Here is a 144,179-nt window from a genome sequence, read left to right on the forward strand (position 1 = left end):
AAAAGAATTAAACTTTGCTCCCTACACTATCAAATCTTGCACTTATATCCTCCATGCTTATCATTACCCTCTCTTTCAAAGCAACCTTGTCCTCAAGGTTGAAAATTTGGAAACCTCTGATGCAACGCATACCAACTCTCCCAAGTGGCGTCTTCTGGAATAGAATTTGTCCACTGAACTAAGACCATGGTATAAGGTCTGTTGTTGCATTTAACAAGCTTCCTTTCCAAAATAGCCAGTGGTTCTAACTGCAACCGACCTTCATCATCAGTTAATGGTAACACCGTCTGTACCACAGCCCCAAAACCTAACTTCTTCTTAAGCAAAGACACATGGAACACTGGATGAATCCGTGAAGAAGGTGGAAGATCCAGTTTGTAAGCTACTGCCCCAACTCTTTGTATCACCTGGTAAGGACCAAAATACTTGGGTGCCAACTTGGCATTTCTTCTGAAAGCTACAGAGACCTGTCTGAAAGGTTGCAATCTGAGATACACACTACAAGAAAAATTGCATTGGGTGACGAATGAAAATCGTCACAAATTGTATGTTTTTCGTCACAAATAATATAGGTGACGAAAAAAAATTTGTCGACTAAAGGTTGTCGAGGATTCCTACCTGGTGACGAAATCTATTTTTCGTCACCTATAGTGCCTTTTGGTGACGAAAAATTTTGTCACGGAAAAATGACTTAGTGATGAAATTTTCTTCGTCACCTATTGTGCTTTTCTGATGACAAAAAATTTCGTCACAAATTATTCCCTTTGGCTCGTCAAAGGTGACCCATCGATGACGAAATTTTTTGTCGCGAAAGACATTCTTATATGTGAAAAAAATCTCACTTTCTTGCTCCTGCGGGGTTTCGAACCCGAGTCTCCTAAGTTTTGCACGCAAGCTTTAACCAACTACACCACACAAACTTTTCAGCATATGTTTGAAATATCTAATATATAACACATACATTGAACATTAAAATATATTTTGAACGGCATTTTGAACTATTAAACATTAAAATTAGCAATTTTAATAAACATGAAAATCGTAGCTCTTTATGTTATTATTCAAACTCAATTTAAATTATCTCAATCGGAGTTCTGAGCAAAGAGTTATGCCCGAAATATATTTGGTGACAAAGTGTAATTCATAAATTTCGTTACCAAAGGATAAATTTTTCGTCACTGAAAAAGTAAAAAGAAGACGAAAAATATTTTTCGTCGCCAAATTGGTTCATTTGGCGACAAAATATTTTTTCCGTCACCGAATAGTTATCTTTAGCGACAAAAAATAATTTCGTCTCCTTTTTTACTCTTTTGGCGACGAAAATTTTATTTCGTCGCCAAATAGGAGCCTTTGGTGACAAAAATATCTTTTTCGTCGCTAAATAGTTATAATTGGTGACAAAATAATTTCGTCAAGGAAGTTATCAAAACAGTGACGAATTTATTTTTTTGTCGCCAAATATACTCATTTAGCGACGAAATTAAATTGTGTCGCCACTTTTTCGTCACTAAACATACTTTTTCTTGTAGTGACACCCAATCACCTACTTCAAACTCCCGCTCTGTTCTGTGAGAATCAGCTATCTGTTTCATTCTGTGTTGAGAGGAAATGAGATGTTCTTTGATCAATTTCAGCACTGTTTCCCTATCCTTTAAGAGACCATCAGCCGCAGCTATTGTACTACCACCAGGGGTGTAATGTCTATAATCTGGGGGTGACTAGCCATATAAGGCCTCATAAGGAGTAATACCAGTTGAGATGTGGAAAGTGGTGTTGTACCACCACTCAGCAAGGGGTAACCAATGAGCCCAAACTTTTGGTCTATCCCCAGAGAGGCACCTCAAATAATTCTCTAGACATCGGTTCACAACCTCAGTCTGGCCATCAGATTGGGGATGATAGGAAGTACTTAGATTCAGAGAGGTTCCTTGTAAACGAAATAACTCTTGCCAAAAAGAGCTGGTGAATATTGTATCCCTGTCTGATACAATAGACCTTGGCATACCATGCAACTTGAAAACATTATCCAAGAAAGCTTGGGCAACTGTAGTCGCAGTATAAGGATGAGTTAAAGGAATAAAATGAGCATACTTATTTAATCTATCCACTACCACAAAGATGACACTAGTCTGAGTAGAAATTGGTAGGCCTTCAATGAAATCCATTGAAATGTCACTCCACAACCTGTCAGGAATAGGCAGGGGTTGAAGCAAGCCAGGTGATGCGACTGTCTCATTTTTGTTCCTTTGGCATGTGTCACATTCTGCCACGAATTTAAGAACTGCCTTCTTCATACCCTTCCAGTAGAAAGCTTGTTTAAGCCGATAGTAAGATCTTTCTCCTCCGGAGTGGCCTCCAGTAGGACTAGCATGGTGCTCTTGGATCAACTTGAGCCGGAATTGGTCATCTTTTCCCACCACCAGCCTTGACTTATAATACAGCATCTGGTATTGCCACACGAAAAAGGGATGGCTTGATGGATCTTGTTGCAATTCTGTGATGATGGTCTGTAAACCAGGATCATTTTCCCAGCTTAATTGTAATTCCTTTACCCAATTGCAAAGCACCATAGTTAGAGCTGTCAATTTGCCCTGATTCTCGAAAATGGGATCAGTGTTCTCCACCATTCTAGACAAGGCATCAGCCACCACATTTGATTTGCCATTCTTGTAGACTATCTCATAGTCAAATCCCATCGTCTTTGGACGCCATTTTTGCTGCATTGGGGTAGTAATCCGCTGATCCATTAAAAACTTTAGGCTTTGATGATCAGTTTTGATGCAGAAATGTCTTCCCAGGAGATAGTGCCTCCATTTATTAACAGCCAAGACAACTGCTAAAAATTCCTTCTCATAAGTTGATAACCCCAGAGTTTTTTGACATAAAGCAGTGCTGAAGAATGCCAATGGCTTGCCCTCTTGCATTAATACAGCTCCAACTCCCTTACCTGAAGCATCACTTTCAAGGACAAAAGGTTTAGTGTAGTCTAGTAAGGCCAAAACAGGGGGTGTGGTCATAACCTTTTTCAACTGCAAAAAAGCTTGTTCAGCTTCCTCATTCCATCTAAAAGCATCCTTCTTTAATAAAGCATTCAAGGGTTGACATATCTTCCCATAATCCCTTATGAATCTCCTGTAATAACCTGTGAGACCAATGAACCTCTTAAGGCCTTAAGAGATTGAGGTCGATCTAGGCCAGCTCACCATGCTCTAAATCTTGGAAGGATCTGCTGCCACCCCATGTTCATCAATGACATGTCCCAAATATTCCACCCTCTGTTGTCCAAAAGCACATTTGGACATCTTGGCATACAATTCGTGTTCCCTTAGTTTAGCCAGGACTAGGGAAATGTGTTGTAAGTGGTCTGCCCAATTCTTACTATAAATGAGTATATCATCAAAGAAAACCAGTACAAATTTCCTGAGGAAATGCCTGAACACATCATTCATCAAACTTTGAAATGTAGAAGGTGCATTTGTCAAACCAAAAGGCATGACTAGAAATTCATAATGGCCTTCATGTGTCCTAAAAGCAGTTTTTTCTATGTCTTTGGGGTTCATCCTTATTTGATGGTAGCCAGATCTGAGGTCCAACTTAGAGAAAAACTTTGCCCCATGTAATTCATCCAACAACTCATCAATGATTGGGATGGGGTATTTGTCCTTTACAGTCTCTTTATTCAATGCCCTGTAGTCTATGCACATCCTCCATGAATAATCCTTTTTTCTTACAGCAACACAGGTGAAGAATATGGTGAAAAACTATGCCTTATCACTCCAGTTTCCATCATTTCCCTTACGATTTTCTCAATCTCATTCTTCTGAATGTATGGATACCTATAAGGCCTAATGCTGGGTGGTTGTGTCACGACCCAAAACCTACCTTGGAAGTCATGACCGGCCAAGCGGGTGTTAAGCCGCCGAAGGCCTGCACATATTCTAGTTTAGGGATTTCTCTCATATCATCGTCATTTTAAACCGTATAAGCAAAGTATGCGGAAGTGTAGAATAAATAACATAATTCCGGAGCTTCTAGGTGTACAAGTATAATAAATACAAACCATTATACTACACATGATTCTCCACGGTTATTCTAGCACCCCATTCAGTCCACAACTTGCAATCTACTTAACCTGAAAAATTGGAAAAGGTTTTCATAAGCCGAAGCTCGGGTGAGAAACGTATACCAAAGTTACAAGTTTGACCATGAAAGTACCCCATATTATAAAACAGTTCAAAGCAACAATCCAAATATTTCGTTTAACATCCAGTACATGCATTTTAGTTCGTAAGCTCATTTCTTTGGTCCAAGAGATGGACCTTTTCATTTCATTTTTCTTTCAACTTTTGCACTTTTGAGTGATAATATCATTCAACGGTATTTTTGCCAGTCGGTTGGGGAGCGACCCCATTGAAGAGTGGTATGATATCAATACCCGGTGATGCCTGGCTGCATCTCCTACCTTATTACTTCATGCCACTAGTATCTTTGCCCGTCCCCTAGCGCTCGGTACACCGTTCGAATGAATTATGCACACTATCACAAACATGTACTAGCAACAAGTAAAATTCAAGTCTTAAAACATATTGCCATGGTTTAGATTTATCCGTTAACACATAAGTTTTATAAACAAGCCATCGGATGTATTTCCCATTTATCATCATCAATTTCAACCAAGTAAGATTCTCAAATTCCATATTTTCCAGTAAAATCAAGCAATGGCATTTCATTCCAAAAATTCAAAAAATACATGTAACTAAGGTATACGCAACTCACCAAAAAGGATGTGTCTAACTTGACGTGGCACCGAATTAGCCCAAGACACTGGTACCTATACAAAATGTATCACGAATTGCAGTTGAACTTAATTTAGTAATTGACTTGAATTTCTTCGTCATTAGCCGTCGGGTCGGCACAAGTACAGTTTACGAAGAATTGGTGGAGTCCCCTAATTAACGTAATCAAACTCCTAAATTTAGGCTTACAAACAGTCAAAATAATATCGGTAAACAATCTAATTAAATTATTTTACGGCGGCGAGTTCCGAAGCCGAACTCTTTGCCGGAAGGGGTTTCGCTTGTATGAAAATGATAGAAAGGTTCAGGTATACTGAGTGTGAGGAGAGAGAGTTATAAATAATTTTTGCCCTAAATCAACTTCCTTTATTATAAACAGTATACATATCTCTAATTACTAACTATAAAATAGATTAATTGGTGAGAAAATTACCAAAAGAGTTGTAGAAATTCTTCGGTGAAAACAAACGGAAACGAATGGAACCGGAAGTGGTGGGAATCGGCAGGAGCCTCTATCTCCTTTACTAATCTTTTTCTCTTTGCTTTTATCTTTTAGATTGATTAATACTTATAATAGAAATATATATACCTCGGTGGGAAAGAAGTGAAACATATTAAGAAGACACCTATTATTTCCTCATGACTCAGCATATTACGCGTTCCATTAACACGAATTTTGACCAAACGCGTTCGGATTTCAGTCTCCAAAAAATTCCAAAAATTCAACACAGACTAATAATAATTTAAGGGTCATCGTGGCAGTGTCGGATTTTTAAGGTAAAATCCCATCGTTGCATAACTCATACAGTGAGTCGGGTTCCCATTCGGACTACGTGATTAAACTACTACTACTTACTTTTTTTTTTTTTTTTAAAGAAAAGTCGGGATTTAACATTTCTCCCCACCTTAGGAAATTTGGTCCTCCAAATTTGTCTAATCCTAGTGTTAGATTGGGGTTCAAGATAAAATAGGTAAATCAGTCGTACCTTCCTCAAATAATTCCGGATATTGTCGTCGCATACCATCCTCTCTTTCCCACGTTGCCTCATCCCCAGAATGTTTTTCCCACCAAACTTTTACCAACGGAATGACTTTACTTCGAAGTTGTTTGTCTTTTTGATCCATAATTCTGACAGGTCGTTCTTCATATCGTAAATCCTCTTCTAACTCCACTGGTGGGTGAACACGTTTGTCACATTTGGTAAGTAGCGTTCTGAGATTCACTCGAATTGTTCCTTGTATGCTATCTCCTTCCCAATCATTGCTCTTTATGAGGCATATCGAGGTTCTGTAACACTTCTCGTATAAAGCTTTGATGGGCGTGCGGCTTATACTTGTCTGATAGCTACTAATGTAGGTGAACTCTGCTGATAGTAGATGTTGCCTTTGACTTGAAAATCCTCGAACGAACTTGCATTGATCATGTCTTCCGGACTCAGAACCGTTCGCTCATAAATGATGGAAAATTGTCAAATCTAAACTCAAATTTTAGACATCAATAGTCGTGCAATTACTTGGGCATGCAAAAAGTTAATATAGAGAGTAGTTGTATTTTAGGCAAATAGTTACATCTAGTACTTATTGCGAGGAATTATTTCCTATTTCAGCTTGAGCAATATCATCACATATAGGTGATCACTTTCTCGTTCTTCATCAATATACTTCCCATGCCTTGTCATTGAGCTCAAATATTTCTGTCCCATCTGGAGAAGTGGGAATTGATCCTGACGCATGTCGCTGCTTTAGCTTTTGAAGTTCCTACCACATTTCTTCGTTGCAACTAAAATGTTATTCCCAAAAGCAAATTGAGCACCACATTTCTAAGAAATCCTAGAAACTTTTGATAGTGCCCAGTGAATGAGAGGAAAACTCCAACATTCTATGGCACTCTCAGTAATAACCTCAACCTTTTACTGGTCTTCCAAAGTCCCATCAATTGCTTATTCGGATACTCAAAGTATTTGTCAGACCTAGCGAAAGATTGATTCACAGATATTCAGGAAGACCCATATTCAAAGACACAAATGTGTTACTTAGATCAAACATTGATAAGTTTCTCGAAACTTGATAACATGGATGGAATTCTGGAACTCTGTTGGTAAATACAAATCTATATATATGGGGAGGTCCCAAATAAAGAATGTTCTGTAACTCCACTATTAGGATCCATGAAAAGCAAATGAAATAAAGTTCGATGAAGGTTCAAGGAGAACCAGATAGAGTAATTGAATCGAAGTTTCCAAATTGAGTTCCAAAGAATACTGCATAAAGTAATAGAATCAACGTTTCACAACAGAGTTCAAAAGAAACTGAAGACAAAAATTGTAAGGAGTTCAGGGACTAATTTAGATATTTTTTTCTTGAAACTACGTTAGCTTCACGCCTTTCAAGCCAAACATCCAAGATTAGTCGCCATCGCCATATGAAGGCATAAATATGATCTCCATATGAAGGCATAAATATGATCTGGAAACAATAATAGTTCTCAAGGGTTGGATAGGATGTTCACAGAGTGAGAGTTTCCATTTTGCAATGTGAGAACCAAGGACAACTATCAGAGCATAAAGGATCGAGTGAACAGTACCTTTAATGTGGAATGTAGGACAACATTAAAGATTATTGCTTTCAAAAAGGTACAAACAATGAATAGAATTGGGGTTCAAAAGCAAGGGCACGAAAGAAGAAAATGAACAATTTTTGTTTTGTACATTCACTGAACACACATATGCCGAATGAAACCAGGTTCACAAAAGAGTATGAAAGGAGCTGAAAATAGAATTGCAGAGAGTCTAGGAACTAATCAAGATACTCATATGCACATCTTAGAATATATGATCATGGCTGAATAGAGGAATTTCTGAGGTTTCATCATTAGGATTCACAAAAAGCAAACGGAACGAAGTTATACAAAGGCTAAAAAGAAGACCACAAGGGCTAATCGAATCAAAGTTTCACAATAGAGTTCAAAAGAATACCACATGAAGCAATAGAATCGAAGTTTTGCATCATAGTTCAAAGAAAGTTGAATATGGATTTTGTTGAGAGTTTAGAGACTAATCTAGATATTTTTCTTGAAATTGCATCGGCCTAAGGCATTTCAAACAAAACATCCAAGACTAGTCATCTGATAAAGACAGAAAAATAATTTGGAGAACAATAATCAGTTTTCAAGAGCTGCACAGTGCAGTCAGAGAGTAATAACTTTCATCTTGCAATGTGATGAGAGCTGCGAACAATTATTGGAGTTCAAACTTCAACCAATCGATGGAACAATTCTCCTATTTCATTCCAAAATAAAGAACAACAGTAGAGAACTACTTTCAAGAAGGTGGAAGCAATGAGTACGATTTAGATTCATTTGGATCACGCTCAATTATAAGAAGTTCAGTAGAGAAACAATGCTAAGAAATAGGCAATGCTGATTCGAAATATGCCCACCAAATTCATGTTTGATCATAAGGACTCAAAGGAGGAGGTGAAGCCAATGAAACAAATGAGACTCATCAATCAAGATAAATATTGTATGTCATCAAAAAGATTGAACAAAAATATCTTATGTCAAGAGGAATTACTAATAATGTTGACAGTTGACACAATGAGCAAAGCGAATAGGCTTCATCTATAATCAGTGTGATCTTGCAGCTCTAGATTCTTGGGAGAGGAACACTCAATAGCTACGCTTCTGTTGCGCACTCTAATTAGTTTCGAACTTCGGCCCACGTAACAGTTTAGTGTTCTATCTCATATTTTGTGTTGGATCACTACAGCAAATAAGGCTTTTAATAGCATGCCAAAAACGCTATAGTATCATATACATAGCGTTCAAGAGAACGCCTTATTAGCCGATGCTATTAAAAGTCTTCGCTTTCAATAGCGTTCATTGTCCTCTATTGTTGATCTCTTTTATAGCGGGCAATGAACGCTATAGAAAGCTTTCAATAGCGTTCATTGTCCGCTATTGTTGATCTCTTTTATAACGGGCAATGAACGCTATGGAAAGTAATAGATAGCGTTCAAAAAATGCTGTATTAGCCCATGCTGTTAAAAGTGAGGGGCAGATCATAGCGTTTTCTGACTGCTATTTATCATAAACTTGTAATAGTGTTTCCTGAATGCTATGTATTATAGGCCTTTGATAGCAGTCTTAGAACGCTATGTATTCTCTACAAATTACCTAAAAAGCATTTCATAAGCTCATTTGACAACACGTTTTTTGCCAAAATACTAAATGAACCAATGAACTACACATAAATTCACCCAGGATTTCATTCAAAACAAAAGAGAAATATATTTCCATCCAACATCAAGTAACTTTAAATAAAAATAAATTCAATAGCAAGCCTTCATGTCCTTCCAACATTTTGAAAGAGAATGGCATGAGTGAAACAATCTTATTGTCCCAAAAGTTGCCCACATGTCTTGACATAAAACGGGAAGTATTAAGGAAAAAACTTCAACTAAGTTCCAGCGGCACCATTGTAATCTCCATCTTCATCAAAGTGTGAGGAAATATTGATCTTCTCTTCCAACTCGAACACCTACATAGAGATATTGAACACTCATTATCCAGACATAATTTACTAATTCATCTACAAGAAAATGGAATTTCAGAAAACACCACTACTGACCAAGGTCCCCTACTGAGACTTCATACACACGACAAGCACATGCACAATAGATAAAGCACTATAGAGTTGGGAATTTTACGAATGTTAAGCCAATGTGTGCGTGATATCCAAAATTACATGTGCTACATAAAGGGCAAGTTTTGGTTGAGCAGAGTATTTCATTGACTTTTCAACTATTACTAGGCTATCAAATGTCCTAAGTTCAACTTTGTTTTACAGCACATAACTCTCCCTAGACCTTGTAATGTGAGACAACTTCTCTTTTAGTCAATAAGCATCTTTGTTTCCATTTCAGAATCAGAATGGCATAAAACAGAACTAGCATCAGCATCAAATAATCCTTGGTCATACTCATATATCCAGAATTCAAGTCGCAGGACTAAGTGATCACTAGGTGTCTCTCAAACTCTCAGTTTCCGTAATAGTTTTATTTTAGTTGACAAATTAACTCATACTAAGAATGCTAAAAGCTAAGCACATACACAAGACAAAGATTGATAGGTTAATAACCACTATCACGAATCCACAATAGTGAAAATAAAGATTGGAAACAAAAATTCAGAAAAGTAAAAAATGCTGTTAGCACCAAAAGTAGTGACTTATGGGCACTTCTCGGTACTTCACTCCAAAATCTTGCAAGGAACCCAATCCATGAGAGTCCCTAATACCAATAAATTCCTCTAAGGTATCACATGGAGCACCAACAAAAGCTGATAACTTATTTAGCATAAACCATATTCTAGTAAGAAATATGGAACCAATACATACAACGGGGTTGAAATTATAGCCCACCTCTTGCCCAGGCCTAAGAAAGCAAACAAATCACAAGTGATGGCATGGGTACCTGAGAAAAACTTATTGTGATAGAGAAGAGATTATTAACAAAGCTTCATGAGGGCGCACATATGGTAAGGAAAAAGATAGTTAACACTAGGCAAACCTGCAAACAAACTATTGCTGATTCAGCAACGAAAATTTTGCAAAAGCTTGGTCAAGTGCTTCACGTCCTCCAGCATCCTCACATCCATAGATTGTACACAAATAAAGAACTCAACAGAAGGTGACAAATAAACACACACACACACACTCCCCCAATAAGAAGAATAAACATCTCAAGGAATTGGAAGCACTAATCATCTACAGTAACCAATTGGGTTAAATTTTCGACCGCGCACCAATAGACATACACACAGGAGAATGCTGATCTTAGGGCAACATCAATAACCACTTGTTCATAGTGGTTGAATATTTGGCCTAGCCAAACAACATCCATTTGAGATTACCCACATATAAATTCACCACACCCATTTCATTTTTTTCCTCCTCTACCGTTTGCATAACCATCCCTTTTAAACACCATCCACACCATTGTTCCACAGACTAAAACTAATTGGGAAAAAAGTTGAACAGGTGGCGGGCAGATTTGTGTTACATGTGATTTCAAAATCAAATATTAAGCCCATAAAAAGTTCAAACCTAGAGCATATCAACAAAAATCAAAGTAGAGCAGCCCCAAACTAAACCTGGAGTCGAAACCCTCAAAATTGTAATCCCAAAATAAAACTCCAAAATCGAGAACCGAAATTGAAAACCCTAAAATAGATCCCTGAATTAAAACTCCAAAGTAAATCAAGAATAAACATTGAGAGTGCAATTATTCGACTTACCGAGTTGTGGTCAAGGTCAGACAAGCGATGGGGCTTGGAAATGACGAGTTTGAGGCCGGATGGTGGTACTGTTGGTGCTCGATTGGTGAAGGCAGTGGCTTTGAATCACGCCATTCTTTTGCTCTCCTATCTTCGTGTGTGTTTCTCTGTGTGTGTGTGAGAGAGAGAGAGAGACAGAGAGAGAGAGAGATAGAGAGACAGAGAATGACGATGGTGAGATCGGCGGAGAAGGAGAAGGGAGAGAGAGAAGGAATTTCTTGAATTGAGACTGACACCTTTCTTATTAATTGGGTGAACGCTATAATTTTTTGTTTAATGCGTGAACGTTGTAATTGAGTTAGTGGAATGCTATCAAAAGCCTTCCGCGGGACCACAGTGCCGTGCACGCTATAGATGCGCCTCTATTATAGCATTTTTTTTAAAACGCTGTAAGATTATGCTATTAAAACTCAAGTTTGTTGTAGTGACAATTACTTACTAAGGTCAACCATTTGTGTACCTTGCAAGGACCTTGAAAATCTCGAAAACACTATGGAAGAATGCTTTCTAGATGAGAAACTACTAACTTGTATTTTAATGACACCCTCCCTACGGCCATCGTAAGACCACGTTGAACAACCTCTACTTAAGGAAAAAGTGATTTCTTAGATATGGAGGGATAATCATGCAAAGCAAAATGCCTAAGCACTAAAAAGAGGAAATAGCGAGTTGAACAGCCCTAGTGGATGGCTGTTTGTTCCGAGTTCATCTAGTCTTAGGTTCAACTCTCCTAAGCCTCGCTAACATACTCATTAACAAATATTATATGATCTTCCTTTCCAAAAGGTAAACAATAAAAAAACAAGGAACGGACATTTTGATAGACTCGGAGAAGTTCACAGCCCACCTTCAGGGCCTTTCCCCTAGCTGCAATAGAACAAAAAATGAATAAATGCACATGAAATCTTTCTCTAGATCCTTGTCCTTATCGCTTATACTACCAAAAAGAATAACAAAATGCAATACACAGTGCAAAGTATAAAAATTTGGGAGTTAGAATATCGACTCAATGATATTATAGCTAATTGATTTTATACTACGGATATCAAGGTACCATTTTTGTAAAGATGTTTCCAATATCTATGAATAAGCTAAGAAATCTGATAAACTGTTAAACATATAATAGCAATGGAAGCACCTAAAAACATACCACTTCCTTTCAGTAGGTATATGCAGGACACATTGTAGCTATTGTAACTTTGAAATGTACAGATCATGAACAAAATTTCACGTAAGCACTAGCAAAATTTCATTAAATCACATTGCTAAACCATGGTTTGTATGCTGATAACCAGATCATGAACAAAAGACTGGCGAGAAAAAGAGTTAGACAAGAACCGTGCTAACCATGTTTTGTATGCTGATAACAAGATCATGAACAAGAGACTGCCACAAGAACAGAATGTGGTCTCAAGCAAACGGGTGGACAATAACGTTTGTGGTCTTATTCGGGAAAAGAAGAGAGGAAGAGTGATGCAATCAAAACATGAAAGGGCAATATTCATTCAGAGCAATATTCCTTTTGCATTGCTGGCCAGGTAAAGAGTTCAACTTTGAAAGTGCAGAGGTTTTTCCAAATCTTCACACCAAGTGCACCAATGTGATTATCTGCATTATAGAGTTCTTTCCATTCCCATAGAACGACTTAACAGAGAACAAGCCAGATTTACTATCCCACTTGAGTTCAATCGAAAATTACTCAAGCCTTGTTTTCCTCCCAAACAAAAAGCCTTCTTCTGAAGTTGAGAGTCCGGGAAAAGTTCACATGATCATACATTTCACCCAATTGCAATTAACTCAACTATATATAATGGAAAAGTAATAGTTCATAGAGGGAAGGAACTCACGATAGGCAATATCTTCTTCCAATATGATATGCCATTGAGATGGAAATTATGCTATGATGGGTCCTCAATCCTACAGGAAAACCTTCATGCCTTGCAATATTTTTGTTTCGAAAGTATGCCTAATTAACCAAGAAATACAACAACGATTAACTGCCGCAAGACATCTATGAGCAATCATACGAGTCTTTTCCTTCATCAGTTCATCACTAGATAGTTAAACAAGTACTCTAGAGCTTGATTTTAAATAACACAGTACATACCTATCTTAAGTTTGAAAACACAGTACATACACATACAAAAAAAAATCCATCAAACACATATATCCATTACTACATAGCTAAATAGAAAATTTGATCAAACAAAAGAAACATAAGAAGCAAGTCTCTACAACTAAGAGTACCACACTTTCAACATATAAACTAGGCAACAAATTCTTATAGCAATCAGTTCTTTCCGAAGTATCATCCACCTCTTTAACTTTAAACTGCAATATCACGGTTCCATAGTTTACTAAAATGTCTATTCGGGTAGCCAATTCTAGCTCCAAAATAGGACCCAATTTTGTAAAGAATTTTTTCAGCCAAGCATGGCTTGTATCTTCCAGTAAGTTATCAATAAACAGAGTAACCCATTGAGCATCCCCTTTTTCTCCTCTGTTGAGATTTTCATATCCCACTTTAGCATCCAATTTACGTTTGTTACCCAACACAGGAATCCAACCTCATGCGTCACTTCTCAGTTTTTCCATCGACACCCAAAATTATTCCGTAGACATAAGCATACCAAAAATCAAAACCAGAAGAGAAGAACACCAGATAAACAAATGGAACTAAACAAAACAGAGCAGTGCAAAAACAAAAGCCTTAAAGAGATGGAACTTATACGAAGATACCACGGATGATGGCAAAAGGTGACTTTGCAACGAAGACCGAACGTTGGCGGTCCTAATCAGTGGAAATCAATCGAGCCTGAGCAGCGAAAAATTGGACACCCAATGCATGTAGAAAGTGACCCAGCAGCGGGAAAGGGCCCGTGACGACTAGAACGACTGGAGAAGGAGGGAAAACTCGAGGGAAGGTCGGAGAGGGGAGAAAAGGATACGGAAAAAGAAGACTGGCCTGAGGCGAGGGGGAGAGATAGATCTGGGGTCGGGAAAGCGATGGCCGGCGATAGCCGCCAGGGGAAGCGATGGAAGGGGCTAGGGTTTCATAATTCTAAATCGCCTAAATCCGGGGTGTATTGTTAGCTAAATGAAAGGGATTGAACGTTGTAATTGAGCTAAACGCTGTAATCGAGTTTCATGAAATGCTGTGAAATTTCTTCCGCTCCTTTACAGTACCGTGAACGCTATGGTAGCCTCAATATACAACTCTATTATAGCATTTTTTTTAAAACGCTATAAAATTATGCAATTAAAAGTCATATGTGTTGTAGTGGATATAAAATAACATCTTAACTCTGACTGTTTTCTAAGACCCACGCCTTATAATTATCCCCAGTCTATTCCTTCCTTTCTATGTAAGTTATGATTACTTTTTAATGGTTCACATCATCCATATTCGCAAGAGCCTTCTTTAGCATATGGAGCCAAGTCTGGGATCATTGGCGAATCAAAGCATAGTGCCAAAAGGATTCTAGGTTACGTTTTGTCGGCTCTCCATCGACAAGTTAGTTAGCATCATATATAGAGTGACTTACATTTCCAAAGATCAGTAAGAATTCGCCATTATCGAGTGAATCAAATGCAATACCACCCTTAAGGGTCATTTCACTTAATAACGTTCACTGACCATAAAATTTTCTGAACATGATAGTAACTTAATGGTAGAGCAAATAAAGCACATATGACACATAAGTTAGTGAAACTATTGTGTAGGCGACTCCTATAGCTCTGGGTTTTAAAAAAAATCCGTAAACTGATGCTCTAATACCACTTTTGTCACGACCCAAAACCTACCTTGGAAGTCATGACCGGCCAAGCGGGTGTTAAGCCGCCGAAGGCCTGCACATATTCTAGTTTAGGAATTTCTCTCATATCATCGTCATTTTAAACCGTATAAGCAAAGTATGCGGAAGTGTAGAATAAATAACATAATTCCAAAGCTTCTAGGTGTACAAGTATAATAAATACAAACCATTATACTACACATGATTGTCCACGGTCATTCTAGCACCCCATTCAGTCCACAACTTGCAATCTACTTAACCTGAAAAATTGGAAAAGGTTTTCATAAGCCGAAGCTCGGGTGAGAAACGTATACCAAAGTTACAAGTTTGACCATGAAAATACCCCATATTATAAAACAGTTCAAAGCAACAATCCAAATATTTCGTTTAACATCCAGTACATGCATTTTAGTCCATAAGCTCATTTCTTTGGTCCAAGAGATGGACCTTTTCATTTCATTTTCTTTCAACTTTTGCACTTTTGAGTGATAATATCATTCAACGGTATTTTTGCCATTCGGTTGGGGAGCGACTCCATTGAAGAGTGGTATGATATCAATACTCGGTGATGCCTGGCTGCATCTTTTACCTTATTACTTCATGCCACTAGTATCTTTGCCCGTCCCCTAGCGCTCGGGATACCGTTCGAATGAATTATGCACACTATCACAAACATGTACTAGCAACAAGTAAAATTCAAGTCTTAAAACATATTGCCATGGTTTAGATTTATCCGTTAACACATAAGTTTTATAAACAAGCCATCGCATGTATTTCCCATTTATCATCATCAATTTCAACCAAGTAAGATTCTCAAATTCCATATTTTCCAGTAAAATCAAGCAATGGCATTTCATTCCAAAAATTCAGAAAATACATGTAACTAAGGTATACGTAACTCACCAAAAAGGATGCATCTAACTTGACGTGACACCGAATTAGCCCAAGACACTGGTACCTATACAAAATGTATCACGAATTACAGTTGAACTTAATTTAGTAATTGACTCGAATTTCTTCGTCATTAGCCGTCGGGTCGGCACAAGTACAGTTTATGAAGAATTGGTGGAGTCCCCTAATTAACGTAATCAAACTCCTAAATTAGTCTCCTAAATTTAGGCTTACAAACAGTCAAAATAATATCGGTAAACAATCTAATTAAATCATTTTATGGCGGCGAGTTCCGAAGCCGAACTCTTTGCCGGAAGGGGTTTCGCTTGTATGAAAATTATAGAAAGGTTCAGGTATACTGAGTGCGAGGAGAGAGAGTTATAAATAATTTTTGCCCTAAATCAACTTCCTTTATTATAAACAGTATACATATCTCTAATTACTAACTATAAAATAGATTAATTGGTGAGAAGATTACCAAAAGAGTTTTAGAAATTCTTTGGTGAAAACAAACGGAAACGAACGGAACCGGAAGCGGTGGGAATCGGCAGGAGCCTCTATCTCCTTTACTAATCTTTTTCTCTTTGCTTTTATCTTTTAGATTGATTAATACTTATAACAGTAATATATATACCTTGGTGGGAAAGAAGTGAAACATATTAAGAAGACACCTGTTATTTCCTCATGACTTAGCATATTACGCGTTCCATTAACACGAATTTTGACCAAACGCGTTCCGATTTCAGTCTCCAAAAAATTCCAAAAATTCAACACAGACTAATAATAATTTAAGGGTCATCGTGGCAGTGTCAGATTTTTAAGGTAAAATCCCATCGTTGCATAACTCATACAGTGAGTCGGGTTCCCATTCGGACTACGTGATTAAACTAATACTACTTACTTTTTTTTATTTTTTTTATAAAGAAAAGTCGGGATTTAACTGGTTGTGTGCCAGGAAAAAGGGGTATTTGGTGATCATGAGCTCTGACAGGAGGTAGACCTTTAGGTTCACTAAAAACATCTTCAAAGTTTTGCAAAAGCATAGAAATTTCAGGATTTACCTGTACTTGTTCTGATGACTCAGATTGAATGCTACACAACTGTGCCATAACACCTTGTGGATGCTTTCTCAGTAATTGTTCCATGGTCTTAGCATCTACCAACTAAACTGCTGGTACTTCTCCCCCCTTTAACGTATGTTTTTCCCCCAAAACAGTGAATTCCATCTTCAAGTTTTTGAAATCCCATAACACTAGACCCAAAGTGGACAACCATTGCACCCCTAATACCATATCACATCCCCCCAAAGGTAACAACCTCATGTCAGCAGTGAATTCCACTCCTTGCATAGTCCATTTGAAATCTTTCACCATTGCTTTGCTAAAAATTTTAGTACCATCTGCCACAACAACAGTTAGAGGATTGGTGGGTTGTGATTCCACTCCTGTTGTTTTGGCTATTTTTGGGTCCAAGAAGTTATGTGTGCTACCAGAATCAATCAATATGTGCAACATTTTTTTCTTGAGTTGACCAATAATCCGCATGGTTCTGTACGACTGAATACCAGATAAAGCATGTAGGGAAATCTGGAATTCTTCTTGATTATCCCCTTGTAGCAACTCTTGTTGTGTATCCTCAAAGATCTCGTCCTCCTCGTCTGCCTCCGACATGAATATTTGCTTTTTCTTGCACACATGCCCTCTGAAATATTTCTCATCATAGCCAAAACATAACCCTTTAGCCCTTTTGTCATCAAAATCTCGCTGAGTCATTTTTCTGATAGATGTTCCTAGTTCTGTTATCTTGGGGCCTGGTTCAGTGATTCTTGGTGCTGGTGTTAAGGGTGGTATGTACGGCTTGGTTGAAACCCTATTCTTCTTGTTCAGAGCTTCAAAAGTATCCTCTTATAATCTTGCCAAACCCATTGCTTCAGTTATGAATTTTGGCCTAAACATTTGTACGCCACCCCTAATTTCTTCTTTTAAACCACTTACAAAACAACTAATGAAAAATTCTTCTGATAGTCCAGAGGTCTTATTTGCTAGTTCTTCAAACTTTTCTTGGTAAGTTTTGACAGAGGACCACTGTTGAAGTTTGGTTAACTGCCCCATAGCATCCTCAAAAGCATTATCCCCAAACCTAAGGAGCAAAACCCTAGAAAATTCCCTCTAAGTACGTAGGGTGTGGGATTTCTCAAACCATCGATACCAATGCATAGCCATATCCTCCATGTGTAGAGAAGCTAAACGTAATTTCTGGTTTTCGTCTATGGCGTTTAACTCAAAAAATTTCTCACATTTGTAAATCCACGCCTCAGGGTCTTCCCCAAAGAATTTAGGAAAATCCAATTTTGGTTGAAACAGACGAACATGACCCTGATTCTGATTAGGGTTTGGAAGTAGGGGAGAAGAAAAAGTTGAAGATACCTTTTCTTGAATCTAGTCATACTTCAAGTTCAGAGTGGTGAGCAGAGTCTTTACACCGTCCATCGTATCTTTGAACCCATCCATAGCGGCCGCTTGGCGATCCGTAACATCGGTCAGCTGTTGAATGGAGTCGTTGGTTGCATCTGTCAACTTCCGAATTGAGTCATCCAAACGCTTAACCTCCTGCGCACGAGTTTTGGCCATGATTCTTGTAGCCCACAGTCAGAGGAGCAAAGCTCTGATACCACTGATAAGACTCAACTAAGTAAAGTATTCAAGAATGGAGTTTTATTGCTATTCCTGAGAGGAATTTACAGAGAGAGAAATTGAGAGGAAGAAGAGAATTACAGGAGAAGAGAGGGAGAGAAAACAGAAGTAACTGATTTCACACCTTCAACCTACGTGATACAACAGATATAACCTCATCCTCTCCCCTTCTCAACCTAACAAACTTGGCCTAATGAAACAGAATTACAAAGAATTAAACTTTGCTCCCTACACTATCAAATCTTGCACTTATAACCTCCATGCTTATCAGATAGGCAACCCAATTATTTTCTCAACGAAGGAACTTCTCTGCTGATTATATTAAGAGTTAGGACTAGCCGTAGGGATAGCAATTTGCCCCGCTCGGATGGGTACACGAACCAATCACCGATTTTCCCCCCGAACCATAACCGATTTTCTCCCCGTGGGTATGGTTATGGTTGAGACCATAGGATATCTGATCAGGTTCGGTTAGGTTAGGGTTATTCGGTTCCCATTTCCATGCCACAAGGCTTTGCAACGGCACCACACCCACTTCCGTTCCTCTTCTTCGTCTGACGTCCGAGCTTCTCCGGTGACGTCCTCTCTCTCCTCTCCGGCTTTATTTGCAGCCCCAAAGTCATCGGTTTTTGTTCCTGATTTCACGCGACCTCGTATTTCTACGAAAGCCCAAGTTCATAATATGAAATCGTGTGTTTCAAAGTTTGGTTCTAGATCTGGTTGGTCCTAGTTTCGAACAAGTAAATGCCATATACGAAGTATTTCGAAGTTTGGCTCTAGATCTATGTTTTTCCCCATTGTTTTTGCTAGATTCATTTACATTTTCATTTTTTTTTTCTGGTTTGTGCGTGCGCGAAATACACGGTTGTAGATGTAGTAGTTCGAACCATTTTGGTTCTCAAACTTTTAATCTGGTAGTAGATTCCATATCAAAATCAAAATCCAGCCCCAAGTGGTTTCTTTTTGCGGGTATCCATTTGGTTCGGGGAATATCTGAAACCCATTTGGTTATCGGGGCGGATTCTGGTACGTAAAGATTTTCGGGTACGGATATCCCAATATCCGCCCCGTTGCTATCCCTAAACTAGCAGGCCCGATCCTGAGATTTTGGAGGCCCTAAGAGATGTCTTAAAACGGGGCCTTCCCAATGTTTCCCATATAGGAGTATTTTATTTTCTTGATGTAAAGCGCAAAATTGCATTGTGGTGGAGTGGCCGATTATTGTGACATCGTTTTTGTATCTGTGGGCACGAGTTCGACTCCTGCTGCCAGTAGAAGAATCTCCTTTTTCGTGATTCTTACCGCTGGATTGTTAGCAATATATTTGCACAACTTTTAACATGTATAATATTTGACTTATACCAATATTTGGGGGTCCAAAACTAGAGGCCCTAAGGTATGGCTTGGTAGGCCTACGCCCTGTGCCGAGTGTTTACACCATGATTTAGTAATTTAGTCTAATATGATCGATTGGGTCAAAAATGTTACACATGTCAGCACGTTTTAGACTGGTTAATGTAAATGCAATGTGAAGCCTATTAAGGAAAATCAAGTGGACTGATCGACGGTTAGTATTCAACTACTGAACACGTTCCAGAGCATGAGTTACATATTGATCGTGGACAAGACAGTTAATGCAGGCAGTTGAAGCAATTACAACATTGGGAACGTGTGAAATCATGGAGAAGTAACTGCCTCGTGCAGATAGTGGAGCAAGATAAGGAAGTATGAAAGTAACCACTCAATTCAAATCAAAGGAGGGAATTCCATCTGGTTTGAATTTCAAGTCGAAGACAGCCTATAAATACAAGAATAGAAGACATTGAGAACCCCCCAATCAATCGCCCAAAGGCTTCTACTTTTATCTGTACTTTACATTTCTTGCTCTAGGAGTAGCTCGTAATGTAATCGTCTGTTCGATTGTGTTCCCACCGTCGATCAACTTCTATTCAGAAGAATAATAAAGTCCATTTTGTTGTTCTTCTTCCATCTCCATTCACTTCATTAAGTTTGCTTCCAGAGAAGTCCTGAAATACGGCAAGGAACCAAACTCCACCACCACAAACACCCACATTCCAGCACACACACACACAGGCAACAACTCTTAATCGATTCGTCAACTGCAAGTGGAAAAATAGACAAACAATTTTGGCGCTAGAAGGAGGGCTCTTACTAATTTGGAAGTAATGGCACCAACAACAAGAAAGCAAGGCGACCGACCAACAGAGCCTCAGAATGAAGGCTTGGAAACCCAAAACGATGTGATACATCCTGAACAAAGGATGCCAGAGAATAGCCAAGGGAATGGCTTGAATGCACCAACGGATATACAAAGCCTTTTCAGGCAGTTAGCACAGGTTTTGTCTAATCCAGAAGACAAAGCGGCACAGGAATTGATTACCCTGATGAGAAGGGTAGTTACACCTCCATCTATCATAGATGTTGATGCCAATGGTGTAGTCCATGAACAGTTGCAATCTGGTGATTTGCCTAGACAGGCCCCTCAACAGGTATTTTCAAACCCAACATTTGAGTCAAATATGAATGTGCATAGTCGGCCATTTGTAGGCCCAACTGCTCTACGATCCATAGTAAAGCCAACCAGTTTTTATCAGAATGTTCCATCCATATTTGAAGTTGGAAACAGTAGTGGGTATGGCCAAAATAATAGTCTAAATCCTGGCCAGAATCCTCAGAATGGTTTTACAGGAGTCCATGTTATGAACAATGGTCAGCATATATACAGCACTGCACAAACTTTGCCAAATCATAGTAATTACACATACCCTAAAATGCCAGCTGTGTCCAATAATGGAAATAATGGTCAATACGTTCACAATCTGCCAAATACTGGCAATGGTAACGGTCAGAATGTCCCTTTCACACAACCTCATGTGCCAAATATCCTTAGAGCCTCGGATACCATAAATATTAATAGGGCACAAATATTGGAGGTCATCCAAGATGTGTACGGACCAAGGCTACGCAGGGTAGAGAAACCTATGTTTAGGAAGCCTTACCCACATTGGGTTGACAATGTTCCTTTGCCAAGGGGGTACAAATTGCCTGAATTATCACTTTTTAGTGGCATAGAGAACCAATCAACAATCAAGCATGTAGGCCGGTTTTGCCTTCAATTAGGTGAACTTGGTTCTGATGATGTTTTTAAATTGAAATTGTTTCTGCATTCGTTAATGAAAACAGCATTCATGTGGTTCATAAGCTTACCTGCAAATTCTATCCATACATGGCAAGATATGGAAGAACAATTTCATGCTCAATACTTTAGGCACAAACCAGAGGTTTCAATCGCTGACTTGGCTAAGTTAAAACAAAAGCCAACTGAAACAGCGGAACAGTTCTTGACTAGGTTTAAGAGATTAAAAAACCAGTGTCACTGTAATGTGCCAGAAACTGAGATAGTTCGTATAGCTCAGGATGGTCTCAAGTTTAATTTTAAGAAGCAGTTTAATGGATCTAATTTCAAAGATCTGTTTGAACTTTCTATGAGAGCATCTCAGTTTGAAGTTATTCTCCAGGAAGAAGAACAATTAAAGAATACGTCTCTGGGAACATATTACCAAGAGGTAGAAGGGGATATTGAAATCGATGTAGCACAAGTTGTTGGAAAGTCCCCCATAATTTGTGACACTTTGGTTAAAGCAGAAAAACCAATGAATATGCCTTCATCCCAACCCAATAGGTGTGGGGGGCAAGCGAATTATAGACAATATTTGTTTGATTTAGCACAAGCTGACCAAATATTTGATGAACTGTTAAAGCAAAAGTTATCACTTTAAGTCCTGGGCATATTATTCCTTCTGATAAAGATAGAAAAGGAAAAGAATACTGCAAATGACACAATTCGTTTAGGCATAATACTAACAATTGTGTTACATTTTGGAATTGTGTATAGGATTTGATCCAAAAAGGGCTGCTGCAATATGCTAAAGGTGATAAGGACCCGATGGGTATTGAATCGAACCCTTTCCCAAAGATTGAAGTGAACATGGTGACAGCCAGCCTAGCTAAAAGGCTGGGTTCCACTATTGCGAAATAGAAGCAAGGGGATGAAGATCAGATGCAGACTGAAGAAGAGTCAGCGAAGTCTCATACCTCCAGATTCCCAAATGATTACCTTTGTATCAGGTGCGAACACGAGATCCAGTATGGAGAAGCAATTATAGCAGAAAAGGAGCAGAAAAGTGCATTCTCCAAGTCCGGAATAAGGTTCAACACAATGGGGGGAAACGATCTTCAAATATATGATGGGGCTAAACTGATTTATGAAGGAATAGACCCAGGGCTTTTCAACAGGATAGAGTCAGAACATTGTTATGGGCCAGATGATGGACCATTCTTATTCAGAGGACACCCTGTGGTACCTGCAAGGCCTGGGGTATCTTCTTACCAAGACCTTGAAGCAGTGGGGTACCAATTTCCCAATCGAGGGAGATACCCTAATCAAAGGGGTGTTGGTTTCAGAAGAGGTATTGGACCACGAGGTGGAGGACCTTATGGACGTGGGTGGCACCAACCTAGGATGGTAATGCCGCCTAATCATGATCATGAGGATTGGAGCACGCTTAATCACCCAAAATTCCCAGCAGAGGGTTGGTATACCAAAGTGTCCAATTCACAGAAGAGAAGACTTCAAAGGAAATTTGCAGCCAGGGCTTATAGTGACCCATGGGATCACGTTTTCGTACCGAGAGAAAGATTGGAACCCTCAAAGGTTTCAAACATGGTATGGACTCGAGAGCAGGGAGAAACCAGTGGTCCGAAACAGCCAATTCTCAAGCATGGGGGGCAAGAAAGTAATGCTGAAGTTTCTCTCCAGTCGACTGCCCAACCAAAGGGTAGGAGAGAGTTGAAGCAAAGCTTGAAGAAGAAGATGGAGGAATTCCAGAAACTCATGGAAGCAGATGATGATGATCTCTTTGACGAAGGATCAAAACAAAAAGATCTGATCAAAGATGCTTCCCCGTCTCCACGGAGATCTGCAACATTTGGTGAAAGCCTAGCCGCAATCCAATTCAGGTCAGTACCTATAAACTATCAGTGTAATATGATCTTAGTTCTGCCAAAGCAGTTCAAGGCAAAACCAAATCAGCCTATGAACTTGGCAGATGATGTTGAGGATACCACCCAATCGATTGTAAAAATAATGGATAAAGAGAAACATTCTCAGTCACAGCCCATTAACGTCGAGATGGATGAACATGGAAACAGTATCGTAGTTCTTAGAACACCTGATGATGCCTCAATAAGTCATTTGAAACCACTGCATATCAAACTTCATATGAATGGCCAACCTATCTCGAAAGTGTTGGTCGACAATGGGGCAGTAGTCAATATTTTACCCTCTAGAATGCTGAAAGTCCTGAACAAAACCAATGACGATTTGATCCCAATAGAAGTTACAGTTGGCAACTTCGCTGGAGGATGTTCTCCTACTAAGGGGGTCATATCTTTGCAACTGCAAGTTGGGACTAGGAGGATGAATGCAACATTTTTTGTAATTGATTCTTCATCTAATTACAATGCCTTACTAGGTAGAGATTGGATCCATATAAATAGTTGTGTGCCATCTTCTTTGCATCAGGCTTTGGTCTTTCTGAAGCAGGAAGAAGCAGCAGGAATGGAGGTCTTTTGGGCAGACCGACATCCATTCAAAGCAGAGACCAACAATATCGAAGCGGATCTCTACAACGAACATTTGTGGCCAACGAGGATAGAAGACTCAGAAGTCAGATCTAATCAAGTTGGGGTAATTGAGAGTCAATTCCTCACATACATTAAGGAAGGATTCCAGGAGTTGAGCAAAGATTTCACCAGGCCTAACATTATATCAAGGCCTGTCAAAGTGGACCAACAAGTTTTTAATGTTTAGAGACCTATTAAGTACAGGAAGTGAAGAGTTGGCTACCGTCAAAGCCATTTTTAAGAGGTTGTTTTCTTTTCTTGTTGACAGGAAGTTGCAGGCAGATGAGCCTATTCTTGTAATTGGGTTGAGTGTGTTTTTGATGATAGCCCACTAAACATGAAAGAATTAGGTTTAGCAGACTTGAAACCAGCACCGGTTAAGCTAGATGATGATGGAGCCCAGGTTAAGGATCCCACGGAAGAGGTAAACTTAGGAACTCCAGAAGACCCTAAGATCACATATGTAAAGGCTACTTTGCCTGATGAAATAAAGGAAAAGTTTAAGTATTTGTTGCGTAAATTTAAAGATTGTTTTGCTTGGAGTTATGATGAAATGCCAGGTTTAGATAGATCTTTAGTCAAGCACAAAATACCTATAAGAGAGAATTATGTACCTTTCAAACAGGCACCCAGGAGAATGAAGGATGACGTTCTTCCTCAAGTCAAAAAAGAAATGGAACGTTTGTTCGAAGCAAAGTTCATTCGACCGGTCAAATATGCTGAATGGGTTTCAAATGTGGTCCCAGTATTAAAAAAGAATGGGAAAGTTAGAGTTTGCGTTGATTTCAGAGATCTCAATACAGCATCACCAAAGGATGAATATCCAATGCCTGTTGCTGACTTGTTAGTCGATGCAACGGTAGGGTACCAAATGCTGTCCTTCATGGACGGTAATGCTGGTTACAATCAAGTGTATATAGCAGAAGAAGATACACATAAAATAGCATTTAGATGTCCTGGATACATAGGAACGTTCGAATGGGTGGTTATGGCTTTCGGATTAAAAACCGCAGGAGCAACCTATCAAAGAGTTATGAATTTGATTTTTCATGATTTTCTACATAAATTTTTGGAAGTTTATATAGATGACGTTGTTGTGAAGTCAAATTCAATTGATGAGCACTTACATCATCTTGAACAGACTCTAGAAAGGATGAGGCGTTACAATTTAAAAATGAACCCCTTAAAATGTGCGTTTGGTGTCACAGCAGGAAACTTTTTGGGATTCTTGGTGCATCAAAAAGGGATCGAGGTTGATAAAACTAAAGCTGGTGTTATTTTGAAAGCACAAGCCCCAACCAATAAAGAAGAGCTCCAATAGTTCTTGGGAAAGATTAATTTCCTTCGAAGATTTATTGCCAATCTATCTGGAAAACCAATGGCATTCTCCCCGTTGTTGAAATTGAAGTCAGAAAAAGATTTCAAATGGGAACAAGAGCATCAGAAAGCTTTTGATATTTTAAAACAATCATTGATGACGCCTCCTGTTCTGATGCCTCCAATAAATGGAAAACCATTGAAGTTATATATATCAGCGACACACCATTCAATTGCAAGTCTGTTAGCTCAGGATAATGAACAAGGCCGAGAGCAATCAATTTACTACCTAAGCAGAAGGTTAAATGATTGTGAGGGTAGATATTCATGTGTTGAAAAGATTTGCTTGGCATTATATTTTTCAGCAATTAAATTGAGGCATTACCTTTTGCCAACAAGGGTAAAGATCATTTTCCAAACAGATATAATAAAGTACATCTTGTCTAGGCCCATTTTAAGGGGAAGACAAGGGAAATGGATATTAGCCTTAATCGAGTATGATTTTGAATACGTGCCTCAAAAGGCAGTGAAAGGACAAGCTTTGGCCGATTTCCTATCTGAGCATCCAAATCTACCTTTGGAAGAGGATACCTTCGAGGTGCATTTTGTGGAGCTTAAACATTGGCAATTATCTTTTGATGGTTCAAAAACAGACAATGGAGTTGGGGCAAGTGTTGTCTTGAGATCTCCAAAGGGGGAAATGTTCCAGTTCTCTTTCCAACTTGACGAGAATAGAGTTCTCACAAACAATCAAGCAGAATACGAGGCCTTAATCATAGGCTTGGAAATAGCAAAAGATTTGAATATACGATATTTGAAAGTCTCTGGGGATTCACAGTTGATCATTCGACAAGTTACAGGGCATTATAAGTGCTATCACCTCTTATTGAATTTGCAGCTTGAAAGTGTTCGACGTCTTGCTCAAAACTTTGATGAGATACGTTTTCAGCATATTTTGAGACTTCAAAATAGTGAAGCCAATCAAATGGCTCAAGCAGCCCTAGGAGTTGAAATTCCTGAAGGGGACACAGAGAAAATAATCAGAATTCAGAAAAGGTTTTTACCCTTCTCAATGGAGAGGGAGAAGAATCAATTGAATGTATTGGTAATTGATGTTTCTGATGATTGGATGGTTCCAATAAAGAATTATTTGCTAAATCCTAATGAGAAAGCACAAAGGATTGTCAAATGCAGGTCCATCAATTATGTTCTGCTAGGACAGGATTTGTATAGGAGAACTTCTGATGGCCTACTATTGTTGTGTGTCAGCAAAGACCAATCGATGAGAATCATGGGAGAGGTCCATGAAGGAACCTGTGGTGCCCATCAAGCTGGTGATAAAATGAGATGGTTAATTAAGAGACACGGATATTATTGGCCAACCATTCGGGCTGATTGCATTCAGTATGCTAAAGGTTGCCAACAATGTCAAAAGCATGGACCTATCCAAAGGATACCTGTTCATCAATTGCAATCGATTATTAAACCTTGGCCGTTCAGAGGTTGGATGATCGATATGATAGGAGAAATCCACCCAGCATCTTCATTACAGCACCAATTTGTTGTAGTAGCAACTGACTATTTCACAAAATGGACAAAGGCAATACCTTTAAAAGGTGTTTCACAGAAACAAGTGATTGATTTTATTGAGGAGTATCTTTTATGTAGATTTGGGATTCCTGAAACCATTACTGTTGATCAGGCATCTATATTCAATGGTAGAGAAGTTGTCCAGTATGCACAAAAGTATGGAATACAGATCTTGAATTCCACTCTGTACTATGCCCAAGCTAATGGGCAAGTCGAATCGACCAACAAAATTATAAAGAACACCTTGGCAAAGGTAATCGATGATAACCCAAGAGAATGGCATGATCTGTTGCCCAGAGTTTTGTGGGCATATAGAACATCACAGCCATTCTGTTGCCCAGAGTTTTGTGGGCATATAGAACATCACAAAGAGAGAGTACTAGGGTAACTCCGTTTGAATTAGTTTACGGGCACGCAGCAGTTTTGCCAGTCGAAATTAATGTTCAATTGTTAAGGGTGGCACGTCATTATGATCCAAACTTGCAATATGAAGAAGCAATGTAATTGGACATCGATGGATATGAAGAAAAAAGGTTACATGCCCTAAACCAAATTCAAGTCCAAAAGAAAAGAGTGGAACGGGCTTACAACAAAAGAGTGAAACAAAAATCTTTTGCAGTCGGATATTGAGTTTGGAAAACAATTCTCCCAATTGATTCAAAAAGGAAGAAGGGAAGATTTGGGAAATGGTCTCCAAATTGGGAAGGTCCTTTCCGTATTGCTCAAATCTTACGAGGAGGTGCATATCATTTAGAATCAATCGAAGGGATTCTTCACGAAAGAACCATTAATGGAAAATATTTAAAGCATTATTTTCCGTCTATGTGGGAAAACATGAGTTAAAGCAAACATATTCATTCCATAGTCAAAAGTTGCCCATGGATAGGGCAGCATTACAAGAGGCAGTCCATAAATAAAAAGATCCCAAGAAGGATCTAACAAAAAAAGAGGAACCCAAAACGGGATCCTAATAAAGAAAAGATCCATGTGGGGACCAAACCATAAAAGAAAAAGATCTCAAACGAGATCTAGAAAGGAAAATAAAAACACCAGGACTCCCCCACAAAAGAAGGCCTATTCTTTAAGCCATTCTTTCCACTGACCAGAGGTGCCAGCCATGGAGGACCTGATGTCAGCAGGATCGACTGGAGGAGGCTTGTTGTCGATGGTGTCCCAGTTTGCCACCACGAGTTTAATGGCAGACTCCATCTTCTCCATGTGAAGTGCCATACCCTCCACTCGATCGTGGATAGCCTAAATCCTTCGTTTACACTCGTTGTGATCTTCCATGAGAGCCCATGAGAGTTCAGTGGTTAACTGTTTGATGTGAACAGGGGTGATTTGGGCAGAAAGAGGAGTGGGAGAGCTGTTGTTAGCCATTACGTAGAAACATAAGTGTTTGATCTTGTACTCAGTGTTGGTATTTATAGACCAAAGAAGATCTAAAGACGTGGGTTGTGGGCAGTTGCCCCGAGGGAAAATTAAAAGACGTGACAACTGATAGGGTTAGTGGGCACTCAAGTGTTATTTTCCAAGGTAAGGAAGCTAGTTTATTGCAGAACGGCATCATTTGCTGTACTTAACCGTCATTAATTACTATGCATGTTCCCTAAAAGTAGAAGGGAAACGTCGCCATGAATCATGATGTGGTAATGCCATGATTATAGGCGCCCACGATCTGGATATATAGGGATCATAGGTTTTGATCGTGTGAATTACATTTGTAAGTAAAAGGGATACAAACCAATTGTGTGGGTTTATTCCTTAATTTGAACATTCACAAAATTTGGTTAAGGGATAGTCATTCCAAACAAGAAGTGAGAAAAGGGCCATTGAAGGCCTAACACCCATTCTATTGCCATTCGTAGTTTTTTGGCATGCCACCTGCTGAAAGGTAATAAAACAAACAGTACTTACAATTTTGTACTAACAAAACTAGTCGATGACTGTAAAACTAACATCAGTCACCCATGAAGAAAAGAAGACTTAAAAGCCTCCCATTTAATTACAAGTTCATCACATTTAATTCTATTCCTTTGTAAGTCCTCACGAGCGGCGGAGACATGGACTGAAACTCCTTTGCCTTCTTCTGCTAGACGTTTGAAGTCCTTATCGAGTTGGTTTGCTGTTACAAGAAGATGTTCTTTCTCAGATTGCAATTGGCCCAGTCGATGTAACAATTCCCGTTCTTCCTGATCAATGGCCACAAGTCTCGACTTCAAAGTTGAAGCATCAGTATGCATAGTCGATAACTTAACCATCAGGGTAGAAAGGTTACCAATCAACTCCTGCTTTTGGCTTATCTCTTTTTGGTAGTACCGGAAAAGGCTAATGTTATCACCCAGTGATGATGCATAGTTTTCCAAAATAATTTGTTCCCTGAGGGGAAAAGACATGCCTTTGAGACAAAGATTCAACATCGGCACTGAATTCTGTAGACTTCACTGTCATCAATTCTTCAAAAGGAAGTTGTAAGAAGTCAAAGAAAACTTGAATTTCTTTTTGAGTTTCTTCACTAAATTGAAGGAAAAAGAAGGAACTACTGGATTCTTAGACCTCAGTTAGAGATCGAAAGGCTTGAGAAGTCGACTCTATTTCTTCCATCAGATGGTCTAATGAATCACTTGAAGACTTAACCTGAGCCGAATCCTCCATGCCTACAGGATTTGTTGCAGTTTTGTTCACTGAACGAGGGGATGTATTTAAAGCAAAAGCCTTTGGAATACTTATAGGGTTAGGGTTATTCACGTCTGTTGGTGATATGACTTGATTACCAGAAGGACTAGAGGCTACATCCTCTGCACCTTAACCACCTTTTTTGTTAGGACTTGTTTGGGCAATGTGAACAGGACCCTCTGATGGTCCCTTCTTTTCCAACTCCTTTTCGTTTGGTGCTGGTGGAGCCTCTAAATTAGGCACATCCGTCATCCGAGGGGAAGCCAAATCCTCCCTACTGTCACCCTGCTGATTCAAGTCAATCTTGTGGGTTTGCTGAGAAGTTGGGTCAACAGTGGTTTTCCTTCCTGGATCAGCATTGGTTGAATCTGTTTCAAGTTGGTTTGTGGTGTCAATGCATTGTTGGGTGGTATGTACACCAAGCTCAGTATCAACTGGCATCAAAACCGTGCCCTCACCAATTTGTAGAAAAGAACTGTCGTCCTGCAGCAAAGGATTTTCTTGATGTAATAGTTTTTCCTGCAATTCTGGTAACCAATCAGCTTGATCCAAAGGATCTGATACTGTTGTATCGAAAGACTCGAATTGGTCAGTCGCCAATTCAGTGTCAACCATCTCTCCTACTGAAAAGGAAGACTTCTGAATTTGTGAGGATTTCGAAGAATTTTCATCCTCCTCCATTTCTTCAAAGGCGTTCACAATTTTTGTTCCCTTACCTTTCTGTAAAAAAAAAGAAAGAGAAAAGATGAGAAAGGCTTACGAAGAGTATGAATCAGTAAGGAAAAGAAGAAGGTGAAAGTGTACCCTTGGAATCAATCCTTTATCACTCAAACTTTGTTTCTTTGTGTGTTTTCTTATCGATTGCTTCATGGGGGTAGAGACTTCATCAACCTGTCTTTTGGATCTATCAATGGAAAGGCTTTTAGAAACTTTCTGGCTCAGAACACCTGACTTGATTCTGAGAGTCTGCGTTCTTGGCCCAGTTTCAGAGCCCTTGATTGATTCTGCTTTCCTTTTCCTGGTATTCCCACTTGGTTTAGATGATATGGGAATGACTGCTCCGACATGAGGCACAACGGCCTTGGAAGGTTCATCAGGCAGTCGAGCTGTTACATCTGCTAAGGAAACAATGTTAGTAGAAGAATAACTAATTGAATTAAAATCCAATGAATAGTTTTACTTACCAGCCTTGTCTTGAAGATACTTGTATTCCGGGTCAAGCCTGTACAGGCAATCCGAAAGTGAAGCACTGAAATAAAGGGCTTTCATAGTCGACCACCATTCATCAAAAGCAGGCGAGGTCCCACCATTGGTCTTGAAATCAATAAACTTAAAGGCTTTCACACGATGGTGAAAATTGCTAACCATCAAGGATATCATTTGCGAATCCTTAGCCTTAATCGTTGGCCTGCTTGAAGCCATCTCAACAATTTCTGGATGAACGAAAGGCATGGGAATGCCTTGTGAAAGGCCAAATTGCCGAGCAAATTGACAGGGAGAATAATTTTCAAAACTACAATTTCTAAAAGGAGTGTTATTCAGGGCAAAACCGACTGGGATAAGCCTTGGAAGGAGGATGCTGGCCCAGAATAACCGCTTGGAATGAGTCATTTTCTCTACAAGTTGAGGAGAGGCTGATGGAATGCCCTCAAAACATGGCCTTAATCTTTCAGAGGCATATTCGAATTTATCGAATGGGTAGAAAACAGGCCAATTCTTTCTGTTATCTTCATAGAAGAAAGTGAAATACCTTTGAAAGGATGATTCCTCTGTTTGGGTCAGAAAACCTAAGAAGTGTTCATCATAGCTACGGCATTTTTGCAAGGTTTCATCCGATCGAAGAGGATTATTTAGCTTAGGTTTCAGCTGAGGAAAATATGCATACAACCAAGCTTGAAAAATCCAAAAGGGACCACCACAAGAGTCTGCTATCTTCTTGTCAACAAAGGTAAACAGGCCCTTATACAGGGATATCCTAGAACGAATGGAGCAAGGGCCAACCTTTTTTCTTGAGCCATACAAAGGCCAAATTGAGATATTCCTTGGTAATCCTAAGCCCAGGAACTGCCATAAGAAATCTACAAATCCAAAATAGATAAAATGCGACTTTCTCATGAAAGCAAGGTCCAGATGCTTTTGGCTCTATAGTGAGTCTTTAACCATTTTGAGTAACTAACCCCAGATGATGGAACAATAAACGGGGGATCATATGGATCAGGAGATAGTAGAGCATTTACCTCATGGCCTAAGGAAGGAAGGCCAGTCAAATGGGAAATATCCAAGACTGTTGGAGATAATAAACCACAATGCAGAACTAGGGTATTGGATGATTTGGACCAGAAACAAGCTGCAGTAGCTAGAAGTTCAGAGTTCATTTCTAATGGAAATTGTGAGAGTTCGATTGTCTCATGAATTCCCATTGTCTTCCAATCCTCGAAAAGAAACTTCATCATACGCCTTACCCAATCTACCCATCCCATTTCGACGGTATAAGGCCAGGAACGAAGGCAAGTGTTCTTACCCCAGCCTGACCATTCAAGCGTTGGAAGCTGTAGAAGAAGTGGATCACGTTCCACCACAGGGTAAACTTCTGGAAGGCCATTCGGAAGAACCGACAAAAAAGCTGGACCCAATATACAGTGAGAGCTGACGTTATCGTCGGGAATCAGAACTTGGGTGCTCTGATCAACTCCATTTCGGTACGAATCAGGAAATCGAAAAGAGTCTTCCGTTACTGACTTGGTAGTCGGATCTTCAACTGGATCGCTGGAAACCTTCAATTTGGATTTCGGTGCCATTTAGGGATTGAGCTGTTTAAGGGTTTCGGTGTGAGAAGAAATTCAAATTCGTGCCCTAAAATTCAAAGTACTCTGCTTTATATAGGCGGTGATTTACCAAGGGATTATTTACCCAAGTTAATCTTTAACTCAGGTAAATAGGGGGGCATTGTTTACACCATGATTTAGTAAATTAGTCTAATATGATCGATTGGGTCAAAAATGTTACACGTGTCAGCACGTTTTAGACTAGTTAATATAAATGCAATGTGAAGCCTATTAAGGAAAATCAAGTGGAGTGATCGACGGTTAGTATTCAACTACGGAACACGTTCCAGAGCATGAGTTACATACAGATCGTGGACAAGACAGTTAATGCAGGCAGTTAAAGCAATTACAACATTGGGAACGTGTGAAATCATGGAGAAGTAACCGCCTCGTGCAGATAGTGGAGCAAGATAAGGAAGTATGAAAGTAACCACTCAATTCAAATCAAAGGAGGGAATTCCATCTGGTTTGGATTTCAAGTCAAAGACAGCCTATAAATACAAGAATATAAGACATTGAGAACCCCTCAATCAATCGCCCAAAGGCTTCTACTTTTATCTGTACTTTACATTTCTTGCTCTAGGAGAAGCTCGTAACGTAATCGTCTGTTCGATTGTGTTCCCACCGTCGATCGACTTCTATTCAGAAGAATAATAAAGTCCATTTTGTGTTCTTCTTCCATCTTCATTCACTTCATTAAGTTTACTTCCAGAGAAGTCCTGAAATACGGCAAGGAACCATACTCCACCACCACAAACACCCACATTCCAGCACACACACACACGCGCGCGCAACAACTCTTAGTCGATTCGTCGACTGCAAGTGGAAAAATAGACAAACACCGGGCCTAAGGACTAGATAGATAACAAGTGATCAGTTATTTGTTTAGCACTTACATGAGAGCCAAAAAGAACCCATTGTGAGTTGTCAACATGTTTAGAGACAATAAACAATCATGACTCTAGAGGCACCAAAATTAACAGATTTGAACATAAAAGACACTAACGATTAGCGTTTTGCTTTTAGCACCAACACGATCAAGCTTCTCATGAGTGATGGAAGACAAAAAACAAATGTCATTTTCCATTTCGCTGGAATAAAGAAGAAAAATGTGCTGATTTGTTTTTAAGCTTGGGTAAATTGGACAACCTCATCAAGCATCAAAATGCTAAGCTCATTGCAAACTTCGATTTAGATTTGTGCTATAGTACCAAGTATTTGAGCAATGGCTAGTGCTATCATCTCCAAGAATTAAATAACCAAATTGTAACCCCGAATGAATCTATATGAAAAGAAAAGGATAAATCTGCTACTTATCGTTCCTCCAAAAATTTTAAGACAATGCACAACTTTTCTCAACCACTTAAATATTTGTCCAATCAACCTTACTATGTTTCTGCATGAATACCAAGTACATGATAGACCTATCACTTATATACATATCCTTATAAAGCCATCCACATAATATTTGTTTCACATATTTGAATTGTAAAAATGGGTGCGTGAATTATATTGAATTTGAGAAGGAAACAATCTAGGAACACTGGGAACTGTTACCTTATCTGGTGATTGAAGACTGATGAGAGAGGGGTTGTCGACCTTGGACCATAGACTAAGCTGTCAGAGACCATGCAGAGGAATCCATGTGACAAACAGCTTCCCCAATTTCGAGAAGTACATATTACTAGCAATCATCCACTTTCACATACCAAACTCCAAAATTTCTCCCATTTTTCTTTTATCTTCAGGCTGTTTTTGGCTTCCCAAGTACCACATTGCTAGTAGCTTCAACTTCCTTTCCTCTGTACAACGGGCAATCTATACAGTAAGAAAGCCACCAAAAAAACCCCATGCACCCTTTTCACAAAAATGACACACAGAAAACATGTATATTTGTTGCATGAGTACATTTAGGATGTGTTTGGATCTTGGATTTGTTGTAGGAAAAAAAATGACGAGCATGCACAAATTTCTAGAGGAACGATAACACGCTACATGCAAGAGCATGTACAAGTCAATCGATGTGCCAGCCAGATCTTGGCCACTGAGTGATGTTAAAAGTCCAAAAAAGCAACTGAAGGTCTGGGAAAACAGCATGCATTTTCTTAGCATGTTTACAAGTCCCAAGTAACTGCAAAACAGAAGGGCAGAGATTGCATATCTTACCTAACTCGCTTTAGGGCTGAGATCTTCATGTATACACAGTAGAAATGTAAATGTGGAACATGGTTTCCATTGATTATTTTAAGCATAAAGTTGACACAACTAATCAACAAGAACCACCAGATATCTGGATTTTTATAGATCAAAATGAAAGTTTGATACAACTAGATATAAGGCGCAGTTCACCAAAATTTCGACTTAATGCCACAAAAGTTTGCTAAACCAACAAGAAGGAAAAAAACAAATGCATATACAACCAAGACAGCAAAAGTTGAGGCTGATGAAGCAAACAAGGTCTCAATAAACAAGTTTACCACTCCTGTGAGCACATTTGCCTGCACGAATAGTTGTGAATGACTGTTAGTTTACCATCTTAGCTCCAGAGTGGTTGAAAAGTATTCACAAATGCTAAAATAGGGAAATGAGTTGCAAACATGAATCCTAACAAAATACCCATCTAGAATGGCATAGAAGTGGAATTTTTAATTGCAACTATGGTCATACTTGCATTGTAGCGCACTACTCTTGTGAACAAAAAAAAGAAAAGAAAAGAGGAATGTATCTTTCACCAGAAGAAATGAAGCCAGTAGATTCTGGTTGAATGCTTCTTCCAACACAGAAATCTTGTGTCCAGGTATGTAATCAGATGGCATTAGGATTGCTAAAACCTGCAAAATCGCAAGATATCAGGAGATGGATGCTTATCAATAGTTTAAAACAATGAAGCGCACTCCTCAACTATTATAGTACTATCTTTGATTTACATGGAGAACATTCTTTACAGGTGAAGATAAGTTTCAATATCATGAATGACAGCAAGGTAAGAGGAGTTTCTGGCCTGCAAAAGTGCCTTCACATCCCTTCCTAGTAAAACTGTATTTTACAGCTTGAGGGCTAGGCCCAAAGAAGACTATTGTTACCGTTTAGGGTGGTAACGTTATGATATCACATCTATTACAGGTGTCTAATAATTCTTCCAATAAATAGAGATCTTGCTAAATCATCATGCAAAGAAGCAATTTCACCATCCATTTCATGCATACTACTTCCTAACAATTTAACCAACACTGCAGCACTTTCTTAAAGAGGGTAAAAGCTTGGTATGATGTGTGGAAAGCTGATTACAATCTAAATGGGCACACATCATGCAAACAATACCACAAGTTTAGTTTCTCCCCAAACTAAACTTCCTACTTCTTTATAGCCCCATGTGGCCATTGTCATGTATTTGAATTTGCCTGGTCAGATCAGGTTCATTAAAACCATCAAAGCTTTCACATCAGAAACAAAGATTAAAAAACCAACATCTTATGAACCTCTGTCAATTGAGTGATTGATGAGTAATTGAATGCCAGAGATTCAAATAATAGAATACGCATAATACACAAACACCAAGGAAAACACAATAATCCAATGTATATACACCATGAAAGTTAACGAGTTGATGTGTCACAAAAGGAAAGCAGACCAAATCAGTCAGATTGAAGTCCAGGTAAGCAAACATAATGCATCATTGAGCATAAGGAAAAACATACTTTTACGAGTCAACTTTAGCAACAAAATACTTTTACAAGTAGTGGAAACAAAATGATACTATATGCTAAGTCGCTAACTATAAAACAATATCGAATGTAGAAAACCATCAAAGGTATATGTTATTTGCAAAAGAAAAGGAAAATTAGGATAACCTGAAGATTTTGAGCCAGTACAAAAGTAACATAAGCAACATTGCACTGCAAAAGAATTTTCCATTAGTTTTCAGAAGTTAATGAATTAAAAAGAGTACGAATTATCCCTTTATGTTAATGAACAACATTGTTCACAAGAAGTTCAATTTATCTCTTAAGTAAACGGGGCATATACCCTACGTTCCTTACCATCCTACCTGAAACTCTTTCGACCTTCTTGTCTAGTATCACAGTTAACAACCTGCACCATTCAGAATGAATCAAATGGTAAATCAACTACAAACAGAGCAGATGACACTGAGATGACAAAATAGCACAACAACAAAGACATACCAAAACAGAAGAGAGAGAATCCCGACTCTAACTTTTGCCTATTTATTGGATCTCAACACTTGCTTAGAGTTTCCGAAGAAAAGATTGCTTCCCAATTGGACTCCAACAAGATACATACCCCAATATCTTGAGAAGAAAGAACATGAATTTTTTGGCCAGTATCGAGTGTGGGAACAAAAATCAGTAACTTGATACAAGCTCACTCTTCACCGAAATATCTTAGACACTACTTTCTAATTGCACCCGCTTGCCAATACATTAGACCAAGAAAAGGTACTCAAAGAAAAGATGCCATCCCGATAAATTGGTGGTGTTCCACTTTTTAAAAAAGAAAGTTTTGGGAAAAAGAAGGTAATTTCAAGGTCAAAAATCATGTGTTGACGCAAATAATTTTCCTACCAATATGGATCTTATTTGATAGATCTCATTGAGATCTTTTAAACAGTGCAAAAAAATTAAAAATTTATTTTTCATTTTCGTTATATTTGATTTTGAAATTACCTTCTTTTTAAAAAGAAGGTTTTGAGAGAAAGTGGAAGGGTCAGAGCAATCAACGGAGCATCATAATCCTATTGAAAGACCAGACAAATAAAGTACGTAAAAAAAAATCCCAATAATCTGAGCATTCCTCACCAAATATGCTGAAAATTCCTTCCTTGTTTTGGCTAATGATGTCTGTTCCCCTTTCGTTAGAAAGCAAATAGACATTTAAACCATTGATCAAGCAAACTTGGTAGCCTAAAAAATTGAAACAAAACAAGAAACTTAGTAAAAAGAAAAGAAAAAAGAAAAAATTGTCTAACTAATAAAAGTAAGCAAATGAAAGTATACCTACAACAACCAGTGAACCAAGAATTCCAAAATATTTTGGAGGAATGTTAATTATTGATGTTAGGATTGATACAACAGCAAGTGTGAAAAAGAAGTTCCAGTGCACCCCATATTCGCCCACGTGGACCTACATAGAGTCATAGATAAAAATGACATGTTTAACCTAAAATAGAGTAACACATACCAAGCAACGGTGACATAATCTTCATGCACGTGTTTCCTTTATTACTCTTATCAATTAAAATATGAAGCTATTACCCTGCCAACAAAAATATAACACTACTAAATAAATCTGCACCATGCTGCATAAAATGGACAATCCAGTACAAATTATTTGATATGCCAAAGGTCTGGTGTCACATTCGTAATGATGCAAATAATTCACGATGGTGAGACACTAAGGCTGCTTTATTTACTTAGGAGATTGCTTAATTTATCCAGGGGAAACCCAAATTTGAGCAAGAGCAATGTTTGTCAATACACAAATAGGAATCGGTGATGTAATAGACCACAACCAGCCCAAATAGCACGCAACTAAAATCAGCTTTTTGCCAACAGATAAACTTCATTGCCAATTGTTTGTTTACACACAGCAATTCTAATATAGCATATGATTGATGACCATAGACAACCCAAGAATCTAGTCTAAATACGATCTTCCAAAAATTAAACGATTTTAGAAAACATAATAATTTACGAGTCTCTACAGTTTTGGTAAGGTGCGCATCTGAGCTGGAAGCTGTGATCTCTTAGTTTGAGTTATCAGTAATCGTGCAATTTTTTTTTTAATAAAAAGCTCTCCTTGTTTACGGCTCGTAGCATTTTGTATGTCTGTTCAATTATGAGTTGAAAGTTTCAACAAAGTTAGACATCAAGAGATTAGGACACAGGCATAGTTTTAAAAATTGGCCGGTACGAATCGTATCGGGCGGTTCGTACCGAAATTTGAGGGTTCAGATTCGGATATAGGCCGGTATAACGGGGAGAGTGGAAATCACAGCTGAACCGGCCGATTTCCGATACGTATCGGTGCGAGAGGCTGAAATCCCGGATTTGCCCCCCCCCCCCCCCCCCCCCCCCCCCCTGCGCGAGAGGCTGGTTTCCGAATTAGTTTTCCAAATTGCCGCCCATTTTCCTGAGCGCGCGAGACCTCTCGTTGAGTCCTCATTTACAAACCCACTAAAGTGCAAATTCATTTAAAGTAGATAAAAGTTTTGTAACTTACCAATGTGGGACTAGAGAAAAACACCATGTTTTACAAATACACATGTTGCAACATTATTCTCATATTTGTAAAATCTTATTGACTTGCGGGTTTTGATAAATTATCGAATATTTCACATGAAGAGAATGGGCTATTACATGTCTTAAATTAATTAAAATGTGATAATTTAAGCCAATGTTGGGGGGGAAAGCCGCAAAAGTATATTTTTCAAGTTTTATACATGTTGCTGATGATTTTTAAAAATTCACGACCGCGACACCCGATTCCCGCGACGTATCACCGATATGTCCTAATACCGATATACGGCGACCGATACCATGACGGCGACCGATATCGCGATTTAAAACTATGGACATAGGACCTATTCAAAATATTTGAAGTCTTTTGTTTATTTGATCTAGAAAGGAAGCATCTAAGATTTATAAATTGGTGTTTATGATGTAATTAGAAAAGGTTAATGTTGGGCAATTTTCACTCATTCAAGTGGTTCCAGTTGGACCCCGTAATTGGAGGGCTTAATATCAAATAGAATTTTTAGTTAGCTTTGACAAAGCAAAAATAATATAGGCCAATAATATCAATGGACATGAAATAAAGGTTGCTCACCTACATGGATATATGTAAGACCAAGATTTACAAATTGAAGTCATGGAAACTAAACATACATAGTCATAGTAGAAAGATTGTTCCTAGCGAAATAATTTCGAATCTACGGACTTCATTTCGCAAATAGCTTATATGATAAATCGTAGGGAATTTTACAAAATATAGCATTCTTGTTGCCATTCTTTTACTTCTAATATGCGTAGGCAACAGGGTGAGTTTGCAAATCAAAGGGTTCTTTGTCATAGGGTATCGAATACCCATCATAAATCTCTTCGCGATCATTCACGTGAAGCACCATAACATGCAAGCGCAGCTTGATATCGGGACTTAGAATTAGAACATGATTAGTTCGCAAGTTATATGTAGCAACTAATGTTTCTCATATCTAGCCATAGAGGCATGCACCGTCATATTGCACAGGCCACTACGCTCCACGAATCACTAATGTAATCTATTTGTGTCCAAATTGATAAAACCTGTTCAGTCTTTCAGTTAGTTTCTGCAAACAGTAGATGCAAGAAATGAGCTGTTAAAGTAGCAAACACAAGTTTTTTTAGGTAGTAAAGCTATATTACACAAGTAATGTTACCAGCTTTTGAAGGATGTCGGATTCGATGAAAATAGCACTGCAGAAAGCATGGCAAGTAGCGCGATTGCTTATTGGCAGACAAGCAGTGACGATAACATCTAAATATAATAAAAAGGAAACACTATTTATTGGATTACATCCATGGCAGAGGACTAAATAAAGAAAGCATTATCGATAAGTTACTTGCCTCCTGTGAGGCAAGAGAAAGCTTCGTGTGAATCCCAATCATTGGGTGCGTTCGAGTGTTGGATGGGTGCAATAGTAGTCCAATCATACTTGATTTCATCATTGTCTTCATTGAACACAAATAAATCGAATTCGAGGTGTCCAACACAAGTGAATAGAAGCAAGTAATTCTTGCCAATATTGTGAGCATGAACTACATTCATCCATCCAGTTGTAAAGCGGCAATTGTCCATTTTAATATACCAGACTCGGCTACCACTATGAATCATTGCAACTGCCTCATTTGGTGCCAATAGGTACGAGTTCCTAGCATATGGTATTTGCTACACATGTGGAATAACTAGCATGATGAACTCACTATGATATATTAGGCAGTGATGATTTTAAAAATTAGAATTGAATTGTTACCACTGTTAGATTTTCGTGGATCAGAGGAACAATGTGTAAGAACCAACAACTTTGCTTATCTGCATCATTCAATAAAGGCAGCCAAATTTGTATGCACAATAGTTAAAAAAACCAATCAGTAATTTAGTTCGGTAGCTAAATTGTTAGAAGAGAGAACTTACAGTCTATTATAGGTATACCCTCATCGACCATCAAATACTTGGAGGAACGATGATATGGGTGAATGAATTTTGGTCTTTGAGCCAAAATTGATTTTATCCAGGTCTTAAATGCATCAGCAACATCCCACTCAAACACGTCGCCAAGTTTATTTAGAGCATAGCATTTTTTTACAAATTCAGTATCAGCAATGTATTTGACTGCAACACTATCATATGATATTGCTGCAGCAACTCTGATTTCGGCATTGTTTGAATCAATCAGGTAGTAGAAATATCTAGTGTCAGTACATCATTGAAGTTCCAAGATGCAAAGGCGCACAAAACGTAGATAGGTACCAGCTAAGGCATCTTTGTAGCTCAAATCTATAATTAATTGAGCAGGGTCCTTTCAATAATACAAAAATATGATAATGTTACATTAAGTTGTGGAGGTGATTACGTATGCAGTAATATAAATGAGAAAAGGCCAATGGCAGCTTTGTATCTTTCAAAACGATCATAAATTTTAAAGGAGTTGAAAAAAACTAAATTCATGAATCTTGTTGCAGTGCTTAAGTTTCATTAAGTTATGGAGGTGATTACATATGTAATAATATAATTGAGGAAAGGCCAGCGTTAGCTTTGTATCTCCCAGAACGATCATAAATTTCAAAGGAAGTGAAAAAACTAAATTTATGAATCTTGATGCAATCCTTGAGGTTGATTATGCTATGAAATGGGTTATCTTCAGTTGGATGATGATTTTGGAAATTATAGACCTTGCTTTCTTTGAATGGCCGTAATTACTTTGAATCCATCTTGTGCATGGAATTGCTAAAATGGTAGTAGGAAAATATTACACATAATTTTGTAAAATAGTGGCATTTATTTGAGTACTCTGGATTAAACAAACCGTATTACCCTGGCAATTGAGTATTTAGATGGAAAGAAGAATTGAACAAAGTAGCACCATGTACAGTAAAACGTGATAATTCTCTTTTTCGTTGCTTGAACGCATTGTGGTTTCAATGAGGGATAGCTGAGCAGGTTTAGCGAGGGGGAGCGGAGTTAGAATTTGAGAGAGAATGGTGAAAAGTTGTTTAAATAGGAAAACCCTGTGACTTGGTTGTGGTACATGTAGTTGTTGGCGTTATCCTTACTCTTAATGTAATTCAATATGAACTAGAATGTAATCAGTTTTTGCAATTGAAGTACATATATGAATTACCCAATTTACCCCCGTTTTAAAACTTACCACGGTCTGTTTTGAATTTATACTAATTCCATAGACCCTATGAATTACCCAAAGTATTTTATTAATTGATCTATTTAGGTTAGATTGATTATATGTTAGACAGTGGGAAGTATTTGTTTTAGAAATATAGGTTGCTTATTTGTCCACGATGGTAAAATACAATACTTAGAACGGTAAAATAGAGGACGGTGCTTTGTATGTTTTTTTTCCTCTCTTTTATAAATTGCATGGGGAAAGCTATGATATAAAACTTTTTTTTAAAGGAATTTTTGTTGCAAACAACACTTGTTTTACTGTTAGATTTTTGGGTACCATATTTGAAAAAAAAAAAAAAAAAAACTCTGGAGTTTGCTAAACCATGCATGTTTGGAGAAGTTTGAGTTATAAGCGTGATGTTAAATTTGTTTGTTTGTAAATTTAAGCTGGACATTAAAGAAGGTAAGGAAGTTAATTTTTTTGATATATGTCTGAGATTAGAGTTTGAGCAGCAATGCACCAAGTCTTTTGGTTTAGTGAGGTTTTATTTTGATCTTGTAATCTTCATTATGACTCGAATAATCTTTTATCCGTATACTCAAATGGAATTTTCTCAATGGGCCAATATTGACTTGCTTCTTTTTTAATTGCTGTAGATGGAAAGGAAGACCCATGAAGTCATAGTGGAAGATGAAAAGATCCTCTACAGAAAATCAAGGGAGTTCCTTGACATCACTAGAGAACCAAAGGGTGGAAAGTGGATTTTTGTTATAAGCATATTTATGACGCTTTATGTTGGCAAAAAGAAGAAAGGCTCATCTCAGCATTTCAGCTTTTTGGCCGGGAGAGTTACATTTGAAGCAAAGAGAATAGTTGTCGTAAATGGCATCTTAAAGAGGTAACTATGAATCCAAACTTGCACCAAGATAATAAGCTTTGTTTTTATATTGGATTTGCGAAGGACAAGGAAATGTTAGAGTAAATACATAAATATAGCTTGACAATACATTTTTCTTTTATTCGTCCTCCACAAAATCCTTTCCAAAAGGCAACATCGAGATATAATAATATATGCTATACTTAGTTTCATAATGAATTTTTGTGACAATGACCTAACATTCCTCTTTTGAGAAATTTTGAATCTGCGGTCTAGGCTCATAGCGACCATTATGAGCCGACTCTAGAAAAGTTTCAAAACTTTGTCTTATTCTTAAACAGTGAACTTGTCGATATCGTTGATGAGTATTTTCAAAATTTTGCACAACTGTGATCCCATTAAGCACAAGTAATCTAGATGGGAGGTAATGAATTGTCAGAAATCATTGAAGTCCAATCACATTAAGCATATTCATACTGAAAGCAACATAATATCACAACCATCGCAGATTAACACTTGATAATGCTAGCGTCATAATCCTAGTCTTATAGAGACAAACTTTCTTAACTTCACCAACATAAACTACAAACCTGCATATAAGTCCTACTTCATTAGGTTTACAAAAGGTAGCACACTACAGTGGAGATTTCAAAAAGTTATAAGCAAGGGCAATAACTGCAAGACCTTTAAAGAGCATATCATGCTACTAATACCAATTGTAGGTTTTCTCATTGCCAAGTTCATCAAACACCATGCATGCATCTTCAATTCCCAATCAACACTAAAGACGAGAGTGTCATAACATCTCAGATTGTGTGCAGCAATAAAATTATTTCAACCCTGCCCAACGAGAAATCCATCAGCGTATTCCACTTCCCTAGTACTGTGTCCTATTGTGAGCCAATCCGATCTCATTCACAAAATCCTTAATTAAGGTACGCAATTCCTACACAAGAACAAATGTATTTTGGAAAGGAAAATTTAAAAAAAATTTATTCTGTTATCTTTTAGAAAAGGAGTACCAATGCAAGCAAATCTCCATGCAACAGTTTTTCCATAAATGGAAATTTATCTCCAAATTGTCGGAACATTGTAACCAAGCATGATGTGAAGAATGTAGCTAAGCATGATAAGAAAAAATGTTAGAGAATTGGCAGCACTGTATTTTTGGCTCATACTTATTACCTCAAAGAAAGCTTTCAGTTTGTGGCTTGGTAGTGGGTTGCAATAGAATCCCAATCAACATGAGCATTTGGCTGCTGAATAAGTGTAGTAGTTGTCCATGACTACTTGATTTGATAACCTTTCTCATCAAATATGAATAGATCAAACATAAGATGACCCATAGAGCCCAGTAACAAAGTATATTTGCTACTGAAATTGTGTTTCGTGATGATGTCGTTCCATCAAGAAGCCAGCTCATGGTTCTCAATTTTAACATAGTATACGTCATAGCCACAGTAGACAAGAGCAATTCCATATGGCAGAGCAAATAGATATCACCTGAATAACTTTGGAATTTTCTGCAAGAGATCCCAAAACGTTGATAGTAACACGTCTTATTTCCGTTAGTACTATGAATCAAAATATTAGGAAGGCAAGCAAGTACTATATTACTACGAAATTCTTTGCTCTACCAGTTTTGCTAACATGTTTCAAGAACCAGCATGGACGTTGTTCTACAACTGAATGGAAAAAATGATTAGTTTTACTGTTAACTTGGAGTGCACATAATTTGCTATTTTTTATAAGTCTTAGGCCACACCTAATCCTGCACTTAGGGGATCCAACAAATTCATTTCTGACAGATGAGGTTGGATGAACCTCGGTGCACTCTTGATGAAAGAATTCAGCCAATGTTGAAACTGTTTATATTTTCTCCACCGAAATCGAGTCCCGATGGGAAACATGCTGGAGTAGCGAATTATGAAGTTCTGGTCAAGAGTGTATTCGAATTTTTTTTCCATTGTGTGGTCTTGATGTAGCCGCAAGGACATGGCTTACATCAGTTGGCAGGAGATGATAGTTTGATCCTCTTTGCTGCAATAAATTCTTGAAGAGTACAATTTTAACACCAATAAACTTTGGCCAACTTATTGCGAGCATATCTTGGAACGCCATATTCATGATGGAACTGCAGTCATCTTTTTAAAGATAATCAAAGGTCAGATTTTAAATGTTTCTGATGAAAAGTAGAACAATGCAAATAGTTAAACATTACAGTTTGCAACAAAACAGATGTAAGTAGTGGTAAAATGATTAGAAGTTAAGATAACAGAAATTAACTACCATGCAGTGTGAATAGAAGCAGTTTAATTGAGGGTTTTTTTTTATCAGAGACTAACTATTTGTTGGGGTTGTTGAATAAGTCTTGGATATAGTGATTGCTAAGTCTACATAAGCTGAACGATAGAAGTTAAGTATGCTAACTAAGATGGCATGTCTGAAGAGTAAACTAATTTGGTAAGCAAGAGGTTGAGCTATAGAAGAAGGAGCTTACCACACGAGAACATTCAAAGAAGGCAAGAGAAGTAAGCTAGGGAGAAGTTAGGTTATTTTTGGAGCATGGCAAACCTTGGCATTGGCTCGACCTTTTGATCACATAAGTTGCACCAAAATGGAGTATCATCTGTAGTATTAATTCCATGATTGTATTTTGAGCATTACATGTAGAAGAAATTTTGGTTTAGGTCAGCGATCTTGTAAACAAGTCGTATCCAATAGTACTTCGGCTCCAATGAATATTAGATTAGGAAACTGAAAATCATTAGAATTCAAGAGAAAAATCGTAATGTTAGCAAAAGATTACCTCCTTTACAATCATGGGAAGATGGTTAATCTTGATGATTTGTCTCTCGGACAGTGGTTCAACAGGAGTGGCATGTGTCCCTATTTGATTAAGATGACCTATATCGAGGTTTTGGATTTCGGTAGAGTGGGCAAGACACCTGCATCAAACAACAGGGAAGAACTATTTTTGGATTGTAAAAAGCAGCAGTTGTTTGTGAGCTAAAATCTATAACTAATCCATAACTGGAGAGAAATTATGTTACCAAGTTTTGAGCACATTTGCCTCTGGCAAAGGAGGATCGAAATTGAAAATCGTTGAACCTTTAGTTTCAAGCTTAGTATCTGTATATCAAAACTGATTGCAAGTTAATGCACGCTTCCCGAATTTTATATTTGTGAAATTGTGCAAGTGTTATGCATTGTATTTCATTATTACCATATGAAGCACTAACTTTGAGCCTAACACCCATAACAATAGGAAATGGTCCTGTAAGCTCAGTCATCCTTACTGCCTCATGTTGAGTGAATTGATCCCAAAGAGTTAATGTTGTTGGGTTCATACTGTGACTCAAAAGATTGTTCAAAGTTAGCATTAGTAATAATTTAACTAAACTCTTATTAGTTGTGGCCGTGAAATCTTACCCCTGATCAATCATTGTGACATTCTGCACATAGGTTTTTGGGGTTTTGCGTTTTAGGCCCACATGCATGATTGCGAACAGCACCTCTGTCGTATAAAAGATGCCATTAGGTTTTATCTCTCACGTGGATAAGTTTAAAATTAGGGATAAATGCATGGTTACGTATGCCATTTTTGTTGTTCTGGTGGTTATGCAATTTTGCTAGCGGCACAAAATTATATTTCAGGCTCTTATACTAAGACCTTCAGTGATTTCTTCAACTAGTGTTCTTAACAACAACTTCCATTGCAGAAGATTGTCAACAACATGATGACAATCATTAGGAGTTTTGCTAGCCTGAGCATTGCTAATGGAGTACGTATGGTACACCTTAAGGGTGTGTTCCAAGACTTTAATATCAGGTCCAAAGATTGTGGCCTGAATTTTAGTTCCCTATAGATGAGAATAAATTTTAGTAGCATATGAGCGTTCATCTAATTAGTCTAAATTCAAAATTCTAAAATATAAACATTTTCAATTTCTGTCACACCATTTGAATAATTTTGGAAGCGGAACCAACCTCAAAATCGATTAGAACAAACCTCTGAAAGAGCGTTTGTTTATTGGCCAGTCTTGGGCACCCTTTTTCAATCACCATAACCTCTGGTATCCAACCTCGCACATTTTTGCTAATGTCCTTGATCATCATACGCTCGGAAGCCATAACTCCGATGACTTTTCATCAGATATAAAAATAGCAGCAATGAATGCTATGTGCAGATGACTTTCGAAGTCATAAATAGTTACCAACATGTAATAAGCTTCATTCATTCGAATATTGTTATTTTGGATATAGTGACTTTCATCAGAAATCACATATGTCTTCTATGAAAATAGCTTCATTGGATTGTTCTTTAGCTAGAATTTCAGGGAAGACGATATTTTTCGTGTATGGAAGTTTATTTTTTTCATAGTCGCTTGGTTCGATCAGGATTTTAATTTTTTCAGATGTAGTAGCGCGAGATAGAGCAACATATATTTGTCCATGTGAGAAAACTGGTTCATGGAGATCTATGCCGACAATATCCAATGTTTGTCCCTGTGCCTTATTTATGGTCAATGCAAAGCACAATCGTATCGGGAATTGTTTTCTAATAAACTTAATAGGATATAACTTTGGATCTGAAGGGCGTAATGGAATATGCGGAATAAAGACAAAGTTTCCTTTGTCTTCTCCAACAGCTATTTGAGCGATTATAACATGCTTTTCAAACTTTCGACAAATCAAACATGTTCCATTACACATGTCTTTGGATGCATTCAAGTTTCTTAACAGCCTAACTAGACAATTTTCTTTTAAACTAAGAATATGAGACGGTAAATCAGGCTGATTCATCGAATGCAAAAAGTCTACATATAAAGCTTGGTCTGCCTTATTAACGGTCTCATCAACGCGAACATACGAGTACTCTTTTCCTAGGAAATTGTTTATGAGTTGTTCGTTGATATCATCCACCGAGTCATTTTTGGGTGTTAGTATTGCACAATCTGTCATTAACAACGATTGATTTGGTTAACTATCGAGATCTGGAAAGACAAAATGTATGAGTTGTTCAATAGGTGTTTGGGTTGCACTTGGGGATAAGGTCATAGAGGCAAGAATTGCTATTTGGCCTTTTAGGTTTTCAAGTTCAAGGCCATTGTCCACTCTGAGCAAGAAATCGCTAAAAGATGGATCCGTTTTGGCCCGCATGTTTTGCGTGAGCCTGAATTTCTTAAGGCATGGCCATATGCTAGATCTAACCAGACTTGCATCGATACAATCTTATCTAGTTTCTTTTGGTATGACTGGTAGAACTTGCTGGAAATCTCCACCCAAAACAACCACTTTGCCACCAAATAACAAATCCACTTCTGTCAAATCTCACAACATCCTATCTACAGCTTATATACTTTGTCTTTTGGCCATTGATGCTTCATCTTATATAATAAGAGCTGCAACATTTAGCAAACTTGCCAATCCTGTCTATTTTCCAACATTGCAACATAAGTTACCATCTCCATCTAAGGGAATTTGAATCTAGAGTGTGCAGTTCACCCATTCGGTAAAATTGATGCAGCTACACCAGAAGTAGTTGTTGCCAAAGCAATTTTTCCGTAGATCAAACAGTTGTCAATATCGCACGATACAAAAATGTCTTCCTTGTGCCATTGGGATCATCTAAAAAAAAGATACAACTTTCTTCTCTCTTACGGCTTGCAGTATTGCGTTGAATGCAGCCAACTGTTCAATGTTCAATTTAGAGGCAGCCAACAAGTTTTTATTCAGATATGTCAATGTTCTTTTCATCTTCGATTTCTTTACAAACACGATACGTTCCTATTTTATTTGTGATAAAATCATGCAATAATCCATAGTGGTCTAATCTTTTACCCATCGATTCTAACGCAGAATTCAAAGCAGTTAAAAGAAACTGTCGAGCTTCAGCTTTTGACATATTTTGCATCCTGAAATATTCAATTAGTTGATCTTCAAATTTACAAAAAAATTATTTTGGATTTAAACAACCGCAATGCACAGTACAACTGTCTTAAGGATTTAGGCATTTGATACATACATGCTTCTTCTAAACATTTTTCATTACTTTTATCATATTTCAATAGATCATAAGCCAGTGTTGCTTCTTCATATGTATCGTAGACGTGGCCCTCAACAGTTTGTAGTGCAAGAATGATGTAGGGCATCTAACGTGATTCAACAACAATCTTAGGTAATAGCGCTCTCCTTCTATTGAATTTCCCGTTATAATTCTGCCCACTACATTTCCTTGTTTCCATTTTTCCCTTGTTCTAGATCGCGCCACCCACACATACTCAGATGGGAAGTCTTTGTACAACAATTTCTTTGATTTGGTATATTTGTCACGGCTGTTCATGTAAAAGAATTGCGTTAACATTGTCCTTGAATAAAAATCAAATTCAGTTATGCTATCCAACTTAGTTGTTTTCTTAAAATTAATAGGCTGGCAGTTTTCTAAATGTAAATGTAAGCTTATAACAGCTAGATGCATTTCATGTAAGCCAAATCTAAAAATCCTTCACTTTGCCTCTGGGGGATACCCATCTAGCTGATTGGAATTCAGAGATCTCATCATGATCTTCATTATTTTTTTGAGCCACTATACGGAAGACTACTTTGTCATGACCCTTGTACATATACTTGTATAGATATTTAACAACTTTTATTATTGAATAGATTTCAACATTTATGCGGCAATCAAATTTGGCTAATAAATATGGATTGTAAGGGACCACCCACTTATTATCTAGCATATGACCGCGAACCTTGACCTGTTTGTTATTAGCTTTTCGCTTATAAATTGGATACCCTCCATTGCTAGTAATGTTTCTTCTGCATATTATCATGGGTAATGATTTTTACATTTCCCTTTTTTCATACAGACATTTCCTCCATCTAATTCTCCACATGGTCCGTGCATCATATGCTTAATTACCATTGAATATAGGTGTGGATATTTGTCTTTATCAGGTATTTCAGCAGAGATGAACTCGTCAAACTTAGCAGCAGTATTAAACTTAAAACCTTTTTTCAATACTAACAACAAATGAACATGGGACAAGCCACTTTTTTGAAATTCGATGACATACGTGTATGCTGCAACCGGGCCAAATAGCTTGTTCTAGATAACTTCTTTTTGTAGTTCATCTAATTTGCTCTTAAATACTCGTGTCACAAGATCTGGCCTATTCTGTACATCTTCATGAGGTTTCAATTCTGCTAAAATTTCACACCATTTGGGATTACAGGTCATGGTCAAGAATATATCAGGTTTTCCATATCTCTCTACTAAATTCATTGCATCTAAATATCTTTTGCGTATATCTCTAGGACCTCCTATAAAAGAACCAGGTAACACAATATGTTTCCCAACTTTGGAACCTCGTGATTCTCCTCATGCTATGCTATCTACAATGCCTTGAACAAATCAGCTCTTATTTTATCCTAGTGAGTTCTAAAATAGTCTAATTGGGATGTTTCAATTTTTATATACATGTCAACACATAATTGTTGTAGGAGATGACCTGACTCAAGGATTATTGAATTGATTGTTGGTCTAATCTAGAATCGGTACGCATAGAATTCTCTGGCCGACACGATTCCTGTAGAGACCCGTATTTTAGGGCCGTATTTTTTTTTAAGAAATATTAAAATTATCGAGTAATGACATAAATTGTGGAAATTTGAATAAAGGCATGGTTATAAGATTAGGGGATCAATGTGACATAATTGCAAGTGCAGGGGTGAAAGTGTGATAAGTATATATGTATATGTATATGGGCGTACAGGAAAAAAACCATTTTTTCCCCTTTTCCTTTTTTTTTCTTTCTCTCGGCTCTCTCCCTCCGAAACTCTCCCTCCACTTCTCTCCTCGATTTCATCAACTTAGAGCGTGATTCCGAACAAAGCCCAAAAATTAAAGTCGTTATACGGCGCATGGGCTTTCCAAATATCCAAGAAAAATCATGATCGGACCGCGTGGGAGCTTGGTTGACTTGGTCAAAGGTTCGGGTTTTGCTCAAAACCCATGAGGTAGGGATCTCTTACTCTTGTTATGCGTTTATACGGTGTTTACGTACCTAGATCGTGCTTTGTTTCGTTGTTTGAGGTTGTTTGTTCCATTTCCGAAAATTCTGCAGAAACAGGGTCTTTGTTTTTGGGGTTTTACGCCTTCTTAAACTCATGATTGAATTTTGGTTCCTTCTTATGAAATAGAGTAGACTTAGAGCCCGTTATAATGCCGCTGGAATCATACGAAACCGTTGAGAATTGAATTGATGGTGATTTTTAGAAAACTGGTCTGCAATCTGTCTCGTGTTCTGGATGTCAGCCCACTTCGAATGGCCATAACTTCCTCGTCCGATGTCCGTTTCATGTAAACTTTATATCGATTCGAAGGTCTTGAAGTCAGCTTTCATTTGCCACTAGAATCGTCTTAAAACTCTTAGTACACAGAAAGTTATGTTCGTTTGAGTGGAGGTGTGTCAATCTGTCATGCTGCGCGACAGATTCGTGTAGCCTGGGAAAACCCCTGTTTAACCACCCTTTGAGGGCAGATTTGATAAGGGTTCCTTCGTGACTTTTAAGCTTCGTTCAATTGCGCAACTATTGGGACTGGAATCACTCAAAAATATTAAGAACTCGATTTATAGTAATTTTTAGAAGATTGAACGAAAATCTGAAAATCTGGGCAGGGTATCGGGCTGCGTTTTCTTTTTATTGTTTGTTATGGTTAAATGATGCTAGTGGTTATGGGTCCTTGTGGGTTTTAAAGATTAGTAAGTTTGTGATAATTTGGCGTTGGAATCATTGAAAAATATTGAGTATGCAATTTTTAATGATGTTGTATAATCGTTTTAACTCGATAATGGGTGTGAGATTGATGATGGATGGATTGTGCATAATGAAGGATGTTTATGGACCTATGATTCGAGTGTTACGGCTACGTGTGACATCGAACTTTGTATGTATCATGGTGTGGCATGTCATAGAGTATGGACAATGGATGGAGTCGTATCCAACTTCGGATGTCGACGAAGGTTACGGGGCCTAACACCGTCCGGAATTCACGTCAATATGGACGGAGCCCGGTTCACCTCATTGGTGGGACCTTGGCGAGGGTTACGGGGCCTAACACCGCCCGGAATTCACGTCAATATGAACGGAGCCCGGTTCACCTCATTGGTGGGACCTTGGCGAGGGTTACGGGGCCCAATACCGCCCGAAATTCACGTCAATATGGACGGAGCCTGGTTCACCTTCTTGGTGGGACCTTGGCGAGGGTTACGGGGCCCAACACCGCCCGGAATTCACGTCAATATGGACGGAGCCTGGTTCACCTCATTGGTGGGACCTTGGCGAGGGTTACGGGGCCTAACACCGCCCGGAATTCACGTCAATATGGACGGAGCCCGGTTCACCTCATTGGTGGGACCTTGGCGAGGGTTACGGGGCCCAATACCGCCCGGAATTCATGTCAATATGGACGGAGCCTGGTTCACCTTCTTGGTGGGACCTTGGCGAGGGTTACGGGGCCCAACACCGCCCGAAATTTACGTCAATATGGACGGAGCCAGGTTCACCTTCTTGGTGGGACCTTGGCGGGGGTTACGGGGCCCAACATTGCCCGGTGCATTGCTTTCATCACATATCACGCATTGTTGATTGATTGAGCTAGACTTATGACCTGTGTTGCTTGAGAAATGAAAAGAGAGATAAAGTTGTTAATCTAATGTTTGGCTTGTCGTTCGACTTTGAACCGTATCTTGGATTACTATTCTTCCTCACTGAGCCTCTTGTTCGGTACAAATCAAGGAAACTAGTTCTTGTTGCATGGAGTGGCTAATACTTGAGAAATGAAAGATAAATCAATTATGTTAAAAAAAGGAAATCCAATGATATGTTTGTGGTGTTCTGCTGATAGATATACTCATTGTTATTAGCGTCTTGGGGTTCGTTGTACATATAAAATGTTGCTCACCTACCACTGTTGGTGCATGATCATCACATATTCGTATGGATCGAGGCAAAATGGAGTAATTGCGTAGCGATGGACAAGTGACGATTGAGGATAAGTTGTGGTCTAATTAGGATAATTCGAGTTGGTTTATGCTTCTAGTTTGACGTATGAGCTGTTAGAAATACCTTTATGAAATTATGATCTCCTGGTTGTAGTATGCTCGTTTGTGGTGGAAAACTCACGTTTCTTTGTGGTATCTCGTCTCATCACTCAGTCTAGGTGTATGATTCATCACATTTTCATATAGCTTGCGTATAGATTTCCCTACTGGGCTTGTGTAGCTCACCCTATCATTTTCAGGTACGATTCAAGGAAGTTGACATGGAGTACATGTTGTGCATTTGTGACCAAACCTTTAAAAAAATATTCAAGAAGGATTTCATAGCACAAGATCTGAAAGAGCATTTTTTTTTTGGAAAGATAGTATTTGTAAATTGTAATAATATTTCCCTAGGATATTGGTATTATGATGATTTAGGGCCTTCGAGTTGGAATGTAATATTTGAATTTATTTGAGAACAGTGAACAAAAAGATCTTTTGGGGTATTATTTGTATTACAGCGAGGACTTTATTTATTAAAAGTGTTTATTATTTATGTTGAAAATCGAGGGCGTGACAATTCCTCCTTTTGAACAATTTTCTTCATACACTAATGAGAAACCGTATATTACCAGCAGTATAGACATGTAGATAATTGTAGGAAACAAAGTCTTAAATTTGATTGTACCTAATGACTCAGCTGCTAACAATTCATCGCCTGTTATAGAATGTTGAGGAAGAACAGTATGGTGGCCTGTGTAGGACTGATTAGAATTTGCTGGTAGAATCTTTTTAATACCTTGATGCCACCCTGGTTCTCCGAATGGAAATAGAAGTGGGTATTTCAAGGGATCATAAAACCCAAAGTAGTACCTAATTCTTCGACTAATGACATCATGCTGATACACAAATATATCGTGCTCTCTCAAATTCAAATTGCCTTCACTTTCACTAGCCCAAATTGCTACCACTTGCGATGTTATTGGCCCCCCTAAAGTCCCGGTATCTAATTTTGGATCAGCTCTAATTTTGATTTGGTGAGTAGCTAACTCGGCTTTGGGTATTTGCCTTAAGCCTCTAAAGAAGATAGAGTACGAATTAGGAGCCAAGATATCTATAACTCATGAAATAACATTTGGATCTAGTTCACTCGCACCTTGGTTTCTATTTGAAACTTCATTGTCGGTGTCAAAAAAGCATAACTGTAGGAATGATTGGGTTGCATACTTGTTCTTATCATTTCTATCGAGGGGTGGATGAAGACTTCTAATGGCATGATATGCCTATCCTTGAGCATGAAAAGTGTATATACCCTTATTTGATTTTGTAAATCGGGGATCAAGGGTTACACTAAATGAAGTGAAGGCAAAACAATTGTTGAATGGTCTGATATATTGATGGAAATGCTGTGAATGTGCTGATCGACCATAATAAAGCTCCAATAGATCATTTGGAATATTAACTAAATAAAGACGCACTTGCCCTTTAGAACAACAAAAGCAATCTGGTTCCGAGGGGAATCATTTGGCTTGGCAAAAATCATAAGATTTAACATCATGCAAAACAAACGGCTCAGTGGGTATTGCATGTATCTGTTTCCTAGGTAATGTTTTGATTTTTTCTGCAGGCGTAATTCTCTCTGCCGCTTGTTCCTCCTGTCTTTCGTTTCCTATAGAAGATGAGAATATGAAATCTGGGGTTTCTTGCTGGTTGACATGATTGCCTAATTGCACTACAGAAGGTATGATCATTCACCGGACTTCAGTCATGCCTCATGCAAGATTACAAATAACAATTACAGATACGGAACTAAGACACAACTAATATTTTGTCCTCTACACCACAGGTTTCAACAAATAATACTAAAGGAGTAAAAGATTAGGAAAATGCAATGCAATGCAAATTCTATTTATGCTTGCAGCAAGCACTACAAGAAAATCCACCAATATGTCAACAAAACACAACATAAAGCAAAGGACATAACATACTCAAAGTAGATACAAACACGAGAGCAAGATATCTAACCTTGGGATGCTTAGCAGAATGCATGTAAAGACCCGTGTTTTATTTTCGTTTTCTTCAATTATTAATTGAAGTGGAAGATCGTATTTTGAATTTAAGTTATGTGTTTATTAATGGGATTGTACAGATACACGTGTCGTGTATCGAATGTTCGAAAAATAGTTGAACTATGTGTTTTAGTGTTGTAATGGTGTTTGGGGTGTTGTGGATGTTTAAGACACGATCGGAATTTGTTTCGGTGAACATTGAGAAAGTTAAGAAATTTCCAGATTGGTACCGGAACCCCCATTTTGGCTAGTACCGGTACCCTTTGCCCAGTGGTGAAGCTTGTGAAGTTCTCGAGTTCAATATTAGAACCCCACTTTTTGCTAGTTTCGGTACCCTTCTCGGGTTCATACCGGAACTCCTATTTTGCCAAGTTTCGGTACCTAGACAGCAGATTTTGATATTTTTTGTGCGCGATTTTGGCCCACTATGTAAAGGGACCCTTAGCCATTTTCTCATCCATACACCACGAAATCAACCCTAAAACCCACACTCTCTCATCTCTCTCAAGACCTACACTCAAATCCCTTGAATCTCATATAAACCCACCTTCACACTTCAAGATCCATGTGTTGATCATTCAAATTTCTACCGGGCTTTGAGTTTATCATTCTTGGAGATAAGATCCATGGATTTCGGCTCTTTCTTCTCTCTCCTCTCAAATACAAGTTGATCCTCACTTGTTTATCTTGTTTTTGGATTATGTGTCATCTCGTAGCTAAGCTTGAGAAATGATTGTTCTTGGTAGATTCAAGCTTGTAGGACTTGGTATACATAGGGTTTTGCTCAAAACCCACTTTGGTAGGGATTTCTCCTCTCTCTACATGCTTATGTGTTGATTAAGTGTTTGGTTCCTCAATTTCTTGACTTCTTCTCTATTATTGTTGATTTTACCCATGTTTGAAGAAAAAACCCACATCTTACTTGCAAAATCCTTAATTTTGGTTAGGGTACTTAATGCTTGAGTATTCTCACTCCTAATTGAAGTTATGTAACATGTGGTGCTCATATTTTGAGTGCTCCTTCATGATTCTTAGTGGTATTTCATTTTGAAGTTGAGGAATACTTGAGTTTGGAATTTCACTACTTGAGTAAAATTGGGGGTTTTGTGTTTCTTTCTAGTATAATAGAAGTGAATTTGTACTTGTGTATTCGAGCAACAATAATATGGAGATGGTATGAGATTGTTATGAGATGAGATTATTAATGCATGTATGTCATATTTGTGATATGATGCATTGTTTTGAATGATGAATGTGTTGATAAAATGAGGATAGATGAGAAAGAGTGGTTATTGTGTAATGCTTAGAATAGGGAAGTCATTACAATGCAAGGGGTAGTAATGCAGACACCCAAATCGGGTGATGTTTATTGCAACGTAAGGGGTGGTAATGTAGAGACCCAATCGGGTGATTTTCACTGCAACGCAAGAGGTGGAAATGTAGAGTATGGGATATGAGTGAATGCTTGATTCTGGTTAAGGGTGGCAATATGTGTTGTTCTTCAATTTATGGATCTTTGATTAGGATTATGTGTGAATCCCGTGAAACTGAATGTTATAGAGTTATTGTTTCATCATTCCTTAGTTATGTGATTTCCCTTCTAGCATGATTCATATGACTTCACACTTATCATCTCATTCACACACTACAACAAAAAACGCTTTTAATAGCATGCAACAAATGCTATAGTAGGTAATAGATAGCGTTTCGGAGAACGCCTTATTAGCCCATGCAATTAAAAGTCTTAACTTTCTATAGCGTTCATTGTCTGCTGTTAAAAACTTTCTATAGCGTTTATTGTCCGCTGTAAAAGAACTTTCTATAGCATCTATTGCCCGCTGTTGTATTTTGTACATTTGATAGCATTTTTTGTCTGTTATCTTATTTCTTTTACAGCATGCAATGAATGCTATTAAAGGTAAACAATAGCGTTTTCTGAACGTTATCTTAGCCAATTTTAGCTTCTTCTTTTTTTTCAAATACTACAAATGCCAATATACTAGCATTTTCATACAGAAAATCTACATTCCATTCAACACCAAATTACATCCAAACACGATACAATTTCAATGTAAGATAAATAATTCAACCGAAGATTCATTACAATAGCTTGAAGAATAATTTTCCAGCACAAACTACATTTAAGAGTCAAACTAATTACACTCATAAAAAAACACTAATGTAATCTCTCTTCCAGAAAATATAATCCTAAACTAGGCAGCCATCTCATTCAAGCACCCCAATTCTTCGCCCACGGAGATGTTCTTAATTTGAAGCTTACTTTTTGGTCGAGTTTATACCCTTTTGCTCCCAACGGCGAACACATACCTGTAAATATAGAACTATTCAAAGTAACCCAATAGATATAGTAAAAATTATTAACGAGAAAAACAAGTTTAAAGCAACATAATGTTTGCAGTTAGAAAAAGAAGAATATGATGGATAATTGTCAGCAAGAACCAAGAACAATCTCAGAAGCAGCCATACCATGTCCAATTGGCGAACGACATATACCAATCCGTGAGCGATTGTGGAACATAACTATTCATGTGAGAAAATTATGTAAAATGCTAGAACTTCAACCACACGCATTTAACTACCATTTAACTACCAGCCGAGCCACTTAGCTATTCAAACACATACATAATTAAATGAAATAATGCATATAAACAACTACCTCATTGCTTTCGGGGAACAAGGACGAGCAACACTAGCTATTGAAACTCGACCAGTCACATGAACCCAGTTACCCAATTTTTTATTTATTTTTACAACCTTCATATGCTAGGATATCTAACATATGAGATTATACAAATGGAAAATGTACCAAGTAAAGGAAAGCAGGGTCTGATGATCTCAATCTCAGAGCTGGTTCAACGGCGAGTAACCATGGAGGAAATCCCCACAAATCCCACTCTACAAAAAACAGATGTTATTAATGGGGGACAATTTAATTGAAAATTAGAGGAAATTAAAATAGTCATGAGTCATGAAAATTACAACCAAGAACTTTTAGTAGTGACAAAAGTTTACAAAAAGAAAGTTAACATAAAACAATGGAAAGCGTTCAGAAGATTGATACGAATATCATGCCAATCTGAATCACATTAGGGTATTTCACTTATTCGGAAGTGCCTATGAAATATAGCCAGAGGTACAAGTCCACGTGAACTTGAAAGGAAGAGAAGTGGAAAATATAACTTGGACAGTACAAGAATGATAGTAGCAATGGCTTCAAGCAAAAAATACAAATGCATAATACATATAAGTTATTTACAATGACGAGCTTCAAGTATAAGGGGGAAAAAAGAATGTCAGAGCCAAACTTCCAAACTTCCAGGAAATTTCCCAGTTTTCTATTATCAGCCTTCAAAACAGTGCCTATTGGAGTCAAAGTAAAGAGGAAGAAAATGAACAGAAGAAACTAAACGAAAAACGAAAGATGGAGACAATTATTTTTGTAGAAAATCCAAATGCATGGTGTTGCACCATAAAGTTCAAACAAAGCTAATGTTTGAAGAGGAAGCAATGAGATTGAGAGTACATAATAAAGGCAGGGGACATCAAGCAGTAAGAAATATCTACTTCATGCAAGTTTCTTGCCTAATTTTGTTGCCAGGCAAACACACTACATAAACTCCAGTGGACTTCTAAAGTTGCACTATTGTAGAACAAACAACACATCCACTCCTGGGCACTATGTCAAGAGAATGTAGGCAAGGCATGAACGAAAAATCAAACTCTTTGCCAATCCTGGCATTCTAGATTCAAGCTTCATGAACTGAGTACAGGCTGGATGCGAAACCTTGACAAATTTTGCAAATACCACAAAGCATTGCTTCAAATTCCTATAAAGCATTGTTTCAGATTCCTTGAACAACTGAAAGTTTGTCTTACCAGCACATATATAAGGTCCAACTCGAAGCATAACTAGGAGATCCAGCTTCTGGCATTGCTTTAAAAAAGAGACAATATCTGCAATGCCTTCGAAATCAAGCTCCCCCCGACTTGGTTCATGCAGATTCCAAGGAACATAAGTCTGAATAGTATTCAAACCAAATGCCTTTGCCCTCAATAGCCTATCTTACCAATACTTCAATCATCAAAATCAAAAACCAAATCAGAAAATCAAACCACAGATTCTATCAAGCACACAATATTTCCATCATAACAATTGTTTTTCTATCAATTATCAAGTTCTTGTTATGCATATTCTTTGCATACAGTTCTAGAAGGACACATACTCTAGGAGACCCCTTGGAAAAAAATATGTAGGTCCACCTTTGAGTATATATTGCAATGTTGGACGGCAAAGGCTGGGCTCTGTAGACTCTGTACCTAGTCCACCAATGGGGAAAAAAAAGGGGGGGATCCCAGATTGACAAGAATAAACTGGGGTAGTAGAAATCCTGATTTTTTCCTTATTTGTATTACGATTTACCATGTTTTTGTCTATGCCTAGAATTATTCGAGAATACATCATGCTCGTCGTCAAACACATGAGGCAATAAATTATAACAAAAAAGTTTACAAAATACAAAAGGGAAGTACCTCAGGGAGGATCCGGAAATAATGCATTTCCCCACTAATAATTTGGACAGGCTTACCATCCTTCCAGAACATGTCATCGGCAATCTCAAACTTCCGAGCATTTACCAGTCAACTGATAAGTAGAAACAAACTGTTTTCTTCTTCTATTTTGCTACAGATTCCAAATTCAGAACAGTAGGTAAAGAACAAGCAAAAATCACATGATTATCCAAAGTCAGGATTAGCAAAATAATCCTGGCATTTCAAAAATATACCTAGATCACAAGTTCACAACTCAATTACACTGAGTCAAACAATGTGGTTCAGGATTGGAATGTTGATCGGCACATTCAATGAAGAGAACAAAATATACTACCAACTCCGAATAGCGAATTTTGAGACAAATAGCAAGTAGGTTGGAATGAATCGACACAAAAGCCCAAATCCTAGAATCACAAACCCCAGAAATCACATAAACAAAAAAAAACCACTAATTTCTAATAAACAATGCAGAATCACAAACCCCCAAAATCCAACCCTAAAATTGCTTAACCGTACATATATGTCAGTCAAATATTTAAGATAATCGCCACTACAACTAGGTTTGTGGCTGAGTTCGTGCTATGGTTCAATCTCCTGTTCAATGGCAGATCGACTGTGTGTGTGTGTGTGTGTGTGAAAGAGAGAGAGAGAGAGAGAGAGAGAGAGAGAGAGAGAGAGAGAGAGAGAGAGAGCAACAAACCTATTTAGATCAGATTTTGGAAAAATAAAGGAGAAGGACCAAACCTTCGGTTGGAGCACAGTACGAAGTGGGTTATCACCTCAACCCCAAAGAAAACGGCTCTCCGAGAAAATGGTACAGATCTTTCGGCGACATCAGCGTCAAGGTGGAGAGGGAGGAGCGATAGTGGTTGAGATGCCGGAAGGGATCGATTTTGTGAGGTTGTTCGAGGATAAGCTTAGGGCGCCATTTCTTCCCAAATCAATCAGAATTTCAGCGGTTGTCCATCTGCTCGTATAGATAGATCGACTAGTAGTCCGTCTTTTGCTGTGCCATGTGTGTTGCAGTTGAAATTACAGAAGCTAGTTCAAACAGAGAGATCGAGAGAGTTAGGGTTTGAAATTGAAACTAGGAAGAGAGAAGGGATTTCGGCCCACCGAGTGATTTTGGCGTCTTATATTTCCCACAAAATAATGGAGACTGGCGCCTTTCCTAGATGAATGCTGTAATTGGGTTTAATGAAACGCTATAAATCCCTTCCGCTCCACTACAGTACCTTAGAACGCTATCTTAGTCTCTAAATGCAACTCTATTACAGCATTTTTGAAAAAACGCTATAATATTAAGCTATTAAAACTCATGTTTGTTGTAGTGACATGTGGATTTAGTTGAGATTTTTCTACTGGGCTAGTGTAATTCAACCTTTCATTTTCAGGTACATGATTAAAGGTGCATACTCTGGAGTCTTTGGTCTGCATGGAGTAACCATCTCATGAAAGCCTTATTTGAAGAGTTACATTGACATCTTCACACTTCATATTTTGTAAATGAAAAATATAATTTTCTTCATAAATTCTTTTGATTTAGGGATGACTGTAACAAACTTAATTTTCTTTTCTCATAAGACTCGCAAATTATTTGAGTGTAACTTATCACATTTACATTGGGAAAGAACGTTGACTTTATGAAATGGCGTGGCACATTGTTTAAGGGTACTTACGTATGGAGTTATTGGTATTTTACTTATGAAAAAATATTTTATTAATATATTTAAAATCGAGGGCATGACAATGCAAAGAATGAAAGATCACCCAGAACACTCCTACAGTAGTTTGGAAACATGAAGAGTGATCAATATTCCCAGCTATTTGTCATATTTTTTTTAACGAATAACATACACTAAAAAAATAGAAGAGAAAGTGTGCAAGAATGTTCATTTTTTAACCTTGTAGAATGCCTGGTTCTTAGCCGAATTACAAGCATTTGTTTATATACCCCAAACACAACCGATGAATGTTCAGACATTATACAGGCTTTTCTAAACTTGAGTTGTTTGAATGTCTATTTAATAGGTGTGGCTATAGGATTTTCTGATGCAACTACAGCCAAACCAAAGAATCTTAGTACATGATTTGGTGGAATAGGTACACAAAGAATAGATTTTCTGGCATGGAATCATTTTCCATCCCTGTAAGTTGTCGTGGATTAGGTCACAATCTATAGCAATTTTCTTGTACCTCAATTATTCTTCCACCAATTTCTATTATTTAATTTAGACCTTCAAATCCAACTTGATCAATTTTGTTGTTTGATCTTCTATGCATGAAATATATTCGTGTTTTTGTTCAAATGACTTGCATTCTAAAAAACATCCAAATTCAGCATACACCATCACTTCCAATGATGTCCATCTATCACGATGATGATAGTAACCAAGCAAATACTGGTAGGCCTAAATTTGCGTCACCATACTTTATAAAAGGTGCTAATTCGTAAATGTGATGGAATTTGTGTCTTTGAACGTAATTCAAACACATGCACTTTGTTTCATTATTTACATAGTTTAAAACCATAAACCTATTTTTTATTCAGTGCTCTTTCTTATAACCAACTCCAAGTTCATACTAAAAACTCTCTTGAAAGAAGGCAACGAATATTGGAACAAGACACAACACATCTGAAATAGCATCCAGTGACAATGTATGTAGAGACCCAGAAATTTCGTTAATTATTGAAATGTTTATTAAAGGGCAAATTTGGAAAGTATGGTTTAATTGGTGATTATTTGATTTGAGGATTTAGGTGGAACAATAGAAGATTGAGGGAGTGGATGTGTAGTTTAAAGATATGGGAGTATATAAGGGTGGGTGTGTGTGTAAGAGATACAATTTCTCCCTTGTATCTCTCTCTCCCTCACGTGTTCTCTCTCTCTCTCTACCGATCTCTCTCTCTCTCTTGCTATCTCACAAAACTCCACTCCATCACTCAAGAAATCTAAGAATCAACCTCCCTTCGGCCTTGCAATCTCGTTCCTAAGCTTGAAAATCCTTGGGTTTCGCCGGGTAAGGTTCGAATCGAAGTTTTGAGGTTCGAAGAAGCTAGGGCTTGCTCAAATCTTGTAGATCTTGGTTATCGTCGCGAGGTAGGGATTTCTTTACCTCTTTTATGTGTTTATAAGTTGATTTGATGCAAGAATCGATCATTGATTGTCTCCCTTGGTTCATTCGAAAGCTGTCAGAAATCTGCAGAAAATCGCCCAAATCGCATAGGGATCCATCCCTAAACTTGGGGGATCGACCCCCCCTTTCATTTCTGGTCCAGCAAGCCCAGGGATCGATCCCTGGTGATGGGGGGATCGATCCCTCCCTTCTCTGGAGTTTCTGCTCGTCTTTCGGGTTTCAGCCCAACTTCAAACGGCCATAACTTTCTTGTCCGATGTCGGATTCATACAAATTTTATATCGATTCGAAGGTCTTGAAATTAGCTTTCCATTGCCATCAAAATTATCTAAAGACTGTAAGTAAACAAAAAGTTATGACTGTTAGAGTGGGGGTGTGTCGGTCTCCTAACATCCATTGGCTACTCCTATGATCCTTATTTTGTCATTATGGCTTTCTATGATTAGTAGATGTTATTATCGACCCGTTGGCCTTCCGTTAGTAAGGAATGGATAATAGCTTACTTGGTTAAAGTTCAATAAGATGCAACTTGCGAATGAATGACTGTTTGTGAACGTTTGTGGTATATTGTGATATTGTTGGCATGTCGTGACATACTTTATGAATGAATGTGGATTTTGAAAAGCTTTAACTTGTATGTTGAGTGAGGAAATAGTTGTTTGGGTGGGTGGCCGATTTAGGAAGTCTCGTAACGCAAGGGGTGGAAATACGAAGACTTAGATGGTCTCGTAACGCATGGGGTGATAATACGGAGATCCTAGATGTTGGTGCACATCGTAACGCTAGGGGCGGTAATACGATGACTCTTGTAGTGCAATACGGTAACGCAAGGGGTGGAAATACCGATGGTGGAGTTTAGTGATAAAGAGTCGTGTCGAACCATAGTGTTGCTCGAGTCTTATGAACAATGTGGTTAATTGGTGATAGTGGCAAGTCTTAAAATGATTGTTATGAATGATTGGCATCCCTTTGAAATGATTCCTATTTATCGATCGAGTTATACCTTCATGTTTTCATCTCTCTGCACTTGTCTTCATGTTTGCACATAGAATTGGTAAAGATTTTCCTACTGGGCTTGTAGCTCAACCCAATCTTTCTTTTTAGGTTCAAACGTCGGGCAATAGGTTGCATGTATCGTGTGCTAGACAGTGAAAGACTTTTGGGAGCTAACTTTGCTTTAGTTACTTAATCATCTTTTGTAATTGACTTTCTTTTGGTAAAGATGAGTTTGTAACTATTCATTATAGAAATTCCTTTTGACTGAATAGTTTGTAACTTAACTGTTTGATCGTACAAGCACTTAAGATCTATTTGGGGCCGGAGTGCCAAGATTGTAAAATTTCTAAACTTGGGGACTTGTTTGGAAACTAAATTGGCGGGGCAAACTCTTTTGGTTAACGTATATGATATGCGAGTCTTTTTTATTGAAATATATTATTTAATTAAGTTAAAAATCGAGGGCATGACAAATTGGTTTCAGAGCATCTAGGTTTGAATACTTTAAGACCATGTTGATCACCCGTTTGTTGGACCGAGTGGGGCGAGGCTACATTGGTTGGACCGGAATTGATCCAAGAAACCTCCGAGAGTATAAAAGCGATTCGTCAAAGTCATCTTGAAGCACAAAGGAGAACCACCGAGCAAGTCAAAGTGATTCGTCAACGATTGTTAACCGCTCAAAGTAGGCAAAAGAGTTATGCCGACCGTCGTCGCCGACCGTTATCGTTTGAAGTAGGGGATCACATATTTCTTAAGGTGTCGCCGCATCGGGGATTATCTCGTTTTGGGCAAAGGGGCAAACTTTCACCGCGTTTTATCGGGCCGTTTGATATTATCGGCAAGATCGGGGAAGTGGCATATCGATTGGCTTTACCACCGAGGCTATCGGGCGTTCATAATGTGTTCCATGTATCGATGTTGCAGAAGTACGAGCCAAATCCGTCACACGTTTTAGAGTGGTCTGAACTTGAGTTGGAAGCCAACGCATCCTATGGAGAGGAGCCGATACGTATCCTAGATTCGCGCGAGCAAGTTTTGAGGGGTAAAACCATACCGTTAGTGCGAGTTCTTTGGAGTACACTCGGAAAGGAAGAGTCGACGTGGGAAAGGGAGGACGAAGTCAGAGAGAAGTATCCGCATTTGTTTTCAAATTAACCAATGTGAGTTCTAAGTTTTAACTTTATGATTGTTACCTTGTTGTCTGGTTATATGAGTTATCGTATGAGCATAATGATTTGATGCACCATCTTGATTGGCTTGAGTTGTAAATTTCGAGACGAAATTTCTTTAAGGAGGATAGACTGTAGAGACTCGGAAATTTCGTTAATTATTGAAATGTTTATTAAAGGGAAAATTTGGAAAGTATGGTTTAATTGGTGATTATTTGATTTGAGGATTTAAGTGGAAGAATAGAAGATTGAGGGAGTGGATGTGTAGTTTAAAGATATGGGAGTATATAAGGGGTGTGTGTGTGTAGGAGATACAATTTCTCCCATGTATCTCTCTCTCCCTCACGTGTTCTCTCTCTCTCTCTCCTGCTATTTCTCCCTTGTATCTCTCTCTCCCTCACGTGTTCTCTCTCTCTCTCTCTCTCTCTCTCTCTTGCAATCTCACAAAACTCCACTCCATCACTCAAGAAATCCAAGAATCAACCTCCCTTTGGCCTTGCAATCTCGTTCCTAAGCTTGAAAATCCTTGGGTTTCACCTGGTAAGGCTCGAATCGAAGTTTTGAGGTTCGAAGAAGCTAGGACTTGCTCAAATCTTGTAGATCTTGGTTATCGTCGCGAGGTAGGGATTTCTTTACCTCTTTTATGTGTTTATATGTTGATTTGATGCAAGAATCGATCATTGATTGTCTCCCTTGGTTCATTCGAAAGCTGTCAGAAATCTGTAGAAAATCGCCCAAATCGCGTAGGGATCCATCCCTAAACTTGGGGGATCGACCCCCCCTTTCATTTCTGTTCCAGCAAGCCCAGGGATCGAGCCTTGGTGATGGGGGGATCGATCCCTCCCTTCTCTGGAGTTTCTGCTCGTCTTTCGGGTTTCATCCCAACTTCAAACGTCCATAACTTTCTCGTCCGATGTCGGATTCATATAAATTTTATATCGATTCGAAGGTCTTGAAATTAGCTTTCCATTGCCATCAAAATCACCTAATGAATATAAGTACACAAAAAGTTATGACTGTTAGAGTGGGGGTGTGTCGGTCTCCTAACATCCATTGGCTACTCCTATAATCCTTATTTTGTCATTATGACTTTCTATAATTAGTAGATGTAATTTTCGACCCGTTGGCCTTTCGTTAGTAAGGAATTGATAATAGCTTACTTGGTTAAAGTGTCAATAAGATGCAACTTGCGAATGAATGACTGTTTGTGAACTTTTGTGGTATAATGTGATATTGTTGGCATGTCGTGACATCCTTTATGAATGAATGTGGATTTTGAAAAGCTTTAACTTGTATGTTGAGTGAGGAAATAGTTGTTTGGGTCGGTGGCCGATTTAGGAAGTCTCGTAACGCAAGGGGTGGAAATACAAAGACTTAGATGGTCTCGTAACTCATGGGGTGGTAATACAGAGATCCTAGATGTTGGTGCACACCGTAACGCTAGGGGTGGTAATACGATGACTCTTGTAGTGCAATACGGTAACGCAAGGGGTGGAAATACCGATGGTGGAGTTTAGTGATAAAGAGTCGTGTCGAACCATAGTGTTGCTCGAGTCTTATGAACAATGTGGTTAATTGGTGATAGTGGCAAGTCTTAAAATGATTGTTATGAATGATTGGCATCCCTTTGAAATGATTCCTATTTATTGATCGAGTTATACCTTCATGTTTTCATCTCTCTGCCCTCGTTTTCATGTTTGCCCATAGAATTGGTAAAGATTTTCCTACTGGGCTTGTAGCTCAACCCAATCTTTCTTTTCAGGTTCAAACGTCGGGCAATAGGTTGCATGTATCGTGTGCTAGACAGTGAAAGACTTTTGGGAGCTAACTTTGCTTTAGTTACTTAATCATCTTTTGTAATTGACTTTCTTTTGGTAAAGATGAGTTTGTAACTATTCATTATAGAAATTCCTTTTGACTGAATAGTTTGTAACTTAACGGTTTGATCGTACAAGCACTTAAGATCTATTTGGGGCCGGAGTGCCAAGATTGTAAAATTTCTAAACTTGGGGACTTGTTTGGAAACTAAATTGGCGGGGCAAACTCTTTTGGTTAACGTATATGATATGCGAGTCTTTTTTATTGAAATATATTATTTAATTAAGTTAAAAATCGAGGGCATGACAAATTGGTTTCAGAGCATGTTGGTTTGAATACTTTGAGACCATGTCGATCACCCGTTTGTTGGACCGAGTTGGGCGAGGCTACATTGGTTGGACCGGAATTGATCCAAGAAACCTCCGAGAGTATAAAAGCGATTCGTCAAAGTCTTCTTGAAGCACAAAGGAGAACCACCGAGCAAGTCAAAGTGATTCATCAACGATTGTTAACCGCTCAAAGTAGGCAAAAGAGTTATGCCGACCGTCGTCGCCGACCGTTATCGTTTGAAGTAGGGGATCACATATTTCTTAAGGTGTCGCCGCATCGGGGATTATCTCATTTTGGGCAAAGGGGCAAACTTTCACTGCGTTTTATCGGGCCGTTTGATATTATCGAAATGATCGGGGAAGTGGCATATCGATTGGCTTTACCACCTAGGCTATCGGACGTTCATAATGTGTTCCATGTATCGATGTTGCGGAAGTACGAGCCAAATCTGTCACACGTTTTAGAGTGGTCCGAACTTGAGTTGGAAGCCGACTCATCCTATGGAGAGGAGCCGATACGTATCCTAGATTCGCGCGAGCAAGTTTTGAGGGGTAAAACCATACCGTTAGTGCGAGTTCTTTGGAGTACACGCGGAAAGGAAGAGTCGACGTGGGAAAGGGAGGACGAAGTCAGAGAGAAGTATCCGCATTTGTTTTCAAATTAACCAATGTTAGTTCTAAGTTTTAACTTTATGATTGTTACCTTGTTGTCTGCTTATATGAGTTATCGTATGAGCATAATGATTTGATGCACCATCTTGATTGGCTTGAGTTGTAAATTTCGGGACGAAATTTCTTTAAGGAGGATAGACGGTAGAGACTCGGAAATTTCGTTAATTATTGAAATGTTTATTAAAGGGCAAATTTGGAAAGTATGGTTTAATTGGTGATTATTTGATTTGAGGATTTAAGTGGAAGAATAGAAGATTGAGGGAGTGGATGTGTAGTTTAAAGATATGGGAGTATATAAGGGGTGTGTGTGTGTGTGTAGGAGATACAATTTCTCCCATGTATCTCTCTCTCCCTCACGTGTTCTCTCTCTCTCTCTCTCTCTCTCTTGCTATTTCTCCCTTGTATCTCTCTCTCCCTCACGTGTTCTCTCTCTCTCTCTCTACCGATCTCTCTCTCTCTCTCTCTCTCTCTCTCTCTCTCTCTCTTGCTATCTCACAAAACTCCACTCCATCACTCAAGAAATCCAAGAATCAACCTCCCTTTGTCCTTGCAATCTCGTTCCTAAGCTTGAAAATCCTTGGGTTTCACCTGGTAAGGCTCGAATCGAAGTTTTGAGGTTCGAAGAAGCTAGGGCTTGCTCAAATCTTGTAGATCTTGGTTATCGTCGCGAGGTAGGGATTTCTTTACCTCTTTTATGTGTTTATATGTTGATTTGATGCAAGAATCGATCATTGATTGTCTCCCTTGGTTCATTCGAAAGCTGTCAGAAATCTGTAGAAAATCGCCCAAATCGCGTAGGGATCCATCCCTAAACTTGGGGGATCGACCCCCCCTTTCATTTCTGGTCCAGCAAGCCCAGGGATCGATCCTTGGTGATTGGGGGATCGATCCCTCCCTTCTCTGGAGTTTTTGCTCGTCTTTCGGGTTTCAGCCCAACTTCAAATGGCCATAACTTTCTCGTCCGATGTCGGATTCATACAAATTTTATATCGATTCAAAGGTCTTGAAATTAGCTTTCCATTGCCATCAAAATCACCTAATGAATCTAAGTACACAAAAAGTTATGACTGTTAGAGTGGGGGTGTGTCGGTCTCCTAACATCCATTGGCTACTCCTATGATCCTTATTTTGTCATTATGACTTTCTATAATTAGTAGATGTTATTTTCAACCCGTTGGCCTTTCGTTAGTAAGGAATTGATAATAGCTTACTTGGTTAAAGTGTCAATAAGATATATGCAACTTGCGAATGAATGACTGTTTGTGAACTTTTGTTGTATATTGTGATATTGTTGGCATGTCGTGACATACTTTATGAATGAACGTGGATTTTGAAAAGCTTTAACTTGTATATTGAGTGAGGAAATAGTTGTTTGGGTCGGTGGCCGATTTAGGAAGTCTCGTAACGCAAGGGGTGGAAATACGAAGACTTAGATGGTCTCGTAACGCATGGGGTGGTAATACGGAGATCCTAGATGTTGGTGCACACCGTAACGCTAGGGGTGGTAATACGATGACTCTTGTAGTGCAATACGGTAACGCAAGGGGTGGAAATACCGATGGTGGAGTTTAGTGATAAAGAGTCGTGTCGAACCATAGTGTTGCTCGAGTCTTACGAACAATGTGGTTAATTGGTGATAGTGGCAAGTCTTAAAATGATTGTTATGAATGATTGGCATCCCTTTGAAATGATTCCTATTTATCGATCGAGTTATACCTTCATGTTTTCATCTCTCTGCACTCGTCTTCATGTTTGCACATAGAATTGGTAAAGATTTTCCTACTGGGCTTGTAGCTCAACCCAATCTTGCTTTAGTTACTTAATCATCTTTTGTAATTGACTTTCTTTTGGTAAAGATGAGTTTGTAACTATTCATTATAGAAATTCCTTTTGACTAAACAGTTTGTAACTTAACGGTTTGATCGTACAAGCACTTAAGATCTATTTGGGGCCGGAGTGCCAAGATTGTAAAATTTCTAAACTTGGGGACTTGTTTGGAAACTAAATTGGCAGGGCAAACTCTTTTGGTTAACGTATATGATATGCGAGTCTCTTTTATTGAAATATATTATTTAATTAAGTTAAAAATCGAGGGCTTGACAATGTAAATTGTTCACATCGTCCAGATTCTCTTACAGATACACATTACCGACCATAGAATCACATTCCTAAGACATGACTAAGTTAACAACCTTAATCGAGAGTGCCCTAGATTCCAATCAATTTAATCAAATACAAAGATTATGGGTCTTCACATGTGGCCTCTAAATACAAAACTCACCATCGCAAGAAAACACCTCCAAAACAAAATCAATCTACCAAAACACTGAATTAAATAACCAACTTGTTCCAAGTCCCTGAGGCATCTCTTCCGAGCCCAGCAATCTTGTCTTCAAACACTGCTCAAACGGTAAATAGGGAATACGCTTGCAAACACCACGCCAACAAAACCCACCATCGATTGGAAATTCTCTTCGACACCAACAAGGAAAACATCATAAGCTTTGTAATTCATTGGTAGCACCTTGTACTCCTAGATAACAAAAGAAACATTTGCACAATCTCAATAAACCGCAAGGAAAAACTCTAAACAACAAACGCAGGAAAGCGATCCCACAACTCTATCAAGACACAAATCACCCTGCTAAAATTGCATACGCATCTCAGCTAAATTGGTCAACCAATTTAAGATCCCCGAAAGCATATTTCTTCTTAATCATCCTTTATTTTTTAATAGGCAAGAACTGTCTTTATCTGATCACACTGAAGCTTTTTCTTAGCATTTTCTCTATGAGTGGTCCAACCAGATTACATCATTTGCGGAATTTCAAGAAACTATTTTGCTTTGGCCTTTGATCTTATCAAGATCCCACATAAATGGGGAAAGGTGGTGTATTCATGAAAACTACAATTGGGCATGTGATTTCAAAACAACATGTCGTTCGCTACCTGATCAGTTGTAGCTTACCTAAACTAATTCTACTTTAAGAAGCCCGGATATAGGTACGAGGTACGGCCATGATATGATACGCTTACGTCAACAGATTTTTTTTCAAAAAAAATGGACCACGAGACTCTGAGCGATATGTCGAATATAAAAGTAAGGCAAAAATATATTACACATATAATTTTTAATTCCTCTAAAAATCCGTGCCATAAAGTATCTATAATTTTAAAAATGTTAACAAAAAGATGTGTACAAAAACAAAACTTGTAAGCTAAAAGAAACTAAAAATATGCAGTACCTTCCTATTCTTCATCTTTAAGCACTTTAAACACGATAGGCTAAGTAGCTGCTCTAGCTCACTCACATGGGAAGGATGATATATAGGAATCGGTAACTCAATATACCCAAAATGACTTGAAAGGTAACAATAACAAAACTTTAGCAGTACTCCACAAAACCACAAGCTGAAAGCATGTGAATACATTTCTCTCAGACTTTTCAGCGTAATCACCAGTAACAAACAACAAAAAACGTGAAAGTCTTAATGTTATGAACAGATTCATTTCATTATAGATGCAAGTCTTTTGATTCTATGAACAAATTTGTTTCAGTATGGATGTATAAGTCTTGATGATTTAAGACGTACCCCGTTACCTATTTAAGTGCGGTCCCTCAATGATGGAGAATGTGAATTGAAAATAATTTAATAAATAGCATTATTTAGTTTTCCATATTTTATGTTTTAGTAATTTTGTTAGGGAGTTTTAATTTTAGGAATAAGTATTCTAGAATATGTAGTTTTCCAATTATAGTTTATTAGTTTGCTATTTTATGTTTTCTTGTTCTACAAGAATTAGGGTTCAATTAAGGTTAGGGTTCTCAGTCTATATAATAACTTGTAAGCCTTAGGGCTAAGTTGTTATTAAATTAAAGAAAAATTTGAGAGTTTTCTCATTATCGTGTGTTCGAAGAGGGAGTACCTCTAGTTCATACCCATTTGTGTTTATGTTTTAAAGAGAGAATATTTAACATAAGCAAGTTCGTGATCTCTTCTTGTAAATAATTTCGTAAAAGGAGGCTGCGCTGCATCAATTGGTATTAGAGCTCTCGTTCCAATCCTGACTATGGTCGGAGGACGTGCTGGAGGTCGAGGTGGAAAAGGACGTCATACAGCTTATGTTGATGAAGTCTATGAGCGAGATGAAGTTGCTCGAGATCCTCGAATGGAGGAAGGGTTTCAACGGCTAAGAGCGGAACTTGAGACGGTTGTTCAACGTCTTGAGACTCTAGAAGTTGCAAACTAGCCTCGCCGTCGTCCATTTCAACCTCGGTTTCCGAAAGAGGAGGAGGTGTCGGATGATGTTTCTATCACCAAACCTTTGGCTGGTAATTATCAGACGAGGGGGAGGACAATGGTGAATGAAGCTACCATTGAGTGGCCATTCACATCAAATATTATTCCAGATCCAATTGTGGATTGGAGTAAACCACCAGTTTTTGACAAAGAACTGGGGGAGAAAATTACAAAAGGAAAAATTCAGAAAATATTGCAAAAAAAAGTTGTTGCCATGCTTGAAGGTGGTGAGATTGGTTGGGGTAATCAATTTGAGGATTCTTTTTGGGAATATACTAAAGTTGTTGTGAAGAAGAATATTTGGTTTGTGTACTTAGAGCAAGTTGTGTCAAACAAGATTGCTTTTATTTTTTCAAACTCATCTTTACAGTTTTGGGGTCCGAAAAATTAATTTGAGGTACAAGATTGATGCAGATAAGTTACGGCAGATCCAACTTTATAAACTCGAGGACGAGTTTCTTCAAGCCGGGGAGAATGATGCAGAATGGGAATTGAAAATAATTTAATAAATAGCATTATTTAGTTTTTCATATTTTATGTTTTAGTAATTTTGTTAGGGAGTTTTAATTTTAGGAATAAGTATTCTAGAGTATTTAGTTTTCCAATTATAGTTTATTAGTTTGCTATTTTATGTTTTCTTGTTCTACAAGAATTAGGGTTCAATTAAGGTTAGGGTTCTCAGTCTATATAATAAGTTGTAAGCCTTAGGGCTAAGTTGTTATTGAATTAAAGAAAAATTTGAGAGTTTTCTCATTATCGTGTGTTTGAAGAGGGAGTACCTCTAGTTCATACCCATTTGTGTTTATGTTTTAAAGAGAGAATATTTAACATAAGCAAGTTCGTGATCTCTTGCACTTAGTCTTGTAAAAGGAGGCTGCGCTGCATCACTCAACCTTAAATATGTTCATGCTGTTTAAGCTGAAAGTGAAATCTTGATCTGAAGTGTTAACTTTTCTGAAAGGAATAGAAAAATGAAATTCATTTCAAAGTGAAGCAACTTGAACTACTTTTAGTTCTATTTCCCCAAAGTTCGCGTAGTTTTATTTCTCTCATACATGGCAAGCCCTTGGTTTGAGTTTTTATAATCTTATTGAAGGCATGCTCTAAAAGAGATGAAAGAAAGCCCCTCATCAACAATTTGGGATGGGACCATAACAGGAATAAAATTTGATTTGGCAAGCTGTCGATATATAGTAGCATCCTCCTAGTGTTTTCCTTCTTCTGAATACACCCTGGCATTAGCCTCCATCGGAGTAAAAATTGGCTTACATTCGAGCATCCCGCATCTCTTTAGTAGATCTCTAGCATACTTCTGCTGGCAGAGGATTTTAGAGCTAAGTCCAGACAAGATTCCGCTTCGCACTTTCTAACCATGGCAATGTCAACATGTTCCCATTCACCAGGTTTGCCCATTTATTGATAGTTACGTTCTGAACTTCAATTTCATTATATCACTACACTACAATAAATCATAAAGAGCACAACTATTGGCCGTGATTATAAATTTTTCATCACGCTCCTACTACCGTGATGGATCTAGGTGTGATTGTAAGTCACTCTCTTTTATCACGGTTATAAATTGTGATTGAAGGAGAGAAACAATCACGGTCAAAATGCGTGATCGTTTTTCTTTTATCACGGTTATAAGCCGTGATTGTTTTGCTTGGGCGTGATTTTTTCTGGGTGTGATTGTAAGTCCAATACTTTAAATCAAGGTAATAAACATGATTAAAAGTTCAAAATGATCATACCACACCATAAACTGAGATGAAAAACTATTGCGCGTGATCTTTTCTTTGTATTTACTAAAGACTCTTTTCTTGTCATTGTCAAGCTTCGAACCAACGCACCCTTGGTTGATTTCTCAAGCCCTTACCACTACGCTAACCAAGAACTTATGTTACATTATGAAAACAAAAATATTTATACTTACTTCCTAAAGTGAGAAAACTTTTTTTTCCTTAAAATTTGCTAAATTTTTTGAAATACAATTAGCATGATAGTAAAATATATAAAAATACATATATAAACATTGTTTAAAAAATTTTAAAAAGATCTTTTGCCAATGAAAATTAGTTGTTTGTCACCAAAGGATTTTCTTGGGGTGAAAAATTTAGTTTTAGCAAGTAAATTTAGTAGACAACAGTGTTTTTTGTTGTAGTGTGTACTTTGTATTTTTATGAAAATTATCACAACCTGCAAATTGTAACATTATGGACAAACTTTTAGATTTTTTTTTTTATAAACTAAACATTTCACATGAATTTTGTGTTTATATTGAATTTCAATTTCAATGGTGGCTTCCCAATTGGATTTTAATCCTTTTCAGACAAGATTAAGTCATAATAATATAATTATTATTTTTACCTAATGTGTCAAACATTTGTAAGACATCCGAAATAACTAAGTTTCACTACTACAATAAATCATAAAGATCACAGCTCGCCCACGTGAAAATCGGGCACTAGTGGAACAACTCGCCCGTCGTCGAAGAAACAGCTGGGCACTGGTGGAACCCAGTCGTAGGATTTGGCTTCTCTCTCTCTCTCTCTCAATCTTTTTGGGCATGAAGATGAAGATGAAACGTAAAGATTTTTTGGGGTGAGTGTAATTACAACTTATCTTCTTACCTTTTGTAAAAAAAACAGAGAACTTTTCAAAGTTTTTAAATGACATCGTTTTCCTCACATAACTTTTCAAAACCCACCTAAATGAGTACCAATCTGCCCACGTGAATATTCAGACCACTCGCCTAAATGGGTAAGCTATTTATCTCGCCGCAAGAGTAAGATCATTTATCTCACTCTTTTTCCGTGCTCAAGTTTTTTATCATGCCACGAGGGTGAAGTCTTTTCTCTTTTATCTCGTCACAAGAACGAGATCTTTTATCTTATTATTTTCCGCCCTAAAATTTTTTATCACGCCACAAGGGTGAGATTTTTTTTCTTTTTTATCATGCTACAAGGGTGAGGTCTTTTCTCTTTTATCTCGCCACAAGAGCAAGATATTTTATCTCAATCTTTTCCGCCCTAAAATATTTTATCTTTTCTCTTTTATCTCGACACAAGAGCAAGATCTTTTCTCATTTTTTTCGGACCTAAAATCTTTTATCATGCCGCAAGGGTGAAGTTGTTTTTCTTTTATGTCGCTGCAAGAGCGAGGTCTTTTATTTCGCTCTAAAAGTTATCTTAGCTTTGGACTTAAACTGAGATAAAAAAAATTTAAGCACCACTTTTTATCACGTTTTCATTGAAAACTGTGATCTTTGTGAATCTCCTTAGAGTGACGCATTTCTATTATTTTAGTAGTTAACTCGTGAGGAAATTGTAAACCCATACACTCTTTGACATCATTTGTTCAGAAAGGGCTAGTGGAGTTAGTTAATTAAGCCATGCCACATAAGAGCTTTTGTTTCCTTTGTTCCATAAAGTAATTCTTCATCTTGTTTCTAACCATGAAGCAGCTACAAGGATTGAATCAGTCTGTGGTTTGCTCTTCTTCAGAACAAAATGTCCTAAAGTTAGCATTTGATTGATGGTCTTATTTACATAATCTTCTGAACGACTTCTAGTGAGATCATATGAGAAATGAAATTTCTTTGGCCTTGGAAAAGTTTTTAATAATTAAATTTTGCTTACATCGGCTATGAAGGGATCTCGTATCAAGCTTACTAATTCAGAACTTATGCATTTTTCTGCCAATTCTGAACAGATTTTGGTAGTATTCCTTATCTTTTGTTTGTGTGTGTGCACGCGCGCGCGTTAGCGTGCATCATCCAACAATGACTTCCCTATAAGCCATGCTAGTCAGATTACAAATCCATTCCTTAGTTTGCCACTTGAATCTGGAAGATGTGAGTCATCATGTGGTACTGGAGAACCTGGAAAATGTGAAGGTATTAAGTTTTACATTTTTTATTGTTTGTTACGGGTAATTACATTGAAAAGTCCAAAAGAAATGTATTCACATGCTTTCAGTTTGTGATTTTGTGGAGCACTGCCAAAGTTTTATTATTGTTTCCTTTCAGGTCATTTCGGGTATATCGAGTTACAGATTCCTATATATCATCCTTCCCATGTGAGCGAGCTAAAGAGGCTGCCTAACCTATCGTGTTTAAATTGCCTAAAGATGAAGAATAGGAAGGTACTGGATATTCTGAGTTTCTTTCACCTTGTAAGTTTTGCACATCATCCAACAATGACTTCCCTATAAGCCATGCTAGTCAGGTTACAAATCCATTCCTTGGTTTGCCACTTGAATCTGGAAGATGTGAATCATGTGGTGCTAGAGAACCTAGAAGATGTGAAGGTATTAAGTTTTCACGTTTTTTGTTGTTTGTTACTGGTAATTATGCTGAAAAGTCCGAACGAAATGTATTCACATGCTTCCAACTTGTGGTTTTGTGGAGCACTGCTAAAGTTTTGTTATTGTTACCTTTCAGGTCATTTTGGGCATATTGAGTTACCGATTCCTATATATCATCCTTCCCATGTGAGCAGGCTAAAGCAGCTGCTTAGCCTATCGTGCTTAAAGTGCTTAAAGATGAAGAATAGGAAGGGACTGGATATTCTGAGTTTCTTTCAGCTTAGAGGTTTTGTTTTTTTACTTATCTTTTTAATCCTTGGATAAAAACGAAAGCGTGGAGATTTCCCTATTCTGTACTAGAGATGATGCTACCGTGACACCATTTTCTTTGGTTTTGTGGTGCAAGAGTTGAGCCTTTTTTTTTTTTTTTTTGTACTTATCTTTTTAATTCTTGAATAAAAACGAAAGGGCAGAGCTTTCCCTATTCTATGGCAGAGATAGTGCTTGAACTTGCAGGAATGATTAAAAATTGTTGATATCATAGAGTACAAAGATCATGGAATTGGTCCTCAAACATCTCTCATTTTTTCGAATATTAGATTTCAGCCCTGAAAATATGGCCTTTATGGGGTTTCCCCTAAAGCATGAAGTCGATTTCATTAGGAGCAAAAAATCTACAACCAATTAGTCGGACACATGCATTTCTTTTCCCAAAGTTTGCTCAACAGATTCTCTAAAGTCTTACCGCATAAAAAACACACATCAATCAATCGACCAGACCTCAACCCTTGATACATGAATCCGAAGCACCCCGATCGATAACCCAAAAGGAAAAAAGGGAAAGGTTTGAACGTGCGACCGAAAAAACGTCATTCATCCATTGTCAACCATCACGCAACTAAAGCGGCAAATTCTCTCCCCGTTGCTCATTTCATTTGTCCAACAAAACTTCATAAGCTACATACAATAAGCTAATCAATTATACTAGCAAATTCATATATCATTTAATGGAAAATATCCTATACCTACTATGATTATAAAGTATTTCCTCATACGATCTACCTCGTGTCCATATATATGCGGACTTCTTGGCCATCCAACTATGAGAGATTATGGAGAGGTCGAATTGATAAGTAAAATAGAGTAACAAAGAACATTTACACTCTCCTGACATCACCGGAAAAGTCCGATACCTCCCCAAAACCACCGTTACCGGCGGACGTTTTACTCTTGAATTCTCCAAAAGTGGTGCAACTTCCGGTCCAATTATGCCCCCTTACGAGTTTTGCATGCAAATGTTCAGGCAGTCTCAACGTGAACCTGTCTTCGCCCCTCCTAACTATCGAATGCCCGGTGGAATGAGACCTCGAAAATTTTTCCATCTTCTTTTGCCCATCACCAATTTGTTGATCACTCGTATGGGTGGCGCTATTCGTGGCCACCACCCCTCCCTCGCTTTGTCCTCCCCTGTCCTCGTCATTGTTGTCCTTTATTGTAATGCTGAACGTATCTTCCAATGGCTCATCCTCATTAATCTCATGCATGGGACTGTGGTAATGTGCCGGCGGGGCCGGTGACTTTTGAAAGGATTCCTCTACGGAGTCGAGGCTCCGCCGGCACACCGGACATGTTTTGTGTAACTCGAACCAGAGGTCAATGCACTCTTGGTGAAACACGTGGCAACATGGAGTCAGAAGGCGAAGAACGTCGTCGCCTACAAACTCCGAGAGACAAATGGCGCATTCTAACCCGTATTTTTCTTTCCTGTAGTCTTTGACACTTGAATATGTGAACGTGGGAAACGAGTTGATGATCAAAGGGTCCAGGCCCGGACGACCATCGGTGCACCCGGGGCCCACCGTGGTTCCGGCACTGTTGCGCCGGAAATACCAACCATAGATTAGGTTTTCCAAGAAACACCTGCAAAAGTATATGGAGAAAAAACCCACAAAGAAAAGCACAAGGAGTACTATGGTGAGGATTATGGTCACCGGGGGGGAGCTATACGTTTGCTGCGTGTTACCGACAGAGTCTGGTGTCATTGCCGGAAAAGGGATTGAAGAAAGTTAATTGGGTGGCCGGGAAAATGCTAGTCCGGCCTGGGAAAAGGTAACTTTTTTTGGGTGGATGTGAGAAAAAGGATGAAGAACTTGAGGTAGAAGAGGATGTTTTATTTTGGGTACTTAGATTTTTGTTTATGTTAGCTAGTTTTGTGGCGATTTAGGATGAGAGAAATAAGGGGAAAATGCAAGTGTTTTAGAGCTTAAAAAGCTTAAAAGGGAAGGGTGTATGAATTTGGGTAGAGATTACGTGGACATGGTGGTTTTGCATCAACGGTCAGAATCTGAGACATTGAACGATTCCTTGTGAGAAGGATGAGGAATTTTTTTCTCCACATAGAAAATTTCAATTAACAAACAAATTGGGTTTGTAGCCAATTCGGTTGTCTCGTTTAGTCCAAGTTAGGAATGCAAATGAGTCGAGCTTAAGGGCTTTCGAGATTGGCCTGTTTTAAATTTAGCTCGGCTTGAGTCCAAATAGAAATTCGTGCTCGAGCTCAAGGAAATTCTCCATTGGTTCGTTCACCGTCTAGTTGACGCTATCCTTCCCATTCATTTCAAAATATTTTATCCTAAAGTAAGTTACTTAAAATTTCAAGGAAAAATTCGGGCATTACACCTCAAACGAGAATTTAAATTTTATTTTTCACAAAGTTAGATCTTTGTTGCCAATTTTGCTAGCAAATTACATTCTATTCATAGTACTGCTAATTCACTTAATCTTTCTGGTAACATTATTTATAAAGGAAAAAAATTACGAGAGGTTGCAATATTTTAGAGTGGTTACATATAAATGTCTTTGAGAATTTTTTTTTTACGGAAAAAGAGAAGATTTTATTAACGAAGAATCTGGTTGAAGGACCGGACATCATCCAAAGCAAGATTAGCTAGCCAATGAGGGACAGGACCACCGGCCCCCCCCCCCCCCCCCCCCGCGCCAATTTTCTAGTTTAATGTCTAATAGGGAACGCTTAGCCAATGAATGGGCTACCCTATTACAAGAACGATTAACATGCATGAAACTATAAGAGGAAAATAAAGGCAGAAGTACTAAGCAATCCAATAGAATAGAACTACAATCCGCCAAAGATTTTCCTGCTTGAGTAACTTCGAGAGAATCACCTTCCACAAAAAACTTTGAAAGGCCTCTATTAGCTGCAAAAACCAAAGCTTCCTAGAAAGCCATAGCCTCTACAGCTCTAGGAGATAAAAACCCAGGAAAAGAGAAAGGCATCACGCCCACAATCTGCCCCAAATGATCACGAGCCACAATGCCGACCCCAACTGAACCATTTTTCCTTTGAACGGCCCCATCAACATTAAATTTTACTTCATCAGCAGAAGGTGGATGCCACATAGGAACACTCCCAGAAGTAGCCGGGCTTTGGAGAGAATGACCAACAACTGAACAACTTCAAATTCAGAACAAAGGGTTGAAGCCTTTTCTAGAATCATAGTACCATCCCAGCTAAGGCCATCAAAATGCACTTGATTTCTTGTATTCCAAATGAACTAGCAAATAGAAGCACAAAAAGCACCCATATCCCCCAATGCATCAAACGCATGAGAATTATGCGGGAAGGAATACCACCAATCCATAAAGTTGATCAAAGAGATCCACATAGAAGAAACCACAGAACTAAACGGGAAATCAAGCCACACCGCTCGCGATAGCTTGCACTAGAAAAGCAAGTGTTCTAGCATTTCATAACTGGTCTTACACCTTGGGCAGTAGGGAGAAACATTGATACCTTTACGATTTAAATTAGCAAATACATCAATCGCATTATGGGAACACCTCCACAGAAACATCTTGATTTTGTTAGGGATTGGAAGAGACCACAAAGTTTTCAAGAAAGAATCGGAAGGAATACCCAAACTTGACTCACCACGTTCTCGTGATTGCCGAGGTAGGTTGCTTTGTTTAGCCAAACGATAAGCTGCTTCACCGAAAAAGACCCATTGTTGGTGAAGTGCCATAAACCTCTATCTCCGCAGCCTTGTGTACTGATTGGGATTAACAGGATTGACTCCACATCAGACTTCGAAAAAAGCTCTTTAATTAATGAAACATTCCAGCTATGGGTAGTGCTATTGATAAGATCTAAGACAAGATGAATATGACTATGGGGGGAAGTGGCTGGTGGGGGAGGACTAAACACCTTAAAAGAGAGAGATCTTGGAAGCCAGGGATCGCGCCCAACATCAATGGAAGAACCATCCCCCACATTCCATCTCTAGCCCTTAATAAGGATAGCTTGACCTGCCAGAATGTTGCGCCGTGCCCAAGAAGCTGAGCTTGGGCAATTAACAAGCTTCCCAAAACGACTTATTATAAAAATACTTGCCTTTAAAAAGCTTTAGAAATATGGAATGTGGACCTTGTAAAGACGCCAGCCCTGTTTCGCAAGGAAGGCAAGATTGAAAGCATAGAGATCGTGAAAGCCAAGCCCACCATCAGTTTTATTATCACAGAGCTTGTTCCTATTAACCCAGTTGATTTTGCATTCCTCTTCTTAGAACCCCACCAGAATTTACGAATAGCATAGCAAATATACTTGCAAACCCGTTTAGGCAAAAGAAAACACTGCATCACATAATTAGGCATAGTTAACGCCACCGACTTGATCAGAACTTCCTTTCCTGCCATATTGAGAATAGTATCCTTCCATCTTTGAAGCCTATTAAAGACTCCGTCTTTAACGTATTTAAACACCTCAGTTTTGGACTTACCAATAATGGAAGGTAAGCCCAAATATTTGCCACCTTGAATTTGACATTTAATATTAAGAAAGTTAGAAATATCTTCCTTCACATTACTAGGGGTGTTCGGACTGAAAAACAAGGACGATTTATCCCTATTCACCATTTGTCCAGAAGCCGCCTCATATTTTTGCAGAACCTCATTAATAGCATGACAGCTCGAAGCAGTAGCCTCCCAAAAAAGTACTGAGTCATCGGCGAAGAATAAATGAGAGATTGATGGGCAGTGTTGCCCAATCTTAACACCATGGAGAGCACCATCTGAAATCATTGTCTAAAGTATAGTGGAAACCTTTTGCACATAATATAAATAGGAAGGGAGACAACGGGCAACCTTGTCTAATTCCTCTAGATGGGGGAAAAGATCCCCTTTCTCACCATTGATAACTGTAGCAAACGAAACCGTGGAAACACAGGCCATGACCCATCGAATCCACTGATCGGCGAATCCAAATTTACGAAGGACCACCTTTAAATACAACCATTCAATACGATCAAATGCCTTCGCCATATCAAGTTTCTACTTTGAGTATGGCTTGTTTTAAATTTTTCTACTTTGAGTTTGATTCTGTATCATATCTGGTTGTTAAAAATTTATACTATAAATCATGCTTTTATGTAGTAATAGATTACTCTCTCCATCCCATAAAGTTTGGCACTTTCACTATTTCAGCCCTATGAAAAAACTAATTGTATCTTTTAATCCTTAATATTTTTTATAAGTAATATGGATCTTGTTTGATAGATTTTAATTTGTTCAATTAAACAAAGTTCAAAAAATCGCCTAAAATATTATGGATTGAAAGATATGTGCAATTTAAAAATGGCACGCATTTCTGAAAATGCAAACTTTATAGGATAGAGGGAGTAATATTTAATTATTTATTTAATAATCAATTTTATTCCCTTTGATGAGAATATTTTATGGACAATATCTGCATAATATTATTATATGTTGTGCATGTGTGTCTCTTATTTTACAAAATAGATAATCTGATGTGCAGAATTCGACCTACACAGAAGATTGGATCGTTGATTTTTATTGAATATTAGATGTGGTTCACAGTTTTAGGTGGAACTGGACACAACATTGGTAGGATTGTAGTACAATATGTTTTAGTAGGTTTGTCTTGACTACGAGAAATAGTAGTTCTAACTCATTGAGCTAGTACACTTATGTGTGTGTTGAACACGACCGTTTTGAGGTAATTATCTTTATACTGACACTATAAGATAATTAGAACTTCATGGTTATTATTAACACTACTACAATAAAACCATAAAGATCACAGTTATTGACCATGATTGTAAGTTTTTCATCACGCTTCTGCTACCAGGATGGATTTGGGTGTGATTGTAAGTCACTCTCTTTTATCACGGTTATAAACCGTGATTGAAAGAGAGAAACAATCACGGCCAAAAGGCATGATCATTTATCTTTTATCACGGTTATAAGCCATGATTGTTTCCCTTGGGCATGATCGTTTCTCTTTTCTGGGTGTGATTGTATGTCACTTTAGATCACGGTCTATAACCGTGATAGAAAGTTCAAAATGATCACACCATAAACTGAGATGAAAAATCATTGCGCGTGATCTTTTCTTTGTATTTACTAGACTATCTTTTCTTGTCGTTGTCAAGTTTCGAACCCACACACCCTTAGTTGATTTTCCAAGCCTTTACCACTAAGCTAGCTAATAACTTTTGTTACATTAGGAAAACAAAAATATTTATACTTACTTCATAAAGTGAGAAAACTTTTTTTTCCTTAAAATTTGCTGAATTTTTTGAAATGCAATTAACATGATATTAAAATATATAAAAATACATATATAAACATTGTTTAAAATTGTTTGAAAAATTTTAAAAATATGACAACAGATCTTTTGCCAATCAAAATTAGTTGTTGGTCACCAAAAGATTTTCTTGGGGCGAAAATTTTAGTTTCAGCTAGTAAATTTAGTAGAAGTGTTTTTTGTTATAGTGTGCGATTTGTATTTTTATGAAAATTATTACAACCTGCAGATTGTAACATTATAGACAAACTTTAGACTTTTTTTATAAACTAACCATTTCACATGAATTTTTGTATTTATATTGAATTTCAATTTCAATGGTGGCTTCTCAATTGGATTTTAATCATTTTCAGACAAGGCTAAGCCATAATAATATAATTGCTTTTTTATGTAATGTGTCAAACGTATACTTGAAAGACATCCGAAATAACTAAATTTCACTACTACAATAAACGATAAAGATTACAGCTCGCCCACATGAAAATTGGGTACTAGTGGAACAGTCCGCCAGTCGTCGAAGAAATAATTGGGTACTGCTGGAACCCAGTTGTGAGATTTGCCTTCTCTCTCTCTCTCTCTCTCTCTCTCTCTCTCTCTCTCGATCTCGATCAATCTTTTGGGCGTGAAGATGAAGATGAAACGTAAAGATTTTTTGGGATATCTTCTTACCTTTTGTAAAAAAGAAAAAAAGAACTTTTTAAAGTTCTTAAACGACATCGTTTTTCTCACATAACTTTTCAAACTCTGCCTAAATGAGCACCAACCCGCCCACGTGAAAATTTAGACTGTGCATGTAACGACCCTTATTTTTGGAAAATAAACAAAAATTTCGTTAAATATTTGAATTTTTTTATTTACTTGGAAATTGCTTCTAAAATTCCTTTTTAATTTCTAATAATTCGTCATAATTAGATTTGACACTTATAAAATTATATCTTTTTGTCCCGGACAATTTAGTCATTTTCTAAAGACAAGTATGCTTGTAGAAGCACTTGTATATTTTCCTAGCAAGTTAAATAAAATATTTAATTTATATTTCTTGGCTAGAAATCCGACTTGGCAAGTATAATTAGTTTCCAACCGATTAGTTAGAGAAACCTAAGTACTCATTCAACCTAGTTACATTTTCCTAACCCTAGATGAACCTAATGAACCTTTCTATACCTCAGTTGAACCTTTTCAACCCTATACTAGGAAATCATTTCACTTTCATGACTAGTCATTTCAAGACTTTATTACTCATCATTATTTCTTTTAAGAATATCTTTTCTCATCATTATCTCTTTACCCATTGAATAATAGTTTGTAGGGTAATTTTTATCCTTTGAGTAATAGAAATAAGACTTCCTATTGTCTAGAAAATAGTACTACCATGGACTTGTCTAATCAAGACCAAGACCAAGTTTGTTATTCCAAACAACCATGATTATGTATTGTCATATCAAGAAGGCCATGATTCATCATCATAATTTTTCTTCCATAAGTAATAGCCTTGAACCTATTATTGACCTATAAGTAGCCTTTCCTAGATTTTTCTAGGCGTATATATATAATAGCCTACCCTAATCATGACTGTATACATATATACACTTTCTAGGAAAAGTATAAACCATTGGATAATGTTTTTGTCACTTGAAAGCTTACCTTTAATCATTACATTTCCTTAGACTTAATAGGACTACTTAGCACTTGACTATACTTATATATACATAGTCATATATATAAGTACATAGTCCTAGGGAGAGAGAGAGAGAGAGAGAGAGAGAGAGAGAGAGAGAGAGAGAGAGAGAGGTGTGTGTGTGTGTGTGTGCATGTGCCTACTTTTCTCCTAGAAAGCTATGCTTCCTTGCACCTTCTTTAGCCTTAAGCCTAGTTACCACATGACAACCCATTCCTAGACTACTTCATGCAAGCACACAATCTAGTCTTTAATCATCCTAGAACCTAGCCCTTAATTACCTAGATTTTGACTACAACCAAGACCTAGGATTGACTAAACATAGAAGGCTAATCCTTAGTCTTGTAAATCATGCATCCTAGACAATAATCACCTAGGATTTGCCTATAAAGCTTAAGATCCTACTTGATATTTAGCCTTAAGCCTAAAAATGGAAATGACAATACTTGGCATGCTTGAAAGGCTTGACTTGACAAGACAATGGAGCAAATCCATGGGAGAAAAAGGGAGAGAGAGAGCCGACCATTATAGAGGAGAGAGAGCCAAATTTTTGCTATAAAATGACCCCCCACATGCCATTCAACTCACACCTTCATCCTTCAACTTCTCTCTCTAGAAACTCTTGTGTTCTTGCCTTGTTCTTGAATTCTTCCAGAAACTCATCCAAGGCCGCTACTAAACCACCACTCGACCACCCCCTCGATCTAAAAAGTTTAGTAGTTTAGTCAAGAACTAGTTTCGAGAGAAGCCTTTTTCTCTTTCGAAGCTACCGTAAGCTTTTCGTAGGAAGTTACTCTCTTCGATCGCTGACTTACTTTTTTGTAGCCGTCCTACCGCCAAGAAGAACGGTAGAATACCTCTACTCATTTACTCTAAGTATAAATAGAAGTGTGTATAATATTTGAATGTTTGAAATGCATGAGAATTTGAAAAGTGTTTACTAAAGTTTAGAAAAGGAAAGGAAATATGTTGAATATCCTGACTTTATTTTCCGGAAAAACATATGTTGTTTTGAACTTCCCTAAGAGGAAGAAAGAACGGATTTTCAAAATATAAACTTGATGGCAAAGTATTGGTATTTTGATCTTAGGATGGTTATGAGCATATATACGTGATTACTTTTATTACTTGTTGTTGTGTGATAAAGCATAAGTGGGTTTTCACTCCAAAAGTGTCCGTCCATGTGACACTATGCTTTATATTGTGTGCTAAATGTTTGAGCATGACTACGTGATAATATGAGCATGATAAGTAATATAGAGTTGGACGATCTTAATTGCTAGTGTAGTTTCAAGATTACAATGAATGATTTAGGTGTACGTACGTGAAAAGGTCCTACCGCGGAGTCCATGCATGTAACGAGACATAGAAATTGAGAAAGTAGAAACATGACACCTAGGGTGTGTTAAAGACAAGGTGTGGTTTTGAAACCGCAATGTGGCCAACTTGCCCATTGTGTGGTGTGTGTGTGTTTTTCGAAAACCCAATGGGAACCCAGAGCGGTGGAAACATTGTGGTATACTCGGGAACCTGGAGCAGCGGAACCGAGGGATGAATTGTGGTTTGGTTATTTGCAAAGAGGAGCCAATGCAATTGTTTTAATGATTTTTGAAAACCCAAATGGGAACCGGAACCTGCGGAACCATTGTGGGATACTCGAAAATCCAGAGCGGCGGAACTGAGGGTTTTGAATTGTGGATTGGTTATCCGTGGAGAGGAGCCAATGCCAAATTCCATGTTTTTGTGTGCCAATGGGAACCCGGAGTGGCGGAACCATTGTGAGGATAGTGAGGAACCCAGAGCGGCAGATTGAGGTTGAGTGTGTTAAAAATGATTTTCGAAATAATGAAAACGAGACACGATTTACGATGAGTTGTGTAGGAGAAACACAGATATCACCGACACCAATGTTAGATTAGGGAATGTGGATGTGTCATTGTCGTTGTTATATTTAATATGCATGAGTTGTGTGACAATCATGAGTTGGTGTACTATATCTATGACTTGCTATGTGTAAGTTATGGGTTAGTGGGTATAGGATTATTCTGCTAAGCTCTTGTAGCTCATGGTGTTACCTTTGGTGACCCTAACATATTATACTTGTGGCGACGCTGGTATAATGTGTCAGACTTTGTAGATGTTCAAGTGGAGCTGTACACCTTTGAGGCCTTTGAAGCCGAAGAGCTGGCAGCAGGCGGAGCTATAGTTAGGAACCTTAGTTTCCCTCCCTTGTGTAAATAATAAACTCTCGTGGGAGTTATGATGTAATAATGAGCCAAACTCAATTTAAATTTTCAATAAAAATGTTTATTTAAAATTTCCAAAATTAGAGGCGTTACAACATGGTATCGGAGCCCTAGGTTCAAAACATCAGTCGTGGGTAGAATGGGTAGAACCATAAGATAGTTTGGTCGTTGCACAAACGTGAATTGAGTTTAAGTTTACCATCACAAATTGGGTGGAATTTTGACAGCATAATCTATGAATTGAAGCAAGGTGTGGAAATTGGCAGTACCACTGAGCTGGGAATTCCCGAACAATTGGATGATTACTTAAATCGAGGATCGAATGTGGAATATAGAAACTCGAAAGTTTCTTTAGAAACCCCTGTCTTAAATTACTACTAATTGAGGTTAAAACTCTTTCCTTGTAGATGAACCACCTGAATCTCTACCAAGTCAACCTACTAGCTGAAGCCCGCCAACTTAGAAGCACTATAAGATCAATGACAAACCAACTAGTGGGAGATCCTTACTTCTGCCATGCCTTTCCCTACATACATGACTTCTACCAGGAGCATGGTACCTTTCCACTTCCCGAGAATGAGGAGGATGATGATGAAGCAGCACCACCCGTCCTGGTCCAAATAGTGCCCCCCAATGACGTGGAGTTTGTAATTAAGAAAGTTGAGGAAGAACCCGAGAAAGATCCCGAGGAGGAACCAATGGAGGAAGAGGACCCTGACGAGAATATGCCTCCGAACGGGTGGGAGGAATGGGAGATAGAACCTGTGGGGGAAATAGAACCCATGGTGGCTGAACAGGAGCCGGAGGTTATGGATATACTCCCTGACTCCAATGATGTTCCACCACCACCATACGAAACCGACATAGGCTTGTTTGTACTCCGAGATTCACATCTCTTCTAGATTGGTTAGGCAAAAGCTTAACGATGATTAGGCCTTGATGTAGTAAGAATGTAGTAGGATCGCATCCAACTTGTATTAGGAAAAACCTTATCGTAGGTCTCTACTTGCCATTGTAGTAGAATTCTATGCTTATTATTGTATCTCTCTTTTATCTATGAAAAGCTTGCTTTGTTTTGAAAGAATACTGTTGCATACTACTTGATGAAACTGCTTTTGACCTTAGAAAGGAAACACCGTTTGCAAAAGGAAAATTGTTTTAGTAGACTAAACCTCCCCCTTTCGATTTCCACTCGTAGATGGTGAATACATGTCGCAGATTAGGATACGAATACGGAGGATCCTCTAACACTAACCTTGACCTAACCCAAATCATGCAAGCATTCATAGCCGCTTTGAATGCCAACCGCCGAAACCAAAACCACGATGATGAACCAATGACCCGAACCCGAGCGATGAACGAATTTTGCAAATGCCGACCCAGCCCCAACCTTCCATGGAGATACTAACCCCGTCGTGGCTAAACAAAGTCAAGATGATCCTTAGAACCCTAGGAATTACCCGCAACGGAGACCACGTAGCCTTAGCCACTTACCAATTGAAGGGAGAAGCCCACTATTGGTGGGACCTAATGGAGGCGACTCATACCATAGCCACTATGAACTTCACTGAATTTGAAATCTTCTTCCTCAACACATACTTTCCCACACCCCTTTGCCTAGCCAAGGAACAAGAGTTCCTGAACCTGAAACAAAGAACACTGACTGTCACCCAATACGCGGACAAGTACGAAGAACTGTCCCGTTACGCTCTAGACTCCATACCAACCGAAAACAAGAAGGCACGGAGATTCGAGTGGGGGACTAACGACTTCTCGAAGGGCTGTGGTGGCTCAAGCTTTTACCACATATGCAGAAGTGGTACAGTGTGCTCTCCGGCTAGAGAGTGAGGAGATGGACTTCAAAACCCTGTGGAGGAAGGCGATTGGCAGCACCGGTGGACCAATCCAAACCCAACCACCCAACAACAACCGTGGATCCTACCCCACCAAACTCCCTAACCCGCCGCAGAATAACCAACCTTGGAAGGCTAGTGACCTTCGGACATGGTGGACCACAGAAAGGTGGTCAGGACATAGCGACAGTTTAGTGCTACAATTGTCAGGCTATTGGCCACTATAGACGCGATTGCCCTCAACCTCGAAAGGAAAGGAATGGGAGCATCGGGAATCAGAAGGCTTAGCCTGGACCGACCGATTTTGTGAAGCAGAACCCCGGAGGCCCATCGCAGCCACTGAATGGGCTAAATAAAGGAAATCAGCCCATGGGAACCCAGGCACTAGAGGACGTGTCTTTGCGCTGCAGACTGAGGAACGGGAGCAAGATCCCTCTGAGATCTCAAGTACGCTACTATTATATAGTACCTGCGTACAAGCCTTATTCGATGCTGGAGCATCGCATTCCTTTATATCCACTGCTTGCGTAACCACTCTAGCGCTAGAAACCGAACCCCTAAGTACAAGAACGAAAGTAACCTCACCGTTAGGGGGAAGTATAGCCGTTAGTCTAGTATGTAGAGGGTGCGAAATAGAAGTAGCCAACCTACATCTGACTTGCGATCTTAGGGTGATCGACATGGCGGATTTTGACGTAATCCTTGGGATGGACTGGCTATCAGCTCATCAAGCAGTCATAGACTGTCACCAAAAGATGGTGACAGCTTATACCCCAGAAGGGACTCGTTTCTATTTTAAGGGGGATAGACAAACAGTGAGTTCGACAACAAAAATATCAAAGTGGCAGAATCAACTGTTTGGATGGCTAGCTAGCCTCCAATTGGAGGAAGCCAACAGAATGGAATTGGGATTACCACAATCGTTTGTGAGTACGCCGATATTGTTCCTGAAGAACTTCCTGGCTTACCACCCCAAAGAGAGTTAGACTTCACCATAGAACTCCAAATTGGAACCGCACCAATCTCTATGGTGTCATACCGAATGGCCGCTGCTTAGCTAAGGGAGCTCAAGACCCAATTGCAGGAGCTGTTGGACAAGGGGTTTATTAGGCCAAGTATGTCATCCTGGGAGTGCTGGCATTGCTTGTGAAGAAGAAAGAAGGGATGCTTCGATTGTGCATCGACTATAGGAAGCTAAACCAAGTCACAGTCAAGAACCAGTATCCATTGCCTAGGATCGATGATCTATTTGGTCAATTGAGAGGAGCAACCTGCTTCTCTAAGATCAATCTTCAATCAGGCTATCATCAGTTAAGGATCCGAGATGAGGATATCGCCAAGACAACCTTTCGCACTAGATACAGACACTACGAGTTTGTAGTGATGCCGTTCGGGCTGACTAACGCTTCGGCAGTATTCATGTGTCTCATGAACAAGATCTTCAGCCCTACGTAGACAAATTTGTAGTGGTGTTCATTGATGATATCTTGATATACTCTGCCAATAAGGAGAAGCACGAAGGACACCTTCGGATAGTACTACAAGTACTCTGAGATAACCAACTCTATGCCAAAGCAAGTAAATGCGAGTTTTGGCTGGAAGAGGTTAAGTTCTTGGGGCATGTGGTGTCCAAGGATGGAATTGCGATCAACGAAGGTAAGGTCGAAGCAATGCTGAATTGGAAACAACCGACCTCAGTATTTGAAATAAGGAGTTTTCTAGGATTGGTTGGATATTACCATAAATTCATACAAGATTTCTCAACCCTGCCAAACCAATGGCCAGGCTAGTTTAGAATAGCAAATTGGTCTAAAGTCCAAAAGAAGAGGTTCCAAACTAGATTTAGTCCAGCTTAAGTTTCAGTGATGTGTAAAGCCCATTAATGAAAATATTTTAGAGTTTAAGGTCCGTGAAAAGATCAAATTGCCTTTAATGAGACAAGGGCCTTGTTTGGCTAACACAAAAAATGTCTTTTTAATTTAAATGATCTTAAATGAGACAAGGGTCTTGTTTGGCTAACACAAAATATGTCTTTTTTTGTGTTTTTCGATCTTGTTACACTTTCATAGGGTACCCTAGGATTTTAGACACTTTCATAGGGTACCCTAAGGTTTTAGGCACTTTTATAGGGTTTTAGGGTTCATTTTCCTGTTATAGGGTTTTAGCGGTTTAGGCACTTTCATAAGGTACCCTAGGGTTTTAGGCACTTTCATATATAGGGTATCCTAAAATTTTAGGCACTTTCATATGGTACCCTAGGGTTTTAGGCACTTTTATAGGGTTTTAGGGTTCATTTTCCTATTATAGGGTTTTAGCGGTTTAGGCACTTTCATAGGGTACCTTAGGGTTTTAGGCATTTTCATATATAGGGTACCCTAAGATTTTAGGCACTTTCATAGGGTACCCTAGGATTTTAGGCACTTTCAACACCGGTCAACCTTGGTCAACGCCGGTCAACTTTGGAAGGGGTTATTTGTAAATCTTGAACAGAATGTCCTTTAAACTTTAGAGGAAAATATTTATATCCTTATCATGACAAAAACCCTTATAGTATGTCCTCCTACTCAATTTACCCAACTTAGAAAGGAGTGAAGCTAGATTGGAATGAAGTCTGTGAGAAATCCTTTAGAGAACTGAAAAAGTGTAATACCCCTAATCTTTAATTATGTTTTAAGTTAATTATGTGATGTGTTTTGGGCTTAATTTGCTAGCTAATGAAAATGGAACATAAGTGGTTATAGGTCACACCAACACAGGATAGTTTTTCCTGTAATCTGTTAAAATGAAGGAAACGTGTAATATTTCCCCCATCCTCATCACACGTAGAGAGAGAGAGAGAGAGAGAGAGAGAGAGAGAGAGAGAGAGAACAGTTCGGTGAGAAGGAAAAAGAAGAAGAAGAAGAAAATCTTGGAGATTTCTTCCTAGACTTGGATTGAAGCCTAATTTGGTAAGTACATGTCTAGATGAGTAAAATTTCTTGTTCTTGATGTTCAATTTTTGCTAGAAGTGCTGAATCTAAGTGGGTTTAGGGTAGAGATTGAAGTTTGTGTTGGAAACCCATGAACCCTGTTTAAATTCCCAGAAATTGACATGTTTAAAGTTGGTGTAATTCATGAATTTGGCATATTTGAGGCAGCCCACGAGTATGCTCTGGTTTGCTCATGTTTTTGTGAAGTTTCTGTATGAGTTTTGATGTGAATTTTAGGGTTTTACCTCAGAAATTCGTATAGCTTGTGGGTAGGCTATTTAGAGCTCCAACAGAATTGAATCTGCCTTGTTCTTGAGGAATTTTTCTCACCATCTTCCTGACCTTAATATTTTTTGATATTTTTACTGAAGATGCCTGTATGTGTCTACTTTACTGTGTAAAATTTTCAGAACCTGATTCACAATGTGGAAGAAGTTAAAATTCGTTAACCGACCTGCTGTTGTGGTATCTGCAGTGCTGACAGCATCGTCGCACTTTACGGGAATGGCTATAATTTTGAGCTCGGGCGATGAAATTGCGATCCGATTTCTGATTTTGAAACTAGACTCATAGACCTAAAAAAATGCTTGAAGATTGTGTCTTATTTATTCTTGTGCAAAGTCAGATTTTAGGTTAAAGGTTATGAACCTGCAGATTCTATGACTAATTTTTTAAGGCTAGCTATCTAATTTCATATTCTTACCATAGGACCTTATGTTCATTTAAAATAGGCTTGTTTGACATTCTCTAATCAAGTTTTGTTGCCTAATTGTCTTAGGAGGTTTGGGTGACACGTGGATACGAGGTGAGTAATTAATACCCAAAACACATGGTTTGTTATAAGCTTTACGCTTCAATGATATTTTATAATTTGATATGAACTCCATGGAATATCAATGGAAGGTGGACATGTTTTATATCTATTAATGGCATCCTCCCACGTCCTAGCTTGCTAGGGGACACGTGCTAAAAGGCTAGAAAGGCAGGGCTATTATTTCGGATAACGAAAGACGTCTTAACTTATCCACTACCGGGGACGCCTGGTAGACATGAAATGAATAGAGGATGTGCATTACTATGCTATGTTGCTATGAGAAATGATTCATTTTTTTAAATGGTTTTATCATTGTCCATGGAAAGCATGTGAATTGCGTATTAATCATTCATACGAGCTTTGGCTTATGAATTTTTCCACCTTTCAAGCAACGGGACGTAGAGTGGTGGCATATAGCTTTCTTTTGGACGTGCTATGTAGATATGGACTTGTAGATAGGGAGTTGCTCTTGGTAAACACTTTTTTTTGACATGTAAAAAATGCACAGCTCTGGGTGGTTTGCAATGTAGAGATCCTTGTAAAGACTTTTGGTTTGGCATATGTAATAAAATAGAATTTGCTTCCGCTTGTCGTTAATTAAGTCCCTTTAGTCATTTTCTAATGAGGTGTTTAACTTTAATATGGCCTTAGTGATGTGATCACTGGCGCCTTGTTGTGACTAGAGCCTTTAGGGGCGGGCTAGGGTCGTGACAAAAAGAGACTGACTAGTGCACCGATACTCATCATTCCCGAGTAGGGTATTGATTATATGGTCTACTGCGACGTGTCAAGAGACGACTTGGGATGCGTGCTGATGCAAAGGAAAAGTTGTAGCCTACGGATCTCGAACAACTTCGACCGCACGAGAAGAATTACCCTCACTTATTCGAATCTGAGCGTGCACCTAATTTTGAGGACGAAATTATTTTAAGGGGATAGTTTGTAATGACCTTGATTTTTGGAAAATAAAAAAAAATTCGTCAAATAATTGAAGTTTTTTTAATTACTTGAAAATTGATTTAAAATTTCTTTTTAATTTCTAATAATCCGTCATAATTAGATTTAAGACTTATAAAATTATATCTTTTCGTCCCGGACAATTTAGTCCTTTTCGAAAGACAAGTATGCTTGTAGAAGCACTTGTATATTTTCCTAGCAAGATAAATAAAATCTTAAAATTATATTTCTTGGCTAGAAATCCTACTTGGCAAATAGAATTAGTTTCTAACCAATTTGTTAGAGAAACCTATGTACCCATTCAACCTAGTTACATTCTTTTAACCCTAGATGAACCTAATGAACCTTTCTATACCTTAGTTGTACCTTTTCAACCCTATACTAGAAAATTATTTCACTTTCATGACTAGTCATTTCAAGACTTTATTACTCATCATTACTTCTTTTAAGAATATATTTTCGCAACATTACCTCTTTACCCATTGAATTATAGTTTGTAGGGTAATTTTTATCCTTTGAGTAATAGAAATAAGACTTCCTATTGTCTAGAAAATAGTACTACCATGGACTTGTCTAATCAAGACCAAGACCAAGTTTGTTCTTCTAAACAACCATGATTATGTATTGTCACATCAAGAAGACCATGATTCATCATCATATTTTTCTTCCATAAGTAGTTGCATTGAACCTATTATTGACCTATAAGTAGCCTTTCCTAGATTTTCCTGGGCATATATATATAATAGCCTATCCTAATCATGACTATATACATATATACACTTTCTAGGAAAAGTATTAACCATTGAATAATGTTTTTGTCACTTGAAAGCTTACCTTTAATCATTATATTTCCTTAGACTTAATAGGACTACTTAGCACTTGAGTATACTTATGTATACATAGTCATATATATATGTACATAGTCGGAGAGAGAGAGAGAGAGAGAGAGAGAGAGAGAGAGAGATGGGTTGAGAGAGAGAGAGAGGTGTGTGTGTGTGTGTGTATGTGCCTAGTTTTCTCTTAGAAAGCTATGCTTCCTTACACCTTCTTTAGCCTTAAGCCTAGTTACCACATGACAACCCATTCCTAGACTACTTCAAGCACACAATCTAGTCTATACTCATCCTAGAACCTAGCCCTTAATCACCCTAGATTTTGACTACAACCTAGACCTATGATTGACTAAACAGGGAAGACTAATCCTTAGACTTGTAAGTCGTGCATCCTAGACAATAATCACCTAGGATTTGCCTAAAAAGCCTTAAGATCCTACTTGATATTTAGCCTTAAGCCTAAAAATGGAAATGACAATACTTGGCATGCTTGACTTGACAAGACAATAAAGCAAATCCATGAGAGAAAAAGGGAGAGAGAGAGCCGGCCAAGAGAGAGGAGAGGGAGCCAAGTTTTTTGCTATAAATAGGACCCCCCCACATGCCATTCAACTCAAACCTTCAACTTCTCTCTCTAGAAACTCTTGTGTTCTTGCCTTGTTCTTCATTGTTCTTGAGTTCTTCAAGAAACTCATCCAAGGCCACCACTAAACCACCACTCGACCATCCCCTCGATCCAAAAAGTTTAGTAGTTTAGTTAAGAACCAGTTTCGAGAGAAGTTTTTTTCTCTTTCAAAGCTATTGTAAGCTTTTCATAGAAAGTTACTCCGTTCGATCGCCGACTTACTTTTTCGTAGCCGCTTTACCACCAAGAACAACGGTAAAATACCTCTACTCATTTACTCTAAGTATAAATAGAAGTGTGTATATTGTTTGAATGTTTGAAATGCATGAGAATTTGAAAAGTGTTTACTAAAGTTTTGAAAAGGAAGGGTAATATGTTGAACATCCCGACTTTATTTCCGGAAAAACATATGTTGTTTTGAACTTCCCTAAGAGGAAGAAAGAACGGATTTTCAAAATATAAACTTGATGGCAAAGTATTCGTATTTTGATCTTAGGATGGTTATGAGCATATATACGTGATTATTTGTATTACTTGTTGTGTGATAAAGCGTAAGTGGTTTTCCACTCCAAAGGTGTCCGTCCATGTGACACTATGCTTTATATTGTGTGCTAAATGTTTGAGCATGACTACGTGATAATATGAGCATGATAAGTAATAAAGAGTTGGATGATCTTGCTAGTGTAGTTTCAAGATTACAATAAATGATTTAGGTGTACGTACGTGAAAAGTCTTACCGTGGAGTCCATGCATGTAACGAGACACAGAAATTGAGAAAGTAGAAACATGACACCTATGGTGTGTTAAAGACAAGGTGTGGCAGAACCATGACACCAGGAGCGGCGGAACCATTGTGGTATACTCGGAAACCCCGAGCAGCGGAACCGAGGGATGAATTGTGGTTTGGTTATCCGCGGAGAGTAGCCAACGCAATTGTTTTAATGATTTTCGAAAACCCAAATGGGAACCTGGACCTACGGAACCATTGTGGGATACTTAGAAACCCGGAACGGCGGAACCAAGGGTTTTGAATTGTGGATTGGTTATCCGTGGAGAGGAGCCAATGCCAAATTCCTTGTTTTTGTGTGCCAATGGAAACCCGGAGCGGTGGAACCATTGTGAGAATACTCGGGAAACCGGAGCGGCGGAACCGAGGTTTAGTGTGTTAAAAATGCTTTTTGAAATAATGAAAATGAGACACGGTCTACGATTAGTCGCGTAGGAGAAACACAGATATCACCGACACCAACGTTAGATTAGGGAATGTGGATGTGTCATTGTCATTGTTATATTTAATATGCATGAGTTGTGTGACAATCATGTGTTTGTGTATTATATCTATGACCTGCTATGTGTAAGTTATGAGTTAGTGGGTATAGGATTATTCTGTTGAGCTCTTGTAGCTCATGGTGTTACCTTTGGTGACCTTGACATATTATACTTGTGGCGATGCTAATATAATGTGTCAGACTTTGTAGATGATCAGGGGAGCTGTACACCTTGGAGGCCTTTGAAGCTGAAGAGCTGGCTAGGATGGAGGAGCAGGCGGAGCTGTAGTTAGGAACCTTAGTTTCCCTCCCTTGTGTAAATAATAAACTCTCGTGGGAGTTATGATGTAATAATGAGCCAGACTCTATTTAAATTTTCAATAAAAATGTTTATTTAACGTTCCCAAAATTAGGGGCGCTGTATGGGTAGACTTTTTATCTCGCCGCAAGAGTGAGATCATTTATCTCACTTTTTTCCGCGCTAAAGTTTTTTATCACGCTACAAGGGCGAGGTCTTTTTCTTTTTTATCTCGACACAAGAGTGAGATCTTTTATCTCGTTTTTTTCCACCCTAAAATCTTTTATGACGCCACAAGGGTGATGTCTTTTCTCTTTTTTATCACGCCACAAGGGTAAGGTCTTTTCTTTTTTATCTCGCCACAAGAGCAAGATCTTTTATCTCATTTTTTTCCGCCCTAAAATCTTTTATCACATTGCAAGGGTGAGGTTGTTTTTCTTTTATCTCGCCACAAGACCGAGGTCTTTTATTTCACGCTAAAACCCACTTCTTATCTCAGCTTTGGATTTAAACTGAGATAAAAAATTTTAAACACCATTTTTTATCACGCTTTCATTGAAAATCGTGATTTTTGTGAATCTCCTTAGTGTAACGCATATCTATTATTGTAGTAGTGTAATGTTTATGCTCTCAATCCAAATATAATTAATACATATACATATTTAATGTTGATTGCTTAACGGAATCCTAGTTCTAAAATAATGGGTTGCCCCAAGCGTAGGGTTGAGACCGACGTAGCACAATATCCGGTAAGACCGAAGTCGAATCCACAAAGATGGTGATGTGTGATGACAAATACTCGGGTTGTTACTATTTAAATTGGTTCTTAGGTAGCCACCCCTTGTATTCAATTACTGAGATTGACTAAACTTAAGAAATTGTTTGTTTTCTTTAAATAATTAAAAATAAGGTATAGTCGTAGGGTTTAAGGCACTTGCAACTAGTCTCGAATTTATCTGCTCCACTTGGAGTTTTTGAAAACGTTTGACTTTAGAGAGAAAAAAAGCTACCCCGAAGAATACGAACCTTTACGGTCACCGTTTACCCATGCGCAGTGGAGAACACGTTTCGGTTCCTATTCCCCGCTAACATGGGCTCTGACAATGCCCGAGTTCATCTAACGGAAGTACTTTAATAACCTAAAAATGCCTTTTCATTTTTATTTCAATACAGGAGTAGAACGTGTCTGACCTGGCCACGGTGTGCTAATCACCCCGCAACCATACCTTTACGACTACTCACAATGCATTGAACAAGAAACGTAAAAAATCCTAGTTTGAAAACATGCTTCTAAATACGAAATAAACAAAAGATTTGAATTAAACAAGTACCAATGAACAACTTTAATGAATAACAAAAATCAATAAGAGTTACCGAAGTGCAAGTACTTGAGCAAAATGTAAGAAGCCTTCGGCAGCCTAACGGCGTAGAGAAAGCTTAACTTCTGAATGCTAGGAAACTTCAACGAGCTCTCAGGTGAATTGAACGAAAGTTTTGAACGATTTGAAAAGTAGGGAGGCAAGGGGTTTATATAGGCTTGTTCACGAGGAAAAATGAGTTAGGTTTTCGATGTGGAATTGCAGAAAAATTCGAAAATCACGGGAACCGAGGCAGTGGAACAAATATGGTGCTGTAGCACCGCTTGAAAGCTAGCCCGGCCTTGGCCCAAGCTTATGGGCTCCGGGCAGGCCTCCTCTTGGTTCTGGCCCAGTTCGGGTCTGTTCTGATGCATTCTGGGTTATTTTTGGGCTAAACACAGTGATGATTCCCACGGTTACGTCCAACCCAGCCTCAAGGCCTCGCAATCCAACCTTGGCGCAAAATCCGCCTTATTTTCTGCGAAACTAACAAAGACACAAAAACAAAATAAAGCATGGTATCAAGAGGAAAATGAGATAAAACGCGCCTCTAATGCACTAACTTGCCCTACTTAGGCGCTCATATCTACGATATTGCGTGCCTATCATTGATTTACTTTGATCCATTAGAGAGTGAGATTTTCGTGGGTCAATAGTTTCTGTGAGTAGGGTCACAACATTATTTGCATGATAGCTATTAATAACTCCCTCCGTTCCATATTGAGGAATCACTTTCACTTGTTTTGGTTATTTTTATCTTGTTTATATCTTTTAATTTATAATATTTTTTATGATTTAAAATTTTGTATAATAAAACTAATTAAGATCTATTAAATAAAATCCATATTAGATATTTTTAGCATTATAGATTGAAATATATATAAAAAAAATCTTCTAAAATGTTCTAAATAGTAACATAGACACTCAATATGGAACGAAGGGAGTATTAATGGAATCCACTCCCGGTAGAGATTGATGATATCTACTAGCTTGAGTAAGCTTATAAGTTTCGATTATGTCAAACTCTGCAGGTGGATACTTATATCTCCTACATATCAAAAAAGTTAAGTGGACTATCTCAAGAAATTTTACAGAGGTGAATTAAATATGATTATTAATAATTTAATTTAATCAACGAGTATCTGTGATCTTAATGTGGGAAGGTTAATTGATAAGCACCCAATAACGTAGTTCTTGGTGCTTAAAGTCCATTATTTTACTGTTTTTATTGAGAATAAAATGCCGTTTTAGACGATATTGCATGGAAGGTAGTTTATTTAGTTTTGTAGGTAAACCGTTAAATAAAGCATGGTTTTGAAGCTTGGAGTAAGCGTGGTGGTGTCCAAGACCCAAGGTTGCAAAGAACAAAGCCACCAAAGCTTGGAAACAAAGAACACAAGAGCCATCGGATGGCCGGGGCCGTTGGATGCCAAGATGGAGGCCAAAAGCTAAAGAATCAACAATATCGAAGGGGGTATCAAGCAGAATAGTTCAAAGCTGCTCGGCGGCCAAATGGTTGTATTGATACCGAAGGTGTCACGCCCTCAATTTTCAACAAAATAAAGATAATATTTCTAAATGAAAATCCATCGCGAATATACATCGTAATACCCCAAAAGCTTTCCCATAATCCACCAAGAGTACGATCAAGTTTAAAAGTTTACAATAATGGTACTCTGGCCCCAAATTCTTAGACAATAATCCAAAGAGAGTAAATTTAGAGATTACATGTTCATAAGTCAAAAGAATATAATTGAAATTACGATTACATCTTCAAAAGGATTTTACAAAAGATGCCATGGTAATTCCTCTATGTTAGCTTTCAAAAGTATGGTCAAATGCATAGCAAGCACTCCGTGTCAATGTCCCTGAGATGTACCCGAAAATAATGATAGGTATAATACCCCAAATCTTTAAATATGTTTAAAGTTAGTTTATGTGTAGAGTTTGGGTTAATTATGGGAGAAATGAGTTTATCTTACTTGTTAATTGAAATAGGAACACAAGGAAGCCCATGGTCACACATGCACTGAATCATTTTCCTTTATGGCCTGATAAATAAAAGGAGAGTTCTACGTTATTCTTGTTTCTATCGTTTCCAACACTAGAGAGAGAGAGAGAGAGAGAGAGAGAGAGAGAGAGAGAGAGAGAACACCGTAGAAGAAGAAGAAAAAGAGGAAGAAGAAGAAAAAGAGGAAAAACAAGAGGGAGTTCTTCTGGATTGGAATTGAAGCTCAAATTAGGTAAACTCCAAGCTTTTGATTGTTGAATTCATGTTCTGGGTAGTTTAATTCTGTACATGGTAGTTGATAATTCCGGGTTTTACATGTAATTGGGGTGGTGTCTCATGAATTAGGTTTTGGGTTGAGTTCCTAGAGACGTTAAGAAATCTGATTTTAATTCCTTTGAATTTGGTGGTTTAGGCTTGCTTGGAACATGATTTGCTTGGGTTAGGAGTATCTCTTGATAACTACAAGTTTGGGCGTGTTTTAATGAAGCTTTGGTATGACTTTGATATGAGTTTTGGTGACTTAGGTTCGGATTTTAGGGAAATCGCAAAACAAGACAGATTACAGTCCCAACTTCGGATAAGCATATCTTTGTCGTTCGCACTCTGATTTGGGCAAATTTTATATCGAAATTGATGCCCCGAAAGTCTAATTTCCAATGGAGGTGGTCCCAGCATCTAATTCCAATCCTATCAAATAATATAGCCAAAATACCACAGGCTGGTTCTAGGACACGTAGCAATTTTGAAGTTTTGTTAGGTTCTGACTTTCTATTAGGTGGGACCTTTAGTTAAGCTACTGGGGATGATCTAATGATAGTATTTAGAAATTTAAATGTATTTCATTGAATCTTAATTATAATTGTCTTGTATGTTTATGTAGGGGACTTGTGTGAAAGCTCGGATCGAGGTGAGTGATTTAATACTTAAACACATGGTTTTGAACTTGTTTTCCTTAACGAGCTTATTTGAACAAGTTTTATAAATTGTGTACTCCATGGAATAAGAATGGAAGGTGGACCTATTTGTGAAATATTTACGAATCTATTTAATGGCATTCCCAACGTCCGGTCTTGCTAGGGGACGGCTTAATGGCTAGCAAGAGTGTTTGAGGTTGGTGTGTGTTTTGGGATAATGCATAGACATCTGGCTTATCCACTACCGGGGACGCCTGATAGCTTTGAATTTTGAATAGCGGAATGTGCATTATATTTGGCTTATGGATTTGAGTTCTTTGTTTTGAGATACTATCAAATTATTTTGCATTGTCCATGGAAGGCATGTGAGTTAAGTATTAATCATTCACACGAGCTTTGGCCTATGTATTTTCTTTTCCACCTTTTAGGAAGCGATGCGTAGTGTGGTGGCGTGTTTACTTTTGAGATGTGTTGTATATTTGGAAGCTTGTAGAAAGGAAGTTATGTTTCATGGTCACTTAGCTTTGTATATGGTTTGTTTAGCTTTTGAGTCTGTAAGTAAGCACAGCTCTGAGAGGTTTACCTTTTGGTTTGTAAAACCTATGTAAGACTTTGGTTTGTTATCAATGAAAAGCTGGCTTTTGCTTCCGCTGTTATGTTTTAGTCCCTTTTGATTATCACTTGTTTAGGTGATATTTGATTTGTGATTTGGCCTTAGTGAGAGATCACTGGCATTTGTCATGATTAAGACCTCAAGGGGCGGGTCAGGGTCATGACAATAGGTTGAGCTACACTAGCCCAGTAGAGAAATCTATACTCAAGCTATATATAAATGAGATGATTAATGCACCGAGAAGAACATAGACAACGACAAGTTTCCCACAAGGACAAGAGCAAGAACATCAAGCCTAGAAACCGACACCGTTCATATACAAGTAGCGTAACAATCTCTAAAGTTCTCCAATTTCATTATGTCACATGTTTCAATCTCATTTTTGAGCATTAAGGATCTTGTGCGTCCGTATTCATTCTGGCATCACACTTTGAAGTGGATCCGTGGCTTTCTTATGCACTTTCAGGCATTAGGGACCCCGTGCATCCCATTTCCGGCATAATAAGGTGGATCCATGGCTTTCTTCATATCATTCTATCGTTCTCAATTATGTCATCCATTTCACATTTCTTAATAACATCATGCTCCACATACAACTAGTTTATAACATTCATCATAACATGCCACAATATCCACATAAACGTTTACATGCAAAGACGATGAACAGACACCACACACACATTGAATTCGACACGTTTCTTTCTTACAACGAGGGCCAAATGAGATGGAAATGATCAACGAGTCCCTAGAGTACGAGAAATCAAGCTTAGAGGTGGTTTGAAGACATTTAGAAGGTGTTAGAAGTGATCAAGAATCAAAACAATCAAAGTGGGAACAATGTGGGCAAAACTGTCCCGTAAGTTCTTGGTAGTGATACAACAAAAAACGTTGTATCGATACAGCAATCAAATAAAAATTCTGATGCTATTGGATTCAAAATAAGGAAATGGCATTGATACAACAGAAAGCTTGTATCAATACAGAGACGTTACGAACAACAATTTCTGCAAATTTTCTAGGATCAATCCAACAACAAAGCACAACAATCTAAGGCATGAACAAGACACAAAATCATCACAGAAACATATAGATAGAGCAAGAAATCCCTACCTCGATTATCAAAGCCGAATCCAAAGAGATCGATCAAGCCCTAGAGCTTCAACCTCGAAATCACGCAAGATTACTCCTCTCTGAGCTTGCTCCAACGAAACCCAAGGTCGAAAGCCCGTGAGGATGATGATTTGAAGAAGGATCTTGGTGAGATTTGAGCTTGAAGTGGGATTTTTGAGTGAGAGGGTGAGAGAGAGAGGAGAGAGCCGATAGAGGGAGAGAGACGTGGGGTGTGTGTGTGTTTGGAAAATTGTTTCTCTACACCACACACTCCTATTTATATACCCATACATATACACATCACACCAGCACCCCTTCCACTTATAATTCTATCACATTGACCCCAAATCAACAAAATCCATTAAATCCCTCATTTATTCCATATTCTAGTATTAGTAAAACCTTTAAACGATTTCTGAAAATACGGGGCTCTGCAGAAGGCCTATGTGGCAGCATTTAGTTCATTTTTGAGATATTTTATGAGAGAGAAAGTGGCTTGTATAAATACGTCATATCTCTCAAATATCTAGTACGTTTTTCTAGATCTAGAATATATTTGATTACTTGTTGCTTACTCTAGCATTGTTCTTAGTTAAATTTTGCAATTTCTTACTTAGATAATCGTAGTTTGTAATTATCTCGTTCATTAAAGTTGTAGCTACGCTCTCGATCTTTACTAATCTCAAGTTTATTTCAAATTCTGTTGGTTAAATATGTTTTGCATAACTAGCTTTGTTCTTTACATTTCTAGCATGAGTGAGTAGTAAATTAGGCTTGGTCATGGGATGAATAACATTCCATGGCTTGGTTGATCATATTTTTCTCTCAATAAATCTTCATATTTAGTTTGAAAATCAAGTTAGTTTATTTTTGTCTATCAAAACTTCGTGGTGTTAACTTCTTTGATCATGTGTAGGCAAGAGCGTGCTACTTGCCACACATGATACGTGGAGCTATGTTATCCCTTGCGTTTGCTAGATGAATTCTAGAACTCGCTTGGTATTCAAACTCTGTTTCTAGTCTAAAAAGGTTTTAATGCTTAATCCTCCGGGTTGAGAATCGTTGACGCGTATTTCAAACTTAGTAATTCAAAGAGAAAAGCTAGTTAACTTGAGTTATGGGTGTTAGGCCCCCTAACCTTGCCGCTCGTTTAAATAGTTTAAAACTCGTTTTATCGCATTTATTTTCTTCCGTTTTAAAGCATCTAAAAGTTGGCCGTCTTAATTAATGCCGCGACTCTCACATCTACAAATCCATTCAAGCAGTGATTGATATTCCCTTGGGTACGATCCCCGGACTTCCATATTATTATGCTTCTATTGACGTATTAACCCATACACTTGGGGAGTTCTCATATATATATATATATATATATATATATATATATATATATATATATATATATACAGTCCGGATCTCCTAAGGGATCCCGCACGGGCTAACCGTGCGGGACTCCCCTTTCCCGATCGAATTACGACGATCCGATCCGCTCAAAGTGATCAGAACGTGATTTTAAAAGTACCCGCGAGAAATCAGCAAAAAAAATGATCGGGAAAGGTTTCATTCGAACAGTTTTTTATTGAACAGTTCAGTAAAAAACTGTTCGGATCAAGCCCTTCCGGATCATTTTTTTTGCCGCTTTCTCGCGGGTACCCTTAAAATCACGTTATGCACACTTTGAGCGGCTCAGATCGTCGTAATTCGATCGGAAAAGGGGAGTCCCGCACGGTAAGCCCGTGCGGGATCCCTCATTGGATCCCGAGTGTATATATATATACACACATACACTACGGATCAAGTGAGGGATCCCTCACTTTGTTAAAATGCGGGACTTTTATTTCCCGATCAAATTTTGAAAATCCGAATCGTTCAATGTGTGCAAAACGTGATTTTAAGGGTCCCCGCGAGAAATCAGCAAAAAAAATGACCGGGAAGAGCTTCATCCGAGTAGGTTTTTTTGAACCGTTCAATGAAAACTGCTCGGATGAAGCCCTTCCGGGTCATTTTTTTTGCGGATTTCTCGATATATATATATACGGGGCGATTCCGGTGACTCTTAAAAAAACCTCTAAAAAAACCCCCTAAGTTTCCGATCGAATTTTGATGATCCGAGCCGTTCAATGTAATCAGAACGTGATTTAAGGATACTAGTGAGAAATCAGCAAAAAAAAAATGACCGGGAAAGGCTTCATCCGAATAGTTTTTTATTGAACTTTATTGAACGGTTCAATAAAAAACTACTCAAATCAAGCCCTTCCCGGTTATTTTTTTTGCCAATTTATCGCGAGCACCTTTAAAATCACGTTCTGAACACATTGAGCGGCTCGGATCATTAAAATTTAATCGGAAACTATGAGATTAAGATTTGAGTTTTTTTAGAGTTTTTTTAAGGGTCCCCGGAACCGTTCCGATATATATATAGCTCCGAACAATTTTTTATTGAACGGTTCAAATAAAAACTGTTCAAGTCAAGCCATTTCCGATCATTTTGTTTTTTGCCAATTTCTTGCAGGTACTCTTAAAATCAGGTTCTAATTACATTGAGCGGCTCAGATTATCAAAATTCGATTGGAAAATGGGAGAAATGGGGAGGTCCGCATTTTAACTATAATGAGGACCCCCTCATAGGAGACAGATTGTGTGTGTGCGCGCGCGCACGCGTAAATATCGAGCGGAGGAAGAATTAATAAGTGTTTAATAGCATGGAGCTTGAAATATAATTTGAGATAGGGTCAGGAGTGCAATAATAATTCTTTAGTAGTATGAATTACAATTTGTGTAATAAAAAAATATAATCCTTGAAGGATAAACGTATTTTTTTTATTTGCACAAGGAGCCCAATCAATATTTATCTGTAGGTCTATGTCTAGCCTATAAATATATTATTATATTCTCTAGGTCTCACACAATTTCAAAATATATGAAGTTGAGCTGTGAGAGAAAGAACTCGAAGGTTGCATTCCGAGTCCAAAATCAAAAACGTAGTCTAGATAAAATGGAATACGGTAGAAGATACGGTGGTTGTTCAAGTTGAGAATGAAGGTAGCTGATCGGCTTCAGTCGGAATGAACCAAACCAGTGGTAGCGATCGTGTCACGGGATCAAGTTAAGGTAATTAAATTTTAATTCCGCATCATAAGATTTTATGTTTTATTGTCTAATCTGTACACTTCAACACCGGCTCCATCATTTGTAGAGTTTTTTTTTTTCTCTCCAGATACACATATATATACACGTGATAGGAGTATATAGAATTGGGAGCCTTCCAATTGGGAGCCTTCCCAATTGGAGGTCTAAAGCTTGGGCTTTAGTTGCCTAACCTGAGTTTAGTCCTGGACGCTAAAAATAATGAAGAAAAAAAAAATTGATTGTCAACTATTTTGAGTCATGATGGTTACCATAAAATAGTTGGTTCAAATTGACAAGTAATTGAAATTTGTCGCTCAGTATTTGGATTCAAGTCCCAGTAGAGACCTTAACTTCAATCCTATTCCAACAAACAAATAATTATGTGAAGGAAAAGACAATACTCGTTGGCAGTTATGTATAATACATTAATACTACTTTATTATCTGCATATCCATTTGTTAAAACAGATGAAAATAGTTATATATTGACCATGTGAATGTCTCCATGATAACCAACTGGGAGTAACTCAGTTAGTCACGACTCTTGCATCTCACTAAAAAGTTAGGAGTTCGAATCTCTCCACCTGCGTGTGGATGTTCTTCCCTTAATGGCATGGGCTTTTCATTTCTTTATTTGTTTCTACCCCCTAATGGGCTTTTTTCTTGTATTAATTGAGTTGTTGAACTAAGTTGTCTCGTGAACTCTCACAGTTGATATAGTGTCCTAAATTTATACTTTGTAGTATTTCATAATGTAAATGATATTTTCTATGGATCGAAAAAAAAAAAAAAACCTGTCTCGTTGATTATTATATATAAAATTAAACGCCTTTCTGGCGAAGTAGTGAAGAGTGAAGACCCTTTCTCACTACAAGAGTCCAAGAAAACCCCAAAGAGCCTCTCACATCTTGCCTTACCCCACTTCACATGGCTTCTCCTTAAATGTTGCTCACCATTATTGCGTCCACGCCCTTATATACATTTGACTTTTGCATCACCATCACACCGTTAATAAATACTCCCTCCGTCCATATTTAATAATTATTTTTAGAATTCGTGTCATTTTTCAATCAATTATATTTTTTAATTTATAATGTTTTACGTGATTTAAAAAACATTGTATTATAGAACTAATCGAGATCTATCAAATAAGATCTATATTCGATATGAAATTCATTACGGATTCAAAAATATAACTTATTTTTTAGCTGGTTAGAATAGAACTAGGACCAATTAAATTCGGACGATGGGAGTAATCAACAAGTCATTTATCCATACCAGATTGAATCAGGCCCCTAGCTAGAGAGTCAAATTACTCAAAAATGCATGGGTCCAAGCCTTGGAAATTATAAATATTAGTGTACAATTCGACAATGGCGAATAGCAAAAGAAATACTACTTTGCACAACAATTTAAGATTACCAAAACAAGACGATTCTGTCCGAATACTTAAGCAATGTTCACCCCAAAATCTTCAAGCACGTGAAAATTCAAACAAGTGACGAAATCGAATGCATAACGGAGCCCCTTACGAAGATTGCCCCAAGAGCCTGCACTGGTTAAGTTTTCTTCCCACGAGATCCTATTTTCCGAATTTTGGGCATTTTACTAAGACGAAAACAGCTGGAGTTGTGTTTACACTTGAGGTCCATGTAACATGAGTAGAGATCACGGATGTGGATCACTCCACCTGGGCTCCACTCTCGAAGTCAACCATTAATTTGTTCAATTTCTTGTTGCTTATCCTCTGCTGGATTATCCTCATATCCTGGTCAAAACTGTAGAGCAAAACAGAGATATAAAAATATAAAAATTACAGTTTTGAGTATGAGGACCAACATAAAGTGCGTCACAAACACGTAGACCGTTAAATCGTAAAGCAAATCACCGATTTCGATCAAACAAACTCACGTCGGAGGTTGTGGAGACACGGGTGACAACAATCGGGCGAGCTTGATGGCGTCTTCGGTGCGATTGATCACGTGGTTGAAGCACAAGTATCGACCGTATGATGAGACGTCTTCAAAGACGCAGATGTGGGCATCCACCAAGAAATTCAGATCGGCGGTGACAAACACGCCGTCTTCGTACATCTCAGCCGCTCCTTTCAAGTAAGGGTTGGTGATCGAGAGATCGAGACCCAGAAGCAATCCCGCATTGATACACACCATATTTATCCCTCTGTCCATTGCCAATGCCCAGGCTGTCTTCTCTGCTAGCGTCTTGGACATGGCATGCCATAACTGTCATTACCAAGTCACAGGCAAACCAGTAAGACTCAGTTTGGATGGCAGAAATTTTGAGGAATATGAATGTGATTCCTGATTACACGACCAATCAGGAATCAATTTCCAGATTAGGTGAAGATATGATCCTTCCCTTGCCCCATGGTAATTTTAGATTTTTGGCTCAATCATAATAAAAAGAAATGTTGAACTTGATAAATTTTTAAAAGAAAATTCTAAAATCTGTCCAATGGGCTGACAATAATAAATGTGTGAATATGTATTAAAAGATGTAAAAAGTACACAGAAATATATGTTTTTCTTGCCTTCTAGTATACTTATCGTCAGTCTAATGAGTTGACAAAAGCAAAACCGGTAAAATAATTATTTCTTGCATAAGATTATCGAATTAATTCAAACACTAGAATGAAATTACTCGAATAATTCATTTCCGTGGAATTTGATTGCTAGTAATCATATTCTTTTTGCAACTCGATCAAGAAAATTAATCCTACGAATTTGATTCCCGATAATCAATTTTCTAAACCTACTCAAGATGTCGGTCATTCAAACATAGTCTAAATTCATTATTCCAAGAATCTATGGGAGGCATGCATGCAGCGATACACGAGTAATTTAATGTTTCACTTAAAAATTGAAACTAAAACAAACAAATACTCCGTATTTTGTTTTCGATGAGTGAATATAGATTAAAAATTACCTTGAAATTACGACAGAAGGTGATGTCAGACCAATCCCTCTCGTCCAAATCAGACAACGAAGATTTATTAGTATTATTAGGATCATCAATACCCCTCCAAATAACAGCTGTTGCCGAGGATGTAAAGACCACTTTGTCTATGGTGTCGGTTTGAGCACACGCTTCCAGTACGTTGTGGGCAACTCTAACCTCCAACTCTGCCATTAATTCCTGCTCCAAATCCATTGGGTTTTTTTAATCAATAATTGTGAGCGATATATGTTTTATTCCAAATCCAATATATCAACAAAAATGATTTGTCCGATAAAAACAATCAATAAATTTTCTTGACAATGCTTAAATAATTTAGACATTTGTTAAAACTTTTTTTGGAAATAATTACTTTCAAGAAAAAAAGTCAACCTTTTTTTTTTTAACTTAAAAGTTGTTATTTCCCGAAATATTGAGGTAAAGATAAATAAAATAAAATTACTTTTCTGATACGTTTCGAACAATCCACAAAAGTTTGGCACAAAATTAATAAATACAGATAAAATTTGAATAAAGACAAAATATGTACTTTTTGTAAAAGTAAAAAAAAATGTTAGTGGAATTGGGCCTTAGCGTAAATAAATCCAATCATCTTTTTTCGAAATGCCACGCCAAAGAGTTTCCAAAACTAGCAAGTAGGAAAAACAATCATCTTTTTAATACCAATTAAAAAATTTATTGAAATCAATAATTAGATATTTTTTGTGAGTTTTTTTTTTTTTTTTTGGTTTTTGTAAAGTGAACATGCCAGATTAAGAAATTGCATCCTACAAATTAAGAAATTGCAAGACATCTAACATACTAGTAGTTCCGGTAACAATTTTTTCTTTGGGCTCAGCAAAAGTCTGTCGTTAGTTGAAGTTAGTTCCATTAACAATCTGAAATGGATGATTACATATATGCGGAATCAAGTATTAAGAAACTTCAATCGGCTTAAAACGGAATTGGTCATACGAGGGAAAGGAAAATCAAAATTCAGAGGAAATGAATTTAACTTACATCGTAGGTGGGTTGGTCTTGAGGAGGCTCGAACGTGTAAAACAGACCAGAACACCCCTTTAAAGCCTCAATTACGCTTTGGTAATCAAATGGGTCCGATTTGAAAATCTTCAATTCCTTGTTGCCACTACTAAGTGTATTCAGCGATTGATTTTCACCTGGAAAAACAACGAATACATATGAGCCCAATCCCCAGACATATACGTAATTGAAGGTTACCATCCTGCTTTCTTTCTTTCTTTTTTTCTCTTATAACTTAAGTATCTAGACTAGCTTACAGTCCTATTAGATTACATGTTCAGCCATACTAACTATTTTCCAATTTTCAACATTTTGTTTACTTCTTCGGTTCTTTTTGAGTAGATAGAGAAGAAACAGGAAAAAGTTGTTTTAGTTGGGAAATTTTAATTACAGATGATTAAATTTAATACTCGATTTTCGATTTTGTTTTTTTTTTGTTGTTTCGTGTGATTGCACTTATTTCCAATTTAAGCCGTTTTCTTCTTCTTCTTTTTTTGTGCTTTTTAAACTTCGCTCGACAATCGGGAAAAAAGTGGAAACAGAAAATTTTGACGAAAAGATGAAAAACCCAACGAAGAACAAAAGTTTCTCTCAAAATATAAAAAAAGTTGCTTTCTAGACTAGAGAGAGAAGAAAACTGACTGTGGTTCTGGACGGTTGCATGGACAGTATAGCCTCTATGGAGTAGACGCTCGACGAGGGTGGTGCCTAAGCAGCTTGAGGCTTCCATTACACATACTGTTCTGGACTCGCGTTGGAGAGCAGCTGGCGCCATCGATCAGAGATAATTTAGATCTTTAGAGAGAGAGAGAGAGAGGGACTGAATTTTGAATTGTGAGGTTGTGAGTTTAAAACGGAAAGAGAGAGTGCATGGAGATATCGAGCTAGCATTCAAAGGGCGTGGTGAGTAGCTGGTTGGGAAGTGGTTGTTAGCTAGCAAAGGTGAGAGAGAGAGAGAGAGAGAGAGAGAGAGAGAGAGAGAGAGGGTTCAATACATCAATTATAAAAGGTAGTTGGTAAGAACGTGTGTTGGGAGTATTATGGCCATACTACAACCACGAGAATTACTACCTACTTACTTCTCCATTATTCTAGAAAAAAACCAATCATATATGCTAGCTCAAAAAAGCATAAAAAAATCAATTAAAGATCTAGCTAGTTGATAACTTCTGGTGAAGCCCCAATTTTTATACCTACTACTAAAGTACTAATTGGACCGTTTATGAAAGAGGCTCACAGCATTTTCACACATATGGAAAACTCATTTGGAAAGTCCCATCAAGTGGGCAATGGCTTTATTTATTAGACGTGGTGCATAACCTAAATTTTTTAAAATTATTTTTTCTTTTCTGATACTCCTTCCATCCTAATTTAATTATCCTTTTTTGGAGTACGTGTCACTTTTCAATTAATTATATCTTGTAATTTATAATATTTTATGTGATTTTAAAAATATTGTATTATAGAACAAATCGAGATCTATCAAACAAGATCCATATTGGATATAAAATTCATTACCAATTTAAATATATAACTAGTTTTTTTATCTAGTTAGAATTGAACTGGAACAAGTAAATTAAGACGATGGGAGTATTTTATTAGTTTTGTGTCTAATTTCGAAATCATGTATCAAGCAAAAATTTAAACTATGAAATTATGATCAAATGATTAAAAAAAGGTCCAGTAAGGAGAAACCATAAAAATCACTAACATGGAAAATAACTTGCTGCTTGAAAATAAAAAATAAAAAACTAGGGGAGTGATTTTGCCACTTCCCAAAATTTAAGCTAGGAATTAAGGCATAGTTCAGCTAAGCTAAAAGGAATTTTTGAAAGTTTTGTCCATATTCAAAAAAAATTTGTGTTCATTAGTTTTGTGTTAAATTTTTATGGATTATTGATTCGTCTCGATGAGAGAAATCAAAAAAGTAAAAAAAAATTACTTTTATCTAAATATTAGTGGAAATAACCACTTTTCAGCAAAATTATGTTTTAAAAAAATCGATTTATGATAAGCACCCAATAATGCATATCCTTAGTGCTTAAGTCCTCTAGTATGTTGTGTTTGTACATATTGCACGTAAGGTAGGTTTTTGTGTGTTTCAAGTAATTTGTATCAATAAGGCGCGTTTGAATGCCAAGGAATGCTCCGAATGCAACCAAGTGCGCAAGACCACGTGCCACCCTGTTGTGGTGCCCGAAAAGTCATGAAGAGATGATTTGGAGGTTGCTCGGATCGCCCAAGTGTCAAGGGAAGTGAGGGAGATGCAAGGATTTTACTAAAGCAATTTATCTCCCGACTAGTTGAGGGTAGAATTGTCATAACTTTTGATGTACAAAATATTTCTGATCCAAATCAGTTGGGCTAGAAAGTAGATTTAGCGAGCTTTCCAATGGTCTAAAGAACATCAAAATCCGAGTTTGGGAGTGTCCGGAGCGAGCCCGTGAAGTTTCCCAAAAAAATCTGCCCAGTTGGTACCGATACCTCAAAATATAGGTACCGGTACCTTATGGCTCCAATTGAAAACAGTTGAGTTTGTACTGGTACCTCAAAATATAGGTACCAGAACCTCTACTCTGCGATCAGCACTTTATGCTGAATTGTTCAACTTTCCATTTATGGAAATTTTCTACTTAAGGCTAGTTTTTGTGATATTTTGGGGACCTTTAGGTCCATTGTAAGACTGATTTTGTAAGCCATATAAATAGCTTTGTATGCTATATATGGCCATAGTTAGCTTTAGGCCTAAGTTTCTTTCTTGCTTTTTAGGATTTCAATTTTGTGTTCTTATTCTTTTAAACTTTCAATCTTCAAGAACTCAAGTAAGTTTAAGTGTTTTGATGTTTTCTCATATTAATGTTGCTACTTGTTGGATCCTTTATAATTTCAAGTTAGTTTTCGTTTTTATCGGTTAAATCTTATGCCTAAATTTCTTACCATGCTTAGTTCTTATGCCATGTGTGAGTAGTCGATTAGGCTAGCTTGACCATGAGGTGAATAACATCTCGTGACTTAGATTAATTTTGCTCTTCGATCTCAACGTAAGACTTGAGGTTTTGTTTTTAAATGTGCGTGGTTTGCCTTTTATGTAACAAAACTTGTCGATGTTAATCTCAGGTGATCATGCGCTTGTACATATGGTTTTCGGAGCGATGTCTCGGCTCGTATTTGCCAAAAGAACTTTTGAACTTGCTTGCTTTCCAAACTATGCTTCTAGTCTTTTATTGGTTTTATAGCTAAATCTTCCGGTTGATAGCTTATGCCATGCGATTCAACCGTGCTTTTATAGAGAAAAGTGGATTGGTTTAAGTTACGGGTGTTAAGAACTTCTAGGCCATGCCGCTTGTTAAATCTAGTAAAAACTCATTTCTAGTCTTTTTCATAAAAGTGTTTCTCCACTTTTCAAAGCAAAATCAAAAGTTGGCTGTCTAAACGCCGGATAACCTTACACCTACAATTCAAATAAGCTATAGAGAATTTCTCTATGGGTACGATCCCGAATTTTTCGGTTATTATGCTGACAACGACCTAGCCCTACGCTTGGAATAATTCAACATATTTCAACGGTTTGGTTGTGGCGAAGCACTTTCTCAAAATTGGATCCTTTCAAAAATATTTGGGTAAAAGTAAAAAAAAATTATTTTTTCCCAAGACGAATCAATAATCAACAAAAATTTGGCGCAAAACTAATAAATGCAAAAAAAAAATTGAATAAATTGCTTCGCGGAACACCAAGGCCCAAGAGGCCTGGGCCTTGGGCATCCCAGAAATCCCAAATTTTAGGGGACTTCAATATTTTTACTACTTGGATTTGAGTATGACTCTTTTTAAGCCCAATAGAATGAAAAAAAATGTCCGATTGGAGGTAATGAATTAGCCCAATCCACCATCCCATAAGTCCAAGTGCCCAACCCACCATCCCATAACCCAGCCCAAGTGCCCAATCCACTAATCCCCAAAATCATTTTCCCCAAACCACCGAATAACACTTCCCCAAATTGACTATACCGGTTAGTACTGTTGCCACAGGAGAAAGAATTGCTTTTCAAAGTTGATATTGATAAAAAATTACCTTCAATCAACTAAGTCACAAGAAAGACTAAATTGGTTATCCATGTTATCAATTGAAAATAACTTGGTGAGAGAGGTGGATTATACAAATTTAATTGATACTTTTACTTCTAAAAATGCAACACGAATAATATTCAAGTGATACTCATGCATTTTTGAGATTATATGGATTTGTCTATTTGGAGACTTTGTATTTTGTGTTCGTATGTAATAATTAGTAGAACTTTACATTGGTTTGACTTTCTCGTATTGTGATTGTTGCGGTAAAAAATGTTAAGTCTTACTTTTTAAGGGTGGATCAAAAAAAAAAAAAACTCTTTAAGGGCACACTTTTTTAGTAATTTTTTTATTAGGCCTTGGGCACTAAAATTTATTGGGCCGGGCCTACACCTAAGTATTGGGATCTATCATTTGCGCGGGTGCGGACACACATGTGTGTATATATATAAGTAGGTAAATGATATTGATATTCAAAAAATTGATGCAGGCACTCCAAAATTAGTGTAATTCTAAAGTCATTTTCCTTTGGTTTTAGAGTGTCTCCATCAATTTTTAGAGTGTCAATATCATTTTTCATATAAGTATACCACTACCTCTTGAACATGAATAATTTGCAGATAAAATTTGTTGTACGTACAACCGTATTACAGGAATATAGTATTGTTCTTCTCCAAGTCAAAAATTTCTTGCCATAGAATTTGCGTATTTATGCTAGGTGTATCCCCACGTCCCCCAAATCTTTAGGTCAATTTATTTCTGCTTTACGATATATATATATATATATATATTATGAGATGGAGCATAAATAGATGCGTTTTTTGCCGATTAAAAGAAAACTTTTGTATATTATACTCTACCACCATTATTTAGAATTTGAAAGATGAGAGAAACTTATTTGCAGTGGATTCACGACTCCGCGCAATTTCAGCCGTCCGTTTCGGCAATCAATGGTCTGAATTTTAAAAAAAAACTCTTCCAGGGAATAATGTTTTTTTTTTAAATCTAAATCGTCCAAAATATTTTTGAATGCACGCTGTAAAAATGTTTTCCACTTGAAAGATAAATCTTTACCTGACACCTCAAAAGAAGAAACAGTAACTAGAGAAAAATTTGCTAACTTTAAGGGTCCAAATCCTCTCCAAACAATTTTCTCCAATCATCTACGAAAGCTTTCACTATAGTTGACACCTCATTTATGAATTTACCTGGCGGTTGAGATTAAGTCAGCAAATGCAATCAAACAAGGTCTTTGTTTCTTTCTTCTCAACTGGTCTGGGCTAAAAGCTAGCTTCTAAATGGATTCGAGGATCCTGTAAGGTGCTTCCTGTAGTGCATTTTATATGATAAATTCGGATCGTCTATCTCGACAATTAATATTCACGTATGTTTGATATTTCTAATCGATCGATCAAGATTAACAAACATATCTGAACTATTAATTACCAAAATAAACGGTCCAAATCTGCCCTACATAGTGCACTACAGAAAAGAGCCGGCAGGATTTCCGATTCCCTTCTAGAGATGCATGATGCAGCCATGGGCCTACTTTAATTTGGTCGCCTTCCACGTGGGGAGTAGTCAATTTCAACTTGAATTGAAGGAGTTTTAAAAGTTCGAAGTTCGTTTGAGAAAACTTTGTTTCCTGCATTATAATTGCTAACAATTTGAAACAAGATATTTTTATTTTACTAAAAAAAAAAAATTTGAAACAAGAAATATAAATTTGTCACGTACTAGTTTTTAAAATATTTTTTTTCCCCAAACATTATATTTGTGGTGGTATGGTGTTGACAGTGTTGGTTTTGTTTGCGCTGGATGGATGCATGCATCTGTGGCAGTAGCAAAAGAAAAGTTTCGATAAGTCGGGGAAGACCAATTCACCCAATCAATTCGTGGGTTGATCAGTCAATGAATTAATGATTCTATATATATGTGACCGCTACTCTCTTGTTCTAGCTATGCCACATCTTCCAACTAATTATTATACTTATCAACGGTGCATAATGCAACAGAAATTTCTATAGCTTAGATGTGACTGGCCTAGCTAAAAACCGCAAGCTCTATAAGAGCATCCGCATCAGCTTCAGCAAATTTTGAACCAAAATATACCAAAAAAATCATTTTTATATTTTAGCTGCTCACTTTTTCAAAAGTACACTGCATCATACTCTCTATTCTAACTTTGTTTTATTAAACTACTCTTTTCTTTATAATTAGAATTATTCTAACGTCCACCCAATGAGCGTAGATAATAGAGAAAGTTGCATTGATATCCGAGAAATGTGTATTGATATTTGTGAAAGTGTATTAATATCCATGAGATATACGTTTATATCCGAACTTGTTTAGAGTTATTAACATATTATCCTCCGCCCAGTGGGCATGTCATGCCCTCGATTTTCAAACATATTAATAATATTTTTCCGTTAAATAAAATATCGGCAATTCGATCCATACGAAGATACTCATACTTAACATCCTGTACCAATATCCTATATTCAACATTCTTCCCAAAACACAGCCATTAGGTTACAAACTAATACCACTCAAGTGTTTTTATGAGAAAATGGGTTAATAGTTTTACATTCATTCCCACATTCGAAAGATAGAAGGTAAAGTTACATTTTTGTTTTATCTCGAAAGGTAATTTACAGAAGCTAATCCAATTACTCTTCTCTTTATGCTTTCAAAAGGGCTTTCAAGCAATGCACTCCAACATTCCAAACTAGGTGCCTTGGGTTGTACCTGAAAAATGAAGAGTTGAGCAAACACACGCCCAGTAAAAAAATCTCCAATAACTCAACGTACATATGAGATGATGTGTACAAAGACAATTCAAATAAAGATCAACAATGTATGATAATACTTAAGAAAAAGAGAGTGTGTGTCCGACCTCTTCGTTTAACCCACATCAAAACTCACTTACACACACCCATACTCCGTCCTCGCTATTCGATATCAAGCTATTTTGACATTTAAAAAAAAAAAACAACATAGACTTCATACCCCTATTAAAGAAAAGTATCTTTATCTCATAAAAATAACAATCAAGAACTTCACCAGTAAGATCGATCCGTTGGTCCGCGTCAGAACATCTAGAGATATAGGTACCGAATACTCTGTTAATTCCATAGAATTAATGCCAAGGATTTGACGAGTGAGAGAATTCACCGGTTTGCATTTCATTTTCTCACTTCAAAGCAATATTAGGGTCACCACGGCCTCTCTCTGGTCTTTTCCCTTTTCTACGTACACACAACAGACACATACACGATCCCAATCGAGCAAGATCAATTTTAATGGAGTCGACGATTAAACGATAACAAGGAAATCGACTAATCCCGTCCACATAACCACATGATCAACTCAATAGACTTATCAATTATCATACACCAAAACTGTCCACATACACATAAAAGACCTCATACTCACAGTCAGCATATGATCAACAGAATATAATACCACGAAGTGTCATAGATGCACATAAAGCTCCATCTAATAAGTCTACCTTAAACAATTAGGCTTTCCCTGTTGTAACGAAGAATACGACCATGAATCCCAAAAAGATAACTAGTAACTACAGTGATTATAAAGGGGAGTAGAACTAAATTCTTATTAGGAAGGCCTGACATACGTTCAATCAACGGTTATCAAATCTCATTCCATGTCAAGGAAGTAAAGACTCCGAATATCCGATGGTATCGTTCAAACAGTTTACGCAATGAGAGGATTGATTTAGAGGGGTCAAGAATGCATTGAAAATGATCGGAGGTTGTTTGGGACGACAAAAGTTCAAACAGTTTACGCAATGAGAGGATTGATTTAGAGGGGTCAAGAATGCATTGAAAATGATCGGAGGTTGTTTGGGACAACAAAAGAACAGAGAAACAAGCAAAAACTGTCCAGAAAGGGGACAGGTATCGATACCCCATACATGGGTATCGATACCCATGGACCAAAATTCCTGATTGCACACCGGTATCGAAATTCCTGATTGCACACCGGTATCGATACCACGAGCACACAAACAACATTTCGTGCAGCTTTTCGACAGATTTTGAACTAATTGCAGGAGGGAACGATCAACTACCAATCCAAGGTTAACTACAACTCTTACTCATTCTTTCATCACTAAGCTTCATCTCAAACCCCTCTTATCACTTCTCGAACTCATCACATCGAAGAATACCAAAAACAAACCTAGGTTCGACTAGGAACGAGTATTTTAAGAGGGATTAAACATTTAATCAACACATAGGTATGTAGAGAAAAAGGAGAAATCCCTACCGAAAGGGTTTTGAGCAAAACCCCCAAATCCCAAGCAAGCCCTAAGTTTCCAACTTTGAAATCCACCAAAATACGTCTCCTCCAAGTGAAACCCACGAAATTCAAGCCTTGGATCGCGTGTGGAAGACGAATTAGAGGTTGGTGTGGGTAGGTTTCGAGTGTTTTTGGTGGATTTTTGGTTGAGAGAGAGAGAGAGAGAGAGAGAGAGAGAGAGAGAGAGAGAGAGAATTTCGGGGAAGAGTAGGGAGAGAGAGCCGAATGAGAGTGAGAAAGAGTGTGATGTGTCGAGAGAAAAGAGAGTGAGAAATGGAAAGATAATTCCCTGCATACACACACAGATGCACTTTAGACACTCCAATTTGGACTTATTAATCATCCTTAATTTGTGGCCTTGAGGTTCCCCGATGATCAAACAGAATCAAAATAGGACTTGGCTAAAGCTTGAACGATATTTCTTGGTCTTTTTCAAAACCAAAACGCTTTTTTTTCGACACACAGAGGGTAAAATGAACTCACATTTCAACGTATAAAATCTTTTTGAATGTAACAAATTGGGTTAGAAAGAGAACTTAACAAGCTTTCCAATACTTCAAAAAACACCCAAAATCGAGTTCAGAAGTGTCTGTGGCACCCTTCTGAAGTTTGGTAGCCACTCTTAAGTGCTCAGGAGCTTTGACAGGCCGATGCATGTTGAGCTTTGACCATTGATCATGGCTTTTTCAGATTTTCAACCATGTAGTTCAAACCTGCACGTACCAAAGGCCTGCCTGAGCCAGCAGGAAGAACAATTCCTGCCCCCCCCCCCCCCCCCCCCCAAAAAAAAAAAAAAAAAAAACTATTTTCTATTTAATTTTCAAAATTCAAACATGTTTATCACTCACCTATAAATACCCCTCATTCAGCACATAAAGGGCACGAAAAATCTCTCCCTAAGTCTCCTATTTTCTGAAAAATCCCAACCTTCAAACCTCTTTTCAAACATTTTTCAACTTCGATTTTCAAAAACAATTTTTGAGAAAAATCCAAACCAAACCGAGTCTTAAGTCTCAATCACTTGGGGTTGGCTACATGAATCATTTTTCTTCATTGAGCTCTGTCAAGGGCTATTTGTTCACACAAATCTACTATACTCATATCATTGCGCACCACAGCATCTAATGTCAATTTAGGTCTACCCCTCCCCGTAGCATTGCTACTCAAAGCTATCCTATCTGCTCTTTTAACTACTGCATCTCTTGGTCTATGGTAGACATACCCAAACCATCTTAGCCTATTTTCCCTCAACTTCTCTTCTATGGGTGCTACACCTACCATCTCACGAACTGTTTCATTTCTAATCATGTATCTTCTAGTCTTACCACACATCAACCTCAACATTCTCATTTCTGCTACACTCATCTTGTTCACCTGTTGTTTCTTAATAGGCTAACATTCTGTCCCGTAAAGAATCGCTGGTCTGATGGCAGTTCCATAGAATTTTCCCTTCAATTTTATGGGTACCCTCTTGTCACACAGTACACCAGTAGCGGTCCTCCACTTGAGAAAAATCCAGAAAATCACAAAAAAAATCCAAGAGTCTTAGACAAATCTAAGACTTCATTTTCTTACTATATCAATCCACTTTCAGCCTTCAAATCCATCCAAGGAGCAAAGTCCAAGCTTGAAAAGGTATAAACACCTCCATAAGCTTGTTTTTCCACTTCTGAGGGAGATCAGGGGCTCACACCAGTTCCTTATATTGGTTGTGAGTAGTTTAACAACAAGAGCAAGAGGAATGCAAAAAAAAAAATATTTGGTTAACTCTTGAGCGCTCAGGACCATTCTTGAGCGCTCAAGATTGCTAAGACACCCCAAAAATCACATTTTCTATTATTTGTTTCATTTAAGATGTTTTTGCAGATATTGGGCGTGCATTGGTCCTTCCAGAGCCCAATTAAGTTCATTTTCTATTTGCAAGGAAGTGATACTTGAATATTCAAGGCCCATTCTTGTTTGTTTGAGTTTATCACTGAGCAAACTTGCCTAAATATTGCTTTAATCCAAATATATGTGTTTGTATATTCTGTTTACTGTCAAAAAGTGTTAAGATCTATTTTGCAGGAGCATGGTGGTGCGCTCGAGACCCGTCCTGAGCGCTCAGGAGTGATCTCAATGATACCAGTTTCATTTTCTGTTATTGTTCATATTATATCATCTCGTTGTTACATCTTGTACACAGACACATGTATACACTTCACTTGTTGTACCTGTAAATATCTGCTAACTGCTTTCATGAAATAAAATATTTTTGATAAATCTCAAAAATATTGAGTAGAGACCAATCTCGTATCGGGCGAGAGGGGTATTGTAAAACCCTTCTCCTCTCGTAACCTGGCTTCCAAAGCCAAAACAATCTATGGTTTTAAAATTCAAAGACCATTTTTCAATTAAAGCAGTTTCTCGGGTGGCAAACCTCTAATCCGGGTGGCGACTCTTCCATTTTTCAAAAGCACATCTCATTTTCGGGTAATCCAAGACCGCCCCGATCCACTCAGGGCTGTGGTAGCCCACAGTGCCGACTCCACTGGGAACTTTTAATTAATACTTAGAACTTGATACACTTGTGAACAGTCCTTGAAAAGTCTGTCAAAAACGACGATGCTTTATGTTTGTCGAAGGAAGGAAATGGCGATTCTAACTGGATTTCTATCCAGCCATTCCGGCCTGAGCTTTCTGACTGGTCACTTGTGTGCTTTTTTTCTAAGTACTAATTAAACCGGTGAGCCAAGTTTGAAAAATATTTGTAGAATTTTTGAAAACATTTTGTTTCATTTTCTATCTCTTGTATATATTTTGTTCAACCTCGCTGCTATATTCTGGCAATCCTGCCCGGCTTGCCGGTGGCAGGGAATCCCGGAATGCTCAGCAACCCTCGACCGTGATGAGTCATCTTTGCCATTTGCACCATAGTTGGGTGTACGCTCAATAACGGGAGGCATACCTTGACTCTAGTCCGTGGAACCCCCTATAAACCAAAACCGGCCTTCATACGTGTGTAGAAAGCTATAGAACCTTCGAAACTAGGACAGGAACCCGCAGGGTAGGATTATGTGATATATCATGCTTACATGTTACTGCTTTTTGCATCGCATCTTGCATATCGTCCATGCCTTGTTGTTGTGCTGCCGTTTTAAAAGAAATGTTTTCTTAGGCTCGCTCGTGCGGTCTATAGAAGGTTGCCGAGACCCGATGAAGAGTCGTGCACCCCAGTGTACGTTGTCTGAACTACATGAGTCCTTAGAACAATGAGACTTTGGGAAATCAAAACTTACTAAGTCTTGACTAACGCCTAATCGAAGATTCAACGAAGAATAAGGAATAACAATGGAACGACGCCACATCACTTACACCATTTCGGCTAATGACACTGTGGGCTCCCTGACCGGCGCCCGCCCGAGAGAGTTACCACCTGGATTTTTTAGATGGATGATCCGAGAAATCGATGACTCATTTGAAAAAGGCTTTTGGTCTAGCAAAAAACGTCGAGACTTTGGGTCCGAGAGCCACGTTACGAATGGGGAAGGTTTTGTCGAAAAGCACCCCACTCGCTAGGTGAAGCCGGTCTCTACTAAACATTTTCAAAAGGGAAAATTTTCATGAATCTTTTGGAAAATAAAGCTCTTTAATAAGCAAGTAAGAGGGGAAGGAACATGGGAAATATATCACGTTGACCTGTACGTGGTGCTATCTGTATAGAGGTGATAAAGATGATGCAGTGCATAAAAGAATAGGGAAGCTTCTGGACAAACTGTCTGGACCACTGTGATCTCCTTCACGGCATACTGTAATGCCACGCACGGCTTTATAATATGCCATGCGGGGTATCTGTTCTGTTATCAGACTGTCATTAGCTCTCAGAATATTACTTTCAACATTTTTGAGAGGCATCCGAAGATACTCAATCGTTGGATCACTTTACGACAGTACCATTTCATCAAGCCATGGATGTAAAACAACTTTTAGTACGTTTAATTGCTTGAGATGGTCAAGAAAACCTTGTTTATAAAATGGAACATGGCTTGTAGATATGATCTTATTCTGAAAACACTGATAACTGATTTCTCAACAACAGAAACAAACCTTATGAAAGATAACTTCGATGTAGACATTTTAAACAAGAAAACAATAGCTGATGAGAGGCTGTGTGCTTGAACACACTACGCCGCGCGACGCATCGAAAGGCCGCACGATGTGGTACCTTCAGGACCGTGATTGTTTTATTTTCTAAAAATGATTTTTAAGTCAAAACTTAACCAAATGGGGTTAAGCCTGACAGCAGAAAAAGCTCCCCCAAGGTCAAGACTGAGCCTAACCCAAGGAAACTTGGTTTTTACCTTCGATCTTGAGCTTGGATGAGGACGGATGACGGAGGATGAGCATTGGTAAAGGTCGGTTGGGAAAAGAGAGGCATGGATGTGTGTAATATATGGGTATATTGGGTAGTTGGGATCTTAAAGTGAGTAAAGAACTCACTTTTAATGGTGAGGAGAAAAATGGAGGACTTTGAGAAAGGAGAAGCCTAGAGAATGTTTTTGGAGCAAACTTTCTCAAGACTTGGGAATAAGGAGTAGATGTGAGAGCATGATGAGAGAGAAAGAGAGTTCAAGGCCCCTTTTCCTTAAGTGGAGGGGTGTATTTATAGGCAAGAGCAAAGGATTTTGAATTCAAATGGTGGAGGTATTTTCTGGGCGGGCCAGAAGTGCCTTTTCAGCTTAGCCAACTTGTAGCTGTGGCTCAAGTGGGCGTGGCCGATAGCTAGCTGGCCAGTCAGAACTTTACTTGAAATGCCGTGCGGTTAACCTCATGACCTCATGTGGCATAATGAATTCTATTATGTTGTGCGGTGTAGAAGCGTTCCGTGCGATATTCTAGGTCTAGTTCAGGGCTTTTGGGCTTTGGGTCTCTTATCCAAGCTCTCAAAGGTATTGTTTCCTTTATTTCATCATCGGGATGTTCAAAGACCCTTTGAGGTCTAGATTGGGGTGTCTACAGTAGTCCCTCTTTAACATAACTCGAACACCATTGATTGGTGCGAGTGACGCTTAAAGAATAGGCATCCCAATCCGTTGCTCTAAGATCTTTAAACGGAGACAAAAATGAATGAAAACTGAAATGCAAGCAAATGACGATGGTGGTCGTGCTCGTGGAGCTGCCTACGTACCCTCTGTGCAGGGATCAGACCAACGTAGTTCAATCAAGACAATGCTAGTAAAACGAGTCCCAAGGGACAAAATTGTGAAATCATGCGACACACTTGAGAAGATTGAGTGCCTTTAGTGCTGAGTGTTGTGAATTAAATGTAAATAACTGTGTGTGCGAGACGAGCCCTGAAAAGGCAAAAATTCGAGACGAGCCCTCGGGGGGGGCGAAAATTTGAGACGAGCCTTCGGGAGGCGAAAATTTGAGAGCCTTAGGGAGGCGAAAATTTGAGACAAGCCCTTGGGAGGTGAAAATTCGAGACGAGCACTTAGGGGCGCAAAATTTGAGACGAGCCCTCGGGAGGCAAAATTTTTGAGACAAGCCCTTGAAAGGCAAAATTTTGAAACGAGCCCTCGGGAGGCGAAAAATTTGAGACGAGCCCTCGGGAGGAGAAAATTTGAGACTAGCCCTTGGGAGGCAAAATTTTTGAGACGAGCCCTTGAAAGGCGAAATTTTGAAGCGAGCCATCGGGAGGCGAAAAATTCAAGACGAGCCCTCGGGAGGCGAAGATTGAAATTATAACGAGCCCCAGAGAGTGAACACAGTAAAAAAAAAAACGCGAATACGGCGAGTCCCTGGGGGACGAAAGATTCTACGAGCCCCGGAGGACAAAATTTAAAGAACCTTTTAATCAAGACACAACATTCTAGTAGATTTTTCTACAAAACGACTGGAATATTTGATTCCCAATGGGATTTTGGTGGCTGGGTTAAACAATTTCCGAGAAAAATAATTTATCCTCTGGAGCCAGAATGCCATGCGGCTCATCACTCCAACGGTGGCATTTCAATTTTCCATGCAACTCTTCGATTTCCGAGAACAGTCGGCTGCTTTAAGAATGCCCATTAATGCAGGCGTGCCCGTTCATCAGCTTCTTCGTTTTTATAAAGATAGTGGTGCTTCATTCTATGCACCACCTTCGAAACTCTTTAGTTCCTTCACATCCCTTCCATACTACAGAGGTTTTACGAGTGCAAGGATGGCGGACAACAACCTAGTCATGCGAGTCACTGCCTTGGAAGCCGAAGTGGCTTCATATCGCGAAGAGATCGAGCAACTCACTACGCAAATTGCGAGGCTGATTTCCACCATCCGCACTCTTCGTTGGGCTGTGTCAAATTTACAGGACTTTGCCTTTGACCAACTGGATGACAAGCACGACCTCGAATTTGCTCCGGGGTAGGAGTTGGAGGAGACCGTGGAGGATTCGGACGGGAATCTGAACGGGTTCAACGACCGTTCGGCGAATGACACATCTGGCGAGGGAAGTGACTGAAGATGATGAAGTGGAAGAAGGGAGAAGGGCAGTAGGATTTTATTTTTGTTGTTGTTTTTGTTGTTTCCATTTCTTTTTTTTTTTTTGAATAAATGTACTGAAAAGCTTCCGAGGTAACCCCCGGGTTTTATGAATGAAAAGTCCCCTTCTTCTATCTTCCTGTCTGTTTGTCTTCTTTCTACGAATGCGAATAATTCCAAACATCACAGCCTTAAACATCAAGAACTGTTCTCAGAATGCAAATTGTCGAAATAAACCAGAACGCTGCACGTAGCTTATGGAGGGACGCACGGCATGACAATACAAAGAATTCTGCCTGTTTGGTCATTATGCCGCGCGCCTCACCCAAAACGCTGTGCAGCTTTATAGGTTTTCAACCCGATCCAGATTTGATCCTAGACGAACCGGTTTGAGGAGAGGATATACGGGTGAGGTGTATACGATACGCCTCACACCGTTCGAAATTCTCTCTCGCGCCCTCTCTCGTCTCTCTCTCTCTCACAACATCTCTCTTTCTCTCCCTCTCGCAACATCTCTCTCTCCCTCTCCGATCTTCTCTCTCCGATCGTCTCTCTCTCTACCCTCTCTCTATTCTCTCTCTTTCTCTCGGTTGTCTCTCTTTCTCTCTTACAATAGTCATGGATGGCGGCGAGCTACCCGGTGGTGATCAATCACCGAGGGTCGAGATTACACCACCCCCGGTCCCTCCGGAGGGTGGTGCATTAGTCGGGGAGGTCCCGGAGACTCCTGGGGTTCCAGTTTCGGTTGCCATGGCTGACGAGGCCATGGCTGTGGCGGCTGCCACGTTGGGCAACGACGGTGGTGATGATGGCGAGGAGCTGGCCGGCTATGGCCAAGGCATGGAGAGCCCGGGTGCAATGGCACAAGGGGGTGAGGACAAAGCGACGGGTCGCTTGGAGGTCACAGGTTGTTCAGAGGAGAGGGCCGCGGAGGCTCGCGACGGTGGTGGTTCGGACAGGATGGAGAAGGAGACGGAGGCTGTGAAATAGCCTCGGGTTGACTTGGGGAAAGCCCCTGTTGTCGAGTAGGAGCCGACGGAGGAGCAGAAGATACCGGCTATGTTTGTAGGTAGCGGAGCGGGTGCAGGGTCGTCGCGGCACATTGGTGTGGGCAATTACTTGGAGACGGCGTCCGTAGAGGACTTGGTGGAGACACTACGAGGGGTACCCGGGCTTGCAGAGGCTTTGCTTGAGTCTCGCGAGAGGGAGTTACGAGCTGAGCTCGAGACTAGAGCGGCCGAGGGGCCACAGGTTGAGGAGGAAGAGGTTTTGGCTCCACGAAGGACCGTGGTGGACGAGGCGACAGCAGTCCTCGGGCGAGATCGGCCTTTTACCGAGGAGTCTTACGTGCCACTTCAGCAAGCGGTGGTGCCTTCGCTGCTAGACGCTTATAGGCCAGAAAGGACTGCCTATGACGAGGCTTTAGTTCTGAGGGACCCACAGCAACACTTGTCCTTGCGCCGAGATGAGGTATGCTTTAATACTCGTATTTCAATACAATGTACTATGCTTTTCAATTCCATGCTTTTGAATATCATGCTTATCCTGAGTATTATGCCTGTTCACTGAATAATTTCGCTTGTTGTATCAATAGATAAGGATCTCATGCTACGGCGGTGCCGGCGATGTGCCCTAGTTTTGGGAGAGACTCCCGGAGGCCTCGATGGAGATGGTGAGGGAGGCAGGCTTCAGAGAGTTCATTGGGGTGTTGACACGGGCGAGCAACGATCGCTAAGTAGTGAGGGCACTCGCCGAATGGTGGTGGGACACGACAAACTTGTTCCACTTCTCTTTCGGTGAGATGACAGTGATGCCATTGGACTTTGCGGCGATCACTGGTCTGAGGGTCAGAGGTGACCCAATCCCTTACGATGCTGCGGCGGGGAGAGACCCCCAGCTTCAGAGGTGTCTCCTGGGGCATCGGCTGATGGCAGAGAAGGGGGATGCGCCGTATGCTCAGCTGTTGGACTTTTGGACGGAGCCTCCAGTGGGTAGGGTTCAGGAGGAGCAGATGGCGAGGTGCTTCCTACTTTATGTGCTCGGTGCGTCTCTGTTTCTTAACAAACGCAACCGAGTACACTTGTCGTTTCTGCCGGCGCTGAGGAATATCGGGGAGATTGCCCGCTTTAACTGGGGTGGCGCGGCTCTGGGGGCATGCTTTGCTTTCATGGGGTCTCTTTCCCACGGAGTAGGGAAGAGCCTCGGCGGCTACTGGAGAGTCTAGGAGGTATAACTCAGATTCCTGCTTTTCCTTTGAGTTAGCTTTTCATCATTCTTCGCATATCTTGTGCTAACTTTCAATGCTTTGAACTTCACAGCTTTGGACGTATGAGGTACTGGATATGTACCCTCCCACGACGTCGTGTCCTGACGACACGATACTCACTCGGGCCCTTTGTTGGTTAAAGGAATATCGTGGGGTAAAGAAAGGAAAGGGGGATTTGAGTGCCTATCGATTGTTTATTGGACGAGCTTCGTCCTGACCAGGTATTCATGCTTCCTTGACTTCTTAATTCATGTTACCAACACATTTCTATTGAATGATTTCTTGACGCATGCTTCCCGTTATAGGTACACTAGCGCATCTGGGATCGCTTTGAGATTCCATATGTGGCCCAAAGTAGGGAGGTGGCGAGCGGGAGAGTGCTGCTTGAGTCCCCTTACGGGTGGGAGTGGTACCTGGATGACCGGGTATCATGCCAGTCGTTAAGGCTGGACACTTTTTGAGTTCCCGAGCCACTTCCTCCCTTCGTGCAAAGGACGAGCCAGTATACGCTGGAGGAGGTTGAGGGGTTCACATAGTCGGACCCTCAGGTTGAGCCGTTATTTCAAGCCGGTGCTAACTATGCGGAGTATCAAGCTCAGTACCTTATGTAGAGCTTTGGGATTCATGCTGCCTGGGAGGCACAATGGCAAGCGCGAGGTGATAGAGGTGGGAGGAGAAGTAGGGGAGGAAGAAGAGGAGATGGAGGAGGAGGAGGAGGAGGAGGAGGTGAGGGCTCCCGTGGCGGTGGTGTAGGTCAGAGTGGGGCTAGGTTGCCTATGCTTTCTTGGACGGTGGACGTGGTGACCGCTCAGCGAGTCCCTGGCCTGGTGGAGGTGCCACGTCCTACAGTCGAGCCTCCAGAGTTCCTCGCTCAAGTATATCCTATTTTTTTTCCTTCGTACGTCTTTCATTGTCACTGCACGTTCTGATTTTTCCTTTCAATGCACAGGTGACTCCGGAGTACGCTAGGGAGATGGCGGCAGCCATGATGGGCTTGGAGCAACTCGTGCGGCAATATGCCATGGGCCACTCCCCACCGGTACTGACTCGTGCTGGAGGGACGATGGTAAACCCTTAAATCTTAATCGTTTACCATTACCCTTACTCATGATTATGATGCGAATGCTATATGAATGCGATTGCAGGCTAGAGGAGGAGCTGCTCAAGGGCTACGCAGGAAGTCTGTTCGCATGCCTATGCAACAAGCTTCTTCCGCTGGCTCTCAAGAGGAGCGTCCATTGAAGAGACAGCGACACTCTGGTGGCACCGAGGAGGAGCCTGTTACCATTTCAGACGAGATCGAGGAGCCTACAGACATCGATCTAGAGGACACCTTTGGTAGTACCGTGCCCAGGGTGACTCGCACTCAAGAGGTTGTCAGCTCTGAGGCAGAGGAGGAGGTCTCTAAGGAGGACGAAGAGGAGGGTGAGGGTAGAGATGAAGATGCGGACTGAGTTTCCTCTTTTGCTTTTACCTTTTGATGGAGCCTGTGTGCTTCCTTTTGTAAGTGCCTGTTTACCCTTGGTAGATAAGATTTTGAGCATCAGGCTTGCAAGCCTCATTCTGCTATGTACTTCGTCTGATGAATGCTAAGGATTTTATATATAGAAATGGTTCTTTCAATGTCTTTGTTATTCAATTTTGTTTATTACTGTTGTCCAACGAGAATGGAATAACTAAGACATTCACCAAAATGTATAACTAGCCGTAGATCATAAAACCGAGTCCAATGCGTGGTTTGCAATGATTGACATAGAAGTAGAAATCGAAGAAGTAATTGAACGAATTTGGAAAAAATTGATGCTTTACCCAATAATTTACATAAATGCTCTTGTCACGGATTTGAATACGACTACGACAGATTTCGAAACTCAGTATATAACCTAAAAGTTTGACCTTATGCTTAGAATACGCTTGAAAACTAGGAAAAAGTTCACTCTGGAAGGTAACGACTTCGAATTCTGACCTGAGGCTCTAGCTGGAACTTGGACTAAGTCACTTTCGACCAATATGACCTGTGTGACTCAAGAAAGTGACTTTAAATGGCTTAAAATATAATTTGATGCTTCGACACGACTCGAGGATGAGATTATATTGACATTTTGTACCACAACCTTGATCCTTGGGAGTTGACTCGAGATGAAACATCTCTGAAGTCCCAAATATTTGTTGGAGCGTGTTTTGGTGGTTGTTGGTGCCCCAAGATACCTCAAATCCATTCCATGCTCTTACTATCAAAAACTGCAGAAATGCAGACGTAGTATGCCGTGCGTTACTCCTCAAGGTTTCACGGGGTACCAAAGCTACACCGTGTTGATCTTCTCGGATCTAATACACCGTGCATTGTTCTACTATGCCGCACGGGGTTATCTTCCTGACAGTCTGCATTTTGTTGTTTCCCAAGACAGATTGCACGATGGTTGAAGTTTGACCTGTGTAGTGGCATTTCTGAGCCAGTGCATGTCTGCATTGTGCTTCCATGCTATGACCAAGCCTTTTCCCATGCAAGACCCATGGAAAATTTGCACTTTTAAAACTTGAGGCTCTTTGAAAGTTGAAATTGTTTCCTCCATCCTTCCTATAAATTCAGGCCTTCTACTTCAAATTCTTTCTATCCCACTCAACTTTCATTCTTCTAAAGCTCACTCTTCCTTCCAATGGCCCTTTTGCTCACCGGTTCGCTCCGCCCATGGCTAGTTTCAATGGAGGGCATCGATTGGCTCAACTTCCAGGCTCATGGCCTCTACTCCATGAGGTACCTTCGCAACATCCGTCTTTGCCCCGAGCTCTTAAGGGCAACTGCGAGTCTCTGGGATCCCAAGGTTCACGTGTTTCGTTTTGGCAAGCAAGAACTTTGACCCACCGTGGAGGAGTTCCGTGCATACCTCGGCGGTTTCGGCTTGTGAGAAATCATTATCCCTCATGTTCGTGACAGCATCCATAAGGTTTTAACCGCAGCCCTTGGATTGAGTAATGGTGCTGCCCGCTACTTAGTTAGCGATGGTCACCTCAACGTGATGCAACTTATTGAGATGTTTTCTCCCCGGGGTGATCTTGCGGACATAGCTTATCAAACTCAGCGCATGACTCCCCTCTGCATGTACCTACTTGCAGCTTTCCTTTTGGTACCCTACACTGGTCATGCTAGCTCAGCTCTAGTTAGCATTGCCACTCAAATCGAGGCTCGAAAGGACGTGATCCCGATGGTTTGGCTGAGACATTGATAGGTTTGGATAAAGTTTGTTCCGGAGAGACTGAGACTTTCGGGGGTAGTCCTCTCCTCCTATAGGTCGGTTTCTCACTTAGCTCTCCTTTTTCGAGTCTTTCTCACGTTCTCATTTTACCTCAACGCTCAGTTCAGCTTTCTGTGGTTTATTACTTGTTTTTCTCTCTTTTGTAGATCTGGCTTTGTGACAAGGTGAATGTGCTAACCATTCCTCATGGCCGCTGGGCGTATGAGCCTAGGTTATTGTCCCTCTGATGCTTTGAGTTTACGGACAGGTGAGTTTCTGAGTGGGTCAACTTCCTTAGGCGTCTGCGAGCTAAGACCGTTTCGTGGAGGTGTTCGTGGCTAGATCTTCCTCCTATGTCTGTGCACTTCATGGGTCCCCAATGGGTCGTCCTTGCTGGTTTGAAGGCCTTTACTTTCTATATCCCATACCGCATCCAGCGTCAGCTCGGCCTTAGACAGGAGCCACCTGCAGAGGTTACGGTTGATGTTGTTCTGCCCTTGTTTCGCCATTTTGTTCTTTGCAACTATCAGCGGTTCTAAAGAACTCGCGAAGTGGCCGATGCACACCCTTATCTGTCTGTGATGGTTCGCGGGAGCTACCGGAAGTGGCTTAGGAGAGATATTGCTGCTAGGGCTAGAGCTTAAGGAAACAGACTCAATCCTATTACCCTAACCTTGGAATAAATTGTGGACCCTATCTTTATCATGTTGTGCTTTTTGTTCTTGAAAATCATGCTCAGCCTCATGTATTATAAGCAATCATCGTAATAAAAATGAGTCGTGGAGGGTTTCCCTCTTTTTGATTCAGTGCTTTGCATTCTCACAACATAGATTTTTATTTTGATTGATCGTGACCGGGCCTCAGAGTAAGGTTGCCTACGTATCCTTATGGCAAAGGAATCAGGTCATAACGTAGTTCAGATTAAGGTTCGCTTTGATTTTTACACTCTCCTTTTGTGCTCTAAATTTTGCCTAGTACCGCCCTTTCGGGTTTTCAGTCTAGCGAGCTCATTTATTGCATGCCTTAATTTTTGCCTAGGATGCCCTTGCAGGTTTTCATCCTAGCAGGCTTTTGCTCTAACTTTTGCCTGGGTTTGCCCGCCCTTGCGGTTTTCAGCCCAGCGAGCTTCTCTTAAGGATAATAGCGCTTGAGTTGATCCAGGTTGACCAAAGTTGAAAATTCATTTCCGTCCAGGTCAATGAGCTGCGCAGCTCCTCCGGATAGGATGGTCTTGATAACGTATAGCCCGGACCACTTCGGTCGAACTTTCCACGTGGATCGTAAACTGGTGCCCGGATCTCCTTTAAAACCATATCACCTTTTGACAAGTCCCTAGGCTTCACCTTTTTATTGAACGCGTGTGCAATTCTCCTCTGATACCTTTGAATATGATAGAGAGCCCTCAACCGACGTTCGTTAAACAACATGAGCTCTTCAAATCGATTGCTTAACCACTCTGCCTCCTCGACCTCACACTCGATCATAGTCCGAAGAGATGGAACTTCCAACTCAACGGGAAGTACAGCCTCCATACTGTAGACCAAAGAGTAAGGGGTTACCCCTATTGGTGTATGTACAGATGTGTGATATCCCCATAAAGCTAGCGGCAACTACTCATGCCAATTTCTTGCGGATTGAATGGTCTTTTCCAGGATGGCCTTGATTGTTTTATTAGCCGCTTCTATGGCTCCGTTGGTTTGCGGCCGATAGGTGGTTGACTTGTGTACTTGAATCTGGAACTCATCCAAAACTTCCCTGGCTCTTCCCTTGAAATGAACCCCATTGTCAGACACGAACGCCTAAGAAACTCCATACCGGTAGATGATGTTTTGCTTGATAAAGTGTGCAACTTGAACTGCGGTCAATGCGGCGTAAGAAGCAGCTTCTACCCATTTCGTGAAGTAATCGACGGCCACCAAGATGAATTTGTGGCCATTAGATGCCGCTGGCACAATTCTCCCAATGACATCAATTCCCCATACTGAAAAAGGCCATGGTGAGGCATTTGATGCAGTTTTGATGGCGGGACATGCGTGAGGTTGGCATGGATTTGGCATTTGTGACATCGTCGTATGTATTCCACAAATTCTGTTTCCATGGTGGACCAGAAACATCCCTGCCTGAGGATCTTCTTGGCAAGCATTATACCATTCATGTGAGGACCGCACACACCTTCATGAATCTCCTCCATTACCCTTCTTGCTTCCGTGTCGTAGATGCATAACTTGTGCATGCTGCAGTGTGACCTTCGATATAGATTTCCTCCGCAAATGATGTATTGAGTTGCCATCCTCTGGAGGGCAATTTTGTCTTTCTTGCTTGCTTCAACGGGGTATTCTCCTCTTTCCACGAATCTCCAAATGTCATAATACTAGGGGTGACCGTCTTCAGGCTCGTCAACAACCATGACATGCTGGTATACCGGTGTGTCCCTTTGTTCGATCACAATTGGCCCTAGCTTGATACCGAGAGGGATTTCGACCATGGACGCCAAAGTTGCCAAGGCATCTACAAATCGATTTTCCAACGTCGGTACATGAGTGAAAGTCAGCTTGTTGAAATGGGGGATGAGGTCTTCGAGGTCTTCATGGTATGGCTTTAGTTTTTCCTCCTTGACTTTCCAGTCTCCGTTGGCCTGTGATACTACGAAGTTGGAATCTCCCACCACTTCCAATTTCTCTATGCCGATCTCAATTGTTGCTTCCATACCCACAATGCAAGCCTCATATTCCGCTTGATTGTTGGTGACCTCAAAGTTTAGCTTGAAGGCGAGCGGGATGTGAGATCCGTCGGGTGTTATTAACAACACGCCAATTCCAAACCCTTTTTGATTCGCAGTGCCATCGAAGTATAACTTCCAAAAACATCCTCAGCTAGAGTCATTATGTCCTCATCAGGAAACTGAAACTCGGCATCTTCGCCTCCTTCAACTGGGCAGTTGGCCAGGAATTCAGCAACAACTCTTCCCCATACGGATTTCCTAGTGACATACCTTAATTCGAATTCCGCTAGCATTAGTAACCATCGTGCCATTCTCCCAGTGAGAGCTAGTTTCTCAAACAAGTACTTGAGAGGGTCCATTCAAGAAATCAACCTTACTAGGTAGGCCATCATGTAATGTCTTAACTTTTTAGAAGTCCAAACGAGTGCCCAACATGTTTTCTCCAGCAGAGTATAACGTTCTTCACATCCCACCATCTTTTTACTTAGATAGTAGATAGCCCTTTCAACCCCATCGTCTCCTTCATGTGCAAGCATACACCCCATAGAGGATGGAGTGACTGACAAGTATAGGATCAAAGGTTTTCTTGACATGGGGGGTGTCAACACTGGCGGATTTTGCAGATAAGCTCGAATTGCTTCGAAAGCTGTCTGGCACTTATCGTCCCATTTGAATGGCACACCCTTCTTGAGCAGGCGAAAGATTGGTTCACAAGTCAAAGTTAGTTTGGCAATGAATTGACTGATAACTTTAACTTGCTGAGAAAACTCCTCACATCCTTTTTCGAAACGTGGTAGCTCCATTTCCAGAATTGCCTTGATTTTTGACGGATCAACCTCGAAACCCCGGGTGGTGATCATGAGCCCGAGCATTTTTTTGGCTGTGACTCCAAACGTGCATTTGGCCGGGTTAAGGCTCATCCTATATTTTCTGATTCTTTTGAAGAACTTCTTGAGTGCAGGCAAGTGCCCTTCCCGTTCCTTGGCCTTGACGATCATGTCATCAACGTAGACCTCCACTTCTTTGTGGATCATGTCATGCAACAAGGTCGTGGTGGCTTGCTGATAGGTGGATCTAGCGTTCTTTAGTCCAAAAGGCATCACCCGATAGCAGTAGGTTCCCCATTCAGTGACAAACGTGGTTTTCTCCCGATCTTCTGGGCTCATTAGGATCTGGTTGTACCTTGAAAAGCCATCCATGAAGGAAAGCAAGGCATGCCCAGCAGTGTTGTCAACCAGTACATCAATGTGTGGTAATGGGAAGCCATTTTTCGGGCTTGTTTTGTTGAGGTCCCTGAAATCAACACAGACCCTAATTCTACCATCTTTTTTAGGGACAGGTACAATGTTTGCGACCCATTGAAGGTATTAAGTTACCATTAGAAACCATGCATCGATTTGTTTAGTGACTTCTTCCTTTATCTTAAGCACCCAATCAGGTCTCATACGCCTCAGTTTCTGCTTTACGGGTTTTGCATCGGGGTAAAGGGGAATCTGATGTTCCACGATTTCAGGATCGATTCCGGGCATGTCTGCATGTGACCATGCGAAAACATCTTTGAATTCTTTTAACAAACTTGTGGGAGTTTGATGCTCTTTGGCAGACAACGTGGAACCAATCTGAACCATTCGGGAATCCCCCCCGTCCCTTAAATTTATTGAAACAATTTCTTCTTTTACAGGCTGAGCATGCCTTTCCTCTTCCCTTTCGATTAGGGATCGGATTTCTTTGCGGATATCCCCATCGAAATCGATCACTTCATCATCAGGGTCGACACAATTTATTCTAAAGTCAGGGAAGTAAGCGGAATCAGATTCATTTATTTCATCACTAGCGAAAGCCTCTGGGGCACCATACACACAAGAAGACTCAAATTCAAAGTACAGACCATGAGGAGTGGGGCCAAGAGGCACCAACTCTAACTCAACAGACTCGGAAGACTCAGATGACTCGGCCGACTCGGACTCAGATTTGGACTTAGCATTAGACCCTCGGCATGTTACACTTGGTATGAATGTCCAATTCTGGTAATCTCCTGCGGCATCCATGATGAGCGAAGTTGGGTCTTCGGGGACCTCCTGTCCCAGCATCAACACTTCAGCTTCTACGACTATACCCACTAGCTCGTCATCCTTGAACAGGACCGCTAGACTCCCCATGTTGAAGACCTCAATCCAATCAGCTGGCTTCCCTGGTACCTTTTCAGCCTTAAACTCTTCCTCGCTTTTTGGCCAAACATCGTTGGCGAATATCTCAAACCCTGGTAGCAGAGTATTAGTTTCCTTATCCCAAAATGGTTCTGGCTGACCTTGATAGACCTGTTTTGCCTTCTCTTTAACAAAATAGTCTTCAGTCTATCTCCCTTGTTTGTCTTACTGCCATTTGAGGGGGAATAACCAAGGCCGGTAGTGCGCATGGGGGTTCCACGGGCCTCAAACTTTGCCGGTCCTTGGAGGTTCTTTCCCAGTCCTAAACCTGGCATGTAAGACATTTTCTTCATTATCTTTATGGCGACATTGCTAATGACAAAGTCGTCATCAATTCTGACTGAGAAGACAGCATTAGAAGTATCCAACGAGAAACCTCCCAGAGCAACGTCTTTTTCCCCATGCTGAATTTCTAAAAGTGGGGCATTGTCTTCAGCAGGTGCGCGGATCCCAGAGTATCTGTGAATGGTGAGCATTCCGGTCTCAAGTCCTAAATGGATTTTCTGGTGAAGAGTGGAAGGTACAGCCATAATGTTTGGTCGATGCAGCCAGGGCCTTCCCAGTAACAAGTTGAAAGAAGCAGGGATACTTACCACATGAAACTCCACCTCAGTTTGATAGGATCCAAAAGTCATAGGGAGCGTGGGGGTTCCAACCACATCACGACAAGTGTTGTCATATGCTCGGACCTTGACTTTTAATGGAGAGAAGTCCTTATTTTTGTACCCCAAGCAGTAAGCAACACGGAGTGGGCAAACGTTGATGGCTGACCCATTGTCAATTAAAATCACTGGGACCCATTTTCCATGGCATTTTAGAGTGACATGGAGTGGCTTATTGTGATCTGTCCCTTCGGCAGGCAAATCTCAGTCGGTAAAGGTTATGGCATGCTTAATGGGTATTATAGGGAGGTATTCCCGAACAGATACATTTAGTTGCCGAACACATGGTTTATGAGGGCACGTGGTAAATATGGTAGGACTTAGCCGGGAAGGGCGGTGAATGGCAATTTGGATCATTGGCATGAGGAGTCATTAGCCCATATAGTCTGTTCGGCAAGTGTAGATAAAAGACACGTGAAGTCATTTACCAAAAGCATAAGAATGTGGACCAGTGACATGTGGGGTCATTAGTCCAGATTCACTGTTCGGCAATGAGATGGCCGAACAGGGAAAGAGTTATTAAGTAAGCGGTCTTGAATGCTAAGGCGGTGGGAACGCTCTAGAAGATTCCAGAACAGTCCTATCCTCTAAGGGATGAGATCCCGAGAATATAGGATCTCGGAAAGATACCCAATGAGAATGGGATGTTCGGCCGATAATGGAAAAGAATCCTAAAAGGACTATTTTATAATAAATTGATAAGGGAACGAGATTCCAAGATGTCTTAGGTTTCCTATACGAGATAGGAATTCTAGGGCAACAGGGATGCTTGGACAGCAAGCATACGCAAATCTATAAATACGAGATAAACCTAGAGGTAAAAGGTACGCAATTTTTAGCATTCATACGACTCTCCTACTGATAATTAGGGTTTATTGATTAGTACGCGACACCAACTTTGGCATCGGAGGGCCTTTGCCACGAGAGGCAGAGGTGCTCTCACCCCTTGTCTGTTTTGCAGATTAGGATGCCAACGACAAATTAGGGTTCCGGTGAAAAGGCACGTATAAGCCGTTGCAATCCAAGGTGATCCGAAGCATCAATTGTTTTCATCCCCCTACAATTGGCGCCGTCTGTGGGAAACGAACCAATTTTTCTGAAAAATAATCATGATGGAAGAAGATCCAGTCATGCCGTTTAATCCAAAAGACCAGTTGGGTGGGGGAAGAGATAAATCCCCACCAGGTGCTCCGAGAAAGCCCACTGGTAGACATGACAGAGATAACTCCAAAGAAAAAGGAGACAAAACTGCCACTGCCTCCACGAGAAGAAGTAAGTCTCACCAAAGAGAGGAATCAATCACCCATTCAAGAAGTATACACAATGACAACGATGTCCTCGATAAAAAGAGAAGGGAAATCGAGGAGTACGCTCGTTTGATTAAAAAACGAGAGTACGAGATACAAGAATTACAACGGGTACGAGAGCACCCAGAAGATTCTGGACTTTCTCGAAGGAATTCCCAGAAGGACAGACGGACTCTGGTAGTCCATAAGAAGGCTCATTCACGAGGGAGAAGGAGCAGGAGTCCTATCATAGGGCGATACGAAGCTTCTCCACGAAGGAGGAGAAGCAGAAGTAAAAGTCGAACACCGAAAAGAAGGGCTTCTTCACGAAAAAGGAGGAGCAGAGACCAAAGTTCCACCCCAGAAGAGGAGGAAACAAGAAAGCATCATCGGGACAGGTACGAGAGGCCTGATGCTGATTGGGTCAAGGCAACGGCTCACAAGTCGAAGGAACTCGAGGATGGGACAGTAACTGCACGAGAAGCAGCACGGAAGGCCCTGAGTAATATTGCAGCCTCCCCCTTTGCAAGGTACGTTCATGCATGAGTGAAGCACGTGAAGCACGGTTGCCGAGCAGAGTGAAGCACGGTACGTTCGTACTATACGAGACAAATGCGGGCCCCGTAGCTCACATACAGCACTATCAACAGGCTATGTTCATGCATGAGGGGGATGATGCCATCTTATGCAAAATGTTCCCCTCCAGTCTTGGCAAGGTGGCTTTGTCTTGGTTTCATAAACTGGCCCCACGATCCATACGAGGATGGAGGCAGTTGGCTGAGGAATTCACTGCTCGGTTCTTGACAAGCAGAAAAGCCCCAAAGACGTTTGAAAGTCTTTCCACCATGAAACAGGCGGAAAACGAGCTGATCAGGGATTATGCAAAGAAATACTGGGAAACTTTCAACGAGATTGAAAGCTGCAGTGAGGAGTATGCAATTGCCACCTTCAAGACTGGTTTGCCTGTTCGGGGAGAGCTGCATCGCTCATTAAATAAACATCCGGTAGCCACGTTGGCTAAACTGATGGAACGGATAAAGCAACACGCCAGAATGGAGGATGACATACTCCGCGAGGATGGCAGGATTGTTGCCGAACAGCCAAAGGCACCTGTCAAAAAGGTGGATAAGCCAGAGCCCAAGACTTATAGAGAGAGAAAGGAGTATGGGCAGGCTAAGAAAGAGCCGTACAAGCATAAGCAAGCTCCTGACCCCAAATTTTTCTTTTCTATTACTATGGTTTGGAAGGAACCAATTTATACAATTCTTTATCGAATAAAGAATAAGCCATATTTCAAGTGGCCCCCAAGTCTAGGCGGAGATAAGGACGCAAAACGTGCTACGAATCAGCACTGCAGCTACCATAAAGATTGGGGCCATATGACTGAGGATTGTGAGATGTACAAAAGACACCTTGACGATTTGGTCTCTCGGGGCTATCTCAAGGAATTTATCCAGGAGGATCCAAAGGAGAAAAGGAAAGCCATGGAACTGGGTTACAAGCAAAATCCTAAAGGAGTAATCCACATGATACATGGGTTGGCAACACCTTATACGAGAAATGAGGTTAGGCTATTACAAAGGCAAGTCAAGCACGATCAGCATGTAATGCGATTGAGAAACAAGAGAGGGCGAGAGAATGATGCGTGCAATGAAAGCACATCATTCACAGATGATGATCTGGGAGAAGTCCAAATACCCCACAACGATGCTTTGGTCATAACCCTACGAGTTGGGGAATACGACATTGAGAGGATTCTAGTGGACTCAGGGAGTTGTACAGAGGTGATGTACTACGATGCGTTCAAGAAGCTGGGGCTGGCCCAAACAGATCTAGAGCAATCTACAACACCCCTGATTGGGTTCGGTGTGGGAGCAGTCTGGCCTATTGGAAAGGTAACACTACCTGTTCGGGCTGGATCAGTGGTGTTGAGGACATATTTCTTAATTGTTGATGTTCCTTCTACCTGCACAAAATGAGAGCTGTCTCCTCAACTTACCACCAGATGTTGAAATTCGCACGATCGAATGGGGTTGAAGTAATTAGAGGCAATCAGAAAGTGGCCCAACAGTGTCTAATCTCCATCATTAAAAGAGCTCCAAAGGCCCACCACGTTCATACATTAGAAGTACCAGATCAACCAACTATTGAGGGTGTTGGGAGAAGTCCGGGAGAAAAGGTGGTCGAAGACCTGGAGAAAATTCAGATCAACGAGACTGATCCTGAAAGATATTTCTTAATTGGAGAATCATTGCCAGCAGACGAAAAGGCTGAACTGATAAGATTTCTGAAGGAACATGTCGATGTATTTGCTTGGGTGCCAGAGGAAATGCCCGGAATAGATGCAAGTGTGATCTGTCACCATTTAAATGTTGATCCTCAACATAAACCGATCATTCAGAAAAAATGGAGGGCACCCGTGCAGCATGTGGACGCAGTAATTGAAGAGGTCGATCGTTTGTTGGAGGCCAAAGCAATACGTGAAGTTTACTACCCAGAGTGGTTATCCAACACCGTGGTGGTAAAGAAAAAGAATGGGAAGTGGCGTGTCTGTGTAGATTTCACAGACCTAAACAAGGCATGTCCAAAGGATAGTTTCCCTCTTCCAAGGATAGACCAGTTGGTTGACGCAACTGCTGGGTACGAGCGAATGAGCTTCCTCGACGCATATCGGGGATATCATCAGATTGCCATGTTCGGGCCTGATCAAGAGAAAACTTCTTTTATTACACCACGAGGGTTGTATTATTGCTATAGCGTCATGCCATTTGGGCTAAGAAACGCTGGGGCAACGTACCAAAGACTTGCGACCATCATGTTCAGAAAGCTTCTTGGCAAAACTATGGAGGTTTACATAGATGATATGGTGGTAAAGAGTCACGCTAAACAGGGACACATAGCAGATTTGAAAGAAGCTTTCGGTATCCTGAGAGAATATAAACTGAAGCTCAATGCCTCAAAATGTGCGTTCGGAGTTGGTTCTGGAAAGTTCCTAGGCCATTTGGTGACCATGAGAGGGATTGAGGCCAATCCTGATCAAATTGCAGCCCTGCAGAGGCTACATAGTCCCAAAACTACTAAGGAAGTCCAAAGGTTGACTGGAATGGTTGCAGCACTAAATAGATTTATCAGCAGGTCAAGTGACAAGTGCAGACCATTTTTTCAATTATTAAAAAGAAGAGGGGGATTTGAATGGGGAGCAAAGTACGAACAGGCCTTTCAGGACCTGAAGAAATATCTGGCTGAGCCTCCACTCTTGTCAACTCCACAGCCAGGTGAGTCTTTAGTTTTGTACTTAGCTGTTTCTGAACATGCTGTTAATGCAGTCCTGTTAAGGGATTTGGGAATCGAACAAATCCCTATTTATTATGTTAGCAAGACACTGCTGGATGTAGAGACGAGATATCTGCCCTTAGAGAAACTTGTCCTAGGACTTATGACAGCCACAAGGAAATTGCCACACTACTTCCAAAGCCACAAGGTTGTGGTTTATACTGAGTTCCCGCTGAAATCACTGCTTCGAAAAGCAGACTTCTCGGGAAGGATCTTAACGTGGTCCGTCGGAGTTAAGCCAATACGATATCGATTATCAACCACGCACGGCAATCAAAGGCCAAGTGTTGGATGATTTTGTGGCGGAGTTTTCTCCTATGGTAGCTCCCCTACCTCCTACGATAAAGGAACAGGCGACTAAGACATCACCCATGAAGAATCAACTCTCAGCCGAACAGGACCCCGTGGAATGGAAGTTATTCGTTGATGGATCAGCTTGTAATACTGGTTCAGGAATTGGGGTTGTCCTTCTTCCTCCTGAAGGAGTAATGATCGAACTATCTGTTCGGCTTGGTTTTAGTGCATCGAATAATGTGGCAGAATATGAGGCACTCTTAGCTGGATTAAGGAGTGCAAAGACTTTGAAAGCAAAACGGGTCAGGGTGTATTGTGATTCACAGCTCGTAGTTAATCAACTGTCCGGGGAATACCAAGCCCGAAACGAGAAGATGGCAGCGTATGTGGAAGCGTCCAAGGATTTACTTGATACCTTCGAAAGGGTTCACATTGACCAGATAAGTTCGGGACAGAATGCCCATGCCGATTCTTTAGCATGGTTAGCCGCAGCTGTTCCAACTGAACTCAAACGGAGGGTAGCAGTTGAATATGTGATAGAGCCGAGCATTAGGGGGAGTGTTGAGTTGGTCTTGGATGTGAACCAAGGACCAAGCTGGATGGACCCAATCGTGGAGTTTTTACGAGATGAAACACTCCCCACTGATAAAAAGGAAGCTCATAAGATTAAAACTAAGCCTGCAAGGTTTTGGCTGTCCTTAGAGAGTAAGTTGTACAGAAAATCCTTCACGGCGTATATCCCGAGATGGTGCAGAGATTTCTTCATGAAATCCACGAGGGAACATGTGGGAGTCATGCTGGAGCAAGATCCATCGCCCACCGAGCAATTACCCAAGGCTACTGGTGGCCACACATGCAGGAAGATGCAAAGGTATATGTGAAAATTTGTGAGAAATGTCAAAAATTCTCACCAATGATTCGAACACCAGCCAAGGATCTAGTGCCTTTGACAAGTCCTTGGTCGTTTGCTCAATGGGGAATGGACATCGTGGGCCTACTACACAAAGCAACTGGGAATCAAAAATTCCTGCTAGTTGCAACAGACTATTTTACTAAGTGGATTGAGGCAGAACCACTGGCCAAAATCACTGAACCTATGATAGAAAGGTTCGTGTGGAAGAGCATCATCACTCGCTTTGGGGTCCCTTATTCATTGATTACAGACAATGGATCCTAATTTCAGAAGAAATTCAAGGCTTTTTGTGTCCAGTACGGAATACGAAATTATTATTCAACCCCAGCTTACCCTCAAAGTAATGGGCAGGCAGAGGCGTCTAATAAGACTATCCTTGACGGGATCAAGAAGAGGCCGGACAAAGCCAAAGGGAAGTGGCCTGACGAGTTACCACTAGTGCTGTGGGCTCACCGAACAACGCCTAGGAGGTCTACGGGAGAGACCCCCTATTCATTGGCATATGGAACAGAGGCTGTCATACCTCTGGAAATTGGTCTTCCAACCAATAGGACCGCACTGGTTGAAAGTGGGGGCAATGATAGGGCCCTCGAAATTGAGCTTGATCTCGCCGAAGAGAGGAGGGAAAGGGCCCTGGTCCATCTGGCTTCTTACCAGGAACAGCTGATGAAGAGCTATAACAAGCACGTTCACCCTCGAGAATTTGGTGTTGGGGACCTCGTACTACGAAAGGTGCTCGGCAACCCCAAGGTGGCCAACGAAGGCAAGCTGAGGGCCAACTGGGAAGGCCCGTATCGAGTAACCGAGATTGTAGGCATAGGGGCCTATAGATTGGCTGATCTGGATGGTAATCCAATTCCGAGGCCTTGGAATGTCCATAATCTACGAAAATTCTTTGTCTAGAAGCATTGAGTTCTGTTTTAGATTGCACTACGTGATTGTGTGGGAATTACGAATATAATTTCCTTGTTCTAGTTTTTTATTTTATTATTTTAGTTGCAAGGGGTACGAATAACGCCCTCTTGAGTTTCACAGATTATGAATAAAATCACTTTTTGCAGAATAAATATTGCGTTCTTGGTATTTGTTTTAAAAATACGAACTACGGGCTTGGTTTCCCTCATTCATATTGGGGAGTAGGGAACAAGCACCAACAAGGCACCTATACACTAAGTACGTGAAACTTAACGAGTACAAGTATGAAACACTTGTATGGTCTGTAAAGTACGAGAAACTTAAAACTACGTGAAACTTAACGAGTACAAGTATGAAACACTTGTATGGTTTGTAAGTACGAGACACTTAGAAATATTTAAGTACGAGACACTTACAGTTTGTTAAGTACGAGACACTTATAGTTTGTTAAGTACGAGAAACTCTAAAGTTGTTAAATACGAGATTTATAGCATATGTTAGCTACAGTATTTAAGCATGAGAAGCTTAAAACAAGTATGAGATACCTAACCTACAGTTTTGATATGAAACAACTCATGCAGAAAGCAAATATGAAACACTTGCTTGTTGAATACTTAGATTTGTTAAAAGCACGAGAAGCATCAAACAAATACTGATAAATTTGCATACGAGGACATGTATAAAGCTTGTCACTTAGATAAACAAGATATATGTACAAAGTGAACAGTTTGAGAGCAGCATACAAGAACATGCAGAAATCAAGTACAAAATACTTGGGCAAACAGACATAACGAAATATGTCTAAAATACATCTGACTAAAAACAAGATCCTTAGCCAGAAATATGCATTTGAAAATATGCATCAGGAACGTACGAGCATATGCACTACGAATGTCAATATTAGGAACGTACGAATGTCAATATGCATTTGAAAACAATTGATGCATCAGGAACGTACGCAAAACCAAGCAAAACGAGATAACCACCCAAGAACGAAGAGTTATGCCATAAGGGGCCGAATACCTGCATCATCAAAAGTAAAGAATGTACTGATGCCTCGCAGGGCTGCAAAACTACGGTCATGCAGGACCTGCAAATTATTCTGAGGAGTTAAGTAGAAATAATCATGCTTACCAAAGTTAGTCCAAAATCTCTGGGGGAGACTCGTTTGAGGCTCTTGCAGCGCCTTCAGTACTGGGACCACCACCAGTAGTATTTTCTTCCAAGATAATGGGGTCGTTGGTCTCCTCCCGAATAGGTGAACGTTCGGCCGTGGATTCGTTGACTATGTTCTCTTCTGCATCAGCAAAGTTCTTGATCTGTTGCTCGATATCTTCCTCTGGCTGCTCCACTGATTCATGCACATTCGATGAACGGGTGCTTGGTAAATCATTGTCTTCCCAGAGAGGAGAATCCTCAGCAACCCCCACCTTCGTCAGACACGCCTCCCAGCTAGCAATCCAGATCTGGTCTTGAATGGCTGGCATCTGGTCCACATAGCTGGCCGTTGTTGCGTCAAAACCCTTTTTATAACCTTCTTCATACGCAGCCTTTTTGGTGCTGTCAATCTCTGCCAGAGCTTGACCTAGACTATCCTCGACAGTCTCAAGCTTGCTCTTTGTTTCAACAACCTCTGCCTTGGCCTTATCTCTCTCTCTCTCCAGCCTTGAGACTGTTCGGAGCAGCTTCATGTTGTCATTCAAGAGTCTAATTCTCTCGGCATCAGCCTCTTGAAACTTTTGGCCTAGTGTCATCATTTTTTGGATAAACTATACAAAAACCACAAATAAGTTAAACAATTTTTAACTGCTACAATTAAGGTAAAACTAAAAAAGGTTTTAGTTAC

General features: G+C 39.2%; 3 protein-coding genes, 4 long non-coding RNA genes and 1 pseudogene across 7 annotated transcripts; 2 read left to right on the forward strand and 6 right to left on the reverse strand.

Moving 5' to 3' along the window:
* Positions 1 to 10,025: 10,025 nt before the first annotated feature.
* LOC131308566 (uncharacterized) lies at positions 10,026 to 10,791 on the reverse strand. The gene is made up of 3 exons (XR_009194481.1): positions 10,365 to 10,791; positions 10,193 to 10,229; positions 10,026 to 10,085 (listed from the first exon to the last, which is right to left on the reverse strand). It is a non-coding gene; the product is annotated as an uncharacterized LOC131308566 (long non-coding RNA).
* A 24,097-nt stretch (positions 10,792 to 34,888) lies between these two features.
* LOC131306890 (uncharacterized) lies at positions 34,889 to 40,843 on the reverse strand (annotated as a pseudogene).
* A 6,331-nt stretch (positions 40,844 to 47,174) lies between these two features.
* On the reverse strand, positions 47,175 to 49,054 carry LOC131306891 (uncharacterized). Its single transcript, XM_058333319.1, has 3 exons — positions 48,928 to 49,054; positions 48,744 to 48,839; positions 47,175 to 47,857 (listed from the first exon to the last, which is right to left on the reverse strand). The coding sequence occupies exons 1-3, from the start codon at positions 49,052 to 49,054 to the stop codon at positions 47,175 to 47,177; spliced, it is 906 nt and encodes a 301-aa protein (XP_058189302.1).
* A 1,633-nt stretch (positions 49,055 to 50,687) lies between these two features.
* Positions 50,688 to 53,513, forward strand: LOC131307701 (uncharacterized). The gene is made up of 2 exons (XR_009194202.1): positions 50,688 to 50,921; positions 53,209 to 53,513. It is a non-coding gene; the product is annotated as an uncharacterized LOC131307701 (long non-coding RNA).
* Positions 53,514 to 57,668: 4,155 nt separating this feature from the next.
* On the reverse strand, positions 57,669 to 60,696 carry LOC131307699 (uncharacterized). The gene is made up of 3 exons (XR_009194200.1): positions 59,569 to 60,696; positions 58,949 to 59,110; positions 57,669 to 57,933 (listed from the first exon to the last, which is right to left on the reverse strand). It is a non-coding gene; the product is annotated as an uncharacterized LOC131307699 (long non-coding RNA).
* Positions 60,697 to 77,217: 16,521 nt separating this feature from the next.
* Positions 77,218 to 78,546, reverse strand: LOC131307698 (RING-H2 finger protein ATL29-like). Its single transcript, XM_058334346.1, has one exon. The coding sequence runs from the start codon at positions 78,360 to 78,362 to the stop codon at positions 77,478 to 77,480; it is 885 nt and encodes a 294-aa protein (XP_058190329.1). The 5' UTR covers positions 78,363 to 78,546; the 3' UTR covers positions 77,218 to 77,477.
* Positions 78,547 to 99,738: 21,192 nt separating this feature from the next.
* On the forward strand, positions 99,739 to 101,153 carry LOC131307700 (uncharacterized). The gene is made up of 2 exons (XR_009194201.1): positions 99,739 to 100,081; positions 100,730 to 101,153. It is a non-coding gene; the product is annotated as an uncharacterized LOC131307700 (long non-coding RNA).
* A 5,773-nt stretch (positions 101,154 to 106,926) lies between these two features.
* LOC131307702 (cinnamoyl-CoA reductase-like SNL6) lies at positions 106,927 to 110,603 on the reverse strand. Its single transcript, XM_058334348.1, has 5 exons — positions 110,253 to 110,603; positions 109,590 to 109,747; positions 108,561 to 108,770; positions 107,526 to 107,857; positions 106,927 to 107,392 (listed from the first exon to the last, which is right to left on the reverse strand). The coding sequence occupies exons 1-5, from the start codon at positions 110,383 to 110,385 to the stop codon at positions 107,296 to 107,298; spliced, it is 930 nt and encodes a 309-aa protein (XP_058190331.1). The 5' UTR covers positions 110,386 to 110,603; the 3' UTR covers positions 106,927 to 107,295.
* Positions 110,604 to 144,179: the final 33,576 nt, after the last annotated feature.

Source organism: Rhododendron vialii, chromosome 11a (genome assembly GCF_030253575.1).
Source record: "Rhododendron vialii isolate Sample 1 chromosome 11a, ASM3025357v1".
Classification (NCBI taxonomy): Eukaryota; Viridiplantae; Streptophyta; class Magnoliopsida; order Ericales; family Ericaceae; genus Rhododendron; species Rhododendron vialii.

Excerpts from the sequence above, each read along its gene's own strand:
- LOC131307702 (XM_058334348.1), bottom strand. The coding sequence starts at position 110,385 with ATGGCGCCAGCTGCTCTCCAACGCGAGTCCAGAACAGTATGTGTAATG. Across the intron at positions 109,748-110,252 it reads TGCAACCGTCCAGAACCACA|GTGAAAATCAATCGCTGAAT; the intron begins GTCAGTTTTCTT and ends TTGTTTTTCCAG. Across the intron at positions 107,858-108,560 it reads CCTTCTGTCGTAATTTCAAG|TTATGGCATGCCATGTCCAA; the intron begins GTAATTTTTAAT and ends TGGTAATGACAG.
- LOC131307698 (XM_058334346.1), bottom strand. The coding sequence starts at position 78,362 with ATGACACCAGACTCTGTCGGTAACACGCAGCAAACGTATAGCTCCCCC.
- LOC131306891 (XM_058333319.1), bottom strand. The coding sequence starts at position 49,054 with ATGCCCTACATCATTCTTGCACTACAAACTGTTGAGGGCCACGTCTAC. Across the intron at positions 48,840-48,927 it reads AAAATGTTTAGAAGAAGCAT|ATCAACTAATTGAATATTTC; the intron begins GTATGTATCAAA and ends GTAAATTTGAAG. Across the intron at positions 47,858-48,743 it reads TTCTGCGTTAGAATCGATGG|ATTGTGCAATACTAACACCC; the intron begins GTAAAAGATTAG and ends TGTTAATGACAG.